Consider the following 137,861-nt stretch of genomic DNA (forward strand, 5'->3'; position numbering starts at 1 on the left):
CTCAGTGGTTTGGTCTGGGGTGAGTCCTCCCTGCAGCTGGCTGATTAGTACAAATGTGAGGAGAATGGGATAATTTCATTGGATACTCCAAATGCAGTTTCCAAATTAACCATCCCAAGGAATGGCCATGGGCCCATTAAATCTGAAAGTCTGAAATTGAAGTTCTTTCTTAATATTTCTACTTTTGTGCCAGGCTTCTTGTGCATGATTTTTTTTAAAAAATTTATTTATATTTTGGCTGTATTGGGTTTTCATTGCCACGCATGGGCTTTCTCTGGTTGTGGAGAGCAGGGGCTACTCTTTGTTGCAGTGTGCTGACTTCTCACTACGGTGGCTTCTCTTGTGTAGGAGAACGGGCCCTAGAGTGCGCGGGCTTCAGTAGTTGTGGCACGTGGGCTCCATAGTTGTGGCTTGCGGGCTCTAGAGCGCAGGCTCAGTAGTTGTGGCACAAGGGTTTAGTTGCTCCACGGCATGTGAGATCTTCCCGGAACAGGGCTCAAACCCTTGTCCCCTGCATTGGCAGGTGGATTCTCAACCACTGCGCCATGAGGGAAGTCCCGATTTTTTTTTTTTAACCAATGTCAATCTTCTCTTTATTATCTGCCTTTGGTGTTAAACTTCTGTACTCCCCTTCCCCTGCAAAATGATAAATATTCATCTATCTTCTTCTTTTACTGTTTTTATAATTTTATGTTTTACATTCAAAGCTTTCAGCCATCTGGAATGTATTCTAACATCAGCCATGACTTAATTTTTTTCCTGATGGTGAGCAAGTTGTACCCACCATGCTTTCCATGTGTGGGCTTTTAAAAGGCAGCTCAACCCCCAGAGCTCCATAAAAGCCTAAGGGCTAAGAATAGAAAAGCTAGGACTATAACTCAGTCAGATCCTAATCTCTGCTCCATTACTGCTCACTCTGGGACTCTGGCAGATCTCCATTCTCCTTAGGGAAAAAGCTCTGGCCAATGATGTAAGGCCTAGAGGGCTGTGGCAGTGAGAGAAGGATTTACAAAGTACCCTCTAGAGGAGGTTAATAGTTGCTGCGTCCCTGCCACCAGGCATGGCCTCATGGGAAACAGTTGCTCAGCCTTGCCAACTATTGCAAGGGACCCCAAGCTCTACTCCTTAACTGTGTTTTCTTTCTTTAACCCCCATGTCCTTTCCTGACTCAAAGCCCATCTCCTGTTGCTCCTCTGTGAAGCATAAGTGCTCCTCCTCCTGGTCCCCACTACATTTTCCACAGATCTCTAGTGCAACTTTTGCAGTTGTTTGTTGATATGTCAATTAGTTAACAAATAAACTAACTTACCAGGTATGGAGGATGCTATCTGCCACGTACAGGAGACAAAGCCCCAAACACCAGAAGATAGAAGACGCTGCTGCCCCTGTAGTATTTGCTGGGGCCCCAGGTGTTTGTGGCACCGTGGTTGGCACCATGGAGTGGCTGTAACTTTGATTAGGCTGCCTGAAGCTAAGGAGTCCATTCTTTTTGACAAATGTCAGGTCCTGGAGAGAGCAAGAAAAATCAACTTTTTCTCTTTCCTCAGGGAACTGATAACCTGGTGTATAAGTGTGTAGAGAGAATCTTGGAAGAAACTTCAGGAAAGGAAGAAACTTCAGGAAAGGAAGAAACAAGGCCATCAAAACCTTCAAAGCGAATAAGGAATAAAGTTGAGTTGGAGAATGCTCCCTCGTCTATAAAATATGTGCACCAGCAGTTCTTGTGTGCTGAGTGTGTGTGAGGCTCCAGACTCTTAACACACCTTATCTCATTTGATCTTCATGAAACCGGGTGGCATTATCAGTTGCATTTTGTCGATGAGGAAGGTGACTCTCAGAGAGGTGAGATGATTTACCTGTGGTCACCGCGAGGAGGCCACAATCAGAAGCCCAGGTAAGAATGGGGTTAACTTCAGAGAGGAGAAGGACCCACCCTTGGCTGTTTGTACTACCTCTTCCTCTCCTTCTGCTTGGAAGTACCTGGTGGGGCTGAACAGAATTTTCAGTTTTGTTCTCTGGGCCTTTGCTCTGTGGTTTCCTCTGCCTGCCTGTACTGCCCTTCACAGCACTTCTCCTCTGGTGAAATCTTAACTTCCTCTTAGAGGCCACCTCCAATGTCCTGGTCCTGGTAGGGCCTCTTCCCCCTCTTCCTCCCCTTCCTGTAGCCCTTCAGGCAGGGTCCAGCTGGGCTCTGGTTCATGAGGTACATATCTCCCCAAAGCCTGCCTTCCCCCAGGCTGTCCTCACTGAGGAGAGACAGACTCAATACTTTTTGGCCTCTCCAGGGCCTAATACAGGGCCTGGCACACATGCTTGTGGACTAAGGGCAGGAAGAAAACCAACATTTTTTTGAGCAGTGTCCATGTGTCATTCTCAGAGCTTGTGCTGTTCAGAATTTACCCCTCTAAATCCTCCCCTGGAGATTATGTGAAACTTAGACAATAACCACAGAAATGCTCATTCCTTTGACTTGTCTTTTGCACTATTTCCTTGGGAATTATCCTTTCTTTTTTTCCTCCAAAAGATATTTTACACTTTGAGAATGAACTAAGAGAAAGTTTCTTAAAATACGTATAATATAAAGTTTACCATCTCAACGCTTTTCAAATGTACAGTTCAGTAGTGTTTAGTATATTCACATTACTGTGCAAAATATGAACTTTTTCATTTTGCAAAACTGAAAGTCTATACCCATTAAACAACTCCCCATTCCCCACTCGTCCCAGCTCCTGGAAATGACCATTACATGTTGTTTCCAATGTGGTGTGTTAATTTGACCACTCCAGATACCTCAAGTAAGTGGAATCATACGGTATTTGTCTTTTTGTGGCTGGCTTATTTCACTTAGCATAATGTCTTCAAGGTTCATTCATGTTGTAGCATAGGTCAGAATTGCCTTCATTTTCAAGACTGAATAATATTCGATTCAGGTGTAGTTTTTTGTTTCTTTTTTTACAATTTTCAACTTTTTTATTGCTCTTCAGTTTCTGTTTTTGCTATTACTTTCTAGTTTTACTCTATTGTGATTAGAGAATGTTATCTGTATTCATCCTACTCTTTGAAATGTACTGAGATTTTGTTTGGTTTTCGTGGCCTTTCTTGTGGTCATTTGTTAATGATCTCATAAAGAGTATATTCTAGGGGCTTCCCTGGTGGCGCAGTGGTTGAGAATCCGCCTGCCGATGCAGGGGACACGGGTTCGTGCCCTGGTCCGGGAAGATCCCACATGCCGCGGAGCAACTAAATCCGTGAGCCATGGCCGCCAGGCCTGCGCGTCCGGAGCCTGTGCTCCGCAACGGGAGAGGCCACAACAGTGAGAGGCCCGCATACCGCAAAAAAAAAAAAAAAAAAAAAAAAAAAAAGAGTATATTCTAGGTTTTCAAGGTACAGAGCTTGATATCTTTTAATTTGATCTACCTTACTAAGTTAACAAATCAAGTCCTCCATATCCTTACTTATTGCATGATTTATTGATCAGTCATGGGCTAAAAGAGGTGAGTTAGAATTTTCTACTCTTACTGTATTTCTATCCATTTCACCATGTACTTCCTAATTGTTTTTGCATTATAAGTTCTGATACTATATTTTTGGTGCATAGATATTGATAACAGATCTTCATCGTGGCTCTCAGCCTTTATCATTACAGCATTTTCTCCTGTATCTTGTTTTCTGATTTTCTGTGAATTCAACCATGTCTGATGTTAATACTGTAACCCTTGGGTTTTTTTTGTTGTTGTTGTCATTGCTTGTATTTGCATATGTGATATTTGTTTTGCTTTCTATTTTTTCCTTCTCTTTTACTTTCAGTCTTTCTGAGGAGCACTATTTTAGATGTGTCTCTCACACATGGCACTAGTTAGGTTTTTATTTTATGAGCTATTTCTAAAGAGTGAGGTGATCAGGTCAAAGAAAGCTTTTAAAGCTCTTGATCCTCATGGCCAAATAATTGTTTCACTGGTTGGACCGCTTTGTCCTGTTGCCAGCATTTAGAAGGAAACCATCTCCCCATCACTGCCAGCATGACTATTACACGGCTGCTTAGATGTTTAATAGGTGAAAATGGGACCTCATTGTTCTTTCATGCTTTTCTTGGCTTCATCTAATTCTACTTTAAGTAAATAAAGATGGAAGAAAAAAGAAGTTAAAATGAAACATTCCTTTTCAGATATCTCCAGTGAGATCAAGATGGGTGGTGGTGTTTCTTATTCCAGATTTCCATGACATTGGACCAATCACTTTCCACAAGCTCCTCAGCTCAGGCCTTGGATCTTCCCAGGAGAAATTGTGTAGGTTTCTTCCTCATAGCCCTACACCTTGCTTTCTCGCCTTCTGTAGTGAATAGGCAATATAACAGAACAGGAAGATATAGGGTCTGGAGCTAGATTGAGTAGATTTAAATCTCAGCTCCATCTCTGCTATTTACTAGCTGTGTGTTCTATGGCAGTTACTCAACCTCTCTGTGCTTTGGTTTCCCGAGGTAATAATTCTCAAGGGTAACAATGATTACAACAGTAACATAGTAACACCTGTTGGGGTTGTTGTGAGGAACAGTTAATTTATGCAAAGCACTCAGACAGGATTATTACTGTTGGCTCTTCCTCTGGGAAATACCCATTTACCACTTCAGCTAGGGTGGTTTTGGTGGAAGCATTTCCTTCTTCCATGGCCCTGCTTCCGGATTAGCCACTGCATTCAGTCTTAGGCTAGGGGCAGGCTCCTGAAACAAGCAGAGCCAATCAGAGTCCTTTCCTGGAACTCTGAAGATGGGACATGAGAAAAGAAGCCTTTGGTGCCTTTCTGGTGGGGAAGCTCCCCGAGGTGAGACCCAGGCTCCTGGTAACCATGTTTCCAGCCTGTGAAAAGAACCCAGCTTTGAGAGTGAGGCTGACTGACCAGTGGAGAAAAGCTGACATTAGAAATGGCAAGAGTCTGACATTACTGGAACCCTTAGTTTTGGCTGTCTCCAAAGGCACCATATGAGCCAATGAATGTCCCATTTTCTCTAAGATTGCTTGCATTGAGTTTCTGTCACTGCAATCAGAAGAATTTTAATACATTTCCTAAGGCACCTTAGGACAGTACAGATCATGGGGTCTCCTGTCCACCTCTCTCTGAAAAGTCCTCCCTGAGACACATGCACACACGCACACACACTCACACAGAGTCATGGCAATTGCCAGCTCCTAGGAGTGAGCTGTAGTTCCTTCCCTGCCTGCACTGCCCGCGCAGGCCTCTACTTCTCCACACACACCAAAAGACAGCTGCGCCAGTGCCCAGGCCCGAGGAACTGCACTGGCTAAACAGGGTGTTATCCGGGAAATCTGTACCCTTCTCTGTATGCTCCTTGTCCTTTTCTTCACTGCCCTATTCAGTAACTTTGCAAATGTATAAGGAGCACCTGCCAAGAACCAAGTCAGGCCTGGGGCCCCAGAGAGGCAGTTCCTGCTGTCAAGGAACCCTCAGGCTGTGGGGACCATCAGGCCGTCAAAAGACTGCTCTGAGAGAGACAGTGGGGTGAGTGTTGAACAGATGTGCTCGCCAAGTGCCGCAGGAGCTTGGAGGAGGCTCTGTCACTGGTTGCCTGGGATGGTCGTCTGACTGACCTACCCGCCTCGAGGTTCTCCCCACCCCGGCCCACCCTGCCCACTGCCGCCAGAATGTCTCCCCAAACAGATGTGCGACTGCCTCTGCCCCCTGCAGGCCTGAGCCCACATGCCTTAGCCTGGCAAAACCCTAATCCAGATATTGCCTCAACTTACTTTCTCAGCCATGTTGTCCACTGTTCCCTGTTCACAAACCTTACCCACGAGTCTAACCACGCCACTCACCTTCATCAGATGCATTCAGTGTTTTCCCACCACGGTGCCTGTCCTCACTCTGTTCCCTCTGTCTCTCATTCCTGTATGTCCCCGCTGTACACACCTTCTGAGGTATGGGATGGCAAATGCGTTGCGTGTGCCTGCTCTGATCGTCTGGCTGTGTTGCTGTGTTCAGAAGGATTCTGTAGACATACTTGGGCTCAGTGAAAGAGTAAGGGATCAGTCAGCAAAAGCTACCATGGCCACCAAATTGGGTGTGTGCTGGGGGTGGGCGTGGGAGGCAGTGGGTGGTGATGAACAGCACACTTGGAATGCAGGTGTGCTTTGTTCCAGGTCCAGGTCTTATGCATCTCCCCATCCCCATAAAGACTTCCTTGCTCCTACAAGTGAAATTAACTTCTTTCTCTTCTGAACTTTTATAGCCTTCTCTCTGTGCCACTGTAAGAGCACTGGTTTCTCCTACCTTTTTATGGGTACATCTGCTTTTTTTCTATTTGGGGGGACAGATGGTACCCTATGGAGTATGGTACAAGGGAGAGATTCAAAGCACATTAACTGAATGGATGGAACCATGTGGAGCACTAAGATGGACGTACAAAGGGCTGCAAGGAGCCCATCCTGAGGAGCGGGCCTTCCCCATGGGCCTCGGCTGACTCTGGGGATGGTGTTGTTACAGATAAGTTCTCACTCCTGAACCAACGTCCTGCACTGCTACTTCTGTCTGACCTGCTGTCTGCTGTCGTCTTGGGCGTCTGTGACCATGAGGTCTGAGCTCTCAGCTTCTCTAATTCATTCCTTTACTCACTAAACCACAGCGGTGCCTCCTCGGTGGCCAGTTCTGTGCTCGCTGTTAGGGGCCCAGGGACGATGTCCTGCCTTTAATCCGATCACTGACTTGGGGAGAGTGGGGCAGAGGTGGTGGAAAGATGGAGATCTGAGTCGTGGGATTCAAGGAGAAGAAATGTGGGCCCTAAGACGGGAGTAGGGAGGGTGCTGCAGGAGAAGAACAGAGGCTTCTGGGGCGGGGTGGGGGTGGAGGTTGTTGATACATCCACATGCACCAAATTGCCTCTTTCTCTATGCTCCTCAGCACCTCATGACTGGGTTGCCTGATTGTCACTGCAAGCTCTGTGCTCCCAAGTTTCAGGGCCCGTATAGATGGAGTCAGGATAAAAAAAATTTTTTTAACATTTACTTATTTATTTATCTGGTTGTGCTGGGTGTTAGTTGCGGCAGGTGGGCTCCTTAGTTGTGGCTCGCGGGTTTATTAGTTATTGTTCGCCGGCTTCTTAGTTGCAGCACATAGGCTCCTTAGTTGTGGTATGTGAACTCTCAGTTATGATATGCATGTGGGATCTAGTTCCCTGACCAGGGATCGAACCCGGGCCCTCTGCATTGGGAGTGCAGAGTCTTATCCACTGCACCACCAGGGAAGTCCCAGCGCCAGGAAAAATTTAAACAGCCTCAGTTCATCCTACCACTCCCCATCCCACACAAACACTCAGACCTCAAGAGCCCAGCGCTAATTCCCATTCCAGGCCTGAGATCCTCATGCCACCCCCTAGACTCCCTTGAATCTCCTTTGCTATTGTTCACACCTGGGATTCTGGGCCCAGGTAACCACCCGGGCTCCTGAGCTGCATGGGGGTCCTGGTGTGCCTGTGCCCTGGTGACCACCGTGGGCATCTGTGTTGTCCCCAAATTATTATAGGGGCTCCAGAATGATTGGCAGATTCACTCAGGCTGCTCTGTCACTCTGGGTTTCTGGTGCCCACCTCCCTCACCCTCCTACCCACTTCCCCTGCTCCTCACCCCACAAATGTGTTTAGGCTGCAGAGCCAGCTGCAGAGCTGTGTAGCACTGTTGGCAGGAGATGGGCTGGCTCGAGGGCTGCCTGGAGGGGAACGTGGCAGATCACATTTCTTCAGCTCGTGCCAAATATTATTCAGATGCAGCTTTTCAGACAGACACAAATTGCTCATCCAATAAACACAGAAGGGCTAATCCCAAGACATTTATCAGAGTGGGGAAAGATGAGAGAAAAGACAGACACAAGAGGCCTTTGAGAGCTGGCCTGGTGTGGCTGGCCTGAGGGGAGGTGAGGAGACCTCCAGGCACTCCTGGGGTTTTCTTCTTAAGGGCCTGAAACCCAGCACCAGGGCTTTGGGATTTGCTTTCATCGTGACATACAAAGCCGGAGTTGGCACATACACTTCCCCATGGTGAACAGAGTGGAAGAAATGAACACGGGCCAGGGCGCCTCTGTGGGTAGTCATCTCCCACCTGCAGCTGTCAGTGGTCGTGGGGATTAGCTGTCTGCAGAGGCTCCGTACACTGCCGCACCACGCACACAGAGAAAGTCCTCAAGGTGTACTGTGATTGTTCGCAGAATTAGCAGGAGACAGTGCTCCTGGCCTGGAATCTCTTACTTCTGGCTGACAGGTGTGAGGGCACAGCTGCTGAGAAACAGGTTGAGGGACGCAGCTGACCACGATGGCATGGGACCAGAGACATGGGGGCCCCCCCATCCATACCAGAGCACTGGCCAAGCCATTGAGCTCCTTTGCACATCCCTTTCTGCTAGGACCTTCTAACGGGCCCCATGAGCATTCCTCTTCAAGGATTCTGCCCAGAAATGAAAGAAATCAGGCCCTCCTCTGAGGCCCCATCTCAGAGACCAGGGAGAGGAGGACCAGGTGAAGCCTCTAGCTGGTCCTCCCACTGTCTGCGCCAAATGTGCCCAGTGGAGAGGTGGGAGTGCCCACTGGAGGGTAGAGGCACTGACTAGATCAGGGTGAGGGCATGGGAATAGTTGCCAACATTTATATAGTCAGGGACTATTCTCACTTTTCTCACAGCAACACGATGAGCTAGCTGTAGTATTATTGGTACGACTTTCCAGTGGGGCACTGAGAGGTTAGATAGCTGCCTAAGCTCACCCAGTTAGTGAATGGAAGGCCTCAGAATCTGTGCATTTAACTTGCCATACTGCCTGCAGGCCTATGGAGAGATGCGGTGGTTTCAGAAATGCCAGTTGTATGGGAATCCTTGGGAGAGTAGGATTTGTCTTTTTTTTTTTTTTTTTGATAAGAGTACTTTTCAACCTCTCTCATGGGATCTTTTTGCAGGCCTCTTACTGTTGTGGCCTCTCCCGTTGCGGAGGACAGGCTCTGGACGCGCAGGCTCAGCGGCCACGGCTCACGGGCCCAGCCGCTCCGCGGCATGTGGGATCCTCCCAGACCGGGGCACGAACCCGTGTCCCCTGCATCGGCAGGCGGACTCTCAACCACTGCGCCACCAGGGAAGCCCAGGAGAGTAGGATTTGGAGGCTGGAGTCCCCAGACCTGGGATGGTGCCTTTGAGGCACAATGCTAACTAAGGCAGGCTTCCACTGAGGACCTGGGGGCTCTATAATTAGGCTGATTAACTCTCCTGGTTTTCCCACAACTAAGAGGGGTCCTGGCATGTGGATTTTCGGTTTTAAAACTGGGGCCACTGTGGGCTAACGGGGGTAAGTTGATCGTCCTACCTGTAACGAAAGGGCTGGGCTTGGATCATTGTCTTCAGGACCAACCTGCAGGCCCACTTCCTCCTCACACTCCCAGGCTAGACACTGACAGTGATATGCTGATTGGGAAGGTAGGTAGAATAACAACCTGCTGGCAGCAGCTCTTTCCAGACCCTTAGGAGGGGAGGACTATAATATCAGGTGGCAATAAAGCAGGGACACTGTAGCCCTCAGAACCTAGTGGGAACAGGTGCCTTCTGGTGTGGCCAGTCTTATACAACTAGGGAGACTGGGAAAGTCCCAGGTGAGGACTGGCAGGCAGACCAGGTGTCTTCCAAGGAAGTCTGGGCAGGGCCCAGCTCACTCTGCCTGCCGGGAGCAACTTTCTATTCTGGTTCCTGAAACTTCAATCCTGCCAGGAATGGCCTCTCCTCCACTCACCTGCTTGGTGACCCACATTGACCTGCATTCCTAGGCTCAGCAGCCCTTACCTTTCACCCTCTCCAATTGTTATATGACCATGGCTCTTTGTCAGTCTCTTTGATTGTAAAGATCTGAAATTCACTCGTGCAATACCTGGAAGATTCCAGTAGAAGGAGAATGGATCCTGAGGCACAGAACCCATGGGCAGAAATGCTATTAGGTCTCAGGAGGGACAAATGGCGCAAGAAGCCTCGGGAACTTGGGCAGTAATCACTCTTCACTTCTGGGCCCACTTCTCTTTGTGGTCTGTGTAAAGCTGGAAGACATTGCAAGAGATTGTCCAGCTGATCAAAATAAATTTGTTTCCCGGCCAAAGGAAGTCAATCCAAGGCACTAAGAGAACTTCCAAATGAGATTGCTCAATTCCTGTCAGAGATTTTGGAGGATGAGTGCAGTAGGAAGAAGTCTGGAACATTGGTCATGTGCAAATGATCTTCCAGTTTTGAAAAAGGAGGGGTGGTAGTTGGTTTCTTTCTGTTACTTCAAACAGACTTAAGGGGAAAAAGGGAAAAGGGGATTTGCCTGTTCACAGAACCGATCAGTCCAGGGAGAGTCTGATATGGCCATAGCAGGGCAAAACCCCCTGCCTCCTTTTTGGCTTCTTAGGCAGGCTCTTTCTGCATGGCAGCTGTAGGGGGCTGAATAGTGAACCCCCCAAATTCATGTCTAACCAAAACCTCAGAATAGATTTTATTTGGAAAGAGGGTCTTTGCAGATGTAATTAGTTAAGGCAAGATGAGGACGTACTGGATTAAGGTGGGCCCTATTTACAGTGATTTGTGCCCTAATAAGAAGAGGAGGGCATCAACAGAAGAAAAAGATACACACAGAGAAGGCTGTATGAAGACAGAGGCAGATTAGAGTGATGCAGCTAGAAGCCAAGGAATGCCAAGGCTGCTGGGAGCCACTGAAGATAAAAGAGGCAAGGAAGGATTTTTTTCCCTAGAGCTTTCAGAAGGAGCATGGCCCTGCTGACATCTTGTGTTTGGACTTCTAGCTTTCAGAACTGTGAGAGAGTAAATTTCTGTTGTTTTCAGCCAACAAGCATGTGGCAGTTTGTTACAGGAGTCCTAGAAAACTAATACAATACCCTCGGCAACTCCAGGCTGGCCAACCTAGAGGAAAGGAAGAGCCTTTTTTCTCAACACATACAGAAATTTTGGGGCGGAGGGGATCTTTGCTTCCTGAACGTATCACTGTGGCTGAAGGGATACAGTGCTCTCATTGGCCAGATATGAGTCCCACATCCATTAAGGGGACCGTGGTAAGGTTAGACTATCCCAGCCACATGGGGAAGAGTGGACATCTTTTACCAGAATGAAGAGTGAATACAGGGAAGACAAAATTAACACCTGTCCATTACAGGGAGAAAAAGTTGATTCTGCAGACTATGCTCTCATCCAACAATAGATTTTTTAAAATATAAAGGAAGTAGAAGGACTTCCCTGGTGGTGCAGTGGGTTAGAATCCGCCTGCCAGTGCAGGGGACATGGGTTCAATCCCTGGTCCAGGAAGATCCCACGTGCCGGGGAGCAGCTAAGTCTGTGTGCCACAACTACTGAACATGCGATCTACAGCCCCTGAGCCACGACTACTGAGCCTGTGTGCCACAACTACTGAAGCCTGTGCTCCTGGAGCAACAAGAGCAACAAGCTCCTCAACAAGAGAAGCCACCACAATGAGAAGCCCGTGCACTGCAATGAAGAGTAGCCCCTACTCGCCGCAACTAGAGAAAGCCTGCGCACAGCAACGAAGACGTAATGCAGTGAAAATTAAATAAATAAAATAATTTTTTAAAAAAATAAAGGAAGGAGAGATTTCTCAGAACAATTCAGGGTAAGGACAATCAAACTTCTTTTTTGACAGATCCCTGAACTGACAGATCACAGAGCTGCATTTGATAGCCTGTCTGTTAATAAACTGGCTCTTCAGTAAGGCTTCTAACAATCTCTGCCATGATATCCTCGTGTGGATAAAATGGGAAATATGGGTTAGATGACAGTATGATTAAGAGGAAAAGTAACCTGCTAAATGACTGGAGTGAACCTATGTCATTACATCTGTCCACTCAGCATGCAAACCCCTATCTTATTTTGCAAGAATTTTCTAATAATAGCAATTTAGTACTGGAGGGCTGTAGTGCCCTGGCTCCCACCATGGAAGCAGAAAGGGGAAGATTTTCCTTTTCACTTCCTTGCAGCCAGGGCTCAATCATGTGAATTGGGCTCAGCCACTCCCACCAAGGACTTTTAATTTTTAGGAGGTGAATTTAAGGGGCAGATGTAGTGTAGGAAGTATTCATGGCAACAGCAGCAGCAGCTTGACCAGTCCTGAAGTGATGATGTTGAGCGTTCCCTGGCAGTGGTGGCCGTTGCAGAGCAGTGGTGTAATTAACTGTTTATTCAGTCAAAAACCTTGATTGGTACAAGGACTGTTTTTAAAAGGATTCAAGTTTCCACTGTTCCAGGATTTGTCTTCAGCTCTGTCTTTAACATGAACATCAAAAAGTGAAAGTTGTGTTAGAAGGCATTGGTGAAAGTACAGTATTTGGGACTATGGAGGTGAGTGATGGTCCTATTCTCTTCTGTTGCTGAGACCCCAGCTGGAATGTTGAATTCAGTCCTGGGCACTGCTGTTTTATGGAGGAAAGTGACAGGCTAGAGCCTGGTCAAAGAAGACTGATCAAGACAGGGAAGGAACTCAACCATGAAGCATGAAGAACAGTAGAAATGATAGGTATTAGTCAGCCTAGAGAGGAATTGTCTTTAGGTTGGGAGAAGGCATATGTCTGATCTTTTTAAATAAGTTAAAGACCATCAAGGGAATTCCCTGGTGGCACAGCGGTTAGGAATCTGCCTGCCAGTGCAGGGAACACGGGTTCGATCCCTGGTCCGGGAAGATCCCACATGCCGTGGAGCAACTAAGCCCGTGTGCCACAACTACTGAGCCTGTGCTCTAGAGCCCGCGAGCCACAACTACTGAGCCCACGTGCCACAACTACTGAAGCCCGCACGCCTAGAGTCCGCGCACCACAATGAAGACTAGCCCCTGCTCCCTGCAACAAGGGAAAGCCCGCACGCAGCAACGAAGACCCAATGCAGAAAAAAATAAAATAAAGACCATCAAGTGAGAGAGGATTCAGTTTATTCTTTGTGGCTCCATGGAACATAGCTAGCATCACTGCTACTAGCGAGTTTCAGCTTAACATGAGAAGGGTTTAATTGTTGGGTCCATGATATCCACAACAGAGCAGGCTGCCTCATAGTATAGTGAGTTCACTGTCGCTGGAGGTGTGCACACAAAACTGGATAAACTCTCAGAGAGTATATTGTGTTGGGGGATCCTACTGTGTGTGGGTGAAGGAAGAGTTGGTGTCCTTCCAACCTCTCTCCAATTCTTAAATCTGATCAAGTCCATAGGACAGGTTGGGAACGGCAGGAAACTGGAGGTGGGGAGACCAGAGGAATTGCAAATTGTGAGTTATTAAAAAAAAAAGGAATGGAAGATTGCATCATTCTGAATTCTTCACCACTCCCTGTACCCAATCCCTTTGCCATGTGACTTTGAAGTCCCTCCCACTAGAGACAGAATATACTTTCTTGTCCTGCTAATGTTGGGTTGGCCAAGTGATTTGCTTTGGCTCATGGAGTGTGAGTAGAAGTGACCACTCCAAGCATAGTATCTAATAGGCATTGGATTTTTTTGCTCACCCATCTTGTGCTTTTGCCATTACCATGTGAAAAACATGCCCTTGGTAGGTATCACAGAATAGAGACACATGGAGTAGACTCATCTAGCCAACTTACAGACCTGCAGCCTTAAGCAGAGCTGCCCCAGCTAACACATGGACACATGAGAGAGAAACAAATGCTTTATTGTTGTATAGCACTTAGATTTGGTGGTTATTTGCTATGTAGCATCATTATGGCAATAAGACAGATCAGATATTCCAACAGACTTTCAGATACAGTATTGAAGGCAGTTCTCAGGCTTCTGCTGGCTTTTCTAGGATCTGAGGAAGTAGCACTTGGGAAGGAACTCATCCCAACAGATTGTGGGTATATCCTGTCCTGGGTATAGATGTTGCTGGGAATGGATGACCAAGGTCACTTTGTGCGGCACAGACCCAGTGCTGGAGGCACTTTGTGGGTTTGGGGTAAAGAGTGAGAGGAGGAAGCCAACCTCACTTCAGGTCATGGGAAGAAGTCCAGCTGGACACTCAAAAGAACGTGTGGATGGGAGTACCATCCTGAGAAACAGTTTGTGTTGTGATGGATTAAAGATGACCACAAATTCTTTACCACATCTCTCATCAAGAGGTGAAGTCTATTTCCCCTCCTCTTGAATCTGGGCTGGCTCTGTGACTTGTTCTGACCAATAGAATGTGGCATATGTGTCACTGAATAACTTCCAAGACTTGACCTTAACAGATCTTCCACTCCCTCCTATGCATTTGGAATATGCCTTCTTAGAGTCTAGCTGCCATGGTGTTAGGAAGCCCAAGCAGTCATGTGGAGAGGCCCACATGTTGGAAAACTGAGACCTTTGGCTAAGGGTTCCAGCTAAACACCCAAACAGCAACCAGCACTAACTTTTAGCCATATGAATGAGGCCATTTATACCTTCCAGACATTCTATTACCCCAGCCAACACTATATGAAGCAGAAAACTACCTAGTTTTTCTAAGAAACCCCAATCAGGGTTTTTGACTGCAAAAACAGCTTACTCAAAGTAAACTAAAACCTGGAGAAAAGATTAATTCTAGGACACTCCCAGTAAAGTTTGGATAAAGTCAAGAATGTGACTGTGACTCTTTATGATCTCATAGATTTCAAGCAGCGTCTTATAGACCTCTCAGCTAGACAAAAGTGCTTCTAAGAATCTTAAGGATTTGTCCCAAATCTTAAGGATTTGTCTTTAGGCTGTGAGTACCCTGACTCATAGCCTAAAGAAGGGAGGAACTTATCTTAAGATTTGGGGATATAGTTTTTGTCTAATGGAGTGAAACTCAGTAAGGTTCATGGGAAATGCACAATATTTTTGTTTGTTTATTTTCTTCCCCTCCAAGAGAATTGTACCAGCATAAGTACCACTAGCTTTGACTAAAATAGGCGAAGACAGTTCAAAATGAAATGAGGACACTGGACACTTAGCGAAGCAGCCTGAACAAATTACTCTGCTGCAAACAAGGGAAAGGAGGAATGACCCAGAGGATGGAGCCAAGAGCCCAGAGGGTAAAGAGCCACAGAGAATCCCATTCCCTGATCCTGGAGCAGGGGGAGTTGGTGACATTTGCGCTATTGGAGCTCAGATTTCCTAAAGACCTAAGGACCGGTATGTGCCTTTTATTACCCCTTTTTAAGTGGAAGTTTCTATTATGATTTTCCTGTCTCTGTCTTTCCATTGTATGTTGGATCTGTACGGGAAAAGATAATTTAACAGGAAAGTTGCAAGTTTAGTACAAATACTTTTTTGGACTCTCTGAGAGTAAAATTCTGACATGATGCCACATTACCCAAAACCTTATGTGCATATTTCCAACATAACCACAATCATCAAAATAAAGAAATTAACATTATATATTACTATCATCTTTTGTGTGTGTGTGATGGCCCAACAGAGAAAATACTTTTATTTTTTTAATTTTTTAAAAAGTTTTATTGGAGTATCGTTGCTTTACAATGTTGTGTTAGTTTCTAATGTACAGCAATGTGAATCAGCTATACGTATACATATATTCCCTCTTTTTCAGATTCCCTTCCCGTTTAGGTCACCACAACACTAAGTAGAGTTCTCTGAGCTATACAGTAGTTTCTCATTAATTATCTATTTTACACATAGTGTCAATAGTATATATACGTCAATCCCAATCTCCCAATTCATCCCATCCACCCGCTTTCCCCCTTGGTGTCCATTCATTTGTTCTCTATATCTGTGTCTCTATTTCTGTTTTGCAAATAAGATCATTTATACCATTTTTCTAGATTCCACATATATGTGTTAACATATGATACTTGTTTTTCTCTTTTTTTAAAATATGTAACTCTTTTTATTCTTTCATTTTTAATTAATTAATTTATTTTTTTTTTCTGCGGTACGCGGGCCTCTCACTGTTGTGGCCTCTCCTGTTGCGGAGCACAGGCTCCGGACGTGCAGGCTCCGCGGCATGTGGGATCTTCCCGGACCGGGGCACGAACCCGCGTCCCCTGCATCGGCAGGCAGACTCTCAACCACTGCGCCACCAGGGAAGCCCTTATTCTTTCATTTTTAAATGGCAGTGAATTGCTATTTTTTTCCTGTTCCTTTTATAATTTTTTAAAATTGGGATATAGTTGTTTTACAATGTTGTGTTAGTTTCTACTGTACAGCGAAGTGGAGTTCCCTGTGCTATACAGCAGGTTCTTATTAGTTATGTTTTATACATATTCGTGTATCTATGTCCATCCCAATCTCCCAATTCATCCCACCCTCCCCTTCCCCCCATTGATGTCCATACATTTGTTCTCTACATCTGTGTCTCTATTTCTGCCTTGCAAACTGGTTCATCTGTACCGTTTTTCTAGATTCCACATTGTTTTTCTCTTTCTGACTTACTTCATTCTGTATGACAGTCTAGGCATAGACTGTTGGGGCCAGCTTCACCCTCACCAGTTCCCTGGTGAACGACTCTTGAATTTGTGTTCTAACTACAATAGTTCTTCCCCTCTCCCCTTCCCACATTATCAAGATGATCATAAGCATTCATTAACAGGTATTTTAACAAATATCTATTCAGTGCCAACTATGTGTCCAGTTCATTTCTAGGAGCTGAAGATATAGTAGTGAACAAGAGAGAAAGTTCTTGCACTCATGCAGCTGATCTTCTAATGAGAGAGACAGACAACAAACAATAAATTAAATGTATAATTCTGGGTAGTGATACCTACTCTGAAAAAAATCAAGCAGGTTAAGCAGCTTTGGGTGGGGGACTATTCTACATAGTGTAGTCTGAGAAGACCTCTCTCATAAGGTGACATCTGAGAGATCTGAATGAAGTATGGGGCTAAGTATTTCATAAGTGTTTCAGGCTAAGTGAACAGCAAGTACACAAAGGTCCTGAGGCAGGAAGAAACAGGGCAAGTTCAAGGAATAGCAGCAGTTAAGTCAGTGTGGCCAAAGTATGTAGAGGATGGTAGAGGGTGATAGGAGAAGAGGGTGGGGAATAGAGAGAGAAACCAGATTAGACAGGGCTTCTACAAATTTGGAGTTCGTTCTCAATAAAATGGCATGAATTGATTTACACTTACAAAGTTCTCCCTAGCTGCTGTTTGGAGAATAGACTGGGGAGGGGGCATGGTGGAGGTAGAAGCAGGGTGACCAAGTAGGAGGCTACCTTATAACCCAGGTCAACATGATGGTGGCTTGGTCCAGGACAGTTACAGCAGAGTTAGCAAGTGGTTAATTCTGATAATTTGAAGGTAGCACTGACAAGACTTGCTGAGGGATTGGAAATGGCATTTAAGAATAAGAATAGCACATTGAGGACACCTTTTAGGTTCAGGGCTTGGGGGAAATGGATGAACAACAGTGCCATTCTCTGAGGTAAGTAAGAATGGGGGTGGAGTGTAGGGAGTAGGTGCTGATTTTGAGATGCCAGTAAGAGAGGCAGTGGAATATGAGTTGGTTGGTCAGGGCTGGAGATGGAAACTTTTGCAGTCATCGGCATACAGATGTTACTGAATATAAATCACTCTTTTCTGTGTAGACAGAAAAGAGCATCATGGACTATGGCCTGGGGCCTTCAACAACCAGGGAAGAGAGAAGCCCAGAAAAGAGACAGAGGAGTGGCCAGTGAAATGAGGAAGATCAGAAAAGCCTGATGTCCAGGAAGCCAAGTGAAGAAAGTAGATTGTGTGTGATCACAACCACATGTCAACTCCTGAGCCTCAGTTTTCTCATCCGTGAAATGGTGAGAGTAACAACTGCCCACTTCATGGTGTTGTTAGGATTGAGGCAATATATGTAAAGCAGTTACACTTGTGTCTGACTGGTATATAGGAAACTCTCAGTCTATGGTAGCATTGTTATTATTTCCTCCACTTCAGAGTAGGCTTTCACAGCCCTCAGCTTCCCCATCCACATAAGTGACAGCACCTCCATGGGTCCTCCTCAGAAATGCGGTGTCCCTGCTCACTCAGGCAACCAGGTGGGCCTGATGAGTGGCCTCTGGGTCAAATTTGAACCAAGCGACTACAGTGCCTAAACCTCTCACCCACACAGCTTCCAGCCCTTACTTGCAAATCAACAAGTGGTAAATAAAGGTTTTAGAGCCGGAATTCTGCCTCTGCCTCTCACCAGCTGTGGGATCCTAAGCAAGCTTCTTAACCTTCCTGAGCCTTGAATTCTATCTTAAAATGGGAACAATTCCTACTTCATGACATTGTGTCCAGGCCCGCACAGACTGTAAATAAAGCCGGCTGCTCTCCTGCATGGCGGCGTGGGAGTCACTGGGGCTCTTTGACACCCTCCCACGCAGTGCATGGCATGGGATGCGCTAGAAGAAGCACCCACGCATCCCCACAACCGAGCTGGGCGGGTCTCTGGGATCCCCAAACTTGGGCTGTAGGACAGTGAGCTCAGAGACGTGGAGACTCGTCCACCTTCTTTTCCGCAGGGCGCCGGATGAGCCGCGCCTAGTTGCTGGGCCCCCACCTCGGTAGAGGGGCCTAGCTCGCCCAAGGGAGGGGGTTCCGAACATCCCAGAGACTCCTCTTCCGCTGTCCTACCTCCTGCTGGGCGTCGAAGCCATTTCCTGGGCAACCCTTCTCCGCCCCTCTTCCTGACCCTCCCCCCAGGCCTACCGAGGTCCACCGTCAGGAAAGCCGCTGCGGTCCCCGACCCCTCAAGACCACGACCAGTCTGCTCTGTTCTCCCTCCTCTCTGACGCCGCGCTGCAGGCCCAGGCGCATAACCCAGCCCTTCAGCACCGCAGGAAGTGGCGGCGCCTCTCGGGGGCAGCTCAGAGGAAGATGAGGAGGAGGAAACGCGGCTTAGTAGGGACCGAAGCCCCACGGGGCAGGCTGCGGAGGAGGGCTGCGTGAGGACCCGAGAGCTCAGCTCTAAGGCTGCGGGCTGCCCACTGCCGCAACGAACGGCTCCGCCCCTGCGGCCCACCCTCCACAGGCCCCGCCCCTCAGCTCGGCCCCGCCCCGGACGGCCCCGCCCCCAGCTCCTGTCCCGCAAACGCGGCTCCTACCGGCGGCCCTGCCCCCGCCCCGCTGGCGGCCTCGGCCTCGGCCCCGCCCCCGTCCGCGCCAGCTCCTCAGCAGCACTTTGCTCCCTGGGCTGCTGAGCCGGCCAGTGTCTGAGTTCCGCCGCCTGCCCGCCGGCGCCGCTCCCTCGCCTCCTCCCCTGATCCCTCCCCCAATTGCAGTGGTCTGGCAGTGTCTGGCCGGCGGCCCGCGGGCGGGCCGCCCTCCCCGCGGTAGCCCACCCCCCCTCTTAAAGCGGCGGCGGGAAGATGAGGTTTCGGGAGCCGCTCCTGGGCGGCAGCGCCGCGATGCCGGGCGCGTCCCTGCAACGGGCCTGCCGCCTGCTCGTGGCTGTCTGCGCGCTGCATCTTGGCGTCACCCTCGTCTACTACCTGGTCGGCCGCGACCTGAGCCGCCTGCCTCAGCTGGTCGGAGTCCCCACACCGCTGCAGGGCAGCTCTAACGGCGCCGCCGCCATCGGGCAGCCCTCCGGGGAGTTCCGGCCCCGAGGGGCCGCACCGCCGCCGCCTTTGCGCACCTCTTCCAAGCCTCGTTTGGGTGGCGCCTCCAACCCAGACGCGGACTCTCGCCCCGGCCCCGGCCCCGGGAGCAACTTGACTTCGGCCCCAGTGCCCCCCGCCACAGCACTGTCGCTGCCCGCATGCCCTGAGGAGTCCCCGCTGCTCGGTAAGGTACCACGCACGTTCGCCCATGCCCTCTTCCTCGACAGCCAGTCAGTCTCCCTATTCCGGATCAGAGCCCCTAATCCCAAATAGGTTCCGGGCTGGATGGGGGTGAGAGGTTGGGAGGTGAGTCCCTTCGGATTCATGCTGGAGGCTGGGTCGGGGACGGTTTACGTAAGCCGTAGCCACCGCCACCCACCCACCCCCGATCCCAGAACGGGAGAAGGCCTTGGAGACTTCCCTGCCCTGGCCCAAGCCTCAAGAAGTTTTGGGAGTTTGAGTCTGCTTAGAACTCGGAGCAGCCTTCGCTCTGCTAACTCTGGTAGGGACTACAAGGCAGCTAGCTCAGAGTAACCCGCTCTCTCTAGTTGGAACGCTGATGATGAGGCCTCCAGGAGGGAAGGGAGCAGACCTCCCAGGTCACATCTCCTGTCTTCACATAGAACCACTGTCTCCTGAGTGTGGGTTAACCCTTTTCCTAAGCTTTTGGGCAAGTGACTTGTCCCTAAACCTCTGGTTTTTCATCTGTTAAAAGGGAATAATAAGTGGTACCTGTTTCAGGGGGGTGTTTTGGAAGATTAGACTAAACAGTGTAAACAAGCGTTTACAAGAATGAGGGTAAGTAAGCCCTCAGTAAATTGTCACTATTGTGTTCAGTTCCTCCTCTGCGTAGATCCCTGCCCTGGGGCCCTCCTACCCTGCTTCCTGCCCTTGTAGCTTTCCAAAAGCAGGGCCCTCCCGGGGGCCGAGGGTTTTTGTACCAGTATAATGTGTGTACCCTGGGAGCTGGAGGGCTAAAATATAATCAGTTAGCACCAAGTTGTCCCTTCCTGGTAGCAGCAGCCTGGAGTCTCAGGTATCTTGCCCAGATGATCTGAACCGGGACTCCAGCCTGTTTCAGCACAAGCAGAGAGCTTGGGTCGGTGGGTTTGCATTCCTTATGTCATGAGGAGGCTGAGCCCATGCCCACCGGGACCTCCCTTGACCTGTATCCACAGGCAGTCAGGCCCAAGGCAGCCACAGGTTGCTCCCAAGATTACCAGGCAGGTGGCTGCTCAGTTTCAATGCCAGGGTGTAGAGAATGTCGTTCTGAGTGAGGGGCCCTGGCAGGAGGGCAGGCATCCTGCCAGTAGGAGCTCTGTCACTTTTTCACAGAGCTCGGACAGAGCAGGCCTCCTACACACTCTTGCTCAATTTCTCCAATAATTACTTCAATATTTTCATATCAAGTTTGGGAGGATGCTCCTGGAATTGTTCAGACATGAACTGTGGTAATAAAGGGGACTTTTTTCTTTTTTAAGCAGAAACTTGAATTCTTTTGGACTTGATGGTTAGTCTGGGAAGCAGACTGGTCCTGTAAAATGAAATGGAATCTTTGCCATGCTGCTAAGTGTCTGACCTCAGGCATGTTACAGAGTTCCTCAGAGTCTCTTTCTCTTGTGTAAAATGGGGTTGTCCATGCTTAACTCACAGAGTTATTTTTAGGACTGAATGAGATTGTGTATGTTAAGTACATGGCAAATAGGACCTGGGACTTGAAGTTTCATTTTCTCAGACTCTGGAAATGGCTGTGAACAGCAGAGAAGGAGGAAGAGGGTTGGTGAGTTCTCAGACCCCAGAGAGGCCAGATTTTGATCTTTTTAATTGTTTTTAATTGTTGCCTGGATATTATGTAGAAGGAAAGAGAAATTAATTAGTAAATTAAAGGAAAGTACCCCCAAAGTTCATTCGATTGGTGTTTGAGGTGTAGGATCTTCTCAATGAATCATGAGAGGCAGTGGTGGCCCACCTTGGTGTTGCCCAGTGATTGGGTGACAAGTTACTGCTGTTTCTGCGTTGACTCTGAACTGGCGGCACAAACAGACTTCCTGAGAGATACCGTTTTGGAGGGCGAGGGGAGAGGCCCTGGGCTTTCTGTAGCTTGTCCGCCTTTGTGTGACATGCATGGGACCGTGACGTTTCGGCTGCTGCGGAGGTAGCCCCGGAAGGTGAGGGTGGAGTGTTTTTCTTCACTTTTATTGAGCCCTTGGGTTTGAGGGTTGGGTGCTCTCTAAGTGGAGGCTTCTGGTTAGGAGAGAGCCTTGAGAAAGCTGAAAGTCTCCTGGGGAGTGTGTGGGCTGGGGGAGTCAAGCCCATCTGTTCAGCTGGGCAGGTGTCAGCCAAAGCCATTGCATGGTGGTTTTGAGGTTGGTGGGAGAAAGCATCCGTGGGGTTTAAAGCTGTGGCCTTTTCACTACTTGCAGTTCCTTTCCACAGCTGGGCTCTACTTTCTGGTGTCCAAGGGTCTATGCCAGATGCTGTGATCCCTCCGGGCTGGTAGGTGGTGGGTAACGGGCATGCCCTTCCCTGCAGGAGCCAGGCGCCAGACTGGGCTCTGACTGGTCACTGTTGGATCTGTCCTGGGTTGTTAGAGCCTCAGGATAGACTTCAGGTAGACTTGGGTTTGAATCCTGCCTGTGTCTACACTGTGCATTAGGGCAGGTTGCAGTGTTTGGAGCCATAGTAGGCTCTAACCCGGGACACCTGCTGGGCTGATGTGAGGCTTTCAGGAGTGAGGGCTGCAGGGGAAAGGTGGGTCTTTCCTGAGGATTCCTGCAAGTTCCCTAGGGAGTTCTCCCCGGGAGTCCAGGCCTGTAGGCGCTGTCGTCTTGGCCCTTGGGCTGTGCAGCATCTCACTGACCATGGCAGTGAGGCTCCCTTTTTTCGGGCAGCCTGGGTGTTTGCCTGAGAAGTAGTCAGCCTGGGAGGAGCAGCAGCCTTACGTTGAGTTACTTTTCCCGGAATGAATGTTTATCTCTGCTTAGATTTGGCGGCAGCTCCACGTGACTTGACCAGCACTGGCGCTGCTGCTGCCTGCCCAGAGAGGGGCTGGCTGGGGGCGGGGTCGGGGCAGTACTTCAGGTAGGACTGGTTAGGGGAGGCTGGGCTGACCTGGACAGTTGGTACAGTCTATGGGTGGGAGGCGGGCGGTGGTGAGTATAGGACTGCCTAAACCCGAGGCCCCTCTTGCCCAGCTATGCTTTGAAGAGAGCCTCTTCCTTTGTTCAGAAAAGGGCTCTGATCTAGAGGTGGGCACCAGAGAGTCATGGGCACCAGAGAGTCATGGGCACCAGGGAGTCATGGGCACCTGGGCCAGCAAACAGCTACAGGTAGCCAGGGCCCTGGGAGAGCACTTATCCGTGAGCCGTTTTCCCCAGGTTTCATGGGGGTTGTCAGCCGAGCCTCTGCCATGGTTTGTACCCTTGGCAAGACAGAGCACTTGCTGGGTGTCTGCCGGGCTCTCGGCTGTCAGGTGTTTCTCTACCAGCAAACTGTTCCCGCTTCTCCCCCTCCCCCCATATGCACACATGTGGACACAAGCACGCTGAGGACATCTGTCTTGGCCTCAGCTCCGGAAAGGGCTCTCTCTCTTCTTTGGGATGAGTCTTAGAGCCTTATCACCTTCTGGCTTGGGGTGGAGCCTCATCCTGGGGGTTGGGGAGGCACCAGGAGCCTCCCCTGTGTCCAGATCTTTAAGCTTTGGGAGGTTAAGTAACTAGTCTTTTAAACCAGTTTTGTCCTGTTGCTTTTCCTGGGGAAAATAATTTCTTGACCTACACACAGACATGCCTTCTTGTCTAACAGTCTGAGGTGGAGAAATACCCTCCATGACTATTTGGCTCACTTTTTTCCACTCAGCCTGATGGTCGCAGAAGTGTCTCCTGCCTGTTGTAATTTGTCCCAGACGCTGAGCAAGCACAGGGGCCTCCACCTGATGAACCAGGTGCAAGTTCCTTGGGTTACAGGTTGCAAGAGCCACATGTGAGATTGGACTCAAACTGCAGCATCTTGGAACCACAGCATCCCAGGATGGGTCTCCTCAGTTCCCTGGCCCCCATCCCACATTGTGCTAGAGGGGAAGGGTCTTGCCTCAGGCCATACAGCCAGGCAGTAGCCAGCTGGGGCTGGAAAAACCAGGTATCCTGCTTCCCAGTCTAATGCTTTTCCTTAAAGTTATTGCCCAGTAGACACTTAGTGCAGAGGCTCAGGGCAGCCTAATGTGGCATTGAGTTTGGGAAGATCCCTGCTAGGTGTGTCTGTGGGTCCATCTGAGAGGTGTGATAAGGTGACAGCTTTCCTGGATTCAACAATATGCCTGTGCTAGGCTGAGCGCTAGAGCTACAGAGAGGGAGATGACAAAATGCCTTCTCTTTTGGAACTCAGAATTTAGGTAGAGGAGGCATAATTTAACCATGCCGATGTCATTTAGGGAAGCCAGAGTGTGTGCATGTATGTTTAGTCTCTGCCTCCCTAGCCCCATCCCCTTTCCTTCCTTTTTTCCTTCTTTCTTTCCCTTATTCAGAAACCCAGAGTTGGTATTAAAGTTCTCCAGTCCCGGTTTTATCTGATTGTGTGAAAATGTTCCTCAAATTTCTGAAGCCGTGCATTAGCTCTGTGGGTAATCTTTAACTTGCTGCTTTATAATGACTATAATGGTACATCAGCAGCCATATGGTTGGGTATTATGGTCTTTGGATAGCAGCAGAGTAGGGATTTCCAGGCTGGGGCTAGACTAATTTATGGTTTGGGAAAGACTGGACAGTTAATGCCCAGGCAGTCCCAGCCATTCCGTGGATTCCACCCTGGGGACCTTCCAGACTTTGGGGGCAGGGCCAGGAGGCTCATACCCTTCGGGCTCAGCTGGGCTCTGGATGTGTCTGAAAGGGGCCCAGGCATCCTGTGGCCAAGTCAAACCTGGTGATTTCTTCACTGACCATTTACCCAGTGCCTCCTATGCCTTTTTCCCTGCTCAGTGTTCTTTGCCTGTACTTGATAAGAAGCAGAGACTGAAATTCTGCTTGAATCCATGTCCACCTGGAAATTCCAGTTATTCTTATCTGGTTAAGCAGCAGATAAGACAAATAGTCCTCCCTTGCAGCTAACTCCCTTAAGGTGCCTCTGCTGTGGCCATTTTACCTTTGCCTCTGGTACTGCCCATGTGGCCCAGGTGATGAGGTCACTGTAAGCCAGACCCTGACTCCTGGGGAGTTAACAAGGCATGAGATTGGATTCGGTGATCTCCACAGGGTCCCTCCTGTCCCTTAACTTGGCGAGGGATCCTGAGAGCCAGACTGTGGCTGTGGTTGCAAAAGCCTCAGTTGTGAGGCCCTCTGTGTTTACCTGGGCCTACGAAGGTCGCCGGCTTGGAGGAAAGATCTTGGATCCTTTTCTAAAGGTCAGAGACCTCCAGGTTGGAAGGTTGTGGTGGCTTGGGGGGTAGGGGACAGGGTCTGGCGGGGAGCTGGTTCTGGGAGAACGTGGCCTAAAGGGATTCGTCCTGAGGAGGCAGAAGGGCTGAGTCACACGCTCAGTGTTTCAGGTTCTACTTTTCAGCCTGGCTCAGCCCGCCCCTTCCTTGCACAAATGAAGGCTAGGGGCTGTATTACTGGCTGTTGCTGAATTCTTTGGCAGTGATTTTAATGTCTGGTCTGGGTGTGTAACGTAGCTGCTTCTCTTTCCCCCTGCCGCCTCTCCAAGCCCCTCACAAAGTCCTGAGAGAGAGGAGGATTTGTCTCCCTGGGATGCCAGAGGCCAGGGTTGTGGGTCTTTGCTTTTGCCTGTTTTTTTGAGGAGCGGGTAATATCTTCCCCCTTTTTGTAAAAAGAAATGCAGGCTCATTGAAAACCATTTGAGAAGTTAAAAGAGGTTGGAAAGCACATCTATATTCCTATCACCTAGAGGACGCATGTTGGCAAATTTCCTGCTAGTCTTTTTTCTTGTACATGTTTCAGAATTTAGTTGTTACCTTTATAGATGGATAGATAGATTGGTATAGATAGATATAGATATAGATAGCCTGGTGTCCAGGATTTTTCCCTTAAGATTCTGTCACAGGCTTGGTCCTACACCTTTAAAAACAACAAAGGGTATAACTTTTATTATTCAACTGTTGCCGAACACACATACAGATAGTTTTTGTTTTTTTCTTAGTGGTCCAGTGAGGCTCATGCCTAAAGCTTTAGGTACTTTTTGGATTGTTTCCATAGTAGAGTTTTTTTTTTTTTTTTTTTTTTTGCGGTATGCGGGCCTCTCACTGTTGTGGCCTCTCCCGTTGCGGAGCACAGGTTCCGGACGCGCAGGCCTAGCGGCCATGGCTCACGGGCTTAGGTGCTCCGCGGCATGTGGGATCTTCCCGGACCAGGGCACGAACCCGTGTCTCCCGCATCGGCAGGCGGATTCTCAACCACTGCGCCACCAGGGAAGCCCCATAGTAGAGTTTTTTAAAAAGGAAGAAAAGGGGATGAATGCTTTTTGAGAAGGGCTTGGTTTTTAAACCAGTCTTACTAAAGGATAGACCCATTGAAAATTTCAGGTTTGCTTAGTGGTGGTAGATGAACATCATTTATTGCTGAATAAAAGATGTGTCTAGAATTCTGATTAAAAACTAGGTGCAGGAAGCGCTTGGGGCAGGGGCAGAGGGCCAGGTTGCAGGACGGACTGTACAGCGGGGGTAATGCCCTACGAGCCAGCTTCCTCAGGGATTGCTCCATTTGTCTCCTTAGCAGCCAAGTCCCTGGGGCTGGCTTACGTGCACCGTGGCCCTGGAGCCATGGTGCTGGGTGAGCACCAGTGCTAACCCAGTGCTGCTGACATGACTGAGATGTGACCGTGTCCACAGGAGGTGTAGGAACAAGCTAGCAAACCAGGTTCTGAAACATACAGCACAGTTCTCCTACCTCCAGAGGGTCCGGAGATCTGGAGAAGGGCCAGGAGGTGAGAACCTTTAGGTTTCTGGGAATTCCTTTCAGGAGAAGCCTCAGAGACCAGCAGAGCTGGCGCTCAGGCTCATCGCAAGGCGCCTATTTTGAAGTTACGCCACTTTGAATGTCCTCACTGGAGCTAAATTCTCCTCTTCTGAGGGGCACTTTCGATTGGGACTCTGCCGAGGGTCACTGGCCCAGAGCCCGTGGGTCAAGGGGGAGGCTGCACTGCGGGAAGGGGCAGGGTATGTCAGACCAGCGTGACCAGTAGGGCGTGAGGTCAGGCTCCTTCCTGCCTCACCACGTGGGTCTCCAGGTCCTGGGGAGGGGCCCTGGCAGGGGTTTCAGTAACTACCTGGCCTCATGTCAGGTTGCATTCTGAAAATGCCTTTAAACATTTATTTAAAAGTTTCTTCCTGTTTTGAATAATGTCCTTTTGCCTTTGACGTTCCTGAAACTGAACTGCAGAGCTGTCGTTGTGTTTCAGGACACCACCAGCTTGAAAAAACAGGAAAGGACTCCCAGTTAGGGTGGACCTAGGGAAACTGGTATTTGCAATATAGGAGCTCAGACACTGGCGTGGAAGTGTTAGGTAGCTCCTGTCATTCAGATGATCGCTTCAGGCAGCCTGGGCAGGGTCCCCGCCTGGCTGAGAATGGGTAGACTTGAATCTTTGCTCCAAAGTCAGAAGGGCACCTGCCCCCGAGGAAGAGGATGAATGGGGACTCATTTGCTCATTCAGCAAACTTTTCTTGGTAACTACATTATATGAAGCATAGGAGACAGACATGAGCAAGGGCTGGCCCCCGCTCTCGGGGAGCCCCTCAGCAGTGGACAGATCCTGGCAAAGAGAGGACGAAGCGTGGGTGTTCCCAGGGCACTAAGGAGGTACAGGGAGCTGGATGGGTGGTCTGGGCCAGGGCCAGGGTCAAAATGAAGGGCCTTTCTTCCAAGCACTGATTTTTAGCATCCCTGTCTCTCAGCATGTTTGAACAGTCTCCCTGGTTGGGAGGGGCAGGGGTCTACTGCCTGTCATGTGCTCTAGTTGCTGTTACACGGGGAGACTGCCATAACCGAAGTCCCAGCTGTTGCATGCAGTCGCCGGCAGGGCAGGAGAGGACAGGAAGTAGAGGCGGTGTGAAGGGAAGATGATAAACGAGAGAGAAGATGGTGTAGCTGGGACCGTGCTGGACAAGGGAAGGCTGAGGATAGCTAGACTGAGGGACCCACGGGAGGAAGGAGAAGGGAAGAGGTCAGAAGGAGGTGCTTGTGGTCTGCAGAGCATGGCGGTGAGCCTCGAGGGCCTCTGGAGCGAGGATTCTGAATTCTGGTTCTAGCTCATTAGATCATTTCGGGCAAACCCCGACTGCCTTGGTCCCTTCTCCCCTCTCTGAAGTTTGAGTCATGCTAAACCTGTTGGTCTTTAGTGCCCTTCCTCTTGTTCCTCCTGGAGTCTAGTCTAGGGGTGGAGGGAAATCCTGGTCATATCTGCAACGTGAAAGCCCTCTGAGAGTTGCTGTGAGGCTCATTACCCACTCCCCATTTCAGGGGTCTTGTGGTGAGGCTTCTGCTGCAGATTTTGTCATCTCTGTTTAAACAGGCATAAAGATTTTTAGGTGGGTGACCTTTGAAATGGCATGGGTAGTGTTTCTTTCTGTCATGCTGACTAGCTGTGTGATTTGGGAAAGTTGTTATTCTCCTTGAGCCTCACTGCTCTCCCCTGTAAAATGAGGATAATAAAGGCACCTCATAGATGTTGTGAAGTTAATAGGCACAAAAGGGCCTGAAACAGTGCCTAACACAGAATAAGCTCCAAATATATGTTGTCTTTTATTGGTAGTACTAATAGTTCTTATTTGTGAAGATTTTGGCATTGGCTTTGTAGGATTTCTTCTTCTTCCGTTTTCGATTGAAAATGCAATGTCACCACATTAAATGTTTAAAAATATATCATTTTACTCCCTACCATTGTAACAAAACATGCATCTACCACTGTAACAAAACTTGCCATTACTTTCCAAATGCATACATGTGTTACACTGTTGCAACCATAGTGTGAACTATTTTGCCTTCTGCTATATTTGTTCAACATTATCTTATAAACTGTTATGTTGCTTATAATTATCAGAATTATTTTTAGTAGCTGCTGTCTAAAATCCTTATGGCTATTCCCTTAGCGTTCAACATCACGTTTCACCATCACAGATCATCTTGAACATCTTTGCTGCATATAGCTCCTTGCTTCAGTTGAACTATTTCCTGGGGATAAATTCCTAGAGGGGAATTTCCAGGCCAGAGGATATGGTCATCTTTAGGACACTGGTTCACACGGCCACTTTGCTTTCCTGGAGGGCTGGAATAATCCACAGGCCCTAAATTGTAAATTCCAGGGCCAGGGATATGGGCTTTTAAAGAGTGTGGATTCCAAGAGAGAGTCAGATTTATCTGGAGTCTCACCCTTATACTCTCAGCTCTCTGTGTGTGAGTGTGTGTGAAGTTCCCTGTGTAGGACACTGCAGCTGCTCTGGACATGAGGCTTTTCCTACAAGCCATTGCTTCTGGGCAGTTCCTGCTGAGGTTACTGGGTATCCACAAAGGAGCCTTACGGGTGGCTCTTTCTATACTTCACAAACCTTTGCCCAAAATGTTGATTTACACAGCATAAGGACCTTTCCTTCTTCCTTTATTTGTGGAGTCAAACCTGTAGATTGGGGGCAGATGCTAGCTTTAAAAGCTTGGCTTTAAAATGTTGTTGATCTAAAACTTTGCAGGTTGGTTGCTGGAAACACTGCATGCAGAACCCATGTTTGACTCTAATGGGTTAGCCTGGGCACCTGACCATTTACCCCATGCAGACGAACTCTGATCTGACAGCCCTGGTTTATGGGATCCAGACATGGGGCCCAAATGAAGAAAGGCCTTTAAATTATATTGGGTATAAATAAGTTGATCAGTAGCCCAAGGTCTGCAAACATGAATTGCCATTTCTGTCCCTGTAGCCACCCCCCATGCACATGCCTCTTTTGTAGACAAACAGGAGCCTGCTACTTGCATAAATGTAGGAATGGCTTTAGAGCTAGTGATGTCAGTGACCAAAGGTTTACAGACTCAATAGATGGAGTGCATTCAACCTGTGACAGCTGCTCCATTCATCTTGTAGCCCCTCCACGTGTCCTCTCTTCTGCTGCATTCCTCAGCAATCAGCTGTGACTTAACAGGGTACTCTCAGGGGTCCATTTGGAACTAGGCCAGAGCTGCTGTCAAGCATCTTGTTCCTGGGGGACCCAGGGCAAGAATTCCTTCCTGTGTAAAGTGGAGAGATAATTCTTACCTCAGAGGTCTGATAAGAGGATTGGACGAGATGAGGTACTTGGTAATGGCAGTACTTTGTCTTTTGATCAGTGCATCCCCCTTGGGCAGCAAAGGCATACATTCAACACAGTAGACTGCAGGGTAAAATTTTTTTCAAATGAAGTTTTTTCCTGCTGCCCTGGGGCAGTGAAGAGAAGGAGGAAGAGGTCTGAGACTCTAACCACAGTTTAGGGACAGGGTTTAGCCTGGAGCCAGAGTTTGGTAGAGATATTGGCCTGGCTTATCTGAACAGACCCCAGGCCACAAGGAGAAGCCTCCATCTTGTTGAATCCACAACACTGGGAACCTGGAGTGCAGGTTGCCGTGTCTTAGGCATGCCAGGATTCTGTGGTTGTCCAGAGCCTTCCCTTCTCCAGGCGGACATTGTTCGTCAGTGTCCTGGGGAGAGGCCATCACAGATTATATGTAGCTCAGTGGTCGGCGGGAGGAGCTGGAGGGAGCATTGGATATTTGGTGGAGTCTCAGGAGATAAGAAAAGGGCTGTGTTAAAAAAAAAAAATGAGGGCTGGACATAGGTGGACTTAGGCTGGGCTGCCCAGTGACCTATACCACTGTGTTGTTAGACCACCTAAGACACAGGCCTGTAGATCACCTGTCTTTACTCTACCCAGGGGCTGGTGATGGAAGCCAGGATGCCAAGCCCTGAAGTTCAGTTTTGACACCAACCTACTGAGTGATCTGAAAGAAGTCACGTTCTCTCACTGGGCCTCACTTTGCGCATCTATAAAACGAGATGAGGGGGTTGGCCTGGATATTCTCCGGAGTCTCTTCCTGCCTGGGAGTTCTGATGTAGCCTTGTACTCCTGCCTAATACAGTTTAATGTCTTGGCCGCAGGTGGGCCAGCCGTGTAGAGCTGGGTGACTGTCAGTGGACCCTGAGCCAGGATTAAGTCAGTTACTGGACAGATCCACACCCAGCTGACCCTTCCAGCAATTACAGTTTCTAGGCCCCAAGTCACAAATAAATTGGTCAGCTTGAAAACCCAATCAGTGGGAGCTGCTGTGAATCTTACGTTCTAGGCTCCAGCAATAATCACATCAACCACTCCTACAACAGGTAATGCTTACTCAGCACTTACTGACATGGCAAGTGTGGGAAAAGTACTACATATGCATTATTTTCAGTAACTCTCACAGCAACTCTTTCTTGCCTAATTGACCTGGTTAGACCTTCCAGCACATTGTGGAATAGATGCAGTAAGAGAGGACATCCTTGTCTTTTTTCTGATCTTAGGGGGAAAACATTCAGTCTTTCACATTCAGTCTTTAAGTATGATGTTAGCAGTGGGATTTTTTTTTTTTTTTTTTTTTAATGATACGCGGCAGTTGGACTCTCAACCACTGCACCACCAGGGAAGCCCAGCAGTGGGATTTTTGCAGATGCTCTTTATCAGGTGAGGAATTTCCCTTCTGTTCCTAGTTTGTTTATCATGAATCAGTGTTGATGTGTTTGTCAAATGCTTTTCTGCATCTGTTGAGATGGTCATGTGATTTTTGTCATTTGTCATTCTATTGATACGGTGTTTTTCAGGTATAAATCAAACTTGAATCCCTGGGATAAATCCCACTTGGTTGTGGTGTGTCATCCTTTTTATATGCTGCTTGCTTCAGTTTACTAATATTTTTGTTGAGAATTCTTATTCATAAGAGATATTGATCTATAGGGATTTTTTTTCCAGCTTTATTGAGGTATAATTGGCAAATAAATCTGTAGTTTTCCTTCTCGTCCGTCTCATGATGTCTTTGTCTGAATTTGGTATCAAGGTAACACAGCCTCACAGAATAAGTAGTGATGTGTTCCCTCCTTTTCAGTTTTGGGGAGAGTTTGTGAGGGTTGTATTAATTCTTCTTTAAATTTCTGGTAGAATTCACTAGTGTGACCATCTGGGCCTGGGCTTTTATTTGTGGGAAGCTTTTTGATTACTGATTCAATTTCTTTATTTGTTCTAGGTGTATTCAGATTTTCTTTTTATTCTTAAGTCAGTTTTGGTAGTTTGTGTCTTCCTAGAAATTTGTCTACTTCATCTAAGTCATCTAATTTGTTGGCATACAGTTATTCATAGTATTCCCTCTAATCCTTTTTATTACTCTAAGGTTGTTAGGAATATTTCTGCTTTCATTCCCAACTTTAATAATTTGGTCTTCTCTCTTTTTTTTTTCTTGGTTAGTCTAGCCAAAAGTATGGCATTTTTGTTGATCTTTTCAAAGAACCAATTTTGGGTTCATGGATTTTCTCTATTATTTTTCTCTTCTCTATTTCATTAATTTCTGCTCTAATCTGTATTATCTTCTTACTTCTGTTTTGCTTTAGCTTTGGGTGTAGCTTGCTTTTCTTTTTCTTAAAACCCTTTTTAAGGTGGAAGGTTAGGTTATTGATTTGGGATCTAAAGATCACATACTTTTAACATTTTAATACATACTGTCAAATTGCCCTCCAGTTTAGCCTCATCAGCAGTGTATGAGAGGTGCCTGTTTCCCACACAGGATGTTATCAGTCTTTTTACATTTGTCAATATGATGGTCAAGTGTGGTATCTTGTTTTAGTTTGTTTCTCTGATTACTGATGGTGTTGAGCAAATTTCATGTGTTAGTTGGCCATTCGTATTTCTTCTGTAAATTACTTGTTAATATTTTTACCCATTTTTCTATTAGTTTTTGAAATAAGTTTATAGGAGTTTTTAATACTATGGATATTACTCCTTTATTATATATAATTTGCAAATATGATCTCCATGTGTCACATGTCTTTTAATGTTACCTCTGGTATCTTTGATCATACAAAAGTTTTATGTATTTAAGTCTGCCTTTTCCTTTATGACTTCAGGTTGTTTTGCACTTAGGAGGGTCTTCATCATCCCAAGATTGTTTATTTATTTTTTTTGTGGTACGTGGGCCTCTCACTGTTGTGACCTCTCCCGTTGCGGAGCACAGGCTCCGGATGCGCAGGCCCAGAGGCCATGGCTCACGGGCGCAGCCGCTCCGCGGCATGTGGGATCTTCCCGGACCAGGGCACGAACCCGTGTCCCCTGCATCGGCAGGCGGACTCTCAACCACTGCGCCACCAGGGAAGCCCCATCCCAAGATTGTAAAAATTTTCTTTTGTATTCTTTTCTTTTTTTAAAAAAATTTCATTTATTTATTTCTGGCTGCGTTGGGTCTTCATTGCTGCACGCAGGCTTTCTCTAGTTGCAGTGAGCAGGGACTACTCTTTGTTGTGGTGTGCGGGCTTCTCATCGCGGTAGCTTCTCTTGTTGTGGAGCACGGGCTCTAAACGTGCGGGCTTCAGTAGTTGTGGCCCTTGGGTTCTAGAGCGCAGGCTCAGTAGTTATGGCGCACGGGCTTAGTTGCTTCGCGGCATGTGGGATCTTCCCGGACCAGGGCTCGAACCCGTGTCCCCTGCGTTGGCAGGTGGACTCTCAACCACTGCGCCACCAGGGAAGCCCCTGACACTTGTTTGTATTACACGACACTGACAGTATTGAAGAGTGCGGGCCAGTTGTTTTGTAAAGGCCCCTCAATTTGAGTCTGTCTGATGTTTCCTTGTGATGAGGTTCAGGTTATGCCTTGAATAAGAATACCAGTGAACGATGCTGAGTTTTTCTCGGTACATAATATCTGGAGGCACATGCTGTTAATTCATTCCTTACTGGCCATGTGAACTTTGATCATTTCATTATGGTGATGCCTGCTGTTTCTCCATTATTAAGTTTGCTATTTTACCCCTTTTGATTAAAATGTGTCTTATGGGCATTTACTTTGAGATTATGTAAATACCTTGTTATTCCTCAAACTTTCATCCATTGGTTTTTAGTGCCTATTGATGGTTCTTACCTGAATTATTATTATTATGGTGGTTGGTGATCTATCATTGCTTCTACATTTATTAGTTGGCATTTTCCTGTGAGGAAGAGTTTTCCCATTTCCCTATTTTCATATATTAGTACAGAGTTACAGATTCTTACTTTATTCAATAGTTCATAATCCTTTACTAACATTATTTATTTTGGTGCTTAGACTGTCCCAGCTTTGGCCAATGAGATCCCCTTCAAGCTGGCTTCTGTGTCATTTTGACATATCCCTTCATTCTTTGAGCATTTCCTTTCTTTTAGGCAAATCAAGATGTTCCAGGGCTTCCCTGGTGGCGCAGTGGTTGAGAGTCCGCCTGCCGATGCAGGGGACGCGGGTTCGTGCCCTGGTCCGGGGGGCTCCCACATGCCGCGGAGCGGCTGGGCCCGTGGGCCATGGCCGCTGGGCCTGCGCGTCCGGAGCCTGTGCTCCGCGGCGGGAGAGGCCGAAGCGGTGAGAGGCCCGCATACCGCAAAAAAAAAAAAAAAAAAAGATGTTCCAGGCTCCTCTTGTTAATTCTCTGACCCAGCCCTGGAATCAGCCACTTCTCCAATGAGCACTATTTCTTTTTAGTAGATAATGGTATTTAGAAACTAAGAGCTGGGCTCCAGATGCTCACCCTTGATTATAAGGTCCATCCACATTACCGTGTGTAATCTAGTGTCTGTGGTGTTCATCCCAATTTTCTCTCTCCATTAATGGTAGACGCCCACACTGCCTTCAACACTGCCTTCACACATAATGCTGTAAGGAACGGCCTTCTACATGTCCTTTATGGACCTATGTGTGTATTTAGGCTGCTTCGAGGGTGCCAGATATGGGTCCAGAATGGCTGCCCCCATTTATGTTTCCACCAGCAGAGCAAGAGCGACTCTACAAATACTTGGCATTAACCAACTTCCTAATTTTTGCCAAATGCGTAGATACAATGGGTGAGCTCTTTTTTTAAAAAAAAATTAATTTACTTGACTGCGTTGAGTCTTAGTTGCAGCATGCAGGATCTTTCATTGCGGTGCATGGGCCTCTCTCTCTAGTTGTGGCATGCGGGCTCTAGGGTGTGCGGGCTTAGTTGCCCAGCGGCATGTGGGATCTTAGTTCCCTGACCAGGGATCGAACCCGTGTTCCCTGTATGGGAAGGCAGATTCTTAACCCCTGGACCACCAGGAAAGTCCCTGGGTAAGCTCTTGTCTTAACTTTGTTTTCCCTGATTTCAAATGAGCTGGAGCATCTTTTCATATGCTTGATGGCCTTTGGGATTCTTCTTTGGTAAATTGCTTATTCATAATAATTCTTTGGCTGTTTTTTCACAGGGACTCATATTTTTCTTGATGACATGGAAGGTTTCCTTATACATCCTGGATACTAATCCCTTGCGGGTCTCAGACACTGCAGACCTCTTCTCTCAATCTGTCCGCTCTCTGTTTGCTTTGCCCATGTTATCTTTTGTTTGAACAGAAGACTTTTTTCCCCATTGGTTTGTGCATTCTCTCACCAGTACTCTTTTTCTGTAACTATGTTAATACCCTTAGTCCCTCGGCATTTTAAATGTGCTGGTATAATTTAACTCTGCTGATTCTCCTCAGCAGTCTGTCTTATGACTTTTAGCCTCTATTAAATTCTATTAAGAATGACTTTGCCTCTTAGAGTGTAAGGCCCGCACACAAGTATTATTCATATATTTATTCAGCAAATACATGTTGTAGACCTACTGTGCGTTAGGCACTGTGCTATATTACAGAAAAGGTTTAGAGGTTATAAAACGTGCCTGTGGCTTTTCAGAGGTGGAGCCGGGATTTGAATCCTGGTCTGTGACCTTTCCTATCATGCTGCTTCCCTTGGAAATTGCATTTGGTTCCTATAGAACTGTGTGTCAAATTTCTACATCTTTTCTAACAAATGGCCTAAGAAGGTGCAGAGCAAAGTGTTCTCCCGCAGAATCCTGAGGAGGGGAAAGTAATCAAGAAAGGAATGGAGGGGCTTCCCTAGTGGCGCAGTGGTTGAGAATACGCCTGCTGATGAAGGGGACACAGGTTCGTGCCCCGGTCCGGGAAGATCCCACATGCCGTGGAGTGGCTGGTCCTGTGAGCCGTAGCCGCTGAGCCTGTGCGTCCGGAGCCTGTGCTCCTCAACGGGAGAGGCCACAACAGCGAGAGGCCCACGTACCGCAAAAAAAAGAAAGAAAGAAAGAAAGAAAGAAAGGAATGGAGGTAAATGTGGCTCTGGCCATCCTGGGCCTGGCAGGCCCGGGGCCTACCTGCTGGTGACTGACCCCAGGCTGAGAGTGCAGGACCCGGAGGAGACTGGGAGGCTGCCTTAGCCTGCAGAGGAAGGTCTTAAAATAACGCCCAGGCCTGTATCATCAAGTCCTTCCTGAGAAGCCCAAACCATCCTTTTTAGAAGTGCTCTAGTTCTAAGGGGCGAGAGATACAGCACGATCATCCTGGGGCTAATTTCCAGGCAAGTTGGCCTCCCGAGCCTTTCCTGGTAGTGATAACTGTGGGCTGGCGCAGTTTTCACAAATTCCAGTGGAGGGAGGGCAGCCAGTCAGGAGAAGTGCTGGGTGAGGAGGAAATCTGCGTTTGGGCCGGAACCAAAGAAAGCAGAAATTCCTCCTGGGACAGTTTTTCCCCAGGGGACAAACACTGGGAATCCTGTTTACTGGGCTTTAAAAGCCTTGATCCCTGGGCACTGCTTCTTGACCTCAGGCCTTGCATCTCTGTGGTTCCACTGCTGGTGGAAACCTCCTTGGGTCACCCCAGGACAGACGTGTACTGTTATGCCCCGAGTTCTGGGGTCTCCCAGGGTTTACCAGTGCTTTATCCTTGTTTCTACTGCCCCCTTGAATTCTGAGCCATGACTGTGTATGTATAGAAATGCACTTGAGAAGGGTTTAGATCAGTGATGTCACATCAGGTTCACTTTTAGGCTCCTTGGATCAGTTGGTGGCTTGCTGCAATCCCCACGGATTCTGAACCCTAGGATTCTGAGACAGAATCCCCATGGGCACAGTGGAGGGGGAGTAGAGGGGAACGTGAGCTGTAATCTGTTGTCTGCTGTGTAGATGCATCCATGAACAGCAGAACCCTAAAGGATTAATAAGGAAAAGATAAGGACGGCTTTTTTGCAAATCCAAGAGTGTCCTTGAGGAAGCCTGTAGTCTCTCTGGCCTTCAGTTTCCCATATGTGTAACGCTGGGGTTGAAATATAATTCTCGAGGTCCCTCCAGCCCTGGTCTGCCAGGATTATCCACAGGTCTGTTTCAGGGTGGATCCTGACCCTTCGAGGTGATGGAATCTGACCTTGACTTTACTCCCTTAGGTTTAGGCCTTGGTACCCTTGGTAACAGGATCCTGGACTGAACGACCACCCAAGGCTTTTCTGGTGATCTTAATGACCCATATTAGACTTTGAGCTTTGGGGTTATTCTCTCAAGGAACAAGTGGTATTTGGTGAAATGCCTGTTTGCTGTGGCAGTGTGAGGTTTAGGTGAGGAAATAGCAACAGTTTCATTAGGAGGTTAGGCTGTCCACTGCCACACAGTCTCAAATTATAGGTCTAGAATCTGGAGGAAACTCATTTAAAATTGAGGGCAGGGGATGTGCCTGTAGATCATGAATCAGGTACTATACCTGGAAACGAAAGGCATCTTTGGAGCCCGGAAAGGAGAGTGTTCTTGCCCTTGGTCGCCTTGGGTGTAGGTGTGTGCTTAGGACAGCAATCTAGACTCTCAAGCATCACGTAGGCAAGATGGTTCCCTACTCTGCTAGTTCACATTCTTACCTCGTAGTGAATAAGTGCTGTGGGGTCACCACACGTTTGTGCAGCCTGTTCTGCCAGAAACTGTCCCAAGTACAAAAAGGAATGGTGTACAACTCCTGACCTCAAGGAGATGAGGGTCTGCTGGAAGAAGCAGGGAGGTAGACTGGCGGGGGTGGCGGGGGCTTGGATGCGTGCTTATGAAGGTTGTGATGTTGGTACGTAAAGGGTGTTCGTAGGCATCTGGAGCAGGGACCAGTTGGCCTGAGGGAGTTGGGAAAAGCTTTGAAGTTCAAAGTTTGAACTTTGAAGGACTGTTCCCATACCTACTTCACAAAGGTTTTTGAGGTAACTTATAAGAATACACACCATAACAAGGGTCAACATAAATAAATTAAAACAAGAGAAAGAGAAGGGCTTCCCTGGTGGCGCAGTGGTTGAGAGTCCGCCTGCCGATGCAGGGAATACGGGTTCGTGCCCCGGTCCGGGAAGATCCCACATGCCTAGGAGCAGCTGGGCCCGTGAGCCATGGCCGCTGAGCCTGTGCTCTGCAATGGGGGAGGCCACAACAGTGAGAGGCCCATGTACCGCAAAAAAAAAAAAAAAAAAAGAGAGAGAGAAAGAGAAAACGTGGCTTAAAAAGTTAAGATTCGGGAAGAGTTAAAATGTAGATATTCAGGTGCTGTAGCCCAGAATAGCTATTACATCTGTCCCTTTGCAAAAGCCAAAAGTGAAACATTGTCAGAGAGCAGCCATACACAGTAAGTTGTTCTTCTTGGTGTCTCACTCTTAAAGACCTTCATGGGGGTGGGAGGGAGGTGGTGGTGAGCAGGTGAGCCTGTAAACCAGTTTCCCAAAATATACTCTAGGGACCTGCATTAAAGCTACATAGAGTACTTGTAAAAAGGCAGAGTCTGGGGCCCAAGCCCCGAGAATTAGCACATCAAAAGATCTGGGGAGGAGGATCCAAGAACCTGCAGTTTTACACGCTTCCCCAGATGATTCTTTGTGTACTCCACAATCTGAGAACCTCTGCAATAGATGGAAGCCTCAACAGTATCTTGAAAGCAAATGCAGTAAAACGAGTGAGGGTGCTTGGCCCTTGTTTGAAGGCTGGGTGAGAATTTAATGGGAGCGAGAGCAGTGCACAAGAAAAGGCGGTTCCACTGAGGTTCATTCCTCGCCAGGTCACTTGCAGGTCATATTTTGGAAGACCTACATAGTGTGGCAGCTCAGGCACACGGCAGGGCCGCTCCTCGGCACTGAGATGGACAGAGGAGCAGCTGGCCCCACTAATGCCCGATTGGTCCAGCTTCCCCTTGGCCACCTGGGCTCTGCTCTGCAGACTTCCTCTGGCAGGCTCTTTTATTTTTTGAGCAAATACATTGTTTTTCTCTGTGCCCCCAAATGCAGGGTTCTGAGACCACAAATGTGCTCTGCTTCCTGTTGAAAAAGTGTTTTTCCTCCCAGGCTCTAATCATGGCTTGGATGGTGAGTTGGCAGAAAGAACAGTGGATGTTGAAATTATATTCTGCACGCACTGTGCCCAAGACATATCAAGTCAGCCTTTGGAATAGATTATTCCTGTTTTCTGGTCATGGAGTTGTATGTTTTGAAGTCTTTATTTTGGAAGATGTTTCTTTATTGAGAAAGGGATGAAGGAGGGGTCACAATTGTTGTCCTTGGGTTATATTTTTAAATATTTATTGTTCAATTTTAAAGATATACCGAAGGTATAAAGAAAAATACTCTGAACATCTGGTTTAAGAAATAAATCATTTCCAGTACTTTTGAAGCCTTTGTGATTTAGATTTTAAAACCCAATAAGACATGGTTAACGTGAGCCTTGAGCAGTCCCATCTGGTGGCTCTCTGTCCCGTGCTCCTCCATCAGGTTTTCTCAAGGTTTATTGAAATCCTCTTGGTTGCTTGCGTTGGTGGCAGGGAGAATAGCTGTGCACCATTCACTCAGCTCAGATTTGTTGGTGTACTCCGTGTCCATGGCAGCCAAGTGCACACTCACAACTCTTCTCCCAGAGAGGAGCTGAGGGGCCCAGTGGAGTCAGCTGCTTCTCTGCAAAGCTTTTATTGACTCTGTTCCCTGGCCCTGGAGTTGACTCCCCTTCCTTTATGCCATTTCAGCTGTTCGCACCACTGTCACCCTCACCATCATTGTTTGCTTTGCTGGTCTCCCGCCTGCCAAGGGCAAAGACCTCTTCTTAACCCAGCCCACTACTGCATGCCTGGCACCAACTGGCATGTGGTGTGTGCTAACCAGGTGCATGGTTGAATGGATGTGGTGCTATGAGTGCTTAAAGAAGGCGGAGGAAGAGTAAGAACCAACCTGGAGTAGTCTGAGAAGGCTTTCTAGGGGAGGTGTTGTTTGAGCTGAGGCCAGGCAGCTGTTGGATTGGTAATAAGGAAGTCCTTGGAGACTTCTGGAGAGCTTCTCTTCCCTGAAGGACTGGGGAGAAGATTTGGGATGAGCCCCATGCAGTAGATGGTGCTTCTCATTTTTAGTGTAAGGGGTTACAAGGGGCATCATGAGTTGGTGGGACCACTGCAGACAACTGTCATTCCCAAGCCTGGGGATTTAGTAGTGCCTGGCTTGGCTTCCAGCATACATCTGACCGCCAGAAGACTGGTGCAGAGAAAAATGGCTCACCCACAAGAGCCTGAGGAACAACACTGTAGTGGGCTGAGGGTTGGGTAGTGGGAGGGATGGCTTGAAGCGGGGCTATGCCGTACTGTGAGGTCTGAGGCTTGACCAAGGAAGAGATTCCAGCATCTCAGCTTGTTGAACCACAAAGCTCTGGGCATTGTCTAGTTCCCAAATCAGTGAATTTCATTGCTCAAGAAAAATTTTTTTTTAAAACTTGGAGGCCTGACCCATGGCTGCAAGTAAGGGTTTTTAAAAAAATTAAATTTAAAAAGATAAATCCAGCATCAAAATCCACTGTGATCATTTCATAAAAGAAAGGGGATTTTAACATTTAAAGAGTAAGAAGCACTTCATCTTGGAAGAATGAGCATTCTGATATATTGATTACATTGAGCTGAATGAAGGAGCCACTTACATTATCTTTGACCATTTTGTCTCAGGCTCATGAAACATTGTCACCACTCCACATCAGGCCAAGGACTGTCTTGACCCATTGGCTGGTCAGTTGGGAAGCAGTGGCTAGATGTTCCAGCCTCTTTGGCTGAGGCTAGAGGAATGAACGAGTGGTTCAGCCAGCATGGAAGTGAAGCGGGGAGTCTGTGTTGGGCTGGCTCTGGATTCACAGGGCTTTTGATGGAGGGGCATATGTGTGTTTGGGTTTGCCGTGCTGGGCTAGGGAGCAGTGGAATCTGTCTGAGTTGAGTTCACACACTGAAGTTATTGAGCGACTTACATGCAAGGCTGTGACCTAGACTCCCAGCTGAGAGGCCCACGTGGCAGGGCTTTAGTGGGGGGAGCCGAGGACAGGCTCACATCTGCTCATCTGCTTACGTAACCCTGCTTCCCAGCTCTTAGAGCCAAGAAAACACACAAGCCGGCCCAGCAGGGCCGAGGGCTTGTGGTAGCACGCGCCACGCGCTGCACAGCAAGGGGGCCTCGGCTCAGCCCGAGGACCGTCAGGAAGCCTCAGCCCTCCGCTTCCTCCCCCACGCCTCTCCCGAGACCCCCGCGGTGGCTCTGAGACCTGCTGGCAGGTCTTTGTGGTTCTAGGCAGAGCTGTTCAGTGCCCTCTTAGAGTCTGAGCTCTTTGGCCTTTCTAATTAGGGCAAAGCCAGGTGTGCCACAAAGGTCGTCCCCTGCCGCATGGCAGGAGGTGTGCCGGGCATGCAGGGAGGCCTCCCGGCTAGCGCCGGCCCCAGGAAAGCATTCAGCTCCGGGTCTGGAGCCACCACAGCTGCCAAGCACTGACCCGTCTCAGGGGTGTGAACTGCGGGGAGGTTCTCAGAGCGGTGGCAGCTTCAAGGAGAGAAGGCAGGGAAAAGAATTGCCAGATTGGGCAAGAAGGGCAAGATGGGGGTCAGGGTGCTCTAGATGTGTGGGAGACAGGGCAGGGTTGTGAGAGGGCACGGGGAGGAGTAGGGGAGTGAGAAAGAGGCTGTTCGGTGATCAAGCTCTGCATGGAGCCACTGGGGCAGTAAGTCCCTCGGACGCCTTGAACCAGGGTAGTTTTCACGTGGGTCCTGCCACGCTCAGCAGGGGGCTCCTTGAAGTCAGGAACTGTCCTGTCCATCCCATCACCTCCCACCTCCCTGACCTGGCACACAGTAGGTGTCCAGAAAGTATTGATTGAAACGAATTGAAAGTGGCCTTGACACTCCACAGAAAACGTTTACGTTCAACAAACTCTTCAGAAAAGACTCTGGCTTGATGGTTGAGTAGGCTCCCGTGGATGGACGGTCACATGCTGTTAACCCCTATGTGGGGGCTGAAGGAAGAGGAGGGGGATGGAAGATGGACCACCCAGGTTTATCAGCTCCTATAATTAGGTAGACAGTGTTATCAGTTGCTGAAGGAACTCTGGAGCAGAAGCGGATTGGCCATAGGTGGTGGTGGTGGTGGTGAGGTTAAATAAGTGTTCCTGTGAGTTCCAATTCCTGTAGTTTACAAATGGAAGCCAGTATCCTGAGAGTGGCTGGTAGTCGCCCAGAGATCACCCAAGTCACTTGTAGAGCTGAACTAGGACGAAGGCAGCCTTTCTCCTGACCGGGAAGCTCTACCTCAGGACCATCTTTCTGGAACTGCCGAAGGGGTGAAATTAAGACGCTTCTAGCCTGCAGGTGTCTGCTCCAGGGAGGGTGGGCAGACCAAGTGTGAATTCCTGTTTTCTGGGTTGGTTTCAGAAGTTGTGAGAAGTTTGGTAGTGTGACAGTCCAGATGCCTCTTGGGTTCCCCAAAATGGAGTTATGTTTAGCAGCGTCTTCAGAACCAAAGGTGGAGCAGGCTGGGGATGGGGTGCAGATGTCGTGGGGCCTTCTGAAGTGAGAAGAGCCCAAAGACAGATCTTCTTTTCATGTTTTTCACAAGTGCCCTGTGCAGCAGGGTCTCCCAGAAGGCTTTGCCCAGGGCTGGGGAGCAGAGCAACCCAGGCCTGCTGGACCCTGTGGGAAAGAGCTACCTCCATGAAAGCCCCAAGGCTTGTGAAGGTGGGTGGTCCGGCTCCCCTCTGCCTGTCTTGCCCAGTAACAATCCCTTGTTATTTATGTGGGTCCTTCCCAAGATCTACCGAGTCAGGTTCTCTAGGGGAGAGACCTGAGATTCCATAGTTTTACTGATTACTTCACATGATTCTGATGATAGAATGTGTTCACACTCCTCACATTTTTCTGTAGAGACAATGGCCAGGCCGACCCCTTACTTAGTTCTGGGACATAGTACCTACTCACCTGAGGGCACCCTGGGAGGTTGGAGCTGGGTCAGCAGGCAGTCATGTGAGGGATCTGTGAGGCCTCTGTTCCTCCAGAGACTGAGGTGCACGGCCAGGCAGAGACTAGGGCTTCTGATCCCTGAAGACCCCCTTCCTGCCGCACGGGGTCTGCCGTCTGAGCTCTGTGGGAATGAGGAGAGCAAAGGGACAAGGCCAGACTGGGGCTTCAATTTTAAGATCCTAGTCGCTCAATGACGTTAGAGGAAAGAGGGAAGAGCGTTTCTGGCAAAGGGGAAAAGTGTGGGCATAGGCACAGTTTATAGGAACGGGGAGGGGGGTAGAGCTGAGACCGAAGGGCCTTGTTGCCAAGCTAAGAGGCTTAGCCCTACCTTGTCCAAGGCTTATAGCCTTAGAGCCATCGGAGGGTTTTAGCAGGAAAGTGATAGGATCAGAGCTGTGTCTCAGAAGAAAATGAAGTAATGGGAGCCGGTGCCTCCATTAGTTATTAGATGATAGAACTGGGTCAGCGTCAGAGGGAGGGAAGGTGTGAGGAGTCCTGGGGATCCAGGAGAGGGGAGAGGAGGAGGAGATGCAGGTCCATACCTGCTGACAGGCAAGAGGAGTGAGAGTCACAGCTTCCTTTTCTCGGGCTGCCTCATTTCGGGAGGGTGAGTGATCCCTGAAGACAAGAGGTGCTTGGAGAGCTACATACTATTGACAAACAAACCAGGCGACAGAGGGCTGCACACTGGACCCTGGGTGGTTCTCAGCAGCACGTTTCAGGTGAACTCGCTCTGAGTTTGTGGTCTGGGTGTGGCTTCTGTTCTGCAGTGTTTAGGTTCCTTCCTTTGTTTCTGTGGATAGTTTACTCCATGGGTAAAGCTGTTTATGCTAGAGTAACGGTTCCTCAAGTACATTCCCTGATAAAATGATTCTGTGGCCAAATAAGTTTAGAAAATGGTGGGATAGATAAAGTGAACTTCTTGACTGCACAGCTTCTCAGAGCTTTTGGTATGCATTATGACTTTCCAGAAGCAAGATTTAGTATGCAGCGTTCCCAGACTTATTTGACCAGGGGACGTGTTCTTCCATTGAGCATCTCACTGGGACTAGTGTTTCCTGGAACCCACTTTGAGAAAGTCTGGCCTACAGGGAATACTGGGTTCAAGTGTTCCCTGTGTGTCGCTGGGCTAGTCCTCTTTCTCCTACCCTCCCCATGTGTGCTGTGGCAGGGGTGGTCGTCAGACTTGGAGGAGTGAGGTCCTCTCTCAGCTCCACCTGTTTCTACTTAGGAGACGGGGACTTTCCTGCCTGTATCTGGATCTTCACCCTTGCCTTTTCCTCTACTCCTAACCTGCCGCTACCTCACAAGCCACCATCCACGTCTCATCAGTGTGTCTTCTGAGCCCAGAGCTCTCTTAACTAACTTAGCTCTCTCATTTGGAGCCATGTTCTTCTAGGCCAGAAACTTTGGAGTTGCCCCTGACTTTTCCTCCCTTCTTCATCCCCTGCTTATTCTAAGCATTCTTCTTTGATGTTTGTTTCTTCTCTCTGCTTCCCCGTGGTTCCTCCAGTCCCTCCCCGTCGAGTTTGTTTCATCTGTGCATCACTTCCGTTCCTGAGACATGGGTTACTCATGCCACTCTCTGCCACCTTGTAATTTCAGGCTCATTTCCTCCACGGGGACCTCCCCAACACACACGCCCACTTTCCCCCCGACTAGGTTAGGTTCAGAGAGATGATGTAAGTCATTTGTCCAAGGCCACACAGCTGGGAGGTGGCAGAGTTTCAACCTCAGGATTTCTGAGTAAGTGCTTTCTCAGCCATGCTCTCTGATCCTTACAACAGCTTGTCAGGAAGTCTGAGCAGGAATTACTCCATTTCCATTTTTCAGTTGAGCAACATAGAGTCTGAGAGGAGTGGGTCCTAGGAAGGTGAAGTGCTTCAGAGGGTGACCAGCTGTCTGGGTTTGCCTGATACTGAAGGGTTTCCTGGGATGGTCAGTCACGCTAGTTCTGGACATGGTACCCAGTGCTGGGCCTGAGTGCCTTTTCCACAGCCACACTGCCTCCCAGGAGGAGATGCTTCCAGCGGTAGCGGCCTGGCCACCTGCAGAGTCCTGTGGCCTGATATCTTCTCCTTCCCTCCACCTTTCTAGTCGGCCCCATGCTGATTGAGTTTAACATACCTGTGGACCTGAAGCTGGTGGAGGAACGGAACCCGAAGGTGAAGGTGGGTGGTCGCTATACCCCCGAGGACTGCATCTCTCCTCACAAGGTGGCCATCATCATTCCTTTCCGCAACCGGCAGGAACACCTCAAGTACTGGCTGTATTATTTGCACCCAATCCTACAGCATCAGCAGTTGGACTATGGCGTCTATGTTATCAACCAGGTGAGGTCTGGGAAGATGGAGGGCGGGAGGGAAGGAGTGTACACGTGTGTGCAAGCTGTGCGTGCATGTGTGTGTGCGCACGCGTGTGCGTGCACTTGTGTGCGTGCTTGTGTACTCAAATATGTGAGTAATGAGGGGTGAAGGAATGGAAGTGATTTTTTAGACATCTGGCATTTTGTTTTGCAACTCCGCTACCACCACCACCCCACTCCTTATCTTGGGGCAGATGAGCTAAATGCCATACAGTGTTGTTGTTGTTTTTTCCCAAGAGTATAACTTTGGTATTTCAAGTTTATCCTGATTACCTAAATTCCTATCTTTGCACTATAACCTCCCAGCTGGAATAACACATCTAACTTATCTATATACCAAATTCCCTTGAAATTCATCTGAAGAGACAGGATGCATTTCCATTTCTAAAAGGTCCGGTGTCCATTTCATTTCAAGATAAACTCTGGGTCCGCTTGTAGTAAGTTAGTTTGAGTAGTAAGATTACTAGCAGTTGACAGCTTCCATCAAAGTTGAGGGACTTTGTGGGCCTTCCTTGGACCAGAAGACTTGCTTAAGAAAAACCCTGCCATCAAGGAACACTTGTCTGATGCCAGTGAGCACGTGTTGACCATGACGAGACTCAGGAGCCCATTATTAAAGCAATGGCAGTGAGCGCCTGGAAGAGGAAGCCACCATCACCAGGAACCAGCAGGGATTACTAGGAACAGGCCACGCCAGCTGCATCTCCTTTCCCTCTTTGACAGTTGTTTTACCAGTAGATGAATGATACACTGTAGACACCGTGTCAGATCTTATTCATCAAGGCATCTGGTGGCCTCCCACAAATCTGCCTGAGCAGAGGAGAGACAGCTGTGGTCTGGATGGCATATAAACTAGATTAAAGTATATACTTGGGTAAAGAGGGTAAAAGACAGTTAGTGATGATGCCAAGTTTTTGAATTTAGGTGTCTGTGGTCAAGGAAGACTTGATGTGGGTGCCCAGGGGGAGAATGCGAATGTATAGGAAGCTTGTATTTTAGGTGAATGTGAGATTTCCCTTCAATTATAAAGTCAAAACAAATATTGGACCAGTGAAATTTAGCCACTATCTTAAATTCCTATGACATGTTTATATAGATATTCCCCACATTTCCAATGACAGATTTCCAAATGTCCTATACCAGCTATTTCCTCCTGCCTGCCCCAGTCCAAGCTGGCAGAACAACTAAGCGAGCCAGCTTGGACCAGTGGCCCCGCTGTGCCGGCTAACACTGGACACTGCCTAAGATGGGGCTTCTTCCAAAGTGTGCTTTCCGAAATGGAGATCTGAGGCCAGATGCATCTGAGGAATGCTGGACTGAACAACATGAAGCAGGTTTCATTCCTGCAGAGCCTTCAGTGTACTGGTGTGCATTACAGCCTCCAGAAGGACTCCGCACATAGTGTTTCCTGAGCTCATCTGACTGGAGAGCCATTTTCCAAGAACCATCTCAAGCGAAGAGTGTTCCGTGAATTGAACGTTGGGGAAAGCAGGCCTACATTAACACCTCCTCCCCTCCCACCTCCTTACTTTCCCTAGGATACTGAGAAACACCCCCAATTCCTATCTTTTCCCACATGTGTCTCAGCATCGGAAGTATTTTATTTTTCGTTTTTCAAACATTTACGTCTTTTTTTTTCTTCTTTACGCAGGTTTTTAATTGTAAAATATGATATGCCTACTGAGAAGTGCACAGAACAAAACTGTCCATGTAACAAATAAAAAGAGAATACTTACATAACCACTGCTCTAATCTGAAAGTATTGATACTTGTCAGCATGTCAAAAACCTCCCGTATCCTTTTCTCGTCACAAGCTCCTTCCCTCTTCCTGGTTAAACACCATCCTCACTTCTTTTTTTTTTTTTTTTTTTTTTTGCGGTACACGGGCCTCTCACTGTTGTGGCCTCTCCTGTTGTGGAGCACGGGCTCTGGACACACAGGCTCAGCGGTCATGGCTTACGGGCCCAGCTGCTCCGCGGCATGTGGGATTTTCCTGGACCGGGGCACGAACCCGTGTCCCCTGCATCGGCAGGTGGACTCTCAACCACTGCGCCACCAGGGAAGCCCCATCCTCACTTCTTGACAATCATTTCCTTTAACCTGCATGCGTCCCTAACAAAAGAATTTAGTTTTGTCAACATCTAACTTTATTATTATTATTTACACACACACACACACACACACACACACACACACACACACACACTCTATTTTATTTTTACAAGAGAAATAAGCTGACACCAAGCATTGTAACATTTACGTCTTTTTTTCCTCTAGTCTTGTCAGTGTCGTCATCTCTCCCCCACCCCATCCCCCCTACCCCTGCTCCAGTGCGTATCATTTTGCTTCTTCATCTTTTCCTTCTCTTCCAAAGGTTAACTTTGCACCTTCGGTGAATAATTTCCTCTTTATCTCCCTCTCCCCCAGTTAATCTAATTTCTTCTGCTCCAGCTCTGCCCTGATTATTTCTTTGGGAAAATATGATCTGACTTCCAGGTAACCAAGTCATAAAGAAACTTGAAGTCTGCTCTACCTTTCCAGTGAAGAATATCTTGTATGGTATCTATAAAGAACCCATAATAAAGTGATGATAGGAAACCTAAGCCTTGAAAAGAAAGAGGTGGGAGGGGAAACATTTGGAGCATGCCCCCGCCTACAAATTAGGACCTTCCTGTGTTCTCTGTTTTACTGTTATAGTAAGGGAAAGGGAGTTCATAGCATCTGGCTTGGGCTTTATGTACCATTTGTTGAGCAAATAGGCCTCTCAGCGTCTTCCTGTCTCAGACACCCTGCTGTCATTTTGATGCTTCATTCACCACCACCCCCAACACATACCCCGTTTAAGATGAGAAAGTGCTTAAAATAGGAGGGGGCCCTGAGATCTCTAGTCCAGGGGTTCTCAGACAGGTTTTTAAGAACAAAACCTCTTCCTGCCACTTTAAAATCCTCCACAGCCCCCATCCACAGTGGGTCACAATGGTGCTATTCTACTTGAAGTGGGGGCCATGTCCCCATCTTTGTCCCCTGACTTCCCTTTCAGTCTTTGCTAGGATTCATGTGTACCCCTGAGGCCAGATAGTGTGAAAACTGTTCTGTTTTGCAGGTGAGGAAACTGAGGCTCAGAGAGGGGAAGTGACTGGTAGGAAGCCACATAAGCCACAGTAGGGCTGCAACTCAGAGCCCAGTCCCCGTCTCCTAGTGCCCTCTCAGTGCATCAGCACTAACTCCCTCCTCAAGGCCATTTAGTCCCCCCTTCTCAAAGCTGGGTGTGCAGGGCTGGGAGTGAGCTCCAGGCTCAGGCTGCCTGGGTTCCAGCTCTGCTACTTGCCAGCTCAGTGACCTTGGGCTTGAGTCCTTCACACCTCGGTTTCCTCAGTAGTGGGAGGGCAAAGTTTTAGTTCTTAGCACACAGGGCTGTGACGCACCTGGCACACAGTGAACACTCGGTAAACATTAGCTGATTTGAGTTCCTTCTCCCCCCTGCCCCATCCCGTCCCCTTCTTCCTGCCTGTTTTCTCTGCCCAGGACTGTGGTGATAAACTCTTTACTGCTCTCTCCCCGCCTCCTGCTTCACTCCCACTCAATACCAGCATTGAGACCCTCCCTCCCACTTGTGTGGCCCCCGTGGGGTCAGATAGTGGACTTAGGGACCACGGCAAGCCCACCAGCTTCTTCAGAGAAGGGTTGTGTCTCAAGCTCCACACACAGGGGTGAGCTTTCATGGGCTTTTGTGGCTCCTACCCTGTCCATACTAAGCTATTAACCACTTTCATTTGGTTTAGTCCCCTCCAATCACTGTAACAACTTCCAGCTCACAATAAGCGGGGTAGAGGTGGGTGGTATGCTTTACAGGTTGAGTAAACCTGGAGAAGCAGCAGCGTTGCTGTCGGTTCTCAGTGTCCAATTCTCTTCCTGCCCTAGCCGGCCGGCATCTGAACATCCCATTAGGGTTCTGGCAGGTCCAGACTCTCAGAGCCAAGGGTGCTTCTCTGAGGCACAGGAGTCCTGCCCAAGGCCCAGCACTGGGACCTTGGTGCGGAGGAGGACATCAAGACGTCATAGCAGATGGGAAGTGGGGTGCACACTACACTTCTTCATACTTTAATTGGGAAAGGAAACCATAAAACCACCAAAGGTAAAGAGAAGGCAGGTTGTCACCCTGGCAGCACTAGCCCTAAATAAGAAATACAGGATGTTTGTGGGATTAGCTGCCATGGGAATTAACAAACGGGTGAGGAATGCAGGCCCAGCTGGCCAGGTGGGCTTGTAATAACCATGGCAGCCCTTTGCCCCAGAAGCAGTGCCCAGGATCTGTCTCTCTGATTCTGTTTGTATATATATCCCCTGGTGCCTCTGATCTCACTCAGCTGCCTACAACTTTTCTAGTTCTGGCCGTGTCATGCCCTCTCTAAACTCTTCAGTATGTCCCTGCCATCCACAGGCGAGGGTCTAAAGGGCCTGAAGGCCTGAGCTTGGCATCTGAGGGAGGCCCTCTGCAGCCCATCCTGACCGACCTCTGGCCACCTCCTCTCAGGCCTCCTTCACACCTTTAGGCCACAGCCACGCTGGACTCACCACCATCCCCGAGACACACCCAGCTGCCCTCGTGCACCTTTGCTTATGCTGCACTGTCCACCTTCCCCCTGCATGCCTCCCCTTCCCTCCCCTGGTTGCTTTCTTTCTGGCCACTATGGGAGGCCCTCCCCAGCCTTATTAGCTCTGTGAAGGCCTGGAATGGAGCCGACTTCTCCATCCGAGCTGTCCCAGGCCACATTGTGCTTTCTAGTGAGGCGGGGAGAGTGGAGGGATCACTCCCTGTGTGTGTGCTCTCCCCGCCCAGCGGCCACTAGACCCTCAGGTCTGACTTACTCGTCTCCCTGACCACGCAGCTCCATGCACGGTCCACCGCAGGGTCAGGGTTTGGAGCACGGAGTTGCTTCCTATGGCTCCTGCCCTTTTACTTACACTGGCTCTCAGGACCCCTTGCCCTGGGTTCTCTGGAGAGGTCTGTGTCTCTTAGAATTGAAGCCTCCTTTCCCCTCCAGGCCAGGTCATGACCCCTGGGAACCTGCACAGCCTTCTCCCTCTGCTCCCTCCCCCGGGCCTCTCCCCAAAGCTTCCTGTCCCTGGTGGACCAGGGATGACGTTCCTTTTCAGGAAAAATGCAGAGAACCTACTCTAAGCCCTGTGGTGTTTGATGGTCATAAAACTTGGTGTGTTTGGGACTGAACCTCTTTCACGGTCTCACTTTGAATTTTGACCCTAACAGCCCCTCAGTCAGGCAATGGGTACTCCCACCATCCCTGCTGAGGGAAGGCTTCCGGAGGTGAGCAGCTTGCTGGGGGTCCCATGATAGCTGGGTGGCAGAGCTAAGATTTGGACAGAAATCACCCGAGGCCTAAGGAATGCCTCACCTTGCCACGTGTATTTCCCTCACTGGGGAACAGCTCCACATCCACTTGGCAATGCCCCCATGAGTGCCACTGGGTCACGAGAGGGGGGCAGCAGCTTTGGAGTAGCAGCCTCAGAACCTCCTGGAAGGCTTGCCCAATTGTCATGCTTACAGGTAAAACGTGGCCTGAAAGGGGGCCCCAGCTCGCACCTGAGGAGTCTCCGTCTAGCTTTGGAATTTTTTCCCTCTTCCTTTTCATCTGCGCGCAGTCGTGAGGTGGATTCTAGGCTACTTGTCTGAGAGCAAGTGTGGGCAGGTTTGGAGACCACCCTTTGCACGCTCAGTGAGCATCTGTCACCACCCCTCAGCAGCTTACCTCTGTCACTGGGCCAGGCAGCTGGTTCCTAAATGAGGCCAAGACGAATTAGAGGGAAGCAGGCCCGTGAGGACAGCTGCCTGGTCCTGAGGCCCCCCCGGTTTGGTTTCATCTTGACTGTGTCTATTTACCATCACCCCGCCCTGCCTTCCATTTCCTGCCCGAGCTGGCAGCACCTAGATTGATGTGTGCAGGAGTGGGGCTCGGGAGGGGTGAGGCCAGTCCTGTAATGTAGCACCCCCTGCTGAGGATATCTGTACCCTACCACTGCCTGCGTGCTGCCCCAGTGACTGGTCGTTTCCTTTGCTGTGTGTTTTCCCCTCTCTCTGTCATGTGGCTCGCTCCAGTCTCCCGGGGAATGTGTAGAAGCACTTACAAGTACTCGCAGAGCTGGGGAATTGCCTCCCTGGGCATTGTTCTGGGAAATGTCATTTTCTCTGTTCACCATTGACTTCGTGGCAGGGAACGACAGCTTATTAGGAATTTGCCTTTGCCCTGGAACAAGGGTGGTCACAGCCTGGACTTTTGCCTCTCCTCCTTACATCTCTCCCTTGCAGCCATGTTTGTCTCTTTTTTCTTTTTCTTTTTTTTTCCTTCTAGTGGGGGCCTTTTGCTTTTATTTGTTAATCCTGTTTGTAGCAAAGCAAGCTGAAGGAGGACCTCCTCTCTGATCTGCTTCTTGCTCTCCACCTACTTCCTCTTCTGTGCCCTTCACCTCCTAGAGAGAGAAAGAAAGAGAGGAATGCCGACCTAACTACTGCTGTGACTGCTGCTGCTGCCACCACTGCTGCCACCCTGGTAATGTCCACGTGCCCCCAAATCCAACCCAGAGCCCAGGCCCTGCGGTCAGGGGGAAGCTGTGTAACTAATCCTGAGAGTGTGCCGTCTCGAGCCCTGGGGTCTCCCGGGCAAGGCCACAGCCTCTGTGGGCTCACTCAGAAATGCTGAGGCTGGTGGGAGCCAGCCTGTTGTGCAGAGGTCGAAGAGACTTTGCCTTAAAATCAAGCCACAGTTGTGCTCAGACTGTATGTGTATATACTTTTGTATCTTGCTTTTTTTCTTAAATTCTATATCATCAGCATCTTCCCATGTTATTTCATAGTCTTCATAATCATCACTTTCCATGCCTTCATAGTAATGGAACATGTAGTGCTACCATAATTAACATAGACATTCCTATATTAGAAGACATTTAGATAATTTCCACTTTCTCACTAGTGTTAATAACACTGTAATGAACATCTTTCAGTCTGCAGCTTATTCTGTGTTTGCTTCTTCCACATTTAGATTCATTTCCCCAGGCTAGATTTTAGATATGAGGCTATGGGTTCAGAAATGGTTTAAACATTTTTCTGGTTTGTAACATAAGTGGCCAAATTGCTTTCTGAAAAGGAAGCCTTTATTTTCTAACTTTTTTTCTGCAGGAAATATCGTCTCAGTGCCTTGGGCCCTGGGAGAGAGGCAGGCATCCTGCTGTGGCTGCTGTTGAGCTGGGGTTTTTAAACTGTTCTCTGTGTTTACCTTGCCCAGAATCGCTGCTAAGCTGTTCTATTAGTTCAGTTCTCTCTGAAGGTACCTTATGGCTCTGACGTGTGTTCTAGTCCAGGAGAGGCCAAGGATGTGCTCACTCTTGTGACTAATTACTTGGGCAAACAGAGAACCACCCCCTCAGCACCCTGAACCTGAAAGGGCCCGTTTCCTTCACTTGCTGGGAGAAGAGCTTAAGTCTCAGATCAGGTTTTACTGAGGGCCCTGTCCAAGCTCAGGGCTACCATATTATTATGGTTCAAAGCCAGAGACCCAACTGTTGTGAAATCACGGGTGAGTAGATATTTGCCCTCCACAAACTCAGCATTTGTATAATCCCAGTAATTCTCTGGAGATCACCTCTCAGCCAGCCTGTCTACCATCCCAAGGCCTGCAGGTCAGTCCTGCCACAGGACTGCCCAGCCAGAGCTTCCTCTGCTTTCCTACCACCCATTTGGCCTAGGTCTTTCCTTTTGGCGTCTCAGTGGGCACAGAAAAGCATGAAAGAGGGTATTTCTGCAAACATTTGCACTGCCTGCAGACCTGCCTCTGGATCTGTGGGCTTGAGAGCCTGTGGGTTACTGTCAGTATTGCGGGGGTGGCTTTGTGATGGGCAGGGCATGTGTACAGAGCAAAATTGTCTCTCCCATCACATAGAAATTCTGATTCTTTGAGACTCTGGGCTTCCGGTTGATGTTTCCAACCTCACTGCTGCTGTGTCTCTTGGTGGAGGAGGGGCCAGGTATAGTCAGCCCCCAAGCCATCATGGTCGGGGGATATGTGTGCTGGTGTACACACTGGGGCCTGACATCCAGGGAAGCCAGGGTGGTTTGGTGGATCTTCTAGAGACTGTTAGAACTTGGACAGTTGGGGCTGTGGTTTTCTGTAGCTGGTCATCTGTCCCCTGTTGCAATCAGGGAAAGGCTGCTCTTGCCTTAACCACAGGATTTGCCTAGGGATTAGACCAGATTCTGGTACCTTTCCTGAAAGCCCCACAAGGGCTGCTTGCAGGTGCAGTACACAGGCCGAGGGAGCAGGTGAGGCATGAAATGGGGAAGTGTAATCCTTGCCTTAGCCCTTCCGGGGAGGTCTTCTCTGCTTGCTCAATGCCATTGCCTCGTCTCCGATGTTTCTCACATGAATCATGCAACAGCTTCCAAACTGGTCTTGCTGCCCTCATTTGGGGAGTTAGGGCACAAATCCCTCCTTGACGCACAAAGCATAATTCTTATTTAAAACCTCAAGGGCTCCTGAATAAAAGATGAAACCTTGAGTATTTTAGCAGAGTTCCCAGCCTCCCTCTCCCCGACCATGTTTTGGTCCACATCCACCTTCATGTCTTATTCTGGCTTTCCCAGTCTGTATTTCTTGTAGTTCCTTGAATGCTCTCTTTTCCTCACAGCCTTTACAAATGCTGCTCGCTCTTCTAGGAATATTCTTCTCATGCCTCCCAACGAAACTTGGCTAACTTCTTCGAGGCCTTCTCTGATTTTCTAGAATTGGGTTTGTGTTTTCACCTCCACTTCTCCATATGTGCCGGGCTCCAGAGCTCCTTCTCTTCCCTCCTGGGTAACTGTCCACCCTAAAGAGCTCATCGCCCCATAACAATTGCCTGTTTAACTTGGAACTCCTCAAAAGCAAGGCCTGTGTCTTTTTTCTTTTTCTGTATCCCTACTGCTAAGCATGGACTAGACACCCAATAAATGACAAGAATGATATATGAGAAAGAGGGAGAAACAGGACCCTCTGGTCCTCTCCTGTCTCTGGAGCTGGCTTTTCATTTCTTTCTTTTTTGATAATCACTTAATTGAGATATAATCACATACCATACAATTTACCTATTTAAAGTATATAATTCAGTGGCTTTTTAGTATACTCAGAGTTGTGCATCTGTCACCACAATCCGTTTTAGAACATTTTCATTAAGCCAAAAAAAAAAAAAAAAATCCTGTACTTCTTAGCTACCAATTCCTCCATTCCTTCCAGCCCTAGTAGCCACTAATCTACATTCTGTCTCTATGGATTTGCCTATTGTGGACATTTCATATAAATGGAATCTTATATGTGATCCTTTGTGACTGGTTTCTTTCATTTAGCATGGTGTTTAAAATTTTTTTGTGGATGTGTTTTCATTTCTCTTGGGTATGTACTTAGGAGTAGAATTGCTGGATCGTATGGTGACTCTTTGTTTATCCATCTGAGGAACTCCAGACTGTTTTCCAAGATGGTGGCACCATTTTATATTCCCAACAGCAGTGTATGAGGATTCTGTTTTCAGTGGACATACTACTTGCCTTCCCTTATGTTTAGTACAAATGAGGGCTCTAGAAAAAGGTTTTAATGCCCCAGAGAGCCATCTGATGCTTTTTTTTAAAAAAAATAAATTTATATACTTATTTTTGGCTTCGTTGGGTCTTCGTTGCTGCATGCGAGCTTTCTCTAGTTGCAGCAAGTGGGGGCTACTCTTCACTGTGGTGAGTGGGCTTCTCATTGTGGTGGCTTCCCTTGTTGCGGAGCATGGGCTCTAGGCACGTGGGCTTCAGTAGTTGTGGCTCATGGGCTCCAGAACGCAGGCTCAGTAGTTGTGGCTCATGGGCTTCGTTGCCCCGTGGCATGTGGATCTTCCCGGACCAGGGCTCGAACCCCTGTCCCCTGCATTGACAGGCAGATTCTTAACCACTGCGCCACCAGGGAAGCCCCATCTGATGCTTTTTAAGACATTTGTCCCTGCCGCTCAGATCTACCAGAAGGGCACTGGTTTTGCTGTGTGAAGTGTCTAAGGGTGTAGACTCTGCCAGGCTTCCCACCTCACATCTCCTCCCTCTACCCCAGGCCAGCATGCCTGACCAGGCCCAGGCTTCTGTCCTCTCTGGATTGATCGTTGTTGGCTTCGCTTGACTGATACACCCACTGTCAGGATTGTATGCCCCGTCATAAACAGTTTACAGGCTTTTCTGCGGGCTTTGGTCAGTGAGACAGTTGCCCTGTCCAGCTGTGGGAATGTCATATTGTTTTTTGGCCTTTCTTCTTTCTCCCTGTTCTCTCCCTCTGTTAAGAGGGGCCAGTTGCCCTAGAAGGAATGGATAAGTATAACTAACTCTTGTCTATCAATGTAAGATGAAGCCTGCACTTAAAAAGCTTGGCCTTTCAGAGAGACACCTGTTCCCAGTGCACCAGCTTCTCTATGCCAAGTATGACTTTCAAGCTAATCACACATCTCTCAAGGTCTCTCTGACTTTTTTCTGCTGCTATAGAGGTCCTGATCATATGAGCCACAGGCTAACTCACTTGAGCCTTAATCCTTTTTAAAAACCCCTTCCTCCATCAGAGAAGCAGGATTTGGGAGGAATCTTGAAGCTGATTAGGAGGGACACATACAAACATAAGAGAAGGAGGAGTCTCCAGGTTGGATCTGGAAAGGTCTGACTGTTCAAGATGGATGGGAAAACCTACTCCTGTGATAATGAGAGTAGCTGCCATTCGTTCATTGCCAGGCAGTGTGCTAAAGCCTTTTCATGCATTGTCCCTTCGAACACAACTCATCTGTTTTCACCCCTGTGCCCAAATGAGGAAATGGAGGCCTAGTACTGTGATTTGCCCAAAGTCATATAGCTAATAAGTGAAGAAGCTGGCATTTCTGGGATAAAAGTGCATGTGTCTGTCACGGTTGTGTATTGGCTTTGCCAGGCAGTAGGTGCTTGACCAGTGTTTCCCTGAGTGAATAAAGTAGTGGATGCACTGGATGAATGTGCCCGATGAAGAGGGGCAGGAATGAGAGCTGGGTGTCTTCCCATTCCCTGGAGAGGAACGAGAACCTCCTGTTAATCGTGGTGATTGGCAGACTGCCCAGGGCCTTTCTTATCCAGAAAGTTACCCAAGGTGTTGTACCATTTCATCCAAAGAAGCCTAGAACTGACTTTTCTGTAATCCCAGGGGAGGAAGAGAAACGTACACACACACACACACACACACACACACACACACACACACACACACACACACACACACACACACACACACACACACACACTTTCCTCATCTACCATTCTGCTGCTCTGGTGTTCCTAGGGGCCCTGGTAGGTACACCTGCAAAAGTGTACCCTGCCCTTTCCAGCTCCCAGGATCACACAGGTGAGGCTAGGCTGAGAGGGAGGATGGAAGGAATGATGTGTAGTTTTGGGTATTTTGGAAAACTGCCTCACTAGTTGTAAGTGTGGGCCAGACTCTGCAACACCTTATTGAGTTGAAGGAGCTGTTATGCCACATACGTGGAAAGGGGTAGAACAGGTCTGCTCCTTGGGTTTCTCCTCCAGGCTTCCACTGGTCTTGGGGCTTGGCACCAGAGGTGCCCACTCATGGTTCCATATTTCTAGTTCCTGAGAGAGGAGAATGCTTAGTGTAGTCTCAGTCAGGCATCTGCTTAGATCAAACAGTCGTGGCCACTAGGCCAGGTTCTGTAGTTCAGACATGGCCACCAACACGCTGCTCTTGTTACTGGGTAGTGGACCAAGAGAAGGGAGCATTGGGCAGCCACCCTTGGGGGCCTACTACACGGCTGGGAAAAGGCTTTGTTGGAACATCGCCTTTTCACTTGTTGGAAAAATGTTCAATGGGGCTGAATTTTATCTCACAATGTTAGAGAAAGCTATCTCTTTTAGGGTCTTTATGGGGCTGGAGGAGGAAGATGGTACAGGCCTTTCTCCCATCACTGGGAGGTAGAAGGGTGTGGGAGGAATGAAGTTAATCTGATTTGGGATGAAGGTTGTTACAAGATTGTTGAGATGATTAAATGATGCACCATGCTTGAAAAGTACTTACCTGTGCCTGGTGTATCATATCCCCCAGAGAATATTAGCAATGTATTATTGTAATAATTTCAACAACTTCATATTCTTCATATGCACTTCCTAAATGTTGGCTGTTTTTGTTGTTGTTGTTGTTTGACCTCATGACTTACACAGAATTAGCTGAAGGCAGAATTCTAAATGATTCTTAACTGGTGAGACAGCCAAAGAACACCCTGAGTGCCACAGGGCACAGGCTTCTCCCTTTACCACGCATGGTGAAAAAGCTTTGTCACAGACTGAAGAAAGGAGCTCTTGTGTAAGATATTTCATTTACTCTTCTGGGCTGCTTTTTCTGACTTTCTGGTACCTGTCTTTTCAAGTGGTTTGTTTCCCTGAGTCACCCTTCTGAGACAGGGGGCTGTGGCACCGTCTGTGCTCTCCGTACTCACACAGGCAGGCAGCCTGGTGGAGTCCTGGAGAGAGGATATTCAGCATTCTACCTTTGAGACTGTATAGCTACTGCAGGCCCTTCTGGGGCACATTTTTTCCCCAAAGTAGAGGGCCCTGATCTTGTTGATCCCAAGAGATATTGGGAAAGAGCACTCAGTGAGGATTCCAGGGTGTTGGGCTCCAGCACCAGCTGTGTCATTTATGTGGCCTTAGTTTCTTCATGGCAACGTTGGGAGAATTCTGGCCAGGATGAGAGCATGGATATGGAAGGGCTTGTGAACTAAGTGTAAGGGTGGCTGTGTCGATGCTGTTACCATCCATACTAACCTGGGGTCATGAGAATTGGTGATTGGTAAGAGCACAGACCCATGGTGGTGACCCTGAGGGGCCCCTTAGGTCGGAGTCTCCCAAGAGGATTGCCATCTGCCATTGTATGTTGAAGCCCATCTGTTGGTCTACTCATCCATCCATCCATCCATCCATCCATCCATCCATCCATCCATCCAGTGGTTATTTACTGAGATCTTATTATATGCCAGGCAGTATTCTAGGCAGTGGGTGAATAAAAAGTAAAAAATTCCAGCCTTCATTGACCTTATGTTCTAGTGGGGGGAGACTGGAAATAAACGAGAAGTAAATAAAATGTGAAGTACCTTTGCACCAACACACTTGATTCTGGGGGACCCGATGGTTGGCATCCTGAAGCAGGTGTCCTCCTCGCTCATACACACTGTGTCTGTCGTGCCGAGGACCACTGTGCTCCCCACCCTACACTTTGGGCGCCATGAGGGCAGAGATTGATTTGGGTTTGCCGTATTTCTCTGCTACTTAGTTTAGTGACAAACACCTGGAAGGCACACAATGTGGTGATCAAACCATAGTCAACCACACAAAGCAGGTAGAAGTGAAAAAGTCCCTTGGTCGCCAGTTACCCGAGTGACCTGCAATTAGCTTATATATACTATATGAATAAATGACACGTATCTTTAAATGCCTTTCACGTAACAATACCATCTTGACGATCATTTCCTTTTAGAGCCTCCTTATTTTTTTTTAAACAGCTCTATTCCATTGTATGGCTGTACCATGGTTTATTTAAGCAGTTTCCTGGTCATGCTTACGTCATTGCTTGCAATCTTTTGTTTTGGTGAACGTGTGATGGACAGACTGAACACGTTCACCTGTCATTTGCACACTTGCAAGTCCTACAGGATAACTTCTAGAAGTGGGATTGCTGATTCAGGGGATGCCATTCAGTATTGAGTTGTAAAGTGAGGGCAGAAAATGAGGCCCAAGAATGGTCTAATGACCACGTGGAGTGGACAAGTCACCAGTCCCCATGAGTGTTCTGCTCAAACGCCTCATAGGATCTGATATCACTTTTTTTGTTTCTGCACCAGGCTGGAGAATCCATGTTCAACCGTGCGAAGCTCCTCAACGTTGGCTTTAAAGAGGCCTTGAAGGACTATGACTACAACTGCTTTGTGTTTAGTGACGTGGACCTCATTCCAATGAACGACCATAACACCTACAGGTGTTTTTCACAGCCACGGCACATTTCTGTAGCAATGGATAAGTTTGGATTTAGGTAAGAGATGTTCACCGGAATCTGCAGAAAACATACTTGTCTCTTATGTGACAACTAGGGAACGCAATTCCTCCAGCCCAGGAGTAGTGCCTCTTAGGCTCTGGAGGAGAATTCCTCCTCTGAGAACTGGGTGCTTTTTAAGCCCATACTTAGTTATTGTTCAAGGAGGAGAATGGAGTCCAGAAACACCTATACCTCTGCACATCCAGGCAAGAAGAGTTTTTATATTTGGGGTGGTGGTCGTCTTTAGGCTCCAAACAGCAGCTGTATTACCTCACTTTCTTCTCTCCCCTTCCCCACACAGTTTGGGAAACAAATTGGAATCATCTTCATCTTCCCCCAGTAAATTCTTGGGCTTGGATACTTCAGTAGATGTTCCTTGGCACTTTAAGAAGGAACACAGTTCTTTGTCCCTGCAAAGCACAGGCTTCTGCTCAAACACCTGGGCTCAAACTTCTCCCCCTAAATGCCTCTTGTGAGGAAGCCGGCTGAAGCCTGTCCCCAGGAGCAGCAGTGTTTTCTAAAGCACATTGTGACAGGTGGAAAATAGCCTGGTAGTCCATTTATTTTTATTTTTTTGCGGGACATGGGCCTCTCACTGTTGTGGCCTCTCCCGTTGCGGAGCACAGGCTCCGGACGCGCAGGCCCAGCGGCCATGGCTCACGGGCCCAGCCGCCCCGCGGCATGTGGGATCTTCCCGGACCGGGGCACGAACCCGTGTCCCCTGCATCGGCAGGTGGACTCTCAACCACTGCGCCACCAGGGAAGCCCCCCGCCTTTTTTTAATCTTAAAAAAGAAATTTGCATTTTGTTCCATAATTTAGCCATGTTTGTATCAATATAAAATTGTTTTAAGTCGCCTATCAGTTGGGAACCCTGCGCTCTCCCTCACTGTTCTGAGTCAACACGGGAGCTCTGGGAAGCTGCGCTGCGGGTACCCGTGCGCTAGGCATCCCTGGCCTCGGCTGACACCAGCAGTGTGGCGGGCCTCTGCCGCCCAGCAATGCCTTGGTTTAGATACAGCAGCTTCTTTCAGACTCATTTATTCTCATCATTTCTTTCTGTCCTCCCTTGCTGGGAGCATGAGGGCTGTGAGATGAATGTAGGGGTGCTCTGAAGTCTTTCCCCCAAATTAAAGGCATTTAGACCATAAACTTACTGTCTTAAAGGGGGGAAATTTGACTACAAACGACACTCTGTACCTTCCTATCTTCCCCCTCTCTCTTCCTGTTTGTGTATCTTCTTCTCTTTGAGATACACCAGTTCCTCTGAGTTCCTCCCTTGAAGCGCGGTGGTGCTTACCTAATTCTTTACCACAGCACCGTGTTTGTTCTACCCAGAACTAGTTAGGCTTGGGAGACAGGGCAGGTAGGTAAAAGAAAGCAGCAGAGACAACAAAACCAAATCTTGTCAAAATAGCATATACTTGCCCCTTGAAGTGGCTAAGAGTCCATTTCTATAAGAACACTGATTATGAAGAAGCCTTAATGGCCCGGCTACCTCTGGTTCAAACCCTCACATTGCAAGTGCAGACTGTAATGTGCAGTATGCCGAAGGGGGATGACTTGGCACTTAAATGATGACACCTAGTTACAAGTAGATTATTTTTGATTCGTTAAAGCAGGCCCCCAGGGATCTTTGCTTGTGTATGCTTGCAGTCAGAATTCCGGAATGTATTTGAAAATAATAATTGCATCCTTTTTTCATATGTTCTCTATGGTTTGGCGGAGTTCCCCCTCAAAGTCTGAGTTAGAGTTTTCCTTCATTTGTGTGATGGGTTTTGTTCTCTTTGGATTACACTAAGAGCCCAAGTGTGGTTTGGAGCTACACACAGGTTTGTCACAAAACCGCAACCTTTAAAAGACCCACAGGAAAGCCTTTGCTTGGCCTCTAGGCATGTCCAGATTCTTAACATTTCTCATCAGTTCTTCCTCTGCATCCCTCCAGAGTCCACAATTCATAAGCACTAAAATATTGAAATACAAAAAGGTTTGGAAGGATGAGAGCCCAGATGCCCTACTCCTTGAAAATGTGTCAAAATAGATTCACCATTAGACATTTTGCTAAGTCAGGATATGGTAGAATTTTCCAAGAAAATTTTATTTTAGCAAATTTTCAGAAATGCTGTCTTGACTGTTGGGGTCAGTATTGAAGCCAGTATATCTCTGGAAGAATGAAAGCTAGACTGTAGATGGGCTGGGGGTGGAAAGGGGGGGTTGGCAGGGTGGGCACAGGAGACTCTAAAGCAGTCGCAGTTTCTAGGACCTTCTGGACAAAGATTTCCTGTGCAGGAGCAAGCAAGACACATGGGAAGCAGGTTCCTGAGTGGTGCAACAGAACTGGGCTTATGTTCTTGTCACAGACTGATTTTCTAGATAAACACAGGGGCAACACAATGTTCTTAGAAAGAGCAAGATTCTACTTTTTGGTATCTGTGTCTTCTCTAAGATAATCTTGAGTCTGATCTGAAAACAAAACAAACAAAGAGAACCTGCATAAATCCCTAATTTAAAAGTTCCAGAGAATAAAAATAACTTTAGAAGTATTTATATTTTGAGCAAGCTTTATTTCAAAAAGTCAAAACTTACTAACCACTGGTCATGTGTGTGTGTGTGTGTGTGTGTGTGTGTGTGTGTGTGTGTGTGTGTGTGTGTTTTGTTTTTTGTTTTTTTCTCCCAGCCTACCTTATGTGCAGTATTTTGGAGGTGTCTCTGCTCTAAGTAAACAACAGTTTCTCACCATCAATGGATTTCCTAATAACTACTGGGGCTGGGGAGGTGAAGATGATGACATTTTTAACAGGTAATGGTCACGAATTAGTTCTCTTTCTTCCGTGTCTCCCTTCACTTCTGGTCTCTCTACCAGTGCTTGGTTATTCTGCAAGGATTGACCCTCGGAAGGAATGCAGTTCCCACCCAGCCCAAATTCTTAGGTGTGCCCTGCTGTAGGTGCTGTAGGTGATAAAGAGTGTCTTTAGGTGGGACTTCCCTGGTGGCACAGTGGTTAAGAATCCGCCTGCCAATGCAGGGAACGTGGGTTCAAGCCCTGGTCCAGGAAGATCCCACATGCCGCGGAGCAACTAAGCCCGTGTGCCACAACTACTGAGCCTGCGCTCTAGAGCCCACGCACCACAACTACTGAAGCCCGCGTGCCTAGAGCCCATGCTCCACAACAAGAGAAGCCACCGCAATGAGAAGCCCGCGCACCACTACTCAACAAAGAGTAGCCCCCGCTCTCCGCAACTACAGAAAGCCCGCGCCCAGCAATGAAAACCCAACGCAGCCAAAAGAAATTGAAAAAGTGTCTTTAGGAAAAGTAGCTTCTGTGATTTTTGCATTACCCTTTTGGAAAATGTAAAATAAGAACTATGTGAAGGGGCGAGTTTACTTTGACTCATGCTATGTGGCCGTCTACACCCTGGGCCTCTTTGTAAGCTGGTAAACCCTAATCATGTGAGTTGTCATCACAGATGGTAAAAAACCATTTGTCCGTGGCATTTAAAACTACATTCTGCTCACTTCTGCCTGGCAATGGAATTTCCAGCCCTGCTGGCTGCAGGCAGAAAGCACCTTCTCCCTCTGGGAGCCAGTCTGAACTTGTCACTGAGTTTGATATCAGAATACACCCTCATGCCTTTCTGAGTTGCAGTACGTTAATTTGATAATTAACGGAAGGTGTCTGTCAGAACAGCACCCAAAGTCAGTTAAGGTTAGCTTCGTGTGGGAACTTGACATCAACCCAAGTCTTTAATACAGGCCTTGAAGAAAACTTACGTTTTAGAGTGTCCAGATTTGTTATCAGTATGCAGAGCGGAAGGCCCAGTGGGGAGGAGGACAGTGAAGCCCTGAGCAGGGAGTCCAGACAGAAACAAACCTGCTTTCACAGCGCCACACTTGGGCAGCTGGGCCCGTATGATGGTGTACAGGGCTGCCGTGCACAGACCTGAGTTATCAGAAAGGTTGGCAGGAGCGAGCCCCGAGGACGGACTCCCGAGGGTGGAGGGACTAGAAGGATAAGTGGTCTGAGGGGGAGCTTTCTTTTCTTCCTTTTTCAATTTTTTTTATTTTTTAAGTTGAGGTATAGTTGATGTACAGTGTATATGTTTCAGGTGTACCATAGTGATTCACAATTTTTTTTTTTTTTTTTTTTGCGGTATGCGGGCCTCTCACTGTTGTGGCCTCTCCCGTTGCGGGGCACAGGCTCCAGACGCACAGGCTCAGCGGCCATGGCTCATGGGCCCAGCCGCTCCGCGGCATATGGGATCCTCCCGGACCGGGACACGAACCCGTGTCCCCTGCATCGGCAGGCGGATTCTCAACCACTGCGCCACCAGGGAAGCCCCACAATTTTTAAAGGTTAAACTCCATGTATAGTTCCTGTAAAATATTGGCTATATTCCCTGTGCTGTACAGTATATCCTTGTAGCTTATTTATTTCATACATAGTAGTTTCTACCTCTCAATCCCCTGTCTTGCTCCTCCCCTGGAGCAGCTTTCCTGAAAGATAAGGAACCTAACTCCTATTGTGTACCGACTTGCTGTTGCCAGGCACTAGCTCAGCACTGAGGGAGGCCAGGCTGGGAACCTTGAAGTCATCTAGTAGGACCCGCCATTCCTGCCTCTTAGCTTACTTTTGTATTCCTGCTGTCAAGGCTTTGGTTTTGGTCCTCATTCCTTTCTCCCCCAGAACCTACACAGAATCTTGCACCCCGTTCTGGCTGCCTCTAGTCTTGTTCCCAGCTCTCCATTCTGATACTGCTTATCAGAGAGACTTCCCTTTGGCCAAAAACCTTTGGGAAACACGGTATACAGTCACCTCTCCATATCTGCGGATTCCACATCCACAGATTCAACCAACCTTCAATCGAAAATATATATTCGGGAGAAAAGATTCCAGAAAGTTTTAAAAAGCAAAACTTGAATTCGTTGTGCACGGTCGACTATTCACATGACATTTACAGTGTATTTACAGCTAGCTACATACCATTTACATAGTATTAGGTTTTCTTTTTAATTAATTAAATTTATTTATTTTTGGCTGCGTTGGGTCTTTGTTGCCACACGCTGGCTTTCTCTAGTTGCAGCGAGCAGGGGCTACTCTTGGTTGTGGTGCGTGGGCTTCTCATTGTGGTGGCTTCTCTTGTTGTGGAGCACGGGCTCTAGGTGCGCAGACTTCAGTAGTTGTGGCACGTGGGCTCAGTAGTTGTGGCTCACGGGCTTAGTTGCTCCGCGGCATGTGGGATCTTCCCGGACCAGGGCTCGAACCCGTGCCCTCTGCATTGCCAGGCACATTCTTAACCACTGCGCCACCAGGTAAGTCCCTGTGTTAGGTATTATAAGTAATCTAGAGGTGATTTAAAGTATATGGGGGCTATACAGCAATAAAAATTAAATAAATAAATAAGGCTTAAAGAAAAGTATATGGGAGGATGAGGATGTGCATAAGTTATATGCAAATGCTACACCATTTTATATAAGGGACTTGAGCATCCACTGTGAAAGGGGGGGTGTTGTCCTGGAACCAGTCCCCCGCGGATACCAAGGTATGACTGTGTTATATCCCTTTCTGACACTGGCACTGTTCTTGGGGATGCTAAAGGCTCTAAGAAGGCCTCCATGATGTAGTCTTTGCCCTTCTTTCCGGCTTCATCTATGGCCACTTCCTACCCCAGACCCTGTTCACCAGTCTCCAGAAGCTTGTGGTACTCCTTGAGGGCACTGTGCTTGCTCTCACCTCCCTGCCTTTGCCTGTGCTGTCCTAACTGCCCGAAGTGCTCTGGCAAGCACCCACTCATCTTCAAGATTTGGCTCTGCCTAGTCTTGCTCAGGTAGAGTTGGTTGCTTCTCCCTCTGTTGTGCGCACCCCCACCCTTCCCTCGTCCCCTCCGTACTGGCACCGATGCCCCTATGTTCTGAGCACCCACGTTATAAAGTCCGTGAGGGCAGACACCCCCAGTGCTTGGCACCGGGTGGTCACCAACACGATCTAGAACCAGTGGTAAAATGTCATGGGACAGGCATGTGAGTTTTAAGCACTGCCTGTACACTGGGCTGGGGTGTGGGCTGGGTGAGACCAGCTGACAGGATGGTGGACAGGACAAGAGTCTTGCAGCTGGGATTGTGGGACCCGAGCTTTATGGAAGCTCTGTAATGAAGACTTTGTCTCTTTACGCCTTACAGATTAGCTTTTAAAGGCATGTCTGTATCTCGCCCAAATGCTGTGATCGGCAAGTGTCGGATGATCCGCCACTCAAGAGACAAGAAAAATGAACCTAATCCTCAGAGGTGTGTTCTGTGTTTTATTCTCTCCCCTGTGTCTGTGTCCTTCTTTCCCCTTTCAGGTGGGGCAGGCTGTAAGCATGAAGCTCTGGAATGGGCTTCGTGCCTTGAGGTTTCAATCCACAGGGCAGGATTGGAGTAGGAGGGGGGAGGAGGGGCCAAAAAGTACAAATGTTTAAAGTTGTTGTTGTTGGGTTTTTTTTTTAAGATTTGTGTTTTGGCTTCAACCCTTTGCCCGTTTGTTCCTTGTAGGTTTGACCGAATTGCACACACAAAGGAGACAATGCTCTCGGACGGTTTGAACACACTCACTTACCTGGTGTTGGACGTGCAGAGATACCCGTTGTATACCAAAATCACAGTGGACATCGGGACACCTAGCTAGCATTTTGGTGCATTGATAAGAGACCTGAAAATGGCCAGGGACCTCTGCTGTGTGTCTCTGCCAATCTGCTGGGCTGGTCCCTCTCATTCTTACCAATCAGAGTGATAGACCCTCTCGGCTTATCATTCAGACGCCTTTGCAGATGACCAGGACAAGTGGGATATTTTGCCCCCAACTTGGCTTGGCATGTGACTTCTTAGCCCCACGAGGTGTATGTAAGCATAGCAGCTGTCAGCCTTTGGGGGGTTCTCAACATGTTCACAGTGTCACCCCAAAGAATCAGAGCTATACACAGCCCCAAATTTGGTGACTGTGGGACTCATTCCCTGCGAAAAACTGCTAATCTGTTGTGATATAGGTAAGAATTTCGCTTTAAATTGTGGTATTATTACTTTATGAAAAATTGGAGAGTGCTGCTGAAATTGGATTGGTGTGATGTTTTTTCGGTGTCACATTATAACAGAAAAACACACGATTTCAACCATTCTCATTTTACCCCCTTCTCCCCATCTTCTTTCCGTGGTATGCAACTGTTACAATCACTGTGTGTGTGTGTGTGTGTGTGTGTGTGTGTGTGTGTGCGTCTTTCCTTAGCAAAAGAATTTTAAAACTTGAGCCTTGGACCTTTCGCCCTGCTAACGTGTGAATTCCAAGGCGACTTTAGCCACCAGAGCAAAAGCCTTGGGTGTTCTCACATTCAGTGGCCTTTCTCCAGATTGTCTGATTTCTGAATGTATATCCTTTTTTTTTAATAGCAGTTTGTAGTATTTTAAAGAAAGAACAAATCAGGTTCTAATTACGAGCTAGACTGATTTTGTGTTGATCCAGAATTGCATAGTGTTTAGTCATGGCAATTTATTTTTCTGAGCATGCTATATAAACTTGAATTTCCCATGTATTTTCATTGTGGTGTTTTAAATGTGGGGAGGGGACTGAGCATTTTTTAAGGGAAAAAATGATGTATGCTGTAGTGGCCACACGTGGGCCTCTGATGTAGCTGGCAGGCCAGGTTTTCTGAAGAGCAGAGTCATCTTTGGGCCCCTTGATGAGTGCTAGGCCTCCACATCAGCACTACTGAGCTGGACTCCTGGGGGAGACAGAAGCCTCGGCCTGCCTGGCTGACCTCTCCACCTCCCTCCCCTCCCCTCCCCCTGGTGGGCAGGGCCGAGGGAACCCTCACCTCCTCAGACTGACCCCAAGACTTCCTGCTAGTGCCCTAGGTTTACAGTGCCCTGTGGAGCTGTAAACGACAGCCGTGAGGTTGTTCACTGGCCCTTAGCCAAGGCGGAAGGAGGAAGCCTCCCTCTGACCCCTGGGTGCTGCCTTCTGGGCTCTGATGGCCACGCTGCCTGGCCCACCTTACAGGACCAGTTGTCCTTCTTCCTCCTCCTTCTTCCCTTCTGCTGCCGTTCTCTTCCCTCCCTCCCCCTTTTTGTTCTTTGCCTCTTGCCTGTTCCCTAAAACTGGCCTGTGGCACTCAGGGTCAAACAGACGATTCGTTCTCCAGCGTGAATGTGCCTTTTAATTAGAGATCTAGAAAGAAATTCAGCTGAACCCACCCACAGTCCCCCACGACCACTCTGGTGCCCAAAGCCTCCCATTCCCCCTCAGGTTTTTAGCAGGTGCTCCCACTTCAGGGAGGCTGACCCAAGCGGTGTCTTCCCCAAGCCCACCTCTGCTGCCAGAGGTTTTAGCTTGCCTGGGGTGAGATGCACAAGGCAGTTCCTGCCACTGGGCGCCCTTGCTGGGTCCAGCCTGGGCTGAGGGCTTAAAATTCAGCTTTCTAACCCCAGGGTGGACCTTACAGCTGGTGGCCGCCTGGAAACCAGCCCTCAGTGTGGAGGCTGAGCCGATGCCTGGCCCCAGTCTGAACCTGTGCCTTTATCACTTTGAGCATCTCAGATGCTAACGTGGTTCTTTTTCCAGAAGCCTTTGTATTGGTTACAAATTATTTTCCACTGCAGAAGCAGCTGGGCTGTGCAAAGAGTATTCCTTCTGTCAGTTCCCTACTCCTTAACAGTGATGTTGATAAAGCCAGGAATGTACTGACAGGGAGTTTTGGGAAATGCAAAGAATGAAGGCCTCTTTTTCTATCCCCAGATCCTGACTTTTCCAAAGTGCCTTAGAAGAGAGGAGACAAATATCCTGGGTGGTAACCTGTTTGTTACTTACTTTACTCTTACAACAAAATTCTGACTTTTCTTTCTTTTTTGTTTTCCTATTGCATTTTCTTTCATGTTCCATTGTAATAGTCAAGTATGTGGTTCATTCTCAGGACCAAGGGAAATCCTGCTGCACCTCTTCCCCATTTGCTGATCTTCCGGTGCGCTAATGGGGTCCCAGGGTTAGGCCTGGACCTTGCCTGGTTCATGAGATGCTGTAGGTCCTGTTTCCTCACTGGTGAGTTCAGGGCTGAGGGTTCAGGGACCATTTCCTTCACCTGGAAGTTGTCATGTGCTGTGACTTTCTCTATTTCTGTCCATTCTGTTGCTGGTGACCCTGTAAAGTGGCCTTTGGGAAAGATCAGAGGGCAGAGGTGGCATAAGAGGGTAAAGGAAATGCTGGTGCTGACTCTCAGCCAGGGCAGGGTCTCTGCTGACCTGAGGGCTGGATGTGGGGCACCCCACACGGCTGGGAGGGGAGCGTCCCCGTCCTAGAGACCTGTTGTGCTGTGTATTTCGATTTCCCGTGTATGCAAATGTATGTATTTACCATTGTAAGTGGGGGAATGTCTGACCTTGGTGTTCAAAACAGAACTGTATTTTTGCCTTTAAAAGCCAGTAATATAACGTGAATAAATGACCCTATCTTTGTAACGGCAGGTGGTTTCTCTTCTGATGCAAGGGGTTTGGGTTCTCCCAGAGCTGGAGGGCAGTGACTGGGGCTGCCTGCTGGGAGGATGTGAGGAAAGCAGAGGTCTGCCTCCTGTGCCTGCCTCACTGGGGAGGCTGGGGGGTTGGGTGCGGGGAGGAGGTGGTGCCTCACCTGGCTACGCTCCATAGCCCCGCCTGGGATCACACAGGGTGCACGCACCTCACTGGGATCAGCCATTTCCCCATCTGAGCCTCATATTCATATCTGTAAAATGGGAGTAATAACACGTAGAGACTTTTTGAGGCTTAAAAGGGATGCTGTGTCTGAAACACAATGACTGACACCTCACAGGTACTCACTATGCAGCAGCTGGTGCCACTTCAGAGTAGAAGTTTCCCCAGCAGTTCTCTGGCCACATTCTGCTGTTTTCCACCAACGCCAGCATGGTTCTGAGATAGTTCTCAGAGCCATTTACACAGGTGTTCACAGGGTAGCTTAGATAAATAAGCTTTCTTGTCAGCCCCAGGAAACTTAACCAGACGCTCTCAAGGGTCTTAGCTGTGACCCAAGGACTTGAGACGGTAAGTACCCTGGGCACCACCTGCTCCTCCTCCTCTGCAGTGCCCCTGGGGTCAGGCATCAGCAGCCTCTGACATGCTGCTTCGATTGAATCGGCATCTGGAAGTAATGGACCGGAGGAAACCAGTGTGCAGGAGAGGTCACTCCTGCCGTCCAGGTTGAGGGGGCTGCAGGCCCTGCTGGGATGGAGCTGTGCCTGTGGGACTGGTTGGGAAACAGAGCAGGAAGGGCAGCGCCTTGTAGCCCCACCAGGGCCATCTGGCTGTCTCCACCCATCCCTGTGACTGCTGGAAGGAGCCCTAGTGGCCTCAGGCTTGAGCAGAGGTGGCTGACTTTCCAGCCAGGAGACTCCTTTGGACATAGGGCTGCCTTACAGGGCTTTCTAAGCTGTAAGGTCTAGGTTAAGTGGGGCACCCTTCCCTCCCCAAAGATGCACATATCCACCCAGATGCATATATGCTGACATGTGCCTAGGAGAGGCCAGAATGCTTGGGTTCAAATCCTGTTGCTCCTTCTTCCTAGTTCCACGACCTTGAGTGAGTGATTTAGCCTCTCTGTGCCTCCGTTTGTTCATCTGTATAATGGGGATAACAGTACTTCTTTCATAGGGTTGTCAAGTGAATTAATCTTATAAAGCACTCAGACTGGCTCATAATAAGCATTATACATGTTACAAATATTAGTAAATTTTTAAAAGTGCGGGTGAACACATGTGCTGAGATGTACATAGAGACTGCTGTGCACACATTACCCACAATATACACATGCACACACCAGGTGTGCTGGGGATCTTCCTTTTTTCCTCTTCTAGGGCACGTGTCTGTGGCAGATGGGTGAATGGATCTCAGGGCAAGTGACCGTTCCTCTTCTGGAGACACCCAGGACCTCAACAGTGCTGCTTCCTCACCCCTTCCTGCCTCCCCTGAGTGAAGATGTTTGGATGGACTGGTGGCCTTGGTGATGGAGGGGGGCTTGAACCCCGCCTTGGTGGGCTCCAAGGTGCCAGGGAGGAAGGGGGCCAGGGCCAGGCTCTTGGGGTTGCCATTTCCTTGAGAAGTGCCCTTAGTCTCCCACTTCACCTGAGACCCAAACCATGCCTGAGCCAGGCAGACAGAGCCCAGTAGCCGTGGGTGTGGATTTGGTGGACACCAGCCCCTCTCCCCAGTATAGCGTCTCTTTTCCATGGGAGAATGTGACCTGGATGCCTAATCACTGATGTCCTTTGGAAGCAGGGCTGTGGTGCCCAGGCGGGTGGGTGCCCATGGAGGTATTTATATATGAGTAAAACCTCCCCAGGCAGGAGCGTTTGCTGCTGGTGACAGAGGGAAGCTGTGTGTGGGGAGGATGGGGGAGAGGTTGAGGAAATGAGAAGATGACTGAGTTCGAGGTGTTGCCAAGTCTCCACCACACTCCCAGGCTCCCCTCCTCCTGTTTCTTCCAGGAGGCGGGAGTTCGGACATTCCTAGAGGCCAATTTCTTCTTAGAACTGGAACTTCTTCACCCATCAGAAAGGAAATGGAGGTTTGCCTGGCTGAGCCGGTTGTGCCAGACAAAACTCATTTCCTTCTCTGGCACAGTCCCCGGGCAGGGAACGTGGCTGCTGCCTTCATCTGGGCTCCAGGACTTGTACCCAGGCTTGGAGGCAGAGGAACCGGCAGTGTATGGATGTCATGCGAAGTGATAGGGTCAGTGGACCAGAAACCAGAGGACTGTGGCATTCCCAAGATAGCTGCCCTTGCACAAGTTGTGTGCCAGGCCGACCACCAGGGAGGGGGCCCAGGAAGAGGGCCGGGAAGAAGCCATACAAACAATGGTCATTATGTCTGGCCCTCCACTTTCCCACTTGCTGTGTCACTCTGGGCGAGTCCACTCCCCTCTCTGAGCCTCAGTTTGCTCTTCTGTTTTATGAATCCACCTCCGGTCTCTCCCGCCAGTAGGAAGTGCCGTGGTCTTGGGTTTCCCCTTGTCCCTGAGGCTCACCCTTCATACTGCCTTGAAGAAAGTCATTTTATCTGAGTCTTCATTTGTAAAAATAGCAGGATCACCCCTGCCTTCCCCCCTTCTTTCCCAGGAAGGCCTTGAGCATCACAGGACAATCTGCTAAAGCTCTACCTGGTGGGGCAGGCTGAGATGCTGTGGCTTTGCCATCTCCCTCTTCCGCCAGTCCCCTCCAAGCTCCGGCAGACTCCTTTCACCTGCTCCCCCTTAGGTTTTCCAAACTCAGGCTTCCTGATTGTCCCATCGGCCCTGAGGGAGAAGCGCAGGAGGGAGTGTTTGTTGCATGCAGCCGTGTTCACCCTGCCATTCCTCGTAACACTGAAAGCCTAGAAGCCACCATCAATGGGGGACTGTGCTAAGTAAAATGAGGATCATCCAAACAATGGAAGTACTAGGCGACCACTGAGAATGATACAGTGGATCTATACTTACTGATTAGAAAGAGGTCTGAGGGAAAAAGGCAAACTACAGAATGGTATTTCCACATATGGCAGGAAAATGTCTGAATAATTTAGTGCAGAGATTATTCTGCAGTTGTTTGTGGGAGCAGATGCACAAGGGATAAAATGAAGAGATGATCTCCCTTCTCTGCACAGACAGTGTGGCCAGGCTCCCATTCTGGGGTAACAACCTTTAGTGTTTGGGGGGCTGTCTCAGGGCCGAGGCCTTTAACAAGTACTCAACCCATTGAGAGAATGAGCTGGGTTGCTTCCCAGGGGAGTTGCATTCCATGAAAGTGCCCAGACTTGGAAGAGAGACGGGGGCTTCCTCCTGTGGGGGGGATGATGGAGGCCTGTGCCCTGTTCACGTTGAGGGGGGACTTGGCATGCTCTGGGGATGTCCATGGAGGCTGGACGGGATCAACTCAGGCCGGAGAGCTTCTAGTGATTCTCTCGGATTTAGAAAAATAAAGTTAGGACAGTTTTGCCACTCTTTCCTGAGTCCCATTAAATATTCGTGCCTGTTATACTTGGATAATAAAAATGTTAACCAACAGAAAAAATGGCAGGGATGGGGGCACTGTGCCCTGGCTCTGGAGGGGCAAGACTGGCCTGAGGCACCTGATCAGGGCCCTGGGAGGACTATGAACCCAGCAGGAAGCCGGGGCGATCCCACTGCCTGTGGATCTCTGGCCCCGGAATCCAGGTGTCCTGCTGCTGAGGGAGGCCCTGACATCTGAATTTTGACACAAACCCAAGCCTGCAGCTATCGTAGATTCATTTCCGGGCCAGATGTGAGTACCAGACAATTGGCGTGTCCTCCTGGACCTTGTCCCTGCCTGGGAGGCATGTGCCACAGGAGGGAGGGTACCAGGTTGTGACTAGTGAGAGTGCATGCCACTATCTTTGACGCTCTGTCTGGTGGGGTGCCAAGAGCTGGGTGCCGAGCCCTGCACCCCACCCCCTCGCTGAGCTCCATGGGGGCCCAGCCAGCTGGAGCTTCCTGCACTGAGAGCCTTGGTCAGGGTGGGCCACCAGCGGTTATCCAGCCGGGGACTTGGGCCATTGGTGGGGCCTTCAGAGTACTCCCTTTCTGTGAAATGTCCTGTTGCTGTGTGTTCAGCGACTTTGCTTTCCCCTGATGACAGCAGCGCAGGAGACAGGCCAGCTCCCAGACCCCAGCTCTCTGGTTCCCCACTTCGCCAAAGGCACGTCTGTAATAAGGGAGGGAACAGGAGGACTTGGCGAACTGCTGCACCACTGTGATCCCTCACATGGCTTCTCCCCTTATGAACACACCTGGCCCTTTCCCACCTGCGCTGCATTGCTCATTACAGTAATCCCCATCATGAGAATCATAGATTCAGGGAGGGTCATGTGATTTGCACAAGGTCACATAGAGTTAGTGTCTGATCCAGGAGTCCCAGCCCGGGGCTCTGGCCACAGAACCATGATCCAGCCACTTATCCAGCCTCAGCTGCTCTCCCTCCACAAAACAGTGTGAGAGCTGGAGGCCTGAGGCCGAGTGGTGCCCAGCCTCAGCCAGAAGACACGGCCCTCGCTTTGAGCCTGGCCTCAGCAGCATCGCCAAGAGAAGTGCAGTGTAGACGGGGCTAGAACCAAGACCTGGTTTCTGTTTTGTGTTGTTTGGGTTTTGTTTTGTTTTCCTTTTACCGTTTTAGAGGACTTGGGAATCTGGCATACTTGGTGGCAGCAGCTCCCTATACCAGGGACATTAGTGCGGCCTCCATCTGGGAGACACATGGGAGTGGCTAACACTGAAATCATCCACCAGGATGCAGGGGGCCTGGGTCATGGGTACAGGGAGGAAGGGAGACCCCTGAGAGCTGAGGACCCATGTGGACCTGAAGAAGCAGCTGGGCTCCTTTTCGCCTGTGGAAGCATCGCTCTGTGAGGCGAGAAGCAGCCCCTGGTTCACAGACAGTACAGCTCCTTCAGGTGCTCAGGACAGGTGCTCAGCCCTGTCCCTTCCCTGGGCTGATGCTTGGTGTCCAGCGGGGCTTGGCAGTGTTGTCCCAAGGCTGCTGGGGACATGGGGAGGGCAGAGAGACAGGCAGCTCTGCTGAGGCCTGGACTCCTGCTCAGCTCTCCCTTTTCCTTCTAGGCTCTCCCCCCGTGCACCCTCTCCCCAAAGGGGGGCAGCCGCCACACCATTCCCAATCCTCCCAAACCTTCTTAGCCGATGGCATTTTCCTAAATGAAACCAGGGGCTGTGTCTGATGATTCATGGTTTTTAGACAGGCTGAATCAAGAGTTCTAAAAAGCTCTGCTGTGTTTAACTTCATCAGACTCCAGACTTCAGTGATTTATGTTTCATGCGGTTTGCTCTGGATAGAAGCTGACCTAGCCACAATGAGACATGGAATGAGGAGAACTGACCTGATGCTGAGGATGGAAGAAATCTCCACCATGACCAATTTGTTGGGCAATGTCTCTCAGATGCCAGCCTGGGCCCTGCCTGCCAGCTCAGAACACTCTGTCTCTGACTCAGGTGCTGGGGCTGAACTTCATCTCGCAGGCCCTGGGCTTGGTACCTGGTGGGCTTGGATAATGACCTTGGCCCTGCTGGCTCCGTGGGGCCAGTGGGTACTCTCGCCACCTTGGGCCTGCCCTGCCTTGCAGGTTCACTGCCCACACTCTCCAGAAGACTTTCCAGAGCTTTTCTTCATAGGAAAGAAGGCCTGCTAGGTCTTTCCCTGGCCCTCCACCAACCCTGAGGTAAGTACACATCCTAGCACACTGCTGGGGGTGTCTGGCTTTGGGAAGATGAAGGCAGGAGAGAAACCTGAGGAAGCCCTGGACAGGAAGACCAGTGTTGACTGACTAGGTGACCAAGACCAGATTATCTCTGATCCCCATCCAGAAACTGGGTGGGGAGGCTGTGAGAGCCTGCTGGGGCTGCCAACTTGTGGTTCTAGGAAAACTCTTTGGGGTGCTTTATTCCTCCTGGCCCCTCTGCCTGTTTGAGGTTGCTGCTGGGGCACTTAAGCTAGGACTCAAGACCAGAAACAAAAGTCCTCTTTGTCAATCCAGGAAACCAAGGAGCGGTGGGTGGAAGGAAGGGAAGCTCCTGGAAGTCCCGAGGCACCCCCAGGGGCATGGTCTAGAGTCCAAAGGGAACTAGCCTTTGCTGCAAGCCTTCCTGGAGAGCTCTATTGCTTTTCCTTCTTTTTGAACATCTTTATTGGAGTATAATTGCTTTACAATGGTGTGTTAGTTTCTGCTTTATAATAAACTGAATCAGCTATACATATACACATATCCCCATATCCCCTCCTTCTTGCATCTCCCTCCCACCCTCCCTATCCCAACCCTCTAGGTGGTTGCAAAGTACCGAGCTGATCTTCCTGTTCTGTGCTTCCCTGGTGGCGCAGTGGTTAAGAATCCCCCTCCCAACACAGGGGACGTGAGTTTGAGCCCTGGTTCGGGAAGATCCCACATGCCGCGGAGCAAAGATCCCACATGCTGCGGAGCAAATAAGCCCATGCGCCACAATTACTGAGCCTGCACTCTAGAGCCCACGTGCCACAACTACTGAAGCACACATGCCTAGAGCCCATGCTCTGCAACAGGAGAAGCCAACGCAACGAGAAGCCCGCGCACCGCAATGAAGAGTAGACCCCGCTCGTCGTAAAAGCCCTTGCACAGCAACAAAGACCCAACGCAGCCAAAAATTTAAAAAAAAAAAAAACCACATAGCTAGCTTTTTCCTTTTTTAGCTATTTTTTCTTCCCACTAGCTATCTGTTTTACATTTGGTAGTGTATATATGTCAATGCCACTCTCTCACTTCATCCCAGCTTACCCTTCCCCCTCCCCGTGTCCTCAAGTCCATTCTCTACGTCTGCGTCTTTATACCTGTCATGCCCCTAAGTTCTTCAGAACCTTCTTTTTTTTATATTCCATATATATGTGTTAGCATACGGTATTCATTTTTCTCTTTCTGACTTACTTCACTCTGTATGACAGTCTCTTGCTTTTCCTTCTTCCGTTTGCTTTATCACCTAGTCTGAAGCTGCAAGAACACAAAGTTCAGCTCACAAGGTGAAACACAAAACTTGTCCCCAGGGTCTCTGGTGGCCTAACTCCTGCTTTTCCCCAAAAGTTCCACCAGAAAACAACCACCACCATTACCCCACTTGTTGAGATTCTGCTTGAAATGATGATGAGTCTAAGGACCACCGTAAGGAGACTTGACACCTTTTGAACACTGAGCCTTCAATCTATAAACATGCTATACTCCTCTTTTGGTTTAGGTCTTCTTTTTTTCTTTTATTTTTTTTGGCCGCACCATGCAGCTTGAGTGATCTTAGTTCCCCAACCAGGGATTGAACCCAGGGCCAAGGCAGTGATAGCACCAAGTCCTAACCACTGGATCACCAGGTAAGTCTGGTTTAAGTCTTCTTTATCCTTAGGGGTCTTACACATTTTTTCCCCTAGGTATTTGATATGTTTATATTGTAATAAATAATAGCCTTTTAAAATTTATTTTTCTGTTGTTGCTGGTATATGGAAACACAATTGATTTTTGTGTATTGACCTTGTATTCTGTAACCTTGCTAATTAATTCTATTAATTTTTCTACATTCTTTTGTTATTTATTTATTTATTTATTTGGCTGTGCCGGGTCTTAGTTGCAGCATGAGGGATCTTCGTTGCTGCATGCGAGATCTCTAGTTGCAGCATTCGGGATCTTTTAGTTGTGACATTCAAGCTCTTAGTTGCGGCATGCAGAATCCAGTTCCCTGACCTGGGATTGAACCCAGGCCCCCTGCATAGGGAGCGTGGAGTCTTAACCTCTGGACCACCAGGGAAGTCCCTCTACATTCTCTTGGATTTTGTATGTATACTATCCTATCATCTGCAGATGATGTTTCTTCCTTTCCAATCCATATAGCTTTTATTTCTTGTCTTACGGTGCTGTCCAGGCCTTTTTATTTATTCTAAATCTAGATATGTAAAGGAAAACCTTTACTGTTTCACCGTTAAGAATGATATTTGATGTAATTTTATGTAGCTATTCTTTGTCATATTAAGAAAATCCCCTCTGTTCTTTATTTGCTAAGAGGTGATTTTTTGTTTGTTTTTGTTTAATCATGAATGGATGTTAATTTTATTAAATGCTTTTTTGGCATCTATTAAAATGATCATATGATTTTTTTTCCTTATTCTTTTAATGAGGTGAATTGCTTGGATTGGTTTTCAAATATTAAACCGACCTTGTATTCCTAGAATTGAACAAATTTAGTCATTAACTTTTTTATGTAGTGCAAGATTTGGTTGCCTAATCTGTTGTTTAGGATTTTTGCACTTATGTTCATGAATGAAATTGGCAGGTAATATCCTCATCAGGTTTTCATATCTCTGAAGGAGTTATATTTCCTTTTTATTGCAATCTTAAAAGTTTGTTCAAAGAAAAACATCTTGGTTTTGACCCTTTCTATTGTATTTTATTTCCATTTCATTAATTTATGATCAAATTTTAAAAATATATTTATTTATTTGGCTGCACTAGGTCTTAGTTGTGGCATGCAGGGCCTTCATTGCAACATGTGGGATCTTTAGTTGCAGCATGCGGGATCCCTGCTGCACCACCAGAGAAGTCCTAATCAAATTTTTAAGATTTCCTTCCTTCTACTTTATTTGGGCTTAGTTTGCTTTTTTCCTAATGCTTTGAGACTAAAGATGAACTCTTGATATATATTTAAATATATTCATTTAAAGCTATATATTTCCCTCTAAGCACATATTTAACTGCATTCTAGAATTTTATGTTATGTTTATTACTATCTAGTTTCCAGTTTGACATTTTTTTAAAATTTCAATTGATTTTTTTCTTTCATCCAAAGATAACATAGAAATATATTTTTTAAGTGGCCTATCATATGTGGGGTTTCAAATTGTTGTTTTTGGTCATTGTTATTGGCTTTCTAGCTCAACTGCATTGTAAGCAGAAAGGATCCTCAGTATAGTTATCAACTCTTTGAAATTTGTTGGGACTTGCTTTGTGGCCCACCATATGGTCAACTTTTGCAAATGTCCTTATATGCATGAAAAGACAATGTAGTCAGAATTTGGGGGACAGCATTCTGTGTATGACCACTAGTTGAAATTTGCTAACTGTATTATTCAAATCTTTTATAACCTTAATGAATTCTTAAATAAAATCTTCTAAACCCTTTACTTGTTAAAAATCTTCCCTTACGATTGTGCATTTTTCTGGTTATTCTTTTGATTCTTACCTTTTTTTGTTTTGAGGATATGTTATTAGGGGTTTACAAATTTAGAATTGTTAATCCTCCTTGGTTTAAAGCTTTTACTACATCAGCTTTCTTTGGTTAGAGTCTTCCCATTCTATGTTTTTTCATCCTTTTACTTTTTTTTTTTTTTTTCACGGTATGCGGGCCTCTCACTGCTGTGGCCTCTCCCGTTGCAGAGCACAGGCTCTGGATGCACAGGCCCAGCGGCCATGGCCCATGGGCCCAGCTGCTCCGCGGCACGCGGGACCCTCCTGGACCAGGGCACGAACCTGCGCCCCCCCTCATCGGCAGGTGGACTCCCAACCACTGTGCCACCAGGGAAGCCCCATCCTTTTACTTTTAATTTTTCTGTATTCTTATGTTTTACCTGTGTCTCTTGTAGACAACATATAGTTCTTTATTTTTTAAGTCCATTCTAACAATCTTTGTATTTTTTAAAAAATAAATTTATTTATTTATTTTTGGCTGTTTTGGGTCTTCATTGCCACCTGTGGGTTTTCTCTAATTGCAGCGAGCAGGGACTACTCTTCATTGCGGTGCACGGGCTTCTCATTGTGGTGGCTTCTCTTGTTGTGGAGCACAGGCTCTAGGTGCACCGGCTTCAGTAGTTGTGGCACGTGGGCTCAGTAGTTGTTCGCAGGCTCTAGAGCACAGGCTCAGTAGTTGTGGCTCACGGGCTTAGTTGCTCCCCAGTGTGTGGGATCTTCCCAGACCAGGCCTCGAACCTGTGTCCCCTGCATTGGCAGGTGGATTCCCAACTACTGCGCCACCAGGGAAGTCCCCAATCTTTTTATTTAAAAAATTTTTAAACATCAGGACCTTATTTCTTTTTTAAAAAATTTATTTATTTTTGTCTGTGTTGGGTCTTCGTTGCTGCGTGTGGGCTTTTCTCTAGTTGTGGCGAGCAGGGGCTACTCTTCGTTGCAGTGTGCTGGCTTCTCATTGCGGTGGCTTCTCTTGTTGCAGAGCATGGGCTCTAGGCATATGTGCTTCAGTAGTCGTGGCACACAGGCTTAGTTGCTCCACAGCATGTGGGATCTTCCTGGACCAGGGATTAAACCCGTGTCCCCTGCATTGGCAGGCAGATTCTTAACCACTGCACCACCAGGGAAGTCCAAAGTCCAAAGAATCTTTGTATTTTAACTGGAGTATTTATTTTTTTCCAGTTACATTCAAAATAATTATTGATATATTTCATTCTAAATCTATCATTTTATTAAGTGCTTTCTATGTGTCTCATATGCTTTATATTCCTTTTTCTCTCCTTCTTGCCTTATTTTTGAACTGATTATTTATTTTTAAACTTTTCAACTTTCCTCTCTATTGGCTTAGAAAGTATGCATCCTTTTACTATTCTTTTAGTGGTCATTGCAGGGATTACCATGTCCACCCTTGATTTATTAAAGTCTAATAGGAATCTACCTTCTTCTAGAACAATGCAAGAACCTTGGAACACTTTCAATCCATTTACTCCTTGACTTCTATGTTATTGTTGTCATGTGTTTTAATTTCACAAAAATTTGAAACCTCAGAAGACATTATTATTATCGTTGTTGTTTTATACAGTCAGTATCAATTTGAGTTTATCCACACATTTACCATTTTCATTGCTCTTCATTCGTTTCTGCATTTTCAAACTTCCACCTGGAATTATTTTCCTTTTACCAGAACATTTTTTAGTGTGGATCAACTGGTGACAGACTTTTCTCTTTGTCTTTATTTCACCTTCATTCTTTTTTGATAAAATTTTTAGAATGGAAAATTTTAAATAAATATAAAAGTAGAGAGACCGGGCTTCCCTGATGGCGCAGTGGTTGAGAATCCGCCTGCCGATGCAGGAGACACGGGTTCGTGCCCTGGTCCGGGAAGATCCCACATGCCGCGGAGCAACTAAGCCCGTGAGCCATGGCCGCTAGGCCTGCGCGTCCGGAGCCTGTGCTCCGCAACGGGAGAGGCCACAACAGTGAGAGGCCCGCATACCGCAAAAAAAAAAAAAAAAAAAAAAAAGTAGAGAGACCGATATAATGAACCTCTGTACCATCATTTTTTTTTTTTTTGGTACACGGGCCTCTCACTGCTATTGCCTCTCCTGTCGCAGAGCACACGCTCCGGATGCACCGGCTCAGCGGCCATGGTTCACGGGCCCAGCCACTCTGCGGCATGTGGAATCCTCCCGGACCGGGGCACGAACCCATGTCTCCTGCATTGGCAGGCGGATTCTTAACCACTGCACCACCAGGGAAGTCCCTTCCAGGACTTCTTGAATCTCTGGCTTGATGTCTTTTTCCGCTTTGAAAAGTTTTCAGCCATTAACCCTTCAAGATTTGCTTTTATTCTGTTCTCTGTATCTTCTGTCTTTCTGGATTTTGAATTACTCATGTGTTAGATCTTTTCATCACACCCTTTACGAATTGTTGCTCTCTTCTGTATTTTCCGTACTTATGTCTCTCTTCACTTATTTCTGGTTATTTTTTAATGACATTTTCCAATTCATGAATTCTTTCTTTAGCTTGTCAAATGGTCTGGTAGACCTATCAATGATTTGTTATTATTGATTATTATATTTTTAGTGGTTGAATTTCCATTTAGTTTTTTTGTTGTTCCCAGTCCTCTGTTGAAATTCTCAATTTTGTCTTTCAACATGGTAAACATAGTTACTTTAAAGTCTGTGTCGTATAATTCCAATATTTGGAGCCCCTGTGGAGTGGTTTCTATTGTCTGTTGTTTTTGCTGGTTTTCATTTATGCTCTATGCTCTGTTGAGAGTACATGGGCCACTGTATTTGCAAAACACAAGACAAAAATTTGTTTATAGCAGCAGTTTGAGGCCCAAGATATCTTTCTTCAGAAAGGATTTAAGTTTGCTTCTGCCAGGCTCTTGGGAGTCATTGGCATTCCAGAATTACTTTATTCCAGTTTCAAGGATTGAGATGATTTAAAGCTGATCCTTATGAGGGCCCATGTACTGATAATTCATCCATCCTTTCTTCTAAGGTTCATTCACCCTTTTCGTATCTTAACCCAAGGGAGGTTCATCAGGGCTTCTCACTTTGGCCATCCCTAAACTCCAATCCCTTTTCTTCTATTCAAAAAAACCATCTGCCTCTTGGTCATCGATTGTGGTACTAACAAATATTACCCCACCCTGGGAAAAAGTGGTCCCAAACCTCAATTTATTATCTCTTCTATGCCTTGTAGCAGATTTGTTTTATATTTTCCAGTTGTCCTCACTAGCAGAGCTGGGCCTAATTGCAAGAAGTGAAACTCTATTTAAACTTCTGAACCTCAGTTTTCTCAAGATGATGACCTAGTAGTGCCCACTGGATTTGGCAACATGAAGTCATTGATGGTCTTGACATGAGAAGGCTTTGTGGAATGAAAGTCAGATTGAAATAGGTTAGGAATGAATGGGGTGAGGGATAGAAATAGCATTTGGGGGACAACTCATTCTAGAAATCTGGCTATGAAGGAAAACAGAGAAGTGATGTGGGAGATGAAGAGGGATAATGTGGGTCAAAGAAGAATTTTAAGAGTGAGAGATGCCAGAGCATGTTTGTATGCTGATGGGAATGCTTATGCTGATGTAGCTATTTGCCACCCTCATGACAGGTATATTTCATACCCATGTGACAGGTAAATCAGCAAGTTGGCTTTCCATGTCTGCCTCATGTGTTTTAATTAGCATGAGTCAAAGTCCATGGGTCTTGGCACTCCTGAGGTCCAGCTCTGGCCAGCCTTTCTTATCACATCCACAGTCACTTCCATTTCTTCTTCTATTCCCTCCTACATCATCCTTGGCCCTAGACTAAGTCCCCATCCCCTTTAACTGATCTGATGCTCCTAATTAGGGTTCCTACCATTAGAGTCACCAGTTTCCAGACCCTTCTACCGGAAGCCACCAGAGCCCTTCATATTTATTATGTGCCATAATAAATTCTTTGTATTGGGAGCTCTGAAGTGCAAACTTAAACATGTCACCTCTCAGTTAGTAATACTCCTTGGCTCCCCCATTTTCCTCTGGCTGAAGCCTACCTGTCTCTCCAGCCTCTCCCCTCTCACTCTTGCTCCCTTTCCCTGGCGGGCTGCTGTGTGGGCTAAGGCTGACCTGTCTGGGAAAGAGATGCTTGGGTTGGGGAAGGTGGGGGCTCTGGGTGTCACAGCTTGTCTGGCCAGCCTGGGCCAGCTGTCCTAGGGCTACCCTGTGCCCAGGGAGGCTCTGTTTCCCTTGGCTGGGAGCATCTGGGGCAGCTTTTGAACCAGAACTGCACTTCCAGGTAGGAGCAGTCATCCTGGACTGGTGAGCCAGGGCTGGGCCGTGCCAGGCCCTTTGTTTCTAACTTGGGAGAGACTTCAGGTTTCTATCTTTTTTCCTGAGAACTGGGGATGTGCCACGTGGGCACCACAGTGGCCAGAATCAACAAGAAAAACAATACTCCAGGGAAAAACCTACTCCCTTAAGTCACAAGATTGTGGGGTATATGTGTGTCAAAGTTTCCGTGTTTGTCACATGAATATATGTCTCTATATATGTGTCCTTGTCTGTGTTGTATGCTGGGAGGGAGATGGCAGGTGGGGTCTGCATCGTGTCCTATGTCTGTGCATTTGTGATGGCTGCCAGTGCTGTGTGCCTGTGTATATCTGCATGTTTGTCTGTATCCTGTGTCTGGGTGTCTCCGATATATGTTTGCATGAGTTTCTAAGCCTATATGTTTATATGTATTTAGCCCCCAAATTCCAGACTTCTTCCACGCCAGCATTTCTCCTTCACTCTCTTTCAGCCACTCCCTCTTGTGGTCATGTCCTGACTCTTGTCATCAGTGAGAAGGGCTCCACCTCAGAAGTCTCAAAAATCCAGTATTTCAGGCTCTGACCTGCCCCTCTCTCTCCAGTTCTCTCACACTCTGACTCTTGTCACACGTGTCTCCCACCTCAGTGGGGCCTCCACCTTTTCAGGGCTCCCCATCTCCTTCAGCCTTGACCTCCAGGTGTATCCTTCGACAGCTCTCTCCTCAGCATCCTCACTGTCCTAACCTCCCACTTTTACCCCACCTGGCTAATCCCCAACAATGTAGTGGAGCCTCACTGGAGAAAAATTGTACAGGTGGGTGGATGAGTCTACGTACAACTCATTACCTGTAACCGCTGCTGGGGATTCCTCTACCTGATACAAACTGCCTTCCCTCTCCCATTTACAGCTATTGTTCATGCTGTGTGGTGTGGCTATACCCCCCCAAAAAAACAAACAAACAAGGGGACTTCCATGGTGGTACAGTGGTTAAGACTCCGTGCTTCCCATGCAGGGGGTGAAGGTTCGATTCCTGAACCAAGATCCCACATGCTGCATGGCGCGGCCAAAAAAACAAACAAAACAAAACAAAACAACATACAGCTATTGCTTTTTCCAGCTGCACCCTTTCCCCCCACCTCAAGGGCTTCAGCTGGGCTCAACACAAATGCCTTGCCTCCTAGCACCTCACAGAACACACCACCCGCCCCCTCCCCGCCCGAGGCTCCATTTCCTGTCCCCTCCTACCTCCAAACTTGTCTGCAGCTGCACGCATTCTCATCTCCTTTTCCTGGGTCTTGGTGTCCTTCCTCACATTCAAGTCTAGATCCACCCCAAAGAACCCATCTCAGTTCTCTTTTGTCAGTACTCTTTTAATCAAAAGTGACAGAAGTCCAACACAAACCTGCTTAAGGAGACAAAAAGAGACCCTTTAACAGCTCACACAGTAGGATGCGCAAAGTTGTATCCTGTGTAGGAACAGCTAGATGCAGGAGCTCATGTGATATCACCTGGATAATGTCATGGTTCTGTGCCTCAGTTTCCTCATCTGTAAAATGGGATATTAATAGTCCCTACCACAGTTTTTGTGAGGAATAAAAGCCATCAGAAACTCAGATAGCACCCTTGGGGCTCTTATCTCTCTTTTTCTCTACGAAGCTGGTTTCCTTTTCTCTGCAACCTGATTTTCTTTGTTCTCCAGTCAGGTAAGGAAAGTGATCACCCCTCAACTCCTCAGCATATCAGGCCAGTTAGAACTAGAATATTTTAATTCCAATTCTTAGTACTTGGAAGAGAGAAATCCTAACAGCTTAGTTTGGGTCAGTGTCCACCACTGAGCCATTCAGGTATAGTGGGAAGAGAAATACCTGGTAAAATGTAGCTGTAGCAGGCCCACCGTTGAGTGAGGATAGTTAGAAGGGGAAAGGAGAAAGAACTGTGAGTTGGCCAGACATCTCAAAAGGTGTCAATTGCAGCTGGACAGAGGAGAGTCCCAGTCTGCTGTAAGAGTAGGAGTGATACGGGGAATGAACCTGTACCCTTTCCCTCAATGTAGATAAAGGCCAAGCATTCCAGGTGTCTAGATTTAATCCTTATTCTATACCCTAGAGTCCCTGGAGGTTGATGGAAGTTAGTCTGATAAGGAGATCAGAGGTGCTACTTAAGAAAAGGACAAGAGTGGGGACTCCCTTCCGGGGAAGTACAGGAAGCTGCAGGGGCTTGTCCTGGCCTGGATCTGTGGATTCCATCTGCATAGATCCCAGATCAAAGATGTGTTAAGGGAAGCCTCCGGAAACTACTAGTGCTAACAAGTCATGGTGTGAGGAGATAGGCTCTCCAACCCTGGCCTCCCATCTGAGCCCCAGCTTGTGGGAAGAACACCTTCTGTGTAAATAAAGGTGGTGCTGGCAACACACCCCATTGTGGCTTTGGATCACAGGGGCAGAATTGGCAAGTGGGGACACAGACAGGAATTCCAGGGGTCCAGACAAAGTGGAGGATTACAGGAGACCAGCCATCCACCTGCTGGTGGCACATAAGCAGTATACAAAGCCATCTGGGAAAGCAGCAGCACACCAAAGAGGGGAGGAGTCCCTCCCTACAAAACGGTTTAACCAGTTTAGACTTCAGTTTGACTTTTAGTATTAATTCTCTTATGGTGTTAAGAAACATAAATGAGTAGGACTTTTACAATTCTTAATACATGATGATGATGATGATGATAATAATAATAAACAACTCTTATCAGTGCTTACTATATGCCAGGCAATGCTCTAAGTATTTTATATGTATTAACTCATTTAATCCTCATAACTTTTGAAGTAGTACTATTATTATCCTTATTTTACAGATGAGGAGACAAGACAAAAAGAAGTTAAGCAACTTGCCTAAAGTTGCATAGCGGGTAAGTGGCAGAGCTAGGATTTCAACCCAGGCAATCTGTGCTCTTAACCACTCTCAGAACTGCGGCTCTCACCCCAATGGTGTATACTTCTCAGGCTCTTCTAGAAGTAAGAAGCAGCTTCCCATAAGCTTTTTCAAGGAAAGGAGGAGTTATTCAAAGGATGAAGTGGGCTGAAAGAAAGAGGTGGAAGCTCAGAAATCTAAAAATAGGCACCACGGTGCAGGCCTTTAGGAGTCTGAATGTTCTCTAGGGCTCAAAGGTCGCTCCAGCATCCTCAGCAGCAAGATGGAGTTCAAGGCTCCCCACACCAGAGTCCCTTTGTTAGCACTACTTAGTATAATTTAAATGTCTGCTCCATGCTTGCCTTGGGCACTCACTCTCTTTCCTTCTCTCAGCTCAATATCTTTTTTCTCTCTCAGCTAAATCTACCTCACACTCTATCTTACACATCTCATGGCTTCTTCCACCTTCAAAACTTCCAGCTGCTCCTATTCCTAAGTGCCTGATCACGCCACATTTTCCAGGTCATAAAACTGACCAGTTCAACTTATCTTTTGAGCCAGTTCAGGTCATAGGATGCTGGTCAACCTATGGTTTGTCTGCTCTTGGGTGTGGTATGGGAAGGGGATTGGAGTTACATGGTATAAAACATGATCGCCTGTGGTTGCCCTTTTAGGTGGCACCGTGGGCGATGCTGTTTCCTTAGGTGTCTCCATGATAGGTAAGTGTAGCTCCATTCCTGGCTAAGCCTCATGTCGTCAGGCTAGAGCTATTCTCTGTGCCCCAAATCAGTCCCATTTCATTGCTCTCCTTGGAAGGCGTCTTTCCTTTCTCCTTCCCTTCAGCCCTATAAGCCTGGTCTTGGCTAGTCCCCTGAGGACAGCATCCACAGTCATTGATTTGGACATTGGTCAAAGAAAGAAGGGAAGGGACAGGAGTCAGCATAGGTGAATTTTTACAAGCTTGTGACTTACTCCTTTTGAGATCCAGGTGGGGCCCTTCAGTTCCTCTTTTCCACTTTCTTGTCTGTGTGATGGGACCCTTCAGTGCTTCCTACCAGCCTCACAGACCAGACCATACAGACAGGGTTGGCTGTCTACCCAACAGTCATTACACTGGCTCCATCTACTTTTTCTTGCTGGATGGATCTGTGATAGTGTTTGGATGCTCAGGAAAGTGGTCCCTTCACAGCCCCAGAGGGCACATGTGCATGTTTAGGCCACATGTGACAATTCCACTCCCCTTGCCAGTGATGGCTTCAACTTGACAATGGACACATGATGCCGCCTTGGCCAGTGTATCAGCTGAAGAGGGAGAGGTTCTGGGAAAGGCTTTTAAAAAAATATTTGTTTGTTTTGGCTGTGCCTGGGACTTAGTTACAGCACGCGGGATCTTTGTTGCAACATGCGGATTCTTAGTTGTGGCATGCAGATTCTTAGTTGCAGCATGCATGGAGGATCTAGTTCTCCGACCAGTGATCGAACCCGGGCCCTCTGCGTTGGGGGCGCAGAGTCTTACCCATTGGACCACCAGGGAAGTCCCTGGGAAAGGCTTTTGTCCTTGATAAAAATTATCCATGTGGGGAGTTCCCTGGTGGTTCAGTGGTTAGGACTTGGCGCTTTCACTGCAGTGGCCCAGCTTCAATCCCTGGTTGGGGAACTAAGATCCACAAGCCAGGCAGCACAGTCAAAAAAAAAAAATTATCCATGTGGAGAAACTCTCCTTTTGACTCTAGGGCCAGAGCCACATTGCAATCTCTGAAGAGAACAGGCTAGCTCTTTGGGATTGACAGGAAAGCATATTTTTTTTAAGTTGGAACAGGTGGCCTTTATTCAAAGAGGTATACAAAAAAGATGAAGGTCCTTCATCAGGGATGATACAGGGATTCCTGCCCTGGGGTTGGAGGTGGGAATTTAAAAAGAGAAGGTTGAGTTAAAAGAACTCTAAGTCACGTTCTGCCATGGACAGGTAGAATTGTGTGATAATGTTTCTCTAGACTTTGCCTTGTTATCATGTTGGATGAAACTGGTCTTGTTTAATAGGAAGGGCCAAACTGTTCCTCCATTTTAGCACTCAAATATTGACCCTGCCTTCTACTTCCTTCGCCCATTGGACCGAGGATGTCTTTCCCATACACCTCTCCTCCTCGATACCAGTTAGACACCTGTTGGCCAGGTTTACAATGGCAGCTTTTCTGTGGTTGGCCTGCCCTCTGCTGGATTAAGGAGATGGATTGCGGAGACGTGGACTTCTGGGAAGGGCCAGCTTTCCGGAAAGGGGATGTGATCAGGAGACCAGATATCCCCTGGGGTCATTCTATGCCGTTTGTTCACCAGAAATTAGGTCTAGGGGGTGGTGATCCAGCTCTGAGTGTGGGATGGGAAGCTTCCTGATGAACACAACTGCTTGGTTTAGAGGTTAGAAGTTGTGTTGTGTGCCCATGTGAGTTTCTTCATCCATGTACAGACGGAGAGAGGAATATTTTTTTTGTCCAGTGTTAAAAACAATTTCTTAGACAAATTGATGTTTAGCAATTGTCAAAGTTTATCAGCTTACTAATAAGGGATCAGCCAGATAATGCAGCTTATGCTTTGGGTATAGAAAAGATATAGAAACTGATGGGTTATATAGTTGGCATACAGAAGACTTAACATAAGCAGTTAGTTTGGGGGTGGGGGAACTCCCTAACTAGGTAAAGAGTGCAGTTTGATTACATATAGTAACAAATGTCACAGTCAAGTCCGCTGCTAGAGAGGAAACATGGAGGAGGAGGTTTGGGATGTCAGGGGCATTGGCTGTCAATCAGAGATTAAAAGTCCAATACATTTAAGAAGCAAAGAATGAGGATACATCTGTGGCTGCTAACTGTAATCATGAAGTTTCATTTCCAGGAATGGTGTCTGATGATCTGATCGCCATGGATGCATAAACCACGGACACAGCAGCAAATAGCAAGCTCTGACTTGGTGCCAAGAGAAACAGGTCTCTTGGCACCAGGAATTTTTCTCAAGCAGTAAGCAGTGCAGCTAGAATATAGTTTACACCCTCCCAAACAACAAACAGCTGTCCACACCCCTCTTTTTTTTTGGAGGCAATTTTTTTTTTTTTTTTTTTTGTGGTACGCGGGCCTCTCACTGTTGTGGCCTCTCCCGTTGCGGAGCACAGGCTCCGGACGCGCAGGCTCAGCGGCCATGGCTCACGGGCCCAGCCGCTCCGCGGCATGTGGGATCTTCCCGGACCGGGGCACGAACCCGTGTCCCCTGCATCGGCAGGCGGATTCTCAACCACTGTGCCACCAGGGAAGCCCTGGAGGCAATTTTTTTCTCTGAAATCAGAATGATCAGAGATTGAACTCTTCCACATAAGTTAATTTTTCTGATAACTGACATTTGTGCCTTTAAGTACTATAACTGTTCTTGAAAATTAAAAAAAGATTTTAGTTTTACATGCTTATGAAAAAGAATTTTAATGATGCAGAAAAATGAAGACAATATAATATTAATACAAATCCTGTCACCCAGATGATGTTAGCTGAATATCATCCAAAGAACCTTTATGTATACGTACAATAGCAGACCAGGTAGATAGATAGACAGATAGAACAGGCTCATGAAACTCTTTCTGAAAATCTTGAGACTAGCCATGTTTTGGAGTTTGGAGTTTTTTATATTTTAGTAAGATAATATGGTATATACACTGTATATCTTACAATATCTCCCAGCAGGATCTAGGTGGTACATAATTAAATATATTAACACTTCTGCATATGAATATTCACACTACAAAATGTTTAAAAGACTGCAAATAGCCTCACTTAAATTCAGGACAGATTTTGCTGCTAAACAACTTATAAAATATATTTGATTTCCACAGCTTTTTAAATTTCAGAATTACAGGTAAGGAATCGTGGATGTGTGCTTTCATAAAATAGGATAATATAATACATGTTATTTTTTAGAGAAAAAGTAATCAATTTAATTGTATCTATAATTGACTGAATAAATAGAAGCTGAAGTGAAACCAAAGGAATTGCCATACTTCACATAAACATTTCTTTATCACAAGAGATATTATTTTCTAAAATATCTTTCTAAGGTTACGAGATGAGAGTAAGAAAAATAATAAGAGATTGGAGTCATTATGTTGGAATAATTTCTGATGGGGATCTTCCCAACATGTTCTCAGTACTATTAGGCTTAAGGCCCTCCAAATATTCTGTAACTTTCTCTTTGGTATCCTGAAATTCATAAATAACATAATCTACTCATATAGATAATGAAAAAATTAATATAATACCTAATATGTAGAAAATAAAATAATTAATTTGTTATAAAATATAGTAATATGTGTTTCCATATTTAAATCCTTGGGCATTACTACTAAAGACATAATGAAGCAATGAGAAGCTTGCTCTGTGTATAATGAACAAGTCTGGATTTAATAGAAGTTATAAGAAGAGAAGCCATTCCATTCAAAATGATAGCAGAGGTGTGAGGGACACTAGAATAAAACCTGGTATTATGTAATTATAGAGGAGACTTATTTGTATAAGCAAAATAGGGAAATAATCTTCATGGAAGTAAGAATAACCTGATAAGTACTAGGTAGAGAAAACGAAGGCATACGCTATTGTTGAAAATGAGCAGAGTCTTGTTTCAAGGAAGATGTTATAATAATTTTATATGCTGTTCCATGAGATGGGATAGTGAAAGAATATGTCAGAAATCATACACCCATCTAGATATCTCACAGCATGTTGGAGCAAACATTTAGACTTTTAAGACCTTTGAGATCTTGGAGACCATGTCCTTCGAGAGTCGATGGGAAATTGAGAAAGATTTGAAAAAAGCAGCAGTATTTAAGAGTCTACAGAGAAGTTGTGTGGCAGACCTTTGGAAAAAATATCAGATAAGACTGAAAGCCAATAGGAACTCTCCAAATAAATCATTTCAATATGTAATTTTCACAACAGAGATTTCTTATCATTGTGCTGCAAATATTTTTAAAAATTTATATAGGATGGCAATAAAATATTTAAAAAAATAATCTTTATGAAATTCATTGATATCTTTACATTTGTCTCTATTAATTTAATAATGTATGGTTTAAAGTCTATTAAAGGACGTCTCAAATCGCCCTTTACACATTTGCATTTGGTTTCATTGTTTTTCCAGTAATTGTACCACTGCTGTGAAACCATTTTCAACTAAATACTAAGTTGGAAACGTTACAAGTAATTTAGCTCGTTCCAAGAAGTGAGTATGCAAATCCTGAGTCCCCAACTTTTCATAATTAGATTAATTAAACTGTGTTTTGGCTTCAAAATCTTTCATTTATTTATTTACACTCAAGGAATTTTCCTGCAAATGTTACCTAGTGGCCCACTGGTTTCCAATGTATTAATCAACCCTACCTTTAAATCAAGTAATTAAAAATTTAAAAAGCAAAATTTAAAAACCAGTCCTTTAGAGGCAACTCTTCCTCTGCGGAGGAGAATGGAAAATTGTCTGGAGCACGCACCCAGGTTCCGACTTTTGACAGCCCCTTGAAGCTCCGCCTCTCGAAACCCCGCCCCTCACGCACTCCACGCCCCTTCCGTACAGACTGCCTCCGGAGCGGGCGCCGGGCGTCGGACGTCGAGCGGAAGTGACGTACGGCGGCTGCCGGAGGTGTCGCTGGTGCGTTCCGCTGCTGGGCCTGAGGTGGAGTAGTTCCTGCGCCAGGGAAGATAGCGCTATGTCGATCGAAATCGAGTCCTCGGAGTGAGTCCTGTGGTGGTAGATGTTCGCGAGGTTGCGGGGGCCGGGAGGCGAAGGGTGGGGGCTTAGAAGCTGCTTGGGGGAGGCGTTCGAGAGGCTGGGGAGTGGAGGGGCATTTCCTTTCCCACAAAGAAGCTTTTTGGATCTGGCTACCTCGGAGGCGGGCCCACAAGAAAGTAGCGGACGGGAAGCCCGAAGCCCGGTGGGAGGCGGCCCGGGGTTGGGGGTAAGACATACTTGGAAGACCTGAGTTCTAGCCCTCGCCGACTCCTGGTGCGCTCTGTGACTGAGCAGATTAACCATCCAATCTGGACTCCGGTCTGATCTGTACAAGGGGGCCGGACTTGCAGCCTTCTTTCTCTTCCCGCCCCCACTGAGCAGTGTGGCTTGTTTCCTCCCCTGTGCTTACAGGGCCCTCTGCTTTTTTCTGCCCAGCACTTAATCCAGTATTGTCATCGTTTGCCCACCCTGCTAGCGTGTGTAGTCGTCTATGGGCTTCTTTTCATTACAGTCCCAGTTCCTAGCACATCGTCGAGGCTCAATGATTGTCTTTGGAATGAATGAGTGATTGTCTTTGGAATGAATGAGCGACGAGCTATTTTATGAAGTTCCATGTGGCGCTGAAATTTGGTTAGTCTGTGAGCTCTGTGTAGCCCAAAGGAGGGACAGAATGTGGAAATTGGGCCAGGAGAATGATAGACTTGGGGGAGAGGGGGGCTAATGAGTGACTGAAGAAGGTCCTTAGTGAACTTTTCCAGGATTCCATCCTCCACCTTGCTCTTGCCAACACTTAATAATTAAATCAGCAGAAGTATCATTTGTGTCCTGAGTGTAAGGGAGAGAGGACTTGTCCTCAAGATCTGACATAGGAAGAAGGGAGGTTTATTCATTCAACAAATATTGAAGGCTACTGTGTACTTGTTTTAGACCCTGGGAATATAATAGTGAACGAAGCAAACAAAAATCCGTGCCCTTATAGAAAGTACATTGTTATTGAGGAAGGCAAACAACAGGAAAAAGCAGTAAGTAAAATAGGCTTAGCAAATGGTGGTAAGTGTTTTGGAGAAAAAGTAAAGCAAAGAAGGGTGATGGAGAGTGCTGGCGATGAAGACACCTAAGTCAGGGCAGGAGTTGGAAAGGATTCCATGCTTTGAGCCTGAATCAAAGTGGGAAATGACCATTCTCCCAGCTGCATGTTTTCATTATCAATAATTGCTGCTTTTTACTAAGTATTTTCCATGCTAGTCACACTATAAGCAGTGTAGTCAACCCTTGACCAACCCCTACAGAGTAGATATTTTTCTTAACAGATGAGGAAACAGGCAAAGAGATGTTAACTGACTTGTCCAAAGTCACAGTTAGTAAGTGACAGAACTCTGATTCAAATCCCAGCCTATCTCCAAAGCTTTTAGCTCTTTATGTATTACACTGTGTTTGAAGGATGTGAATTTGATTTTGGCTATGTCAAATATGAGTTTTTTTGCAAGCGTGGTGTTTCATTTGGGGAGTGTAAATGGAAGTGTGCTATGGAAGACAGTGTGATACTGGAACAGCAGGTATCTCTTAAAGGGGCCATGAGAGAAAAGACTACTGTGAGTAGCAGTAATCAGTTCCCTTCTGCAGGAAGGGAACCCTTTTTAAGAAGAGGGTGTTTGCTTTCCTGTCCAGCGTGTATGTTCACGTGCCACGCTGCCAGTTTGAATCTTCATTTTTCCACTTATCTCTGTTACCTGGTCAAATTCTCATCTGTAAAATGGACATAAGAGTAATGCCATCCTCATAGGGTTGTTTTGAGGAGTAAATGAATCCAAAATGCTTAGAACAGTACCTGATATATAGTGAACACATAGTAAACATTGGTTATTATTTTTTGATTATTATTTCTCTCCTGGGAAAGAGAATTGACTAAATTCCAGTTTGAAATCCCTTCCAACCAGGACAGTGTGACCCCCGATACTAGTGCTATCCAGTAGAAATACCTTGTGTGCCACATATTTACTTTTAAGGCAAGAGAAGAACAGTGTAATACAGCCTGTAAAGTGAACTTTTACTGTCTATATGAACAACATTCTTCACTAGACTCCTTAACACTAAGCCGAAGATCAAGAAGTTTTAATTATATATATTTAACTCGAAATGACTTGTCACATGCTGAAAACTGTTGCTTGTTCTCTGAGTATTTGGAGATTGTCTGGGTCCTCTTTTCCTTGGGAAACTGAATCCACATGTTTTTATTTCACTTGTCCTGAACATTTGGTAATAAAGGCAGTGGGTAGGTGTTATTTTTGCAAGTGAGGACACATAGCTTTGTTTTGCTTTTACATACAGTATAGCTCTACTTATTTTTGTTCAACAAATCCCTTTTAAGAAGGTCTCAATTCATATTTTTTTGTTGTCATTTGAAAAATCGACTAAATCATCCAATCATTTAGAGTATTTTGTGTCAGTGACTAGACTTGGTTTAAAGTATTTTACTATAGTGTGCAACAGTGTAATCATATGAATTAATAAGAAACTTGGCATAATAAAAAGATCTCTGACCTTGGAAGTAAGAGAGTCTCCTTGGTACTAACTTGCTTTCTAGCTGACGGTGAGACATTGGGCAAATTATTTCCCTTCACTGAACCCCAGTTCTCCTATTTCTGAGTTGGAAGTAGGACTGGATGATATCTTGTAACTTAGGTTCTGTGATTTTTTCGGAAAGTTTTACTCACATGATAAAGAAATGGAAAGTAGGTAGTGAAAGGAGGAATGGTTGTGTAGAAAAATAAACTGGGGTGGGCTTTATTTTGTGACGTCTTTGGTGAGTGAGGATCCATGAGCTGAATGACTTGCTTTCTTCTTTCAGTGTGATCCGTCTTATCATGCAGTACCTAAAGGAGAACAGTTTACATCGGGCATTAGCCACCTTGCAGGAAGAGACTACTGTGTCTCTGAATACTGTGGACAGCATTGAGAGTTTTGTGGCTGACATTAATAGTGGCCATTGGGACACTGTTTTACAGGCTATACAGTCTCTGAAATTGCCAGACAAAACCCTCATTGACCTCTATGAACAGGTAAGAGTGGGGATGATGCTGATCCCTGTATGTTGGTTTATTGTGGGCCCCCTGACTGGAAAGCATCCGTGAACATTTCTTCAAGCATTATGGGGCTGTAACAGCCCTAAAATTTACACTGTCAAAGCTTGAGTGCTACTCTGTATTTTTATCTCTCTTGTTGGAAAAGCCAAGATTTTCCCAAATTGAAATTCTTTCTTAACTGACCATTAAATGATCTATTCTAACACCAACTGTTCGGACACCAAATAGCGTGCTGCAATTTAGTTCTGACACTAACCACCCAGAGTTAGTGCAGACCCCACTAGTTAAGGGCTCGGTCCTCTACAAGACTGTCTTTACTTCACACACCAGCCACACTTTGGGGTTTTGGGCCACCTATACTTCTGACCAACTGGCTACAAATTTGAGGGTCCCCACGACCCCCTCAGAATTGATAATTCACTAGAATGACACAGACCTCAGGAAAGTGACATACTGATGATTGCAGTTTTATTATCAAGGGGACAGATGAGTACCAGCTGAATGAAGAGACATATAGGGTGAAGTTTGGGAGGGTACTGAACCAGAGTTTCCAGTGCCTTCCCCCCATGGAGTTAGGGTTTGTCTCTTACCTGGCACATTAAAGTATTCACCAACCAGGAAGCTCCATTGAGATTTTTCATTCAAATTTTAGTTCCTTGACCCTCTGCAGGGTTGGGCTGGCTCAGAGCATCAACCCTCTAATCATATGGTTGGTCCTTTTGATAACCAGCCCCTGTCCTGAGCCATCTCCTTAGCACTAACTCAGGTGTGATGCAGAGGGCTTATGAATAACAAAGATATTCCTATCACTGAGGAAATGCCAAGATTTTTAGAAGATGTGTGCCAGGAAACCAGAACATAGATCGTAAAATTACTTATTATACAACAGAACAGAGTGGATTTTCTGGAAATAAGAATGTCATGTGGTTTGAAGTAAAAATAGGGAAATGGGTTTGTTTCTTTACAATCCACGTGAGTTTAGTTAATTCCCTAAAGAAAATTTTGGTAATTGGAGAAAGGTTTCTCTGGAGCCTGTAGGGATATTTCCATTTTTAGTTTTCTTTAACATCTACATTCTGAGTAAGAGACCTAAGAGGAGAGGAGATTGGTAGAGGAGAGGAGATTGGTAGATAAAAATGAAGGACTGAAGTTATTACTTTATAATTACTGCAGTTGTCTGCCTGAAATTGCTTGTGAAAAGGAGAAGGGGCATTTCCTGGTTTGTGATTTGGAAATCATTTTGGTAGGCCATTTCTGTGTCAGAAATTGTACTGAAGAAGAAAAATTAATAAGCGAATGCATTGAAACAGCCATTTTCTTTCAATTATACAGGTTGTTTTGGAATTAATAGAGCTCCGTGAATTGGGTGCTGCCAGATCTCTTCTGAGACAGACTGATCCCATGATTATGTTAAAACAAACACAGCCAGAACGGTATATTCATCTGGAAAACCTCTTGGCCAGGTCTTACTTTGATCCTCGAGAGGTATGACTGCGGTAATGAAAAGAAACTGTTGTTAACTTTGAGCAATAATGTGATCTTTTTAAAGCCATTTTATTGGATACTTTTTGTATTTTTGATTTAATTTTTGAAAATGATACTTTTTTGTTTATTTACATTGGTTGAAATTTGCATATGTTAAAGAGAATAATTTAGTTTAGTATTTGAGGACCTTCCCTCCCCCACACACCTCATCATATAGGATTGTGTGTTGATTAGTAAAAAAGTAGACAGTTTATTCTGGTATCATTTCCACATTAGCCCAAGTACTTAACTGGTCCAGAGGCGCTGCTCTACTGCTGGTATGTTCACTGTGCATTTGTGTCCCTTTGGAAGTGCAGAGTCTTAACCACTGGACCACCAGGGAAGTCCTGGTTCTTTTAGTTCTTAAAAGCTTGTGTTTTTGCTTCCCAGCTGATTATGCTTACTGGAGCATGATGATTGATATTCTTTTATTCTTCCAAAACCATATATATATAGTTTCATTCTTTTTCACCCAGCCTTTTACTAGAAGCTTGTCTAAATAGGAGGAAGAAGAATTTAATAGGCACTGGATAATGGGAAGTTGTTAAACTCACAGAAACCATGAGGATAAAGGAAGGAGTTTGGATTGCCAGGACAGGATTTAAGTTAGAGGTGATGAAGAACTTCTGGGCTGGGAGTCATTTGACTGAACAAAATTAGTAAAGAATATAAAAGAGTCCTTGGCTCTGTAGATTTTTCAAAAATTGGAAAAACAACTCTGGCTTTGACATAGTTTACTTAGGCTCTTTTCAGAAATAATGGTGTGGATTGGCTGACCTCAGTTCTCTCTCAGCTCATACTTTTGAAATGCAGGTGGGTAGAATTGAGAAGTTGTTTTTAAAAACTAAATGGTTTGATTAATCCTCTGTTTAACTTTTTATGTTTTCCTTTTTGAATGTTTCTGCTTAATTACCATGACTTTTAAAAAAATAAGCACATTTATATCTTTTGCCATCTCTTGGAAATGATGCTACTGTCGCTCCTTTTTCAGGCATACCCCGATGGAAGTAGCAAAGAGAAGAGAAGAGCAGCGATTGCCCAGGCCTTAGCTGGGGAAGTCAGCGTGGTGCCTCCATCTCGTCTCATGGCATTGCTGGGTCAGGTAATTAAAGTCTGTGGAACTGAAATGACTCTGAACTCCTGGTAGTGTTTCCTGTACCATATAAAGTCTATGTATGAGCTAAAGAAATTAGACATCCTAAGAACTGGGAAATACCTGTAGAGCTGCTTGTACCAACACCTGTGCCATGCCACATTCATCTTTCCTGGGAGTGGCAGTATAGATTAGTGGTTAAGGGCATACACTCTAGAGACAGAATTAGGGTAACAATAGAATTTATCATCCAATCTTGAGGGCATTGTTGGTTATGGTTCCAGAACACTGTCTGAAACAAATTGGAACAAATGTTCACCATAGTTAGAATCTGAGCTCTCTCACTTACCCGCTCTGTGGTCTTGGGCATACTACCTAACTTTTTTGATCCCAGTTACTCATCTTGGTGTTGTAGTAAGGATTAAATGAGATAAAATGTACTTAAAACAATTGTATTTTGCCTGGCACCTTGTAAACACACAGTAACTGGTAGCTGCTGGTGGTGTTTCTTTTTTCTTTTCTTTTTTTTTTTAAATAGTAGTAGTAGTATTACTAGCATTGTTGTTATTATTATTATTATTATTTTTTTTTGCGGTACGTGGGCCTCTCACTGTTGTGGCCTCTCCCGTTGCGGAGCACAGGCTCCAGACGCGCAGGCCCAGCGGCCATGGCTCACGGGCCCAGCTGCTCTGCGGCATGTGGGATCCTCCCGGACCGGGGCACGAACCCATGTCCCCTGCATCGGCAGGCGGACTCTCAACCACTGCGCCACCAGGGAAGCCCTGTCGTTATTATTTTTAATGTGACCTACAGTACAGACTCCTTTCTGACCTCATCTTCCCCATGCTCTTGGTTGCTCTCAACCATGATAACCACTCGTCTTCATGAAACTCTTCTTTTGGTTTTTCTATCACTTTTCTTCTTGGCTTCCCTTTTCATCTCTCCAGTTGTTCCTTTCTTGGTTGTTAAAGGAAGGAGATAGGGGTGATGTAGAGAGGGGTTTTCGTTTTTGTTTTTTTCCTTTTAAAAGTTGGGAGTGATTTGAAGCTGCTGTAGACTGAGGCTAAAGAGCCTATAGAGAGTACCCATTGATTGGACACAGGTCAAGTTCTCCAGTCATTAAAGTAAAATATGAAAAATAAGCAACATATGAATTTTGGAAAGAAATAAACAAAATTAATAATAAATATAACAATAATAATAAATATTATTAAATAATAAACATATCATTACTAATACATAATAATTATATATTATATAATAATAAATAAACTATCAACAATTAAATAATTATTAAATTAATAACTAATTATTAATTGATAAACAATAAATTAATAAAAATAAATATTAAATAATAATAAATTATTATTGATAATGATAAATATTAAAATAAACAAACATTAAATATTTCAACTATAATCATAGAATTAATTTAAAAGTTTGGTAAAGTTGTGAGATATAAAATATACAAAAGTTGATTACATTTCTACATATCAGCACTGGCCAGTTCGAATATTCAGTGAAAAAAAGAGCTTTTGTTTATAGCAACAGCATACAGTATAAGAATTCTAGCATTAACTTTTGTGGGTAATACATGATTTATTTCCATTTTTTAAAAAAGCAAAAGCCTTTCAAAGCTTTCAAGAGAAATAAAAGAAGATTTGAGTAGATGGTGAAACATTGATTTTCCTGGATAAGACTGACGTTGATGCCAGTTCTTAGATTTAAGGCAGTTTATAATAAAGATCACAATAGGATTAGAACTGTTTCACAGAGGAATTCTAGTGTTCACTTGAAAAAATAAACTTGGAAGTATATTCATCAAAGAAATTTTGGAAAGGAAGCATGTTGAGAGCACAGTAGCCCTAGAAATAGTGAAGCTTTTAACAGGTTTATAGTTTGAATCATTTTGGTACTTGGCATCCAGTGCAACAGCAGTGCAAGAAATTGATCCTGTTATTTATAAGAATTCAATAGATGATAATGGGAATGTCACAGAACCTAGGAACAGGGAAGAATTATTGAGTGTATGGTGTTGGGGCACCTACTTTAGAATGGGGGAGAAATGTCAGATCAGAGCCTTCTCTCATATTTTATAAGCATAATTTCAGATAGACTGAAAGTTATGTATTTTAAGAATATAGAAAAATCTTAGGTGGTGATATAATGTATCAAACCGCCTGATAGGGAAGGACTTCCTGTGAGTAGGGAGTAAACACCAAGGTAAAGGTCAACAAATTTCATTACTTGAGAGTTTAACTTAAGATAAAAAGAAAGCTTTAAAGCCATAATAAAAAAAAATGGGTAGACTGGGAATAAAATTCTTTTTGGCAAACATAAACAACAAATATAATGTCTTGATCACATTAAAAGCTCACAAATTGATAAGAAAAATAGTAAGACCACAATAGATGAGTGAGCAAAAAACATGAATAAACAGCTAACAGAAGAAATATATGTAGTTAATAAACATGCAGAAAAGCTCAAACTCTAATCAGAGAATTGACTAAAGTAGGGCGTAACTTTCCACTCATTAGAGTTTTTAAATGACATCCAAAATTATTGTTTTCTTGATATAGTAAAGGGAGAAAGGAATCAACATTGATCATGTCCCTGGTTATATAGACTTTACATATATTATTTTATTTTATCCTTTCATCAGCTCTAGGAATTAGGCTTTTCTCCTGAATTTAGTTGGTGAAATTGGGAGTCAGAATAGCATAGTTGACAAACTAGGACCATTTGTCTTCAAAGTCCATGGTTTTTCCACTCCTCATAATGCAGTCGTGAATGCTATTGAAGTTGTGTCTTTTGGGGAAAACACTTTGGCAGTGTATATAAAGAGCCTTAACCATTTGTGTTCTTTTCTTGATTCAGTAAGTCCTCTTCTAGGAATCTATTCCAAGTGGGGAATATCCTCATAATAGAAAAAGCCTATGTCCAAAGGTGTTCACTGCAGCATTATTTAGATGAGTGCAAAAATTAGAAGCAGTATAAATGTCCATTAATATATTAAATAAACTGTGAAACATCCACTACATAGGATATATTGTACAGCCATCGAAATGTTAGTCATATCATAGCATGATCTAATGGTAAGGGAAAACAGAATATAAAATTTTACATATGGTGTAATTACAGCTGTATAAATTAAACATGTCAGGGGAAAAATACTACAAGGTAACATATGAAATGCTAACAGTAGCTGTGTTTGGATGTTGGAACTATGGGAGATTTCTGTTTTTCAAATTTTATTTATAATAAGAGACACCTATAAGAAAATAGGTGTAAAAACATGGCTCTGTTGGCTCTCAGAGTCCCCTTCTACCCTGAGATCAGCCTGTGTTCCTAGGACACAGAATAGCCGAGCTTATGTTATGTTTGGATGGCCAATGATGGTTGGGTCTGGATGGCTCACAGTTTCCTGTGAACCTGATCCTTTCAGACTTTGTCTGAGCAATCAGGACCAGATCTTTAAAGCACCCAAGTGGATTTCTTTTCTCATAGGCACTGAAGTGGCAGCAGCACCAGGGATTGCTTCCTCCTGGTATGACCATAGATTTGTTCCGAGGCAAAGCAGCTGTCAAAGATGTGGAAGAAGAAAAGTTTCCTACACAGCTGAGCAGGCATATTAAGGTAGGATCCTTGGACACTCAGCCAGTCGGTAGTCATTTGTTGGGGACTCAATGTATGCTTGCTCAGCCAGGCCCTGTGCCAGGAGCTTGGGTTGGGGAGCAGAACTTATTCTCCAGCTCTGACAACATTCATGGTTGCTGCTGGTGATCATTGAGGTCTCCCTGCAGCTAGGCAGTGGCACACCTCAACTGTATTACTGAGTGGACATACATTGGACATCTGGTCCATCATCTGCCCTTGGACTTCCTCCAAGTAATCCTGCATTTGGAAGACTGCTTAGCTCTTTGGTTAAGCCTGGGACTAAGAACCATGAAATTTCTATATATTTGTCCTGTTCAATATTTGTGTTTTTGCTTGCTACGTGTTAGGCAAAGTACCAGGCATGGATTGTAAAGTGGGCTTGAGTGGTGTTTGAGGAAAATAATTTTATCACTTTGATGGCTGGTTCTTGGTGTTTTTTGACTTTTCTAAGAAAAAGCATAATGAAATAATTGTTGCAGTCCTCAGAATTACAACCATATTTGCTACTTTAGCATCTCATTTTTATTAGTTTGTTTCTGGGTTTGTGCTCTGATTGAATTTATAAATTTAAAAATAATTCATATTCCTCAAATCTTTGACTTTGGCTTAGTGTTTTGAATTTGTCTTTTCTGCATTATTATTATTATTATTTTTTGCGGTATGCGGGCCTCTCACTGTTGTGGCCTCTCCTGTTGCGGAGCACAGGCTCTGGACGCGCAGGCTCAGCGGCTATGGCTCATGGGCCTAGCCGCTCCGCGGCATGTGGAATCTTCCCAGACCGGGGCACGAACCCGCGTCCCCTGCGCCACCAGGGAAGCCCTGGATTATATGTTTTGATTTGCATGTAAAGGTATTTTGGGGGAGCACTTTTATTTACCCTGGTTAAAACCTTGCGACAAATAGAAATCCATTATAATTATGTTGCTGGACTAAGATTTTTCTGTTATAAACACTTCCTTTTTTTGCCATTTAAAGTGAAACTCATAATAGAGCTTTTCTCTGTTCCCATCTGTCTAACGTTCTGTAGTTTTTATCTGTTAATGGAAGCATCTTTGCTGGTAAATGCTCAGGTTACATTTCCCAGGCAAACAATCTGTCAGCTCTAATCAGTTCCGCTAGAGTTAGTCAGCCACACATTATCACTTGATTAAATGAAGGTCATGAAAAGAAGCAGTGATGGAAAATTTGTTTAAAAAATAGTGGAGGAAAATAGCTATTTATTTTGAAAAATGAATTCCCCCAGATGAAAAAAAATAGTAACATATGCTATATTAAGTTGAGTGTGAAAGTCATGCCAACAGTGGCTGATTCTGGTAAAAATTTATTGCCTGAGTTAACAGGATTATTTGTTCTAAGTCCCTTGCTAAAATAGTTTTTTTGGTTTTCTTTGGAAATAACAACTTCATTAAAAAAAAAACACAACAAAAACAAGAACAAAAACTAGTTTCAGTGGAGAGCCTAGATGCTGAACTGGTTGGAGAAAATATATCTAGCATCTCTTGGTGTCTGGGTACAGAAACACCCCTCCCAAACTCCATGATACAGGCTAGCTATGGCTTTATGCTAGGGCAGAGCTCTCAAAAGTTTAAAATGGGAATTGTTTTAAGGCCACTACATAAAAGTGCATCTGTTTCATTGTTTCATTTGAAACAGTTTGGTCAGAAATCACATGTGGAGTGTGCTCGATTTTCTCCAGATGGTCAGTATCTGGTTACTGGGTCTGTTGATGGATTCATTGAAGTATGGAACTTTACGACTGGAAAAATCAGGAAGGTAAAGTATTTTAAATACATTAATTTTTCTAGTGGGAGAATTATCTGTTACTGTTTTTAACTTATCTGTTATTTTTGCAATTTAAATTTACTTTTTGAATGGGTAATATGTACATCTGATAAAACATTTTATAAAATAGAACAGTTATTCAGTAAAGAGTCTTGTTCCCCCCTCTTGTCCCTCAGCCAGTCAGTTCCCTTCCTTGGTCCACTCAGGGTTACCAGTTTCTTATGTAACTTCTGGAATATTCTATGTGTATATGTAAGCAGTTGCTTATTGTTTCCAATCTAACCTTATTGTAGGACTAATTGTGTTTCATTCTGAATGAAGTGGAATATCTTTTTATATGTGAAAAGCCACCAGTATTTCCTATTCTGTGAAGTCTTTTCATATCCTTTGCCCATTTCTCTTTTGGATTGCTTCTGATTCAATATTTGTGTATATTGCAAAATGATCACCACAGTAAGTCTAGTTAACATCCATCATCACACATAGTTAGAAGCTTTTTTTTCTTGTGATGAGAACTTTTAAGACCTACTCTTTTATCAACTTTCAAATATACATACAGTATTACTAACTGTAGTCACCATGCTGTACATTACATCCCCATGACACTTATTTTACAACTGGAAGTTTGTATCTTTGAACTTCCTTCATTATGTTTCTTTTTATGTTTAATTTTTGATCCATCTTGCATTTGTTTAGGGTGATAAAATTGGTCTAGATCCAACTTAACTTTTTCCCAAATAGCTACTTGTTGACTAACCCCTGGTTTAAAATGTAATCTTGATCATAGAGTACTAAATTCCACTCCATGCTTAGTGGATTTATGAGTGACTTTCACTTTCTACATTGTATATTTCTTTATAATTTACCTTTTTTTTTAAACCATGAAGCAGTCTCTTTCTATACTTTAGAAAAAATATATTTCAATATGAACAGTAATGGATGATAAAAGAAAAATAACAAATAAATAGATTAATCAATACATGGTTTTAGGAAAGGTAGCTGACAGTGTGGACAAAACATTAATTTCTCATGTCATACCCTAAAAACAAATAAATTCAGATTTATTAGAGATGTACAATATGTACTGTAGGGAAATTTTGCTTAGAAAGGATCATAAGCAAAAGATGTAGGCTAATATGTTTGCATTTTTTATAATAGCTACTTGAATTGTGTAAAAAAGTTATTCCCAGTAATATCAGTTGTTCATCAGGATAGTGTGCATGACACTATTTGCTTTGGAGATTTAGAGTCGGCATAGTCCATCATCCTGCTTTTAGTGAGTTTGCAGAGGCCTGGGGTAACTGGTGTTTTTGTGTTATTTTGATAACTGCTTATCATTGTTTCCTTTAGGATCTTAAGTACCAGGCCCAGGATAACTTTATGATGATGGATGATGCTGTCCTCTGCATGTGCTTCAGCAGAGATACAGAAATGTTAGCAACTGGTGCCCAAGATGGAAAAATCAAGGTATGAATTAGTGGCATGAACTCTTGTATGTAGACATTTTGAGAGTTCTGTAATGAGTTAGTGTCCTACATAGGTTTGTTGCTTAATAACAGCTACTCTTTATGGAGCATCAGCTTTATGCCAGTGACTTTAGTTTTTCTTGTTTAATCATAATAATAACTCTGCCTAGGGAGGTCCAGTAATTTACGGTCACACAGTTGGTAAGTGACAGATCTGGGACTTCAGTCCAGATCTGCTTGTGCCCTTTTTGCTGTGCCACTGTGGCTCACCTTATATGGTGTGTTGTGCTTAGGGGATGGGGTGGTCTGCAGGTGATTAGCAGTTGATTAGCTGTGTTGTATTTAATTGTTGTTAAAATCCTCTGGGCTAGATAAAATACAGAAATGGTCTCTGCTAAGTGAACTTAGAGTCTGAATTTTTGTTTTAATAATTTAAAAGGAAAGAGGCTTAAGTTTCAAAGGATTCAAGTTATCATTGTACTGTGTGAACCAGACATATCATATTCAGCTATTAGCATGCATTTTTAATACTGTTTTTAGCATATTAGTGAGCACTGCATCTTGCTTGGCTCTGCAGAGTAGAGTGGGACAGTATTTACAGGTTTTTACTCTTCTTTTTTTTAAATATAAAGGTATGGAAGATTCAGAGTGGACAGTGTTTAAGGAGATTTGAAAGAGCACACAGTAAAGGTGTCACCTGTCTAAGCTTTTCTAAGGATAGCAGTCAGATCCTTAGTGCCTCATTTGACCAGACAATTAGGTAAGTAAGAATCCCCAAACTGCCCTCACATGGGTTTAATATGGTGAAGCCTTAGAGGGAGGTACTAGTGATTCCTTATGTTTTCACCAGGATGCTTTTATATGGAGAGTGAGGGTATGTGAGACCTTATTTCCCCAGAGTACAGCTGACACAGTGCTATTGTGTTGTCCATTTGGGTCTTTACCTAGAAGAGAGATTAGAAAGGGATTATAGCAGTACTTCATATTTATAAAAGTGTGGTCTGTGGACCCACCTGTATCAGAGTCACCTTAGAGGGAGGACATATGACAAATACAGATTCCTGGGACCCGGCAGAGACCTAGAAGTCTGTTGCTGAACAGAAGCTTGTGGTATTATTGGCATATTTTCTTCCACTCTCTGTGCAAAGAGCTTTTGTTGTGGTTTTGTTTGTTTGACATAATGAAAATAATACTGCATACATAATTGCATAGCCCTCATTCTTCACTTAATATTTTAACATGAGCTTCTATAATTCATCTAAAATGCTTTCTTTCAACAGTTGGTCCCAACCATAATATATAGAATATTAATTGTTCTTTTCATTTTCTTTTATTTGTGATAGAATTCATGGTTTAAAATCTGGAAAAACCCTGAAGGAATTTCGTGGCCATTCCTCCTTCGTTAATGAAGCAACATTTACACAGGATGGGCATTATATTATTAGTGCATCCTCTGATGGCACTGTAAAGGTTAAGTATTTGCTACTGGTTTGTTTTGGGGTGTCTGTTCCATTTTTGCCCTTTGAGGAGTTTTCAGTGGTGATAATTGTGGTGGTTAAACCTCTTTACTAAGTATTTTAGCCATAATTGAGGTGAGTCTGTGACAGTAGTAATAGTCTGTGGTAATTCCTATTGGCCTAGGGACCTCAAATCTCAAACCTACAGACGCTATCTTGTGTAGGAAAAGAGGAAAGGTGTGGAGTTCTAAACTTAAGTCCACCCCCATTTACAGTGGTGAAATTCTATCTTGCCATAGGTATGGTCCACCGCAACAAGTTCACGAAGAGCTCGGTGGCTAAATAAATAGGTCAGGCTCATCCCACCCCGAGCCTCCACATTAGGGCCTTTCTAATAGCATTTAAAGAGGAGCAGGAGGGGCGTAGAATAGAACCAAGTCCTCTCAGATACTTATTTATTGCCTTCAGCTCTCATCTGAAAGTAGTGGCTCTTCCGTACCTTAAAGAGATTTACTTATTTCAACAGAGGGCCTCATTTCCTAGAAAAGATGGGAAATCCAAATAGAAAATCGCTAGAGATCTTTGAGACACTTCATTTACATTCTAGATCTGCTTTTAAATTGCCTTATGTAAGTGATACGTGGCAGAAGACCTAAACATTCTAACACAAATCCCTAACAGTCAGACCACCTTCTGCAGTGGCTTGTTCTGGCTTGGGAATTGAACCAGAAACCTGAAGGTAGGAGATGTACTCTTCCTCAGGATAGGTGGGGAAATACACAGAGCTCTTAGTGCTTTAGTCATGCGGTTTGCCCTCTTTGTGCTATGTATCAATATATGGGCCTCACAACTTGTAAAAATACCATTAGGAGGTGGCTTGTGTAGGTCTCTTTGTTTTGTGGTCTTTTCCTTTAGTTCTGCAATAAGTGGGGTAAAGCATCTCACTGACTTTTTGGACAGAAAACTCTAGAAGTCTTAGAACTCTTGATCCCTGAAATGTTCATTGCTGGGCTTTGGAGAGGAGATTGGGGTAGATGATACAGTATTAAGAAAATAAATACTGGGACAACTAGTGGGGCAACTATTTCCTCCTCTTTATAGGTATTCATTCAACATCTGTTTTGTGCTGGGTTCCATTGAAGGCACAGAAGAAACACAACATAGTCCATGCCTTTGAAGTTTTTTATACTTCAGGAAGTGAGTGCTGTCCAGACAATGCCAGGCAATAGGTCCATCTCTTCTCTAAGCACATTTCAGATTTCAATAACTGTGATGTCTGATTTAACCACTTCAGTTCATAGTAGCTCAGAAGGGCCAGGTGAAAAGCATTAGGTTGGAGAACTATTAGCAGAAGAAATGTTGGACTGGAAGAGGTCACACAAGTGGCCAATAGTAGCTTCCACTTCATGGATCCTCATGTGTCTGTTAACATTGTGACTTCTGCAGTGGTTCTCAGTACAAGCTGAGAATCATTTTTGGAGTTTTTTAAAATTTTATTTATTTATTTATTTTTGGTACACGGGCCTCTCACTGTTGTGGCCTCTCCCGTTGTGGAGCACAGGCTCCGGACGCACAGGCTCAGCGGCCATGGCTCATGGGCCCAGCCACTCCGCGGCAAGTGGGATCTTCCCAGACCGGGGCACGAACCTGTGTCTCCTGCGTCGGCAGGTGGACTCTCAACCACTGTGCCACCAGGGAAGCCCTGTGGAGCTTTTAAAAAATGCACAGGGACTTCCCTGGTGGTGCAGTGGTTAAGAATCCGCCTGATGATTTAGGAGACATGGGTTTGATCCTTGGTCTGGGAAGATCTCACATGCTCGCTCTAGAGTCACGAGCCACAACTACTGAGCTCTCACACCACAACTACTGAAGCCCGTGCGCAGTAGGGTCCGCCTGCCGCAGCTACTGAAGCCTGCATGCCTAGAGCCCATGTTCTGCAACAAGAGAAGCCACTGCAATAAGCCCTCACACCGCAATGAAGAGCAGCCTCTGCTCACCACAATTAGAGAAAGCCCGCGCACAGCAATGAAGACCCAATGCAGCCAAATAATTAATTAATTTAAAAGATTTAAAAAATTGCACAAACCTACATCCCACTCCAGACCTACGAAGTCTGAATCTCAGGGTCCTGAGCATATAAATCTAAAAAACCCTCATTTCATTTTGGTGTCCAGAGAAGGGTAGCTTTCTGGTTGTTTATGACAGTAGCAGTGTTGACACATAGCTGATATTAAAGATAGGTAGCTTGTTAGCCAAGGAAAATTTTGTAGGAAAAGATCATAAGTTTTAAAAGAGTTTTATTGTTTCGCTTTCTGATTTTTATTTTGTTTATACCAGTTAATCAGCAAATGGGGAGTTCTTATGTATATGGCAATGCTGGGTATTTGGACTGTAAGAAGCTTTTTTTTCTGAGTCAATTTTTTTCTTTTTTAGTAATATAATTTGCAACTGCAAAACATTTAGAAATTGTTAACCTTCCTCCCCCACCCCCTAAATGTTTATGCCTTATATTTTTGTGTTGTAGATCTGGAACATGAAGACCACAGAATGTTCAAATACCTTTAAATCTTTGGGCAGCACTGCAGGGACAGATATCACTGTCAATAGTGTGATCCTGCTTCCTAAAAACCCAGAGCACTTTGTGGTTTGCAACAGATCAAACACAGTGGTCATCATGAACATGCAGGGACAGGTGAGTGCTCAGAGAGTGCCTTTGCTCAAGCCCTGTGGGCCATTCCCAAGTCAGCGTGTCTTGGTCCTGGCACTTTCAGTAACCAAATATGGGTTCACCACTTGGAAAACCATATACACTGTATTTGTTTTTTGGACACTTACTTAAAATTTTAAATTCTACGTCTACAAAACATCTTTTTGGCATCTCAATAGTTAATCTACTTTCCCCAGGATGTTTGTATACTGTTCTCTTTCTTTTGCATCCTTTGGATAAATGAGACCCTGATCTGTCTTTAAGCCTCCTGCAGAACCTCACTGAAGATTTTGATATAAAAATCCCTGTGTGAGTGAGGGAGATACAGTGTGTGGATTACCAGCTTGGGACATCTGCTAACTACCATGTGATCTAAGGTAGAACTCCAGTAGGAGAAGGGCAACAGTGTTTTTATGATGTGTATTTGTAATCAGAACACCTGCTGGTTCCCAAGGAACCCCACTTTTATAGCACCAGGGACATCAGGAGTATCAAGGTTGAGGTCTCAATCCCTGGGAATGTGTTGTGATACTACTGAAATGTTGGGCTGGGCACTTGGGGATCCTGCTGAGCATGGAGAAGACCCAGGGGCTGGTGTATGCAACTCTCTCTCCATTGCTTGAGTCCCTATAAATGATAAATTGGTAGTGACGAACCTATGGTTGAGATGGCTGGTCTGCAGTATCTGTTGGGACACTGCATAATAGCCATAGTTGCCCACTTCCTAGTTTTCTGCTTGGCTTTTGAAAAACTTTTTTTTAGGTTCACAAAGAAGTTACAAAAACAGGTCAGAGAGTTCTTGAACACCGTTGACCTGCATCCGCCAATGATAACATCTTACAAAAACATTGTACAGTTATCAAAACCAGGAAATTGACATCGGTACAACACTGTTAACTTACATACATACTTACATATATAAACTTATTTAGATTTTACGTCTTTACATGCATTCATTTTGAGGTGGGACATGAATAGTTCTGTGAAATTTCATCTCGTGTTGATTTATGTAACCACCACGATTAAGATACAGAACTGTTTCATCACTCCCAAAGAAACTGCCTTGTGCTACACTTTTATAGTTAAACCCTTCCCCCACAGCTCTAGCCCCTGGCAGCCACTGATCTGTTTTCCATTATTACAGTTTTTCGTTTTGAGAATAGTAATTAAATGGAATCATACAATATGTAGCCTTTTAACCTTCTGAGATTGGTTTCTCTCCATTGATTTATGGTGATCTTAATGGTATGTAAAATAGAGCAAGCAAGGTCTTGGAGACAGAGTTCCATCATGAATGGAGAGGGCATCTCATTCTGTTAGAAAGAGGAAACTGGGGAGCATGGGTCCACAGAGCATTGAGAACCAGTAGTATGTTGATGTAGAAAATTGTGTATGCTAATGAATTTGCTTCTGGGTAAAATGGCTCAGTAGACTAAAGAGTAGGATTGGTGACTTGGGACAAGTGAAATGTCTGTCTGCCACTGACTTAGGATAGCTTATCCTTTGAATATTTCAGGACATGGTGAATGGAACTGGTAACCTAATTATAAATGACAGGAAACCAAAGTACGAAATAACATAAAGATGTCAGTTTAAACTGCTGCAGTAGAACTGTTGTTAATCCAGGTGTTTTATTTTTACCTTGGGCTGTGTTAATGATCTAGATTGTCAGAAGCTTCAGCTCTGGTAAGAGAGAAGGTGGTGACTTTGTTTGCTGTGCCCTCTCTCCCCGTGGTGAATGGATCTACTGTGTAGGGGAGGACTTTGTGCTCTACTGTTTCAGCACAGTCACTGGCAAACTGGAGAGAACTTTGACAGTAAGTATTATTGACTTACGGCCATCTACAGAAATTGTTAATGCTTATGTCTTTCTGAACTCTGAAGTAAACCTTTACCAGACTGCTATCTGTGTGAACCTTGGTATAAAAAAATGTAAAAATGTTATCACTAAATTTAAAAAAAGGCCCATAAGTAATTGTATGGAATTAACTCCTGTAATCAGGAAAAGTCATCCTTTATAGTGAGTCTTCAGCTTCAAGTGGATAGGATGGGTGTACATAAAGCAGAGAAGAAGGAAGGGAACATGCCTGTCTAGCCAGCTAGATTGGTTAGACCTTATCCAGGGCGATTGGAGAGTGGCAGATATAGCTAGTCCTCTCCGTGTCCTTTCAAAGGCAAGTTACTTGTATATTATCCTATCAAACGGATTATGTTTTTAAGCAGCTTTGTGTTGTAAGAGGGCTCAATCAGTAACAAGGAATAATTAATGCTAGCTGCTGTAACAATCTTTTAAATCTCAGTGGCCTAACACAATGAAAGTTTCTTATTATGTCACAGTGTGATATAAAGTGCCTCGTCCTCCTCTGTCTTTTAGCTGTGCCATTTGGAATACGTGGCCCCTAAGATCTTAGAAGGAGAAAAGATAGTTGAAAGGGTATACTGGATGTTTTAAAGACCCACATCTGGAAGTGGTTTGTTTACATTACTTTGTTCGTCATTCTTTTTTGATTAGAATTAGTCACATGCCGCCCACAGCCCAAATGCAGAGGGGTGGTTGGGCAGAGAAAATGTAGTCGTCTGCAGTCCAGGAAAAAGAAATGGTCTGGTGAATGTATAAAAAATTATATAGTTCTGTTAGAGAATAATCTCATCTCAAACTGTTCTTGAGTGAACTGTTGGTATACCTGCCTTGTGAAGCCTCCAGTATAGATCCAAGATGTGAACAGAACAAGATGAGGTGGAAGGTGTCCTCTAGTTGAGGAAAATACTAAGTTCACTGAGTTGAAGGAATTGTTTGGTCTCAGCCACCGTCTTAATATTTATAAAATGGTGATGATGACTAGGACCGGCTGTAGTGCAGGAGTGGTTTGGCCCAAAGTGTTATTTATACATTATGAAGAAAAGTACAGAAAATGTCATCAGCCATGTGATAGCCTCGTTTGAGTTTTTGGTTTGTGTGTTTGGTTAGCACTCTTTGAGGCTGCCTTGGGCTTGATTCCTTTGGTGAGAAGTAGGAGCTTCACTCTTCTTCCCTCCCACTCAGTTCTGGAAGCTTCTTCAGAGTGATTTGTTAGAGACCTATATACCCTAAACCTATGCTTTACCTATTCCAGGTTCATGAGAAGGATGTGATTGGTATCGCACATCACCCTCATCAGAACCTGATTGCTACTTACAGTGAAGATGGACTCCTAAAACTCTGGAAACCCTAATTCAACTTTTTAAACTAGCTTGAGAGCATGTACTTAAAATGAAGACATATTCATGTATTACTTTTTTTTTTTTTAAGGCCAGCTTTTCTAAGTAAATTGTCTGAATTAGGCACAAGAATAATTTTGTGAAAGTTCATGTTTAAGTAGCAGTTAACTCTTTTTTATATATTTTCAAGGTATTCGCTTATCTGTTTCTAACTGGGGCAGTCAGTTAATGTTTTCAGTAGTCTTTTACCTGGAGAGTGAAATACTGATATTTCTAGGGAAAAACTGTACTCCTTTGATTACATGAAATGCTGATTAAAACAGGCCTCCTGCAGTAAAACTTGTAAATAAGGAACTATCCCAAATTCAATAGGTGTTTACTGTTCCATCTTTTTTTTTTTAAGATGTTAATAAACTCTACACCTTTCTGGAGGCTTTGTTTTTAAATGTAAATAAGTGCTCATCTAGTTAACATATCTACTTAGAATGAGATGAAGAGGGTGGGACACTACACTATTATTCCTGAATCTTAAGTACAGCTGGAAGTCAATTCCTGGGTAGGACAGACTGAATGTAAAGTCAGGTGTCACACAGGATCTTATTTCACTGCCCTCCCCCAGGCATTCATTTTTCTTAGCTGTGCCTTTTCCAGGGAATATTGTCTTCATTTTATGGATAGAACTAGTTGCAGGATACATTATATGAGAATTCAGTTTTGGCATATTTGGAAATGCATGTGGGTGTCTCTTTTCTGTTTGAACCAAACGTATATGGAATGCCTATGTTGACGTGTGAAGGTACTATGCTAGGTACCATTTCAAGAAAGTGAGCTTGTTTGCGCCTTTTATGCCCCCTTTTAATTTTCCCAATTGGTAGGTACAAACAAGTGGGGAAAGTTTTGTATAGTCTTGTAAACCTTTGTCACTTGAAATATAGCCTGATCCTGTATTTGGGGTCAGCTAGCTGTGCCTAGCACATAAAAATGCTTAATACTGGCTGAATAATTCTTAGCAGCACTATGGAATCCATCTTTCCCAGTCATATTCCCCAAACTGTCTTTCTGCCACAAAACCTGCAGCTTTTTCACAGAATGTCATTTGCTGCGGATTTGAGAGTTGAATAGCTGTTGAGTCTATATGAATGAAGTCTGCCATTCCTCCCAGTGAAGAGGCTTGTTAAGAAAAGTTTAAGGTGCAAAGAGCTTATATTAAAATTCCTTAGAAAAATCTTCAAGAAACTTTTAATATTGATTTAGCCCATGACCTTGTGAACTGGCAGTGGTGAGATGCACACTTTGTGCCAGGGCTCACGGAGAGCAATAATCTTTTCACCACATGTACACTTATTCTTTCTAGGAATTTTTAGCAAATAAACCCCTCTTCTGCTCCTGCACCTAGTGCTCAGGATGGTTAAAGACACTAGTTTCTGTCACAGGATAGGGGAGAAAAACAAGTTAACAGGATTAATTAAAATAGTGGGATAACAGAAAATCTGGAGTTTTTTTGATGATCCGGACCTAGTGGGTTAGGAAAGGCTTTCTGGAGTTGACCATAAAAGGACCAACAGGAGCTGAGTAAAGGGCTTTGGTGATCCTAGGAGCACTGCAGTGTGCCATAGCTGCAAGGCATGTGATAGACATATGGTAGGGTCTGGGGAGACCAGGCAGAGGAGAGGACTGGACTGAGAGTCATTAAGTATATTTTCTTTTTTAATGAAGTAGTGCATTGGTGTAACAAGTTAACAAAAAATGGGGGGAAAAAATGAATTTTCTGCTTTTCCCAGGTCACCCATGTTTGTGTATCTGTCCACAACTTCATTTTGCACAAACTTAAAAGTGTTTAAAAGTGGAAATGAGCTTCCCTTACTCCGTGCCTAGTTTTTTTTTTTCTTTTAGCCCCCATGGCCATCTCCAGTACAAAAGGCTGGGGGAGCCCCCGGGGTAAGAGGCAGAGGTGGGAGAAGGGCTGTCTGGCTCCTGGACACCATGGCAACTGCCGAACACTTCCACTCCGGGAGGAGAGGTGGTGGAGGGTGCGCTGCCTAAACTGTGGGTGGGGTACCCCGGGTTGGGTGTGGCTGTGTAGCAGGGGAACGCAGCAGGCATCCTGGGCCCTTGCCCCCCGACTCCCCTTGGTTCTTAAGACAGCTGCTCTGTTGCTGCAGCCCACCTATTTAACTGATACTCCTCTAGCACTTAAAACTCAAAATACATGGCATTAATTAACTCCGTTGTCCCATCCCCCACTGAGCTGCTGAATGACTCTGGAAAACACTGAATGACCTGGTATTCCACACCAAAAAAATTTTTTTTTCTTTTAAATACAAGTCTCAGGTACAACTCAGTGTATTCTCCACTAGTTATTTTTTAGCTTGTATTACTACCATTAATAGCATTTACTGAGCCCTTCCTTACTATGTAAGCAGCATTATTTAATTCTCAGAACTGCTTTATGAGCTCCAGCCTATTCTGAGTCCTATCACATGAAAGATTTCAAGATTCCATACATTGCTCCTGGAGCGCAACTGACAGGTGGGATTCTAAAATTCAGTTTCTTTACTCTTTGAAAGAGTCAGTTTTTCCACATTCTGTTAAGACTTACCGAACCCACAAAGGCAGACATGAGTAGAAAGAGCACCGAACTACAAGAATCTGGATTCCAGTCTTTGCTGTCACTTCTACGTGGGCCAAGTCACCTGGTAACTTGTCTGAATGGCAAGTCTCTCAGGTCCTACCCTAGGCCTACAGAATCCAAGTTCAGTGGGGCTCAGCAAGCATGCTCAGATTTGAGAACGAGTAAGTAGACTAGAGGTCATTTTCATCAGACGTAAGGTAGGTGTTTCAATTCTTGTTCTGTTGGTCTCAAAAGGTTGCTGCGATAACCAAATTAAGTGATAAAGGTAAAAGACTTCAGAAACCCTTGAAAGAGCATCTTTACTGCTATAACTTGCTAGCATTTTTCATTCACTGTGCTTTTAGAGCCTATGCTTCATTTTCCCACAGTACTTCAAAAGAGAGGAAATTACCATAGTGTATGTCTAAGATGGGAAACAGCCTTGGTCTGAAACAAACTTGCAGTAGTTAAGGGCTGCCATTGTTTGACCCTCCACAGCAATTCTAACAATGGCAACACTGTTCTGGTGATTAATACAACTATGTCCCCATGGTACCGGTGTAGAGCCTTGGATATGTAACCATCCTTTTGCTTAGGCTACACCCAGTTCAACTGCACTAAAATACACAGAGGGTGAGCCTCAAAAATCATGTTTTAAAGCTTCCGAGGTAACTCCAATTGTAGTCAAGGTTGAGAGACATACTATATGGGGAAAAATTTGACGCTAATTTCACAAGGGAAGATCTGCCACCGTGTTCCACTAGGACCCTCATGGGACGTAATCAGCTTCTATTTTTATTCCCTCCAAGTATGAACAGACAGGGGAAGCATCACAAAGAAAGCATTAGTGCTGGGGCGATGGAACTACACACTTCCACGGATGCACTTGTACTTCTGTGATGACCCTGGCCAGAGTTCTAACAATAATTTTTTTTTTTTAATACAGAATACAAACTTGTCAGTTTCTGCCTCTCCAGGTTGTAACTATTTTCTTCTTCTAAAGGATTTTTTTTGTTACTATGGTGAAACAAAAGTAAAGCTTACTCCCAACCATTTAAGTATACAATTCAGTAGCATTAATTCTATTAACTCTTGTGCAACCATCACTTACAAAACTTTCATCACCCCAAACAATTGAGCACGCACTAACTTACCGTTCCTCTAACTCCCAGCCCTTGGTAATCTATACGTCTATGAATTTGCCTAAATATTTCATATAAATGAAGTCCTTTTCTGTCATACATACATATAACACATTTTGTTTATCCATCTGTTAAGACACATGGCTTGTTTCCTCTTCTGCTATTGTGAATAATGATACGATAAATGTTGGCACACAATGTTTCTGAGTCAAGGAATGGAACTACTGGGTCATATGGTGAATTCCACGTTTGGGTTTTTGAGGACCCGCTTATAGAAACTGCACCATTTTACATTTTCACCAACAAGGTACAGGGTTCTAGTTTCTCCATATTCTCACTTGTTTCCATTTGGGATTAGATTCTGGACTACTAGGTGTGAAATTTTGTATCTCACTGTGATTTTCATTTTATTTCCCTAATGATTAATAATATTGAAAACCTCACGTAAGGATTTTTGTAACTTTTAAAATGTCTGAAAGTATTCTTAAATGTTACAATATAAGTTTATTGTAGAATTTAGACTCAATAGAAATCCAGTGAAAACTAAAATTTGTTGAACCATTATGTTTAGTATTTTGATTTGTTTTCCTTTCCTGGACACCTGCTTCACTATCCAAATATGAGGGTAGCTGTCTGGCCACAAATTAAAAAAGAACCCAAGAATGATGTGGAGAGGCTATCAAAACTGTCACTATAACAAGAAACCTGAAGGTTTGGGAAATGATGCACTTTATACCAAGTTTCAGTCTCTTCTTTTTAACTCAAGTGTTCTCAGGGGAACTTAAGCTGTGGGTTACTTCCAGGTTAAAAATGTTTTAAGCCTCCTGATTACAAATGAGATACAGAATCTGAGCAGAATAAACAGTAAGCTCTCACATTCTCACTTCAGCGTTTGCAAAGATTTTAAAGCCCCCTTCTTTTGCTCATTATTCACCTCTCCACTTTCATTCCCCACCCTTGTTTAATAGTAAACATTTAGTTATGGTTAAATAGTATTTTTTGGTATTACTCACTTTAGTTAAATGAAAAATTATGTATCTTAATTAGTGAAAAGCCAATACTTCAACCTGGGAAAAAAAAAGCCTGTGGTGACACACTGGACATGCTTTTGAATCAGTATATTAAGGAGACATTCATACATTTCAAGAATTGCTTAAATTCTGATATCCAGATTTAAGCTTGTGAACATATGACTTTAAACATACAATTAAAGCTATTCATAATTTGCTATTCTACCAACATTAAATTACAGTTACTTTGGAGCATAAGTTAAATGGTTTAAAGTAAGCCTGTAACATACCTGCAAAACACCTTCCTAACTCATACATGCAAATTACTTCTCATCACTCTAACCTCTAAGTTACCCTGCTCCAGAAGTGACTACTCTAAGGCTTACTGTGGTCCAAAGAGAAGGAAGGGAAAAAAAAGTAACCAGGACCAATAGTTAGATATATTAAAAAAAGATGGCACAGCAGAAGGGAATGCAATTCTACAAGTGCAAGCCCTCAAGAAGCAGCATGTTATATGATAAACCCCTTCTTTAGAAAGGTATCATTTCTATCACTGATACCACAGGCTAAATTATATAGCATGCCATCTTCAAGTAACAGTTGAGGCAATAGAATAAATGCAGAGGCATCACAATGAATCCCACTTAATACCACTATACAGACCAACACTTCTCTACAAATTCTTTGTCTGACTGCCAGTTAAATACAGTTTTAACTTCATAGCTTAACAATTAAGGGTCATACACTGAAGCCAATACATATACCTGGCATTTCAGTCTAAGCTATTCCATGTACATAGCTGAAATCAATTACAAAGTATGGCCTAACAAACGCTAGGGGAAATTTTTTAAAGTAGTTTTTTACAAGTATTAAACTTATCTTGCACACTGAAGTCATCATACATACAGGGCAAAGTCAGAGCTTTTATATTCGAGTTTATTCTTCATTTAACTTTTAAAACACTACTATAGTTGAATATTAAAACAAACAATAGCAAGTAGTGAGCATATTATGATTATAGTCCTTCACTCAATCACTACTGCAAATAAAATGCCAGCAGTGAGTGTTATTCACTGGCCCCATTAGGAGGTCTGACACTGAACACCACCCCGAGGATGATGTTCATCATCCTCATATGCTTCTCCATTGTAATGGCGCCGTCTTTCCTGATTTGGATCAAAGTCCACTAGTTCTACCTGGTCCATTTCATCAGTCTCTTCTACTTCCTTCCTCTCAGGTAGGAGTTTTTCCAGCAAAGAGAGTTTATCCGGGGAGAGAAAGCCATTCTCAGGAAAGTTTACCTATAATAAGAAATTTCTACTGTAAGTTTAAATGATACTTCATCCTTAGCTCCTTAGACAAATACCACTGACCCATTTTCCCCAGGAAAAATACATGAAACCATACAATCTTTTGGTAAATCTGCCAATCCCAGGTTAGAACACATGTTCTAAGAAGGCATATATCATCTACTATTCTGAACTAGAGTTCAAGGTAAGGTCTTTTATAAAAAAGATCCTAATAAAACTACACTGTAATGATCACTTCTATTCAGCAAATACATTTTAACAGGAGAACCCATCCTAAAACACATTCTCATTCCTTTTAATGGATAATTTAAACAAAGCTATTGTTACTCAAAGATAGTCCCACCCAAAGATGTTTTTAATAAATGTTAAATTTGTGGGTCTGAGGCCACTCAAATTTAAGATTGAGGGAAATGGTTGGGTTACTTTAAGAACCAGAGCATTGCAGTATTTGGCCAAAAATCCACACCAGCTCACATGCTTCTGTTGAACTTTAAGATTCCAGTTATAGCCTTTCATCAGTAAATTACCCACTTGCCACTCCCCCCCCCCCATCTTTAAATAGCCAATAATGATGCAAAGAAACAAATACCAACTTGTTAACAAAAAATGTTCAACATAACAAGAGTAACATTAGATCTAGACAAGGGAGAATATAAACTTGGTTTCAGGCCATTCAGAAACTAATTGCTACTAAATTTTAATAAACTAATCATTTTCAAACATTCCTGCAGTACTATAGCTTACCTTAAATTCAATGATTAGGCGACCCTTTTCATATGGTCTACGATAAATTGGCATGCCTTCATTTAGCACACACTTGATATCTCCATGCTTGACAATCTGACCTAAAAACATTGAAGCCAAATTCCTTAAATGCAGTCACACTTTTACAAGGCAGGGAAAATAAAGAACAGAGCAATGTCCTAGCTCATTGACAGGGGTAAATTTATATGAAATGGTGCTAATACCTTTCCTTTATAGGTTTTCTAGGGGCTTACAAGAGAGCCAAGAACACACGATTTCAGCTCAACTCAAGGAAAGACATGTACTGAGCAACTTAAATGCCACTTTCCTCCGTGGCTATACTAGCTACGAGCAGACAATGAAAACACTAGAATAGAAACAGACGCTCATCTAGTTACTGTACCTGGATGAGAAGTGATGACTATGGTTCGGTTGTCAAGAGTAGATATTGGCTTTTGGAAGCCACATAATGCCTCAACCAGCTGTATGTCCATACACATGAAAAGGTCTTCTCCTCGTCTGTACAATGTAATTAAGGCATATACTTAGATCTTCAAACCAGCAATGATTACAACTACCAAAGTAGGCAATTCTGTTCTCTTAAAAACAAATAGTATCTTTCAAAAGATGCCCTTCCCCATTCTTTTTTGTTTCTTTTTGATAGGTATGAAGTAGATTTATTTAGAGAGAAACATACTCCACAAAGTGTGGGCCATCTCAGAAGGTGAGAAAGGCCTCTTCCCATTCTTAAGAGCTGAGAACTGGGTACAGCAAACATATGGAAACTGCCAGCAGTTTCCTGGACAAGGCTTCAGAATCCCTCCACATACTCTAGGCAGTGCAACAAACCTCAGGCTGGGTCCTGGATAAGTTAGGGTCTATGAAATTAAATAAAAGGGATATGGCCAATTTTCAAGGGGTAGTAATTTACTGATGTACATGAATTAAGTAATACAGTGCCCGGCACAGTATGAACACTATTTTTTATATTTAATAACAACCCACTCCTTCCTCCTCATGCTTACTTTCTTTTTCAATTCATATTAATGAAATCTTTTCACCAGGCAGAATACTCTCTAGAAATACTCTTGTTGAGGATTCACCTCAAATGATAGCATCAAAATTCTGAGCTCAATAGCACGTCCCATTATTCTTGAGACACTATTAATCTAAAACCTGTTCCTTCAGATGTCATTCCCAACAGACTTATGGAACCCTACTCCAGTTTAATGTTTTAAAATTAGCCATTGATACATTATTTAACACTGTTAACTTTCTTGTGCATCACTATAAATTTATCATAAACACAAAACTATTTCCTAACAATAGACGTGAATTAATATATTACAGCTTCTTACACAGATGATTCTAGACATTTATTTAAAATTAAAAGCAACCCAACTTACCATGAACCGAGGATTGAAGAAACTGGTGAAAACTTTAGGGTACTTATTTCAAAACTAACTGCTTATAAAAAAAAATGGGGGCAAACTTTTCTCTAGGGATGTTTCCCCTACTCTATCTATTTATACTTATACAACACATCTCCTAACTGAAGTATATATCCTTCAAAATCCAAATTAGGGCAACAATTTACCTAAATTTAGACCAAAAAAAAGAGATTTTTGTCTTTAGCTTCTTCTAAGATTGAAACATTAATAATTAACAATCATTTATAAAAGACATATATAGTTTAACTTTTCTGCTATACTTTTCTAGATTTCTAGGAAATATATTTCTAGGAAATGTATTCTAAAAGTAATGAAAAAGCTCATTTATATTTGAGAAAAAAAAACCCCAATATGCAAGATGTCTGTTTGAGTATTTGATAAAAGTTTTTACCGAGTAAAAACAGCATGGTCCTTCTGATCTAAAACAATGATAATATCTCCTGGCTCCAGTCCTGGTTCTTGGTCTCCTTCACCATGGAATGTTATCTTCTGGCCATCTTTCATGCCTAAAAACAAAAGGCTAATTAATTTTACACTCTTAACATCTAAGTAAGGTCAGAATCTCTACTGAAACAAATGCACGTTTGTGCATGAAAAAAATGTTCAAGTCTTTGTGGATGCTAAAGTTTTACAGAATTTACCAAAAACACCCACATGCTTACTAGATCAGTCCAATTTCTTACTGAAGAAAGCGATCATAGTGGAGAACACAAATTCTAGAAGCAAACAAGTCAGGCTTAGAATCTCAGAGCTGCTATTTACTACTAGGCCAGATTACCCTGGGGAAGCAAATTGCATAACCTTCCTAAGCATCAACTTTCCCACAGAGACCTATGTCCTCCACCAGGGCTCTTGTGAGGACTAAAGAAAAAGGTCTATGCTGGCACCAAATCAGTGACTGGCAAACATTATAACCATAAATGTTTTTAACTATTTCATCACTTTAAAAAAACAAAATCAAATCATTCTATTAAGTCTAACAGAAGCATAAGTCAGACTTTCTTCCTTCTATTGTATTAGCAGTAATATAAAATCTAAAATTTTTAAAAATATGTAATATTTACACTGAATGATTTTAGCTCCTCTTGTTGCAGAGCACAGGCTCTAGGCACGTGGACTTCAGTAGTTGCAGCATGCAGGCTCAGTAGTTGTTGCTCATGGCTCTAGAGTGCAGGCTCAGCAGTTGTGGTGCATGGGCCTAGTTACTCCGCGGCATGTGGGATCTTCCCGGACCTGGGCTTGAACCCGTGTCCCCTGCATTGGCAGGTGGATTCTTAACCACTACACCACCAGGGAAGTCCATCCAACAGGCAAACGCTTCTTAAAAGGCCAACACATTTACTGAGATTTCTTCCCTCTGGCCCATACACCTTAGTTCAGTAAGGGCTTACTTAAGCCAACTAACACCTCTTTAAACAGAACTCATGTATTTGCAGATGATTTCTCTACAGCAGTAGTGCCAGATTTCCTGAACCAATGCTCACTGAGGTCACCCAACAAGAACAACTTTGTTTCACTTTCTATTATGGAAAGTATTAAACTTACATATATATATATATATCCCTATATATCCATCAATACAGATCCAATAATTACCAGCTCATGACTATACTATTTCATGTATTACACACCTCCATCCACATTCCCTGCATATATTTCAATTAAAATCCAGACATACCAATTAACCCAAATACTTCAATATATACCCCTAAAAAGAGAAGGACAAACCAAAATATCAGTATTACACACTGACAAAAGTAAACATTTTAAAAAATTTTATTTAGTTTTGGCGGCATTGGGTCTTCGTTGCTGCGTGCAGGTTTTCTCTAGTTGTGGTGCACGGGCTTCATTGCTGGGCTCAACGCAATTGGGCTTCAGTAGATGTGGCTCGAAGGCTGTAGAGCGCAGTCTCAGTAGTTGTGGCACACAGGCTTAGCTGCTCCGCAGCATGTGGGATCTTCTGGGACCAGGGCTCAAACCTGTGCCCCCTGCATTGGCAGGCGGATTCTTAACCACTGTACCACCAGGGAAGCCCAACAATCTGTCTTTAGTCATTCACAAGGCAAAATAACTGTCTCACCATACTAGTGAAGCAATTAAAGTCAGCTAAGTTTTGCAGGTTCCATAACGTTAAGAGTATAGTATGGGCAGGGACTTCCCTGGAGGTCCAGTGGTTAAAACCCCACGCTTCCACTGCAAGGGGCACGGGTTCAATCCCTGGTTGGGGAACTAAGATCCCATAGGCTGCAGTGTGGCCAAAAAAAAAAAACCAGCCAAGTGCAGCATTCATAAATGGCTTCACTTACTACTAATGCCCTCCTGAGTACATACTGTTGGTGGCAAGGGAGGAAATCTTACCAGAGAGAAATTCAAACCCTACTAAACAGGGACCAATTAAGGGGAAAAAGTGGAGGGAGGGGAGGTACCATGATTCACATGGGTGAATACTATTTCAGGAGCTTAAGTTAATGTAGATGTATATTTTCTAATAATAGTTTCATTTTAAAATAGCAAAGTCTGAAAGAGCCAACCATGATGATTATTTCAGAGTAAGCAGCACCATTTATTCTGGGGCTATACATATTTCTAAAATTTCAACAATGAGTTTGTACTGCTGTAATACATTTTAGAGCATTTTTAAATAAACTAACAAAATTAAGGAATTGGCAAAATAAAGTAAATCCTAATAATACTTAAAGAAAATTTTAAGTTATAACCCAAGAGGCAGAAACTGATGTATGTTTACATAATCTGTAAAAAACCATTAGAAAGTAACATTCATAGTCTAAGTTCTTACAAATTAATAAATCAAAACATACCTATTCCTTACTCCAACAGTAGTTTTAAACAACTATGAAATGTAACGTTAATATAATTTGCAACAGCACTCAAGAACTGAAAATACAAAGTGGCTCAGAACTCACCTTTGTCAATATGAACTTCTAGAATTTTCTTCTCTCGAACTATCTTTCTTCCATTGCAGCTTTTACATCTATCTTTAGGACTGATCCGCTCCCCATGGCCCTGGCACTCCATGCAGACAGACTGAATTTGCTGAACCATTCCAGGTCCTATCTGATGAATTCTTATTTGCATTCCAGTACCTCGGCAATTGGGACAGCACTCTACTGCTCCTTTCTTACCACCCCGGCCTAAATAGTTTAAAAAGAAATTATGTTTGAATTTAGTACTGGACATGGTGACAAATGTTTTAATGAGACAGTTCCTAAACACTTCATTAATATTTTCAAGGTCTGATAGAATACTGCTACTATAAGAATCTACAATTCAGCCTTTTTATTTGATCAAACATAACGACAATCAGCTTCAGTTATCTATAAACATCTTGACTGCTCTTCTCCCAAGGAACCATTTCAGAATTCTGGATTTTAAACATGTGCTCCCAAAGCACAATTCATTCAGTCATTCACTGCTTCATTCATTCATGGCTGCATTGGGTCTTCGTTGCAGTGCGCGGGCTCCTCATTGCAGTGGCTTCTTTTGTTGTGGAGCAAAGGCTCTAGGCGCATGGGCTTCAGTAGTTGCGGCTCGTGGGCTCAGTAATTGTGGCTCACGGGCTCTAGAGTGCAGGCTCAGTAGTTGTGGCTCACGGGCTTAGTTGCTCCATGGCATGTGGGATCTTCCCGGACCAGGGCTCGAACCCGTGTCCCCTGCATTGGCAGGCGGATTCTTAACAACACTGTGCCATGCAACCAGGGAAGCCCCCAAAGCACAATTCTTAAAAGACTACTTTAACTGTGAGATGAGAACATTTTAGAGTTTATTCTCTTTAGAAAATACCATATTTCCAACAAATAACTTGTATTTATTAGAAAAACACCTTAGAGGTTCATAGCCAATCATTTGACAGCTGATACCCCAAAAGAGGATACTGTCAAATCATATTACAGATTACGAAGCCACTGGAATGCCTCTGAAGTTCTAGAGAGAATAGGAAAGACTCATCTCTGAACAGTGTTGAGAAAAACAGACACCAAATTAGATCCGTCCCACCTGAATTCAAAATACATAAAAGTGCTGAATATTTGCTAATATTTCTCTAGGAGGTGAATTCAGGTGGTTTTCGTACTTGCACTCTTCAGAATTGGTAGTGCAATATGTCAGTTTTATATATCCAGAACGGCTTCAGTTCCATTTTCAATTATATTATGAATATTAAGACATACCTTCACATTTGTCACAAATCACATTCTTTTGCAGAGCTAGCTTTCTTGTTGCACCATTATATAAATCTTCTAAGGTTACTGTGAGTTGATGCACAACATTTTTACCTAGAACAAAAAACATTGCACATTAGAAATCTAAGACGCTGAATCTTGTGTTCTGCACTATAAAAACGGTAAAGGATAATGAAAGATGAGCCCTACAAGGGTACACACATAATCCTCTAACTGTGGTGTAATTTCAAATAAACATCCAGTGAGATTAAGCAATTTGTATAAGGACGTAGTTATGGCCATCCTACATTTTACAGCAATCAAAGATGTTAACTGCAAAAATCACTTGAGAAAACTCGACACATTTCACATTAAATTAACCCAAACTGCTTTTCTGTTCTAATATATTCTTTGCATCGTCCAGTTATTATATTGAGTAACATGACCAATTACATCATCCAAAAATTCTTCAGCACACTAAACTCCAAAAAGTTATCAAGTTTGCCCAGGGAAGCTGACATATTTATTCAGCACTAACTGTTTAAAGGCTAGATTTCTCAGGTTTCCCTGGTGGCACAGTGGTTAAGAATCCATCCACCAACGCAGGGGACACAGGTTCAAGCCCTGGTCCAGGAAGATCCCACATGCCGCGGAGCGACTAAGCCCGTGGGCCACAACTACTGAGCCTGCGCTCTAGAGCCCGTGAGCCACAACTACAGAGCCCGCACACCACAGCAAAAGAAGCCACAATGAGAAGGCTGAACACCACGATAAGTAGCCCCCGCTCACTGCCAACTAGAGAAAGCCCGCGCGCACAGCAACAAAGATCCAACACAGCCTCCCCCCCAAAAAGGCTAGATTTCTCATCCTTTACCATAGTGCTGTCCAATAGAACTTTCTGCAGTGATGGAGATATTTGGATCTTGTGCTAGCCAACACAACAGCCAGTAGTCACACATGGCTATCAAGCATATAATTATGGCTGCTGCAGACTAAATAACTAAATTTTTATTTTTCTTTGCAGTAATCTAAATTTGATGTGGCCAGTGCTACAAAAGAGTGACATTTCTCATCTAGGAATGGGAAGTGGAAGGTGGCGATCATCTAAGAACAGAGGTTACAGAAATGTAGTTACCTGCTGACAGGTAATAAGTTCCTAGCTAGTGATTCTCCCAGAAGGACTTTATCTACCATGAAATACTGCCTTACACTTAAGTGAAAGAAGCTCTTGTACTTCCTATCTGCAGAACATGTCTAATGAACATTTTTAGTTACCAATCAAGAGTGAAGTGCCATCAACTATAACCTGTTCCTAGATCCACTTTTCTGTTCTGCATCACAAACAGTGTTCCATGTAACTGGTTCCGGCACGCTGAAAACTGTCCTTCTTTAGCCTTATAGAGTTTACAGTAGAGGAAAGAAATAAAGCTTCTTAAATTTAAGCAAATATTTTCCAATATCACACTAAAAAAATGACCTTGCATTGATCTAAGCCACACAGTAGTGTTTGCCAGTCAACTGACCTTGACTGTTTTAAGGTAAATTTCTTAAAAATAAATAAAATACACTCCTCTCTTTTTAAGAAAATCTGAATAAACAATTTCCAGTCCTGAATCCAAAAAAGCTCAGAGAAAATTTAGTGGTTTGCCAATTCCTTCTAGAATGGGCTCTACCCATTATTGTATGAACTACACTGGGAACAAAGTAAGATTAACTCTGACCAGAACACTGTACCTCTACGAGCAGTATTTCCACAGCCCAGAAACCACATTTCTACTAAATGTTAAGAGCATATATTTTGATATAATAAAACTGAAGCAAGATTAAACAGCACGCTATTTGGAGGCAATGAACCTATGTTCCAATCAAGACTCATGTGCATAGCTATATATGACCTTGACAAAAATTTACCATTCTGAACTGTAATTCACTTTCTACTGTGTAAGGCCACTGTACCTCCCATTGAGGCTGAGGGGTGGGGGTGTGCGGATTGAGAATAAAATAAAATCTGTGAAAAGGGTTTTAAAAATTATGCTCCTATACTTCATTCCTTTAATGCTTGATAACATCACAGAAATCCTATGTACCCCAAGAGCTTTAGAAGCACTCACTTGGCTTAGCTATTTTTAGTTTCATCAAATCTCATTTTTAAAAACTCTCACCATAAATCAGTTTACAACATTATGCTAACAAGTAAACAAGCATTTAATAGGTGAATTCTCAAAAATTTATTTTGACCAACGGCTAATTTTAATTTGTCACACGTGAACTGTCATTCTTACCTCTCCTTTCTCTCTGCATCCTGCCTCCTCCTCCAAAAAACATATCAAAGATGTCCATGGGGGAGCCAAAACCGCCACCTGCTCCACCTTCTTTAATTGCCTGCTCTCCTCCTTTGTCATATAATTCCCTTTTCTTTGCATCAGAGAGCACTTCGTAAGCTTGAGAAATCTGTTTAAACTGTTTCAGAAAAGGGGAGATAAATTTCACTCAAAAAACTCAACTGTTAACAAAGCACAGCCACTACATAACATACTCAATTTCATGTTGTAATGGAAATACCATACACCTGGAAAGAACTATGCAGCTATGTTATGAGTGTACTACTTGCCTTCTCTCCTTCATTTGGATTCTTATCAGGGTGGTACTTCAAAGCCAGTTTCCTGTAAGCCTTTTTCAATTCTTCTTGGGTGGCATTGGGTTTGACCCCCAAAACATCATAGTAAGTGGTTTCTTTCACCATTTCCTACAGCCTAAAATAAGAAAGTTCAATTTTAGCCGCCTTTCAACTAGTAGTTTTAATTAATAAAATTTAGGCATAAAAATCTGTCCTCTTGAGAAACCTGATTGTAAGAACACCACCTTCCCTAAATTTCACAGAGAAAGTTACAATTCCTTTGGTAATTTAGCCATAAATTCTAAGACTAAATATAAGTTAATAATTATCAGGGGATAATTCAAAAGCCTCCTATAGCAGCTGGTTCCCACTCTCCCACCTGAAAGCTCCCATAATAACGCGACTATTGTCTGGATTTTTCCTGTTTCCCTTCCCAACCAGCGACAGAGGGCAGTAAAGAAGACGAGCACTAAGAGGTTCAATCCCCTATCATTATTCTTGGTAAATCTGATAAATCATACACTTCCTAGAAAAGACATCTGGGCACAAGGCGGGGAGGCAGTGTTTTATAAAACTAAGAACACCAGCTCCAGAAAGCAAGCTCCCCTCCCCCTCAATCCTGAGTCTGCTTCTCAGTCACAGGACGTACAGCTCCTGTGCTTCGACCGCCGAACCTCTTTCGCCCCCACAAGCCAGCGTAGTTTACACGTTGTTAGGTTTTTCCCTGCACTCAATGCCGACCGTTAGGGGTTCTTTCCTTTTCCCACCCAGGATGAAAGGGGTGGGAGAAGCCCAGCACTCAACAAAGCGAAGGAGGAGACCCGAGAAGCGAACGCCGCAGCCTCCGCCCGTTTCCTCCCGCAGCCCCTCGCCCCCTAGCTCCTTCTGCGCGTGCGCACAGGGTCGCCCCCCCCCCCCCCCCCAGCCCGCCCGCCAACGGAGGCGGCACGTCCTTGGAGACCCCTGGCTAGATAGATAGGGCGTGGAGAAAGCTCCACGAAGGGTCTCGGGCCCACTCGCTGCGCGCCGGCGAGGGTTGCCGGGGTACCCCCACCAGCCCTCCAGAAGGAGAATCGTGGGCACAGGAATCGACAACCCTCCCGCCCACGCGCAGCCAACCGCCTCCCGACCGCGGCTCCATCCGGCTTCCCAGCGCACCCAACGGCGCCGACCTTGGGACGAGGTGAACCCCGAAAGGTGAAACTCACCGGTGAGAGGGCCGATGCCGGTGTGGGGGAGCGGGAAGGAGCGCGTTGCCGTGCGCAGCTCGGGCAGCCTCCGCTCCTCCGCCTTTTCACCGAGCGTTCTGGAAAGTTCCGCCTGGAGCGCCGCAGCCGTCGTCTTTTGTAGCCGAGCGCAGGCGCGTCACCCGCCGGAAGTCCCGCCCTTCCCGCCGCTGCCACCGCCCCGCGGTTGCCTGGGCAACGGCGCGGGGGCGCTCGGGCTGGGAGGGGCTGTGCGTAAGGCAGGGTCTCTGGCGTTTGTGGAACTTTCTGGAGTCCTTTCCTCCACCTAGCGAGTGCGAGAGTGTGGAAGTCTCCAGCGAGAGCGGGGATTACCTAAGGGTGCTGCAATTTTGGGTCAGCAAGGGATTCCGAAATCTGTGGAGCCGTCGCCGCTGGCGAGAGCGCGGAAGACACGGGAACTGGGCCCCGGGCAGGGGCTGTGCGCTGAACTGGAACCTCTCAGAACAAAGCCTTTTGCCGCACCTTTTCCCCGCCGGCGCCTCGTTCACTTGTTTCGGCGTCTCTAACCGGCTTACTTTTTAAGCTTTGAGATTCTGGGAAGCTGCCGAGCACGAAATGCTGAGCAAGACGGGCCTGGGCCCCAGAGCAATCACGCACGCAGTCCAAGGCCTCGTAATTCACCAAACTGCGAAGTTGGAAGAGCTCTTAGTGCAAGTCCAGACCCGTATACACACGTTATTTGCTTTGGGTCTTGCCATACATCGGGCTCAGGCAGCGCTCAGTGGGGAAGCGTTTGCATTACCTTGGTGCAAACCGTGGGCCTTGAAGTCTCTCTGGCCAGGCGTTCACTGGGTTTGGCTAGCGGGGGACACAGTAACACGAAGAGTGGCTAACTGGCAAATAATTTTAATTATTTGACCTAACGTTTAAGTCGTACTAGTCTGTGAATCTGGATCTAGAGTCTGTAGAGTGAGTCCTTCATGCTTTCAAATGTTGAGTTCTGGACATAATGGAAGATGGGGTCTGTTCCTGTTCCTTATTCAATAACAAAACAAACACAGGAGGACCTAGCACCAAGGAAGATGCAAAGCTGAAAAAGCCCGGTTCACTCAGACTTTAGTGGGGAGACAGGCAAGTCAAAGAATTGTAGGGGAACCCTGTTAATCTGATGGAACAGGGAAAGCTTCTCTGGGAAAGTGGCAGTTGAGCTGAGTTGTGAAGAAAGAAGAGTATTCCCAGCAAGGACAAAGTTCAAGGGAAGGCTAAGATTAAGGTGTGAAAGAATATGATGTTTTTAGGAAATTGCAGGTACTTGACTATAGCCAGAGCTGAGAGCTGGAGTGATGGAAGGTGAGGCTTCAGAGCTAGTTGGCAAACACCTGTTGGTGTATGTTACTAAACTAAGAATTTTGAACTTTACCCTGGAGGCATCCCCATACTTATCAGTTCAGCCTTATCTCTTTAAATTGTAGCTTTGTGCATTTTCCCAAATGCACGTTTTCACCTGTTTGTGCTTGTGGTACGACTGAGAAACACCTAACGTTTCTTTCTTTTTTTTTTTTTTTAATTTTATTTATGTATTTTTGCTGCGTTGGGTCTTCATTGCTGCACGCAGGCTTTCTTTAGTTGTGGTGAGCAAGGGCTGATCACTGTGGTGGTTTGTTACAGAGCTTGGGCTCTAGGAGTGCAGGCTTCAGTAGTTGTGGCGTGTGAGCTTCAGTAGTTGTGGCTTGTGGGCTCTAGAGCGCAGGCTCAGTAGTTGTGGCGCACAGGCTTAGTTGATCCGTGGCATGTGGGGTCTTAACCAGACTCGGGGCTCGAAACTGTGTCTCCTGAGTTGGCGGGTGAATTCTTAACCACTGTGCCACTAGGGAAGTCCACACCTAATCTTAGATGTTACCTTCTGAATTATCACCTCCGGTATAAAGGGTTTTGTTTTGTTTTCTTAATCTTCAGTCACTAAAACTCCAATGTTGCCAGGCAACGAGATAGGACTTGATAATATAAAAATCACGTTAAGTCGTTTTCCTTGACCTCAAGGATAAATGTTGAGAAAAGAAGAGTATTGGGGTGCCAAGTAGGGGGAACCTTGCACTATCCAGATGAGTATCCAAGGCGGAGAGACCAACAGTTGTGAAAACATGAACAATTAATAGAGAACAGTAAACAAACAGCTAATAAATATCGTCCATGTGTTATACAGGCTTTGAAGTCCTCAAGTCCCTACTTTAGTGTAACGTGAACTGTGCGTTTGTGAGTCTAACATTGGTTAAGCCTATGAAATAAGCTTAAGTATGGTGTATATCAAATCACTTCAATGGAGAGTTTCCACAATAAATATTATCATGGCTATTGTTTCTCAAGTATTACCATGTTTAGTGTTCCTTTTTGCCTGAGGAACCCAACTGAAATTCCGACACGTTTTAGAAAGATGAAAATGTGATACAAACATGAAGATACCGTCTTGAGACTGAAACATTAAGACTATGAAATATGATATTGAAAATACTTTTAAAATCTGCAAGCTCTTTAAGCTTAATTCCTTTTTTCCAGTTATATATATATATTTCAGATTATTTTGGAGTATAGATTATTACAAGTTAATTCTTTATTAAGAATAAAATAAAGGGCATAAAATTTGGTTAAAAAAGGAAACTACTCATTTGCTTGTATGTGCATAGAATATTTCAGAAAGATACCCCCAAACTAGTAATATGGTGGAGAGAGCTAGCTGCTGGGGGGAGGCAGATGGGAGGAAGAAACTTCACAATATACCTGTTTGTAATTTTGGAATATTTAATCCATTTGAATACAGTACTTATTAAAAAAAATTAAACTTAAAATATATAAAATTCCCTCCTCCCAATTCAAGCTTTGAACTAATAACTCATCACTCTAGAAGCAAGTTAGGTGATTTTTAGTTGCCTTAAAAAACATCATTACGTATGTTCTGTTTGACGGTTTTTCCTTCATAGAAGCTTAGGTCAGTGGTGCTGAAAATATGTGCTGCTAAATATCCTGGTTTTTCAGTAATAGAAGTTAACACTTTTAAGAAGCATTATTTACGTAAAATACAAAACGATTAGCAGTAATTTAGAATGTGATCTTTTTTGGTGCAGAAATAAGATCATATTATACATGCTGTTTGCAATTTGCCGTTTTGGCTTAATTTATTGTCATCTTACCATGTTAGGATAAATAGTCTAGCTTGTTATTTTTAACGAGTTTATAGTTTGTAGCATGCAGGCACTATAATTTATTTAACCATTCCCCTATTGAGCATTTTGGTAGTTTCCACTGTTTCATGAACAATGTTGCTGAGATAGTCTCAAATAACAGCTTTGGGCACTCATGAAAGTATTTTTGTAAGACAGACATCTGGAACTGAAATTGCTGTGTCAATGTGAATGCAAATTTAAAGTTGAATAAATAACTTTCCATATCAGTTTGTACCCTTGTCAGCAGTGTATGAGTGGACCTTGCAAATGTGAGTTCTGTCTTTTTTTTTTTTTTGTCTTGTCTAACCTTAAAGGTTAAAAAGTGATATCTGTTGTTTTCATTTGACTTTCTTGAATAGTGTGGTTAGCATCTTTTAAATGTTTACTGACTCTTCTTCTGTCACCTTGTCTATTCCTCTCATTTGACCATTTTTCTGTGGTGTCCCTCCACTGTTTTAGTGATATATAATGGCACCTTTATCTGTGATAGATAGTAGGTGTTAATGTGTCGTGTGTTGCAGTTATTTTCTCTAGTGTTTTGTAGCTTTTGACTATGTGTATATATTTGGACCATATAAAGTTTTAAATTTTTATGTAGATAAGTTTCAACTTTTTCTTTCGGCTTCTTATTTCTTTTCTTCTCCTCTCTTCTTTTCCCCTCCTACTTCTCCTTCATTTGCTATGTTTAAAAGACTTCACCAATCCAACATTATAAATATATTCTCCCAGGTGTTCTTCTAGCACTTTCATCGTTTCATTTTTCATATTTAAATCTTTATTCCACCTAGAAGTTCTTTTGGTGAAAGGACTGAGGATTATTTGTAATTAACTGAGCTTTATCTTTCTCCAGATGGCGAGCTCGTTTGTCTAAATATTTTAATACTCTTTCTCCTAACTCATGTGAGATGCCACTTTTATTGTGTACTAAATTTACTTAAATTTAATGTCTGGTAGGCCTCTTTCTCCTCATTGCTCCTTCTTTTTACAATTTTCCTGGCATTTTCTAGTATTTTTCTTCTTCCAGATGAGCTTAAGAATGTTTCTGGCAGATTACCCAAAATCCCAACGTGATTTTGATTGTCATTACAGTGCTTTTATATATCAGTCAGTTTGGGAAGAACTAGCATGTTTATAATGTTGAATCTTCCTCTCTGTAAACAAGTTATATTGTGCATATAACTGTATATTCACTTTCTTTATTGTGTTTTATGCTTTTTTTAAAAATTGAAGTATAGTTGATTTACAATGCTGTGCCAATTGCTGCTGTACAGCAAAGTGCCTCAGTTATACACATAGAGACATTCTTTTTTAAATTTTCTTTTCTATTACGGTTTATCGCAGGAGATTGGATATAGTTCCCTGTGCTATACAGTAAGACCTTGTTGTTTATCCGTTCTACACGTAATATTTTGCATTTACCAACCCAAATTCGCTGTCCATCACTCTCCCTCCCCCCTCTTGGCGACCACTAGTCTGATCTCTATGTCTGTGAGTCTGTTTCTGTTTTGTAGATATGTTTGTGTCATATTTTAGATTCCACATATAAATGATATCATATGCTATTTGTCTTTCTCTTTCTGACTTACTTTACTTAGTATGATAATCTCTAGTTGTGTCCATGTTGCTGCAAATGGCATTATTTTGTTCTTTTAAGGCTGATTAGTATTCCATTGTATATTATGTACCACGTCTTCTTTATTCATTCATGTGTTGATGGACATTTAGGTTGTTTCCATGTTTTGGCTATTGTGAATAGTGCTGCTATGAACATAGCGGTGCATGTATCTTTTTTAATTATAGTTTTGTGTGGGTATATGCCCAGGAGTGGGATTGCTGGATCATATGGTAATTCTATTTTGAGTTTTCTAAGGAACCTCCATAATGTTTTCCGTAGTGGCTGCACCAACTTACATTCCCACCAACAGTGCAAGAGGGTTTGCTTTTCTCCTCACCCTCTCCAGCATTTGTTATTTGTAGACTTTTTAATGATGGCCGTTCTGACCGATGCTGAGCATCTTTTCATGTGCCTACGAGCCATCTGTATGTCTTCTTTGAAGAAATGTCTATTAAGGTCTTCTGCCCATTTTTCAATTGGGTTGTTTGTTTTTTTGCTGTTGAGTTGTATGAGCTGTTTGTATATTTTGGAGATTAAGCCCTTGTCTGTCTCATCATTTAAAAATAGTTTCTCCCATTCTGTAGGTCTTTTTTTTTTTTTTTTATGGTTTCCTTTGCTGTGCAAAAGCTAGTAAGTTTGATTAGGTCCCATTTGTTTATTTTTGTTTTTATTTCTATTGCCTTGGGAGACTGACCTAAGAAAAAGTTTGTAAGATTTATGTCAGAGGATGTTTTACCTATGCTATCTTCTAGGAGTTTTATGGTGTCATGTCTTATGTTTAAGTCTTTAAGCCATTTTGAGTTTATTTTTGTGCATGGAGTGAGGGTGCGTTCTAACTTCATTGGTTTGCATGCAGCTGTCCAACTTTCCCAGCACCACTTGCTGAAGAGACTTTTTCCCACTTTATATTCTTGCCTCCTTTGGAAGATTAATTAACTGTAGGTGTATGGATTTATTTCTGGGCTCCCTATTCTGTTCCATTGATCCATATGTGTGTTTTTGTACCAATACCACACTGTTTTGATTACTGTATGCTTTTTGTTTTAAACCAGGTCCTGATCATTTCTTCTTGAAGATGTTATTAGATATTGTCTTTTTGTTTCTATCATGAATGGTCTCTTTTCTTACCATTATATTTTATTTCAGTGGTGTGCTTTGTAACTCTTGCCAGATCACAAGTATCCATGGAGATAGCTGGAGATGACTGGAGACATGGTAGGAGCCAATTTCTTAAGGGCTTGAGGATTATGCTAGAAGCTTGAATTTTATCTTGAAAGCTCTTGAGAGATCCTGGAAGATTTTAGGGATGGGATGATATAACCTCTAACAGCTGACTTTTTGGGGGGGGGAGTGCCTGTCAGGCACTCTCTATAAATGTTGTCATATTTTAATCATATCAACCTTGTTTTACAGATGATTTGATCATATTTACATTTTAGAACAACCATTTGGGTGCTAATGTGGAGGATGGATTCATAGGAAGCTTTTATGATGAGAGATTAGATTAGAATTGGTAAGGCCAGGACTTTGTTGGTGGTCCAGTGGTTAGGACTCCATGCTTCCATTGCAGGGGGCACAGGTTTGATCCCTGGTCGGGGAACTAGGATCCTGCAAGCTGCACAGCACGGCCCAAAACACAAAAACAAAAACAGAAACAAAAAAACCCAAAACAAAACAAAAAAAGAATTGGTAAGACCTACACAGTAGAAATGGAGAGGGAGGGAAATATAAGTATAGAGGTAGAATCTGCAGGTCGCGTTGACTGGATGCAGAGTTGATGGAGAAGGAATCGTGGCTGACTTCCAGCTTCCTGGCCTGAGCAAGAGGTTGGAGATGCCCTTCCTGAGATGGGGAGACCTGAAAGAGAAAGAAGAGGAAGCTGTGGTGGGGGCAGAGTTGGAGGGGAGGAAAGATGAGTTGAGTTTTGGGTGTGTACAATTACTGCTATACTTTTTTTCTTTAAAAAGGAAAGAAAAATTTTATTAGGAAGTACAAAATGGAAAGTAAATTCTAGCTAAAATTCTAGTTTAAATGCTTGTATGAATTAATTTAAATTTCTTGTAACATTTAGTTTTTAATTGACTGTGGGGCCTAGTGGGGCTGGAATTTTTTTTTTTTTTGAGTGCCACCAATTTGTTCTGGTTCTCTTATCTCTGTGACTACACATTGTCTCAGTCTTCTTTATGAACTGTTCTCCCTTTCAACCCCCAACCCCCAGTTGTTATTTTTTATTTATTTTATTTATTTATTTATTTATTTATTTATTTATTTATTTATTTATTTATTTATTTATTTATTTATTTATTTATTTTTTGCAGTATGTGGTCCTTTCACTGTTGTGGCCTCTCCCGTTGCAGAGCACAGGCTCCGGACGCGCAGGCTCAGCGGCCATGGCTCACGGGCCCAGCTGCTCCGCGGCACGTGGGATCTTCCCGGACCGGGGCACGAACCCGTGTCCCCTGCATCGGCAGGCGGACTCTCAACCACTGCGCCACCAAGGAAGCCCTATTTTATTTTATTTTTTAAAATTTATTTATTTTTGGCTGCATTGGGTCTTCGTTGCTGCGCGCGGGCTTTCTCTAGTTGCGGTGAGCAGGGGCTACTCTTCGTTGCGGTGCGCGGGCTTGCTATTGTGGTGGCTTCTTTTCTTGCAGAGCACGGGCTCTAGGCGCTCCCGGGCTTCAGTAGTTGTGGCTTGTGGACTCAGTAGTTGTGGCTTGTGGGCTCTGGAGCACAGGGTCAGTAGTTGTGGTGCACAGGCTAAGTTGCTACGTGGCATGCGGGATTTTCCTGGACCAGGGCTCGAACCTGTATCCCCTGCATTGGCAGGTGGATTCTTAACCACTGCGCCACCAGGGAAGCCCTGTTATTTTAAAAATAAACTTAATTTTAGAATAGTTTTACATTTACAGAAATGTTGCAAGGATATGTCCTGGCTATATAATTTGTAAGACTCAGTGCAAAATGAAAACATAGGGTTCCTTGTCAAAAATTATTGAGATGGGAATTCCCTGGCCATCCAGTGGTTAGGTCTTGGTGCTCTCACTGCCAGGGCCTGGGTTCAGTCCCTGGTTGGGGAACTAAGATCCCAGAAGCCGTGTGGCACAGCCAAAAAAAGATAATTAAGAATTTCGAGACAGTGACAGCAGAGCATTAAACCTAGCATGGGGCTCTTCTAAGCATGAGACCCTGTGTGACTGCACATCACACAGCCATGAATCTGGCCTTGCAGTAGAAGCAGTAGGCAAAGAGGGCCAATATTAAAGCTGTGGGAGTAGGACTGGAGAAGAGTGGTAACGCAAGATATTAAAGAGGTATAGCTACAGGGATTGCTTGATGATTAGATGTGATAGGTGAGTCGGTGGATAAAATATGGAATGTAAAGTTTCTGATGGGGTAATACTATTCACTGACACAAGAAATCAGAGGACCAGGTTAGCTTTGAGGGGAAAATAATGAGTTCAGTTTTAAACATATTAACAACTGAGTGTGGATATTCAGGCAACACTTGGATATACAAGTATTCATAGAAAAAGAGCAGGAAGATACAATCAGAACTGATAGTACTCACTTATCTCTGATGTTGAGGACCAGGGTGGAGGGTGGCCATTGGGTGGAGACTTTAACCTTTTAAAGAAAGTATCCATGTATTTCTTGTATAACTGAGAAATAATATTTTTATTCATGAAAATCAAGTCACAAAGTATTATTGTGTTTGTAAGAGAAATGGATTGAATCTGAAAGCAAAAGTTTGCAAAAGTTCATACTAGTAAAAAGGGAGGCATTTATGAAAGAAATAGATTTGCAGCTGCATATTTTCTGTTGCCAGTAATTCCATACACATGATTCAAAATAGGCTGTTAGTTTACTATTCTTTAATTTTTTTGTTGAGCACTCACAATCTATTGGTTGCTCTACAGGGTGTATAATTTTAAAAATTTACATAAAATTTTACTCTTAAGTTGTATCTCTGTGTGATCTTGGGAAAATTACCAAGCTTCTCTGAGTATAGTTTCTTTATTGGTAAAGTAGAGACGAACCTAACTTTACTGGGAATGTGAGAATTAAATAGGATTATAAGTGCAAGTTCTTTGTAAACTCTAAATTTTGTAAATTCATACCCTTTAGCTCTGCACCCTTCTTAGTGAGCCTCCCATCTCCTTCCCAGTTTCATCTCCAACAGCCTACCTTCTCAACTCGTTTTCTCACCACCTCCTGAACATCCCGTGTACTTTTCTGCTTCCTTAACTTTGCTCTCATTCTTTTGTTTAATCAACAAGTGTGTATTGAGCATCTCACCCCCCTCGATGCTTTGTTTAAATATCACCTTCTCAATGAAGCCTACAATGTCTACCCTATTCAAAATCACAATCTGCTTTTCCTCTTTAGCACTCCCAATCCCCCTTAACTTTTTTATATAACTTCACACTCATGACATAACAAATTACTTACCTATTGTCTCTTCCTGCTATACCCTCTTCCCAATAGAAGTAAAATTTCATTTAGATAGAGATCTTTGTCTGTTTTGTTTTATGATGTATCCCAGGCATATAGAACAGTGCCTGGTACCGAGTAGGTACTCAATACAAGTTTATGGAATGAGTGAATGAATGAATGAATATGCATTGTGCCAGACTTTAAGCCAGGCACCAGGTAGATAGTTGTGAAGAAGCAGAGATGGTTCCTTCCCTTATGGAACATCCAGCCTAGCACTGTAGTGGTTTTTCTGCCTGCTTGGGCTGCCCTCCTGCAGGAAATGTCAGTGAGTAATTTCTGAGTTCAGAGTAGCCTTTCTGCTCAGCAGTGAGCAATTTTCAGATAATTTTGCTTTTAAGTTTAAAAAACATTCTGATAGAAAGGAAGAGGGGGGAAAATAACAATGCATTTTCTTTAGTCATTCTAAGTTAAAAGTCAACAATTTTCCCCAATGCAAGGCAGAACAGTATCCTCTGTAAAGCGCTGGGCCTTATAGATTGTTGAAAGAGGTCATGGAGTATAGCTAGTTTACTTTTTCGTTCTTTCCTTTTAACCTGAAGAAAGATGGTTGTAATTTTTCATGCCATTGAAAGTGAAAAGATGTGCAGTAAACATGTTTATTGCTGTCTTTTTTCAAATTGTGAAATGCTTCATCCATGAGATCTTGACCTATTTCTTCAGGTCCTCTATATGCAGTTGGTCAATATGAGTTTTTATATTGCTAGAACTCTTTTTTAAGAAAAGAGGGGAAAAAAGAGCTCAAATTGAGTGTATTTAAGAATAATTGCTGACCCAGCACACGTAAAACAATGTGTCAGCAGCTATTCTTTCTCTCACTCTGTTCTCATAGAGGCAACCGCACAATCCATAGACTGTCCAAGGCTGGGGGGCCTACCTGCAAGATGGAATAAAGAATTAAGGAAGAACACTGCTGCACAGGTATGCAACTGAACTATATGATTATTAATATCCCTTCCACATGGAGACTATTGATCTTGATAATTTAAACTCCCAAATCCCATTTGTCCTCATTTATTTGAATAATCCAGTTGATAACATTTTGTGTATATATGTCTTCTAAATAACTATTTTAATTCTTCACCTCACTTTGCTATCAAATATCTTCTAACTTAAGTTTGATATTCCACCTTAATTTCTTTCTCTGCATGTAAATTCTGATGTAGATATGAATTATTTTTGCCCATGATCTTTTTGTTAGAAAAAAATTGATGAAATAAAACTCTTGTGGAAGTAGCCTCAGTCTA

The 137,861-nt window shown here is 44.8% G+C and overlaps 3 protein-coding genes across 8 annotated transcripts; 2 read left to right on the forward strand and 1 right to left on the reverse strand.

Annotated features, from left to right (window-relative positions):
• The first annotated feature begins 19,024 nt into the window (after positions 1–19,024).
• On the forward strand, positions 19,025–68,827 carry B4GALT1 (beta-1,4-galactosyltransferase 1). Of its 6 annotated transcripts, none has more exons than XM_059072789.2 (7): positions 19,071–19,727; positions 44,961–45,196; positions 51,636–51,794; positions 59,161–59,348; positions 62,028–62,150; positions 65,528–65,632; positions 65,879–68,827. In XM_059072789.2, exons 1-7 carry the CDS (start codon positions 19,310–19,312, stop codon positions 66,009–66,011), a joined length of 1,362 nt encoding a protein of 453 aa, XP_058928772.1. In that variant the 5' UTR covers positions 19,071–19,309; the 3' UTR covers positions 66,012–68,827. The 6 variants fall into 6 exon arrangements, 5 of the variants coding, with proteins under 5 accessions (XP_058928773.1, XP_058928772.1, XP_066897469.1 ...); XR_010841954.1 differs by having other exon boundaries at positions 19,140–19,727; positions 51,719–51,794; XM_067041367.1 differs by lacking the exon at positions 51,636–51,794 and having other exon boundaries at positions 19,218–19,727; positions 44,961–45,034; positions 45,113–45,196.
• Positions 68,828–90,920: 22,093 nt separating this feature from the next.
• On the forward strand, positions 90,921–112,887 carry SMU1 (SMU1 DNA replication regulator and spliceosomal factor). The gene is made up of 12 exons (XM_059072784.2): positions 90,921–91,073; positions 93,919–94,129; positions 95,486–95,638; positions 96,669–96,779; positions 100,278–100,406; positions 102,081–102,200; positions 103,560–103,676; positions 104,308–104,435; positions 105,019–105,145; positions 107,657–107,824; positions 109,504–109,656; positions 110,953–112,887. Exons 1-12 carry the CDS (start codon positions 91,048–91,050, stop codon positions 111,049–111,051), a joined length of 1,542 nt encoding a protein of 513 aa, XP_058928767.1. The 5' UTR covers positions 90,921–91,047; the 3' UTR covers positions 111,052–112,887.
• A 3,828-nt stretch (positions 112,888–116,715) lies between these two features.
• DNAJA1 (DnaJ heat shock protein family (Hsp40) member A1) lies at positions 116,716–127,530 on the reverse strand. The gene is made up of 9 exons (XM_059072796.2): positions 127,309–127,530; positions 126,095–126,236; positions 125,766–125,943; positions 123,493–123,597; positions 122,230–122,457; positions 119,697–119,811; positions 118,258–118,373; positions 117,855–117,955; positions 116,716–117,101 (listed from the first exon to the last, which is right to left on the reverse strand). Exons 2-9 carry the CDS (start codon positions 126,224–126,226, stop codon positions 116,883–116,885), a joined length of 1,194 nt encoding a protein of 397 aa, XP_058928779.1. The 5' UTR covers positions 126,227–126,236; positions 127,309–127,530; the 3' UTR covers positions 116,716–116,882.
• Positions 127,531–137,861: the final 10,331 nt, after the last annotated feature.

Source organism: Kogia breviceps, chromosome 8 (genome assembly GCF_026419965.1).
Source record: "Kogia breviceps isolate mKogBre1 chromosome 8, mKogBre1 haplotype 1, whole genome shotgun sequence".
Taxonomy (NCBI): Eukaryota; Metazoa; Chordata; class Mammalia; order Artiodactyla; family Physeteridae; genus Kogia; species Kogia breviceps.

Excerpts from the sequence above, each read along its gene's own strand:
- SMU1 (XM_059072784.2), top strand. The coding sequence starts at position 91,048 with ATGTCGATCGAAATCGAGTCCTCGGA. Across the intron at positions 104,436-105,018 it reads TCATTTGACCAGACAATTAG|AATTCATGGTTTAAAATCTG; the intron begins GTAAGTAAGAAT and ends TATTTGTGATAG. Across the intron at positions 107,825-109,503 it reads TCATGAACATGCAGGGACAG|ATTGTCAGAAGCTTCAGCTC; the intron begins GTGAGTGCTCAG and ends TTAATGATCTAG.
- B4GALT1 (XM_059072789.2), top strand. The coding sequence starts at position 19,310 with ATGAGGTTTCGGGAGCCGCTCCTGGGCGGCAGCGCCGCGATGCCGGGC. Across the intron at positions 62,151-65,527 it reads GATGATGACATTTTTAACAG|ATTAGCTTTTAAAGGCATGT; the intron begins GTAATGGTCACG and ends TACGCCTTACAG. Across the intron at positions 65,633-65,878 it reads AATGAACCTAATCCTCAGAG|GTTTGACCGAATTGCACACA; the intron begins GTGTGTTCTGTG and ends TGTTCCTTGTAG.
- DNAJA1 (XM_059072796.2), bottom strand. The coding sequence starts at position 126,226 with ATGGTGAAAGAAACCACTTACTATGATGTTTTGGGGGTCAAACCCAAT. Across the intron at positions 122,458-123,492 it reads GATTTGTGACAAATGTGAAG|GCCGGGGTGGTAAGAAAGGA; the intron begins GTATGTCTTAAT and ends TAAACTATTTAG. Across the intron at positions 118,374-119,696 it reads GACCATGCTGTTTTTACTCG|ACGAGGAGAAGACCTTTTCA; the intron begins GTAAAAACTTTT and ends TACATTGTACAG.